Below are 144179 nucleotides of genomic sequence, written 5' to 3' on the forward strand. Positions count from 1 at the left end.
CAAAAAACATACACACACATATCCTCAAACACACACACACACATATCCTCAAACACAAACACACATATCCTCAAACACACATACACACATATCCTCAAACACACACACACACATATCCTCAAACACACACACATCCTCAAACACACACACATACATATCCTCAAACACACACACACGCATATCCTCAAACACACACACACGCATATCCTCAAACACACACACATATCCTCAAACACACACACACACATATCCTCAAACACACACACATATCCTCAAACACACACACATATCCTCAAATACATCTTAAAAACATAGATATTTGTAGAGGAGACTACCTAAGCTATTAAAACTTATTATGTGACTCTTCATCTTCCTCCATGAAATTGTTTCATCCAAGCCATGCACTTTTATATGTTTGAATTTATCCATTATATGTATGCATGGATGGATATAATGAAAATGCTAGAACTCATTGCTATATTGCAGCCCCCCCCAGGAGTGAAAGTGTAAAACCAAGGGCAGTTTCTAAGGTCCGGACGCTAATCTGTTGCCCTTCTGGTTAAGTCATTGATTGTTCTCTGTCAATTGACTGAAGAAAGCTTACTTCTCCTTCTCATTCACCAGCTCTGTGGGGTGTAAAGGAATTACTCATATAATGCTTGGAGTTGCTGGAGATTTCAGGAAATTGATGGGATAATTTTTAATGAATCACATTATCTACTTCCGAGAGAAATAAACAGGCTTCCGCCTCCTTTTTATTTATCTTTTCATGTGAATGGAATCTTGATTATGTAGAAAAGTAAAGGATGTGGTGTATAATTCCTATTAGTTTAACCCTAGTTGGACATCTGTTGAACACACAAGCTTGTGTAAACCATTAAAATAGCTCTGATCCTGATGAATCATTTCACTGCATATAATAAACAATAAAAAAAATAAAAAACTTCCTTATTCCAAATATTTTCTTTAACTCTAAAACCAAAATTACATTTGGTGGAAAGGCACTTTAATGGAGATATCTGAACTCCACTGTAATTAGAGATGCTTACGCAAGAAAATGCAACTTATAATAACTTCTTTAGTCTCAAAATTATTAATTTTACTGCAAAAACATCTCCAGAGACAAAAATAAATGAGGGGGTACTTTTAAAAAGGGATTGTAATATTGTGTAGCATTTATTCACTAAATCCAGCGCTAAGCTTGGGCCCTTCATAATCAAGTATTTAGATTAGGTACTTTCCCTTTGATCAACAGAGTAACAAGAAAAGCCACATAAGCTTTCAGGACTTCTGAGGTCTCTTTTTCAGCTTTTACATGTTTTATTAGTACATCACTGAAAAATGTATCACCTTCAACTATAAAAACTCCATCTTCACTTGGACCAAGTAGGCCAAGAAAACCAAGAAGAACGGAAAAACGTCGATGATTGAGTCACACGTTACACAGCATGCAGTGTAGTCACAGAAATAGCAGAAACATAAAGGGCATCAAACATCCTTACACAACTCACATGTTATTGCAAAAATAGCAATATGTTTCTTTATGTGCTACTCATGTATGGTGCTTCTGACGTCGGTTCAGACTGCTACTGCCCCTTAGAGAATATTGTCTGATGCAAACACGCCACTGAAGCGAATGATACATTTTAAAAGGCAGTCAGCATTTACAACTAACAAGTTAATTTGATTTCTTTTTCTTTGCTGAGCCAATGCAGCTGATAAGATCTTTGGGAAAAAGAGCATTAGAAGCGCACCCATCTGTTGGATATCTCCAGACTGGGTCTCCCTGATAATGATGTGTAGACAGCAGGTTTCACTGCCAGTAAGTTTAGTATCTTGCGTCATAAGAACATGTTACACGCAACATGTTTTCTGAAAAATTCAGAGCCTTGTCCATAAAAACGCTAAATGTGAGAGAAGCGGCATTTTTTCACAGGAAAAAACAAATTACCTAAAATATGCGGAGGATGGCTGTAGCCGTAACACCTTCATGTTGAGCCATTCTCTGCTGCACCAGTACATTGTACCCTGTGATCTTTTGATTATGGCTTTTTTTTTCAATAGTAACAATAAAGCACTGCTATAATTATTACATTGTCAACGCTGCCAAGGCTCCTGTCCACAGGGCCAAATTCTTCCTCATTAATTAAAATTAATTGCATTTTTTTCTACTTATCCACAGATAAGGACAGCAGCATGTATTCATCTGTGCAAACACGCTGCCTTTTTAGCAACCGTATTGACACTCATTCTCAACCCCTAATTATATTTATATAAAGATTTCTCGCATTATCTTTCTATTAATTGGGTTTCCAATTAGACTGCCAGAAATGCTTGAATGGGAAAGATACTGAAACACTACTTCCGGGATTGCTTTCTTAATTGTTTTCTGTGCACTAGTGATATTAAGGATACAGATAAACTCAAAACCACTCAATAGTTTCACAAACCATGCAAAGCCATCCAAAAAGGTATACCGTCCTTCAACTTCGACTAATGACCCCAATCCATTTTCTAGAACATTTATTATATTAGATTGTCTGCTTTACTAACAAAACACTAAAAGATGCTAACATCCAGACACTTAGGGCAGAACCACTCATGACATGAACATGGCATGGCTGGAGAGGTCCTAGTGGTTTTCCTTGTCAGGTTCCACATGAAATTTCATTTCATGAAATTTGGAAACAAAGCCCCCTCAAAACAGGAAAATTGAGTACTCCATGCACTTGCACTTGCAATAGATTATCCAGCATTTGTTCTTTGCTAACTATGTAGCAATATGTGACAACATTCATTATGGAGCTTGAACAAAAGTTTAAGGCCTTCATCTTAGCGAACAACACTTTATATAAAATCCAGTCTTGCTTCTGATTCACTAATGGATCAGCTAAATTAACTGATGTAAAAGGGTCCTTCTATTGGTGTTCCTTGCCCGTTTATCATCCTGATGTTAACAAAGAATAAAAAGTAGTAACAGATGACAAAAGAAATATGACAACATAGTCGGAATAACTAAGAAAGTTACGTGAGATGAGTTTTCCCGATGTATAGACATTTCACAGTATGTGAAATTACAATCACATGTATGTCTACATTTAAGAATATAACATTAAGACTAGGTAGACAAGTGTGTTTCTTTTTTCTTTGAATCGTTAGTTGAATATGTATTTGCATTTTCTCTCATTGGTGTTTAAGATGATAGCTCATTAATTTGTAACACACTTTGTGCAATTAGAAGCAATTGTTACTGACATATGGTGAGTCGGAAATATGTCATGAAGATTAAAGATAAACTGTTGGAATTGCCAAGGAAACTTAATGGAGCCTGTAGGCATTAAATAGTAAAGAACCATATTACAGGTCTGAAAAAAATTGCAAGAATAAAATAGGTGTTCTACTTGCATCCCATTGAATTATTACTGTATAATTTCATCCAATGTGTTCTACTGCCCACGTATAGCTTTATGCTCTCTTTATTTTCAGAGTTTAGCTTCTCAGCTTCGGTTGGTAAGAAACAAAAACAGCCAAATTAAATTTGTAGGTTACAAAATAGAAATCCTATTTATAAAACAATTACAATGTTGGCTATGATTCGGTAAGCATACATTGCACAATAACTATTTGATTAATTATCCGCTATGTCCATTGCTCCCCATTAAAATATATCAGGTAAACACCCAACAGGCAAATTGTTGGAATGGGGCATAGCTTCATTTTACTGCATGCAAACTGAAGCAAGTATTCATAACATATAAGTGATTTAAGACAAGGTCATCAGGTTTAATAACCCTGTTGATCCAGAAGAAGGCAAGAACTACACACAGACGTACTTTCCAGTTGTGCCTCCAAAAATCGAAATCTGGTTTCTCACCAGATCAACAAGATAACTGATTATGTCTTTCTAAACACTTATATCCCTATATATTTCTTCCTTACTAAATACATCATCCAGTCCGTATTTTAAGGCATCGGTTGGATTTGAAAGCACAACTTCCATATGTAGTGAATTCCACATCTTTATTGTCCTTACCATAAAGAACCATTTTAACTGCTTTGGCTGAAAATCCCTTTCTTCAATTCTTAATTCATACCCTCATGTTCTTTGTACAGCCCGCTAAACACCATGTCACCAGAGAGCGACACAACATCTTGCAACACATTATTCAATATCAACTTATTATGTTATGAGATAATAAACTTCTTGTCGCATAGAACAAAGTTGTTTTTTTGTGTACAGCAATTCTCTTCCCATACAGCATAAAAACAAAAACTTAAAATATAATGAATTGGACTGTTTTTGTGCATTGGAAGCACAACTGCTGATAGGTTTTAATTATAGGGGAAACTATTAAACCCTTCAGGCTTGAAATAAACATTTTTCAGTGCTTAGCAAAACTAAATACAGCATTAAGTCTCTGTTCCCAGATGATTACAGCGTTAACTTTCCCTGTAGCTCTGCTTCTTTTCTTTATTTTGTGTGATTATGTGGCTAATGTCTCCAAGGATGTCAGGCTGGACTATGAGCTTATACCCCAGCTCTGCCATCACTGATGCCCTTAGAGTTTTGACTTAAGCCTTATTTCTCATAAGCAAGGGACAGCTTAAGTCGCCAGGTGTGTTGGTGACCGTTTTAAGTTTAAGTTAAGCTATAATGGAAAAATCCCAGGATGATCCAAAAAATATATTTTTGAGCACACTAGCAAAATTCTGAATTGTTTTGTGAGTGAACTAAAGTAGCGCTTCTGTATTTGGAAATTCTACATATTTGCACAAGACATTCCAGGGGTTCCAGTTATAACATGCTTTTCTACTCACACGTAAGAACCTAAGTGGCATCAAATACTTCTCTTACAGTTATGCCCATTGCCTACACAAATCCAGTCCATTCGCTTATGGATTATAAAATGGCAGGAACAAGGCCCTCTTCTCCTCCCGAACCAGTACGTTTTAACATGCGTTCATGCTATTGCTAGTTTTATATATTGTTCATTTTAATGTTATGTTTTAATTTTTGCTCTCCACCTTTATAATAGAACTACAGAATCTGCTGACGCTCTATAAATTAATGTTATCTAATTCTCTGGCCTTCTCTTCAAGGTAAACAACACATTGAACCAACATATTAAGCCTTTCTGCATGGTTTTTCTATAGCCAGATAGTTGTGGGGTTACTATGAACTAAGGTATAATACAAACATTTTAAGTAAGAATCCAGCGAAATGGAGTAAACGGTGAAGTGGTGGCCTGGACTGGAGAGCTCTGTACCACCCTGGGTTGAGTACAAAGCTTTCAGCGATCACTACATTAAAAACCTATCTCATCAGAGAAAAAGACTAAGCAGGTTAGGCAGATAGAAGCAGACATGAATCCTTACATCAGTAAGCAGAACAAGGTCAAAGTCAAGTTGAGGCAATGAAACCAAAGTGATTATAGGAAAGTATAAGGAACAGTAGCACTAGTCAAGATTAGTCTAAGAAGCACGATCAGATTGTCGCATTACCTGGCAGTATCAACCAAACCAACAAAGCAGTGGGTAAGCAATCCAGTCGGTAGGCAGATTTGGAGATCTAAGATGTCATACCAAACACATAACAATGCGGTAACCAAAAGATTACCACAAAGATACCAACTAAGGAAACAAGTAACAGAATAAATTCACAGTTTTCAAGCTTTATTGTTTAATTTAAACTTTATGATTATGGTTCTATTTCGGAACATCATCTTGTGAGTTAGGTCAAGATATGTAAGGGAAATACTTTTTCTTTATCTATTTAGCTCCAAATAGCCTTTTACTGCTTTATTCCGTAGGGAGAGATACTATTAAAATATCTGGGAATTTAAATGATCTGAATTTATTTTGTATATTGAAATTAGCTAACTCCCAAGCATTCTCAAGTGAGCCATTCCACATACTGTTTAGGCAACAGTTATATTATTTATAAGCATTTGTAAAACATGTCATATTTTAGTTTTACTCCATTCGAATCTCAAATTGTCATGACACATTCCATCTCACACTATTACTGATATAAATTATTTTGGAGAAGAATTTTCTAAATCATATTATTATAAGAATTTGAATTCTTAGATTATTTTTTCACTGTTTATATTTGGGAAGGAAGAGTATTGGAAAATATTAGGTTGTTTTCCTAAGACTACAAGTTTAGTGTCTACATTTTTAAACTGTACAGACATAGAACCAAGTAAATATGCCACATATTATGCATATGTTAACATAACCTATACACGGGTCATATTTAGCCTGACTGTACCTGGAAAAAAATACATATAAATGTATTGTTAAGCAGGGCAACTGGAGTAAATGATCTAAAACCAGTCAAGGCAATTATTCTAGATCAATAAAAACAAAAACTATGTTTAAGTTTGTAATTTATTTTTTACTAGGGAGTAAACAGTCTAATTTGGAAACTATCAACATGACTTAGGCATCATCTATTTGGTGGACCTCAGGCTACCTAACTGCTCCCCCATCCTAAGCTATTGTTGCTTACAGAGCAGACCTCAACAGCCCAAATGCATGAGATACTCTCTGCAATAATTAACCCTTTCACGTCCAGTGATGTACCGGGTACGTCATGCCCAAGTGGGCTGATTGCTTCTGTGACTTACCTGGTACGTCACGCAAAAAAATGCACATCGCCACAATTTTGGTGATCACGAGGGCATGTCTGCTGCTGTCTGCTCAGGTGTCTGGGAAACTGAAATGCACATGTTCCAGCTTTGACTACACAATGTCTGAGAAACATTACTTATCAATGCACACAAATTTGTTCTTGAAACTGCAAAGTGGATGTGAAATTTTTTTTCATTTTTTGTTAACTTTGGAAGGCGTGGGTGTGGAGTCAGCTGCATGGTACAGGTCACTGTGCCCCAAACTAGATTCCCAGAGTTTTTGGAAATATATCGTTGTATGGGGTTCAAATTAAATATGGGACCTCTACCGTGTCTAACCCAGCTAACTGATCTGTCAAAATACCATGTTTCAAAATGGTAATGTGCCTGTTCCAATTTTAAACCCGCAGTGCCTAAAAGACATGCCCTACCCATGCATATGGGGTATTCCTGTACTCGGGGGTGTTTCTGAATACAAATCACAATTTGTTTTAGTAATTTCCTCCCTGACATTCCTTTTAACCCCTATATGCCACTCTGCCTCCCTGATATTCCTTTTAACCCCCTATATGCCACTCTGCATCCAGAAAGCCCTTATACCCCTCCATACCCCACTCCTACCCTCACCCAACTTACCAGTGCTTCTCCAGACTTGTCCCCCGTGCTTCAGTTTCCTTGGTGTCTAGTGCGGCAGCTGGTGGAGGTCTGCGTGATGCTCGCAGACAACCTCCGTTGCTGCTGCCAGCACTTCCGCCTGGGCTTCTATAAATGAGGACTGGAAGGTCACGTGATGCTGGTGCTCTGTCATAGAAGCCCCAGAGGAAGCGCTGGCAGCAGCGGAGGTTGTCTGTGCACATTGCACAGACGTCCACCAGCTGCCAGAGAGAAGGATCCAGGGTCCACTGCAGCTCTGTGGGGGATCTGGATCTTAGTCTTGTAGTCAGACCTCTAAATACATTTTGGAGAATTTTTTTTCCATTTGCACTGATTATATATATAGTTTTTGTATGTGAAACTGTGAAAATGTTGCCTTTTTTTCTAATTGTCTTCACAGGTCTAGATATTTTTCATACTAAATGATGGTTTATATATAATTATTATATCCAAAGATAGCCCTACCTGTGCTGAGAAAAACAACATATATTTTGTGAGGGTGCACTAAATGAGTTAGCGGGCAATCACAGTTGAATAAAGACAAAGCAAAAAAAAAAAATTGTAAAACCCTGGTCCTAAACGGGTTAATAAACAAAAAAAGGTAGAGCAAGGACCGAACAGCATTTTCCATATATCCTCTGTGGCCAGCCTAGGCTTGTCCACATAGTAGTCATTATTTGTTGCAAAATGATTGTTAGCGGACACAAATTACTCTTAAGATTGACTAATTTACATCAGCTCCTTTTTGCCAGCAAGTTACATTCTAGTTTCTTTGTGAAGCCTAACAGACTCTCCAAGTCATTCCAGGCATAAATGTTTTACAGATATTTTATCTGAAAATCAGTAGATATAGTTAATTCAGACACAACATTCTACCAAGTTTCTAGTTTGCACACTTATCTTGTCTCATTCCAACTACAGTGTCTATCCTTTGTTGGCATCAGATCATACAATGATATAAATGAGTCAAAAAGAAAGAGTGACAGACAGCTGGTCTGCTACAGAGATTGAAAAGTAGGTGTTTTATGTAACTTCAACACTTAAAATCGAGGATAAATGAAATTGTCTCTGTATGTCAGCTCAACTTTAGTTATATGCCAACATATTGGAGGTGGACAAGAATAATTGTTGTTTGTAGTTCTATATGTTTGTGATGTGTGCCATTAATTGCAAAATAACATTGATTTATTTTTGAAGGAAGACACAAATACAGACTGGGATTAGTGGGATTTACACAGACACATTTATGGAAACTTACATACTCACCCTAACATATATACACCCTCATGCTTACACATAATTACACTAACAAACATTTAGACATACTCACTAACATACATTTACTTGTGCTAACACGTAGTCCCTCTCACGCGCTTGCATATACCCATTCATGCTAATAGACACACACATACAGTTTGGACCAGCCCTTTGTCAACATTTTTGGCTGACCAGCCCTCCTTCGATGTATATCTATTTGTAAGTGTATGGTGTTAGTGAGTGGGTGATAGAATGAGTTTGCATGCTGGAATGGGTGCCATGTTTCAACCCAATAGGGCTTGAGAAAAACCCCACTGGGCTGAAACCTCGCTACTCGTGTGGAAGTAAAATTGCACTGATTTACTCACATTGTTGAGCACTTCATGACTTTTTACTGCAACTGCAAGCCAGACTTCTAAACATTATTAATCAGGAAATTTAAAAAGAATATGTAAATAATCAATATCAGAAACGCACTTTGGATTTAGGAATGACACTGGTAAATTAGATAATGCTTTCTGTATCCAAGTATTTGTGCATTGAAGTATTTTGACTGAGAAAGTGACCAATAATCACAGGAAATTGGTGGAAATCGACATTCTAGCCGATCCCAACATGGATCAAAAGAACGTGGTAACAATGTGAAGACATTCTAATGGTAAGTACAAAAAGACTGCATCTTTTCTCATTCTTTTAATATTTTTCTGAGGTGATATAACAAATTAATGTAAACTAAAGACAGTATTATAAATAGAGAATGCATAATCAATTTACAAATTTTAAAAAGGAAACTGCCCCCATCGGCAGATAAAGGGGCTAATCCAGTGAGGGAATATTAAACATGTAAGGGATGGGCGTACGGTTCCTGAATCTAAGACGAGACCAAGGACTGATTAAGGCCTAGGTATTTACATCAGGAAAAATGGGGAGACTAGATGGGCTGGATGGTTCTTATCTGACATCAAATTGTCAGATTATATTTGTAAAATTACAAAATGAATAGTGAATGACCCAAAAACTCCCTTATTTGCGAAACCTGGATTTAAGACCAAGATATATCAAATCAATTTAATGCAAGAATTACCATAGTTGCTTCAGTGAAACAGATATTTGATGTAGGCCATACCCAGACAAAAACTGGCAAACAAAATTTAATTAGCAATTGTGCCCAGTGCCAAGTCAAACACTGCACATCTATTAGCTGAACTTGGTAAAGCATAAAAACAAAGTGACCAAGGAGCTTATAATAATCAAGGTCGAGGGCAAAACAATTTTAGATTAATCAGAAAAGCTTAGAAACAGCTTGTGAGAGTCATTTGGAAATATTCAAAATGAATAACTAAGTAGGAACAGGTCAAGTATATGCTGGCAACTGGAACTATGGTAAACTTGTTAATTACAGTAACAGAAACGTGATCACTGGGCATGACTGCTAAATACCTGTGTTTCTTTTTTGTTTATTTGCACAGGATTTGATCCAGCTAATTGCAATATATGTACATGTGTACCTCATTTTGTTTACCCTTTAGAACAGATTTCTTCGTGTTGCCCGCACAATTGGGATTACATAGTTACATAGGCTGAAAAAAAGACATGCGTCCATCAAGTTCAGCCTTATCCACATCTGTTAATTGCTGTTGATCCAAAGGAAGGCAAAAAAAATCTAGTTTGTAGCTCTTTCCAATATTGCAACAAACTAGTAAAAAAATCCTTCTTGGCCTCAGAATGGCAGCCAGATCTCTCCTTGGATCAAGAAGCGATTTCCCAAAAATGTAAAAATGATATCCCTAAATATTATATTAAAAAAAAGATCCTGGGTCAAAGTTAGAAAATTAAAACCACAATACTACACCACCACATCTAGCTAATGTATTAGTAGAGTTGGGCTACGAGAATAATATTAATCTAAACAACCAATATACTTAAATATATTTTTGTTTCCCAACGTATCTCTTACATTTTTAAAAGAGTTTTTCGATTTTGAGTTGGAATGACCTACCATGCATTAGAACGCATCTCCACACACACAGCCCATAATAAACCTACTCTGTATGAAGGCCCTCATCTCATAGCTGTATCTGGGTCCCATAAATTGGCACACTCAAAATAAGATTTGCTTCATAGATACATGTGCCGAAGAATTGTAACATCTTTATTGTCTTCTTTTAGGTGAGGAAAGAAGAGGAAAGATTGTGACAGACAGGGCCCTCAGAATGACATACTTTACTACAGTGAAAACACTAAGAAGAAAATTGATTGCATTCCAGTTGTTTCATAACACTCTCAAGCTGTCAGCTCGAATTTAATTCACCAGACAAAAAAAAGAATAGCCATCGGAGAAAGGAAGACCGCAGAAAGATAATAACGTTTTGTTTTTTCTTCTGTAGACTTATTTTTTCTTGATTTTTTTTAGACACAAGGTCATGACCTATAGTGTTTTGCAAATGATTTGCGCCGTAGCTGTTTTTTCTTTTTCCCATATGTAATGATAATTATATTGAATTAATCAGCCAGGTGTAAGAGCATTCATTCTGAAACCGTTGTGGATTTTTAAAGCATAAGAGGTGTTTTTTTTATGTAAGAAATGTCGGCATCATCACTCTGGGTGCTTTTCAAATGAGGCTCTACATGACAACATCAGATATGGAATATGTTTGAAATAGGAGTGTGGTGACATATCCATAACACTCCTATAGTGGTTTCATTTATAGCCTGTGATTGAGCAAAATTGGGATGAACATGTCACAGTACCAAAAGTTTATAAGATATGTAACAATACGTTTCTGGCTTATCCATCATCTGATGATATGTAAAATTTACTTTCCTATTTACTGGACTTTTTTTTCCAGAACACATCTAATTTTATCATGTTGCTGACCACCATAGACAGCAATACCCTACAGTATGTTGGCTGTATAAACTCACATGTGGAAATCAATTACACGTTTAATGTGTAATATAGGGAACCACTTTATATTTGCTGGTCAGCAACAGGGATAAGCTTAGGGTAAGTGGTGCCTGGGTGCAGTATTTATTTTTTTTGTCACCCCCCCAAAACTAACACCATACAATAAAACACAATACACTTACACAAAAGTACATACACACACACTCATTCTCTTGCTTCTCCTCTCCTTCTCCACAACTAAGCCTAGTCTTATCATTCTCACACATACATACATACAATCAAACACTATATACTGACATACACTAACACCATACATTAACACTCACACACACACATGCTAACATCATACAAACACATACATCTGCTAAAGGTATTCACTACCCCACATACACATGCTAACACCATATACTAATACTTGTGCACACAAAGTCACTCTAATACAATACATACACATATACACACTCTCCAACACCATACACTTACACATTCTAACACTCCCTTTTCTTTCCCATGCATGGAGCTCCAGCTTGACTGTGTGCAAGTTGCTGCCCTACTACCACAAGGTCATGTAACACATTATATGACCCTGCTGGGTGCCTCAATTACCAGGCACCTGTAGTACCTGCCTTAGTGTAACCCTTTGTCAGGAGTATGCAACTATTAGATGCGTCCCAGGAGAAAATACTGATATTATCTGTCCCACAAGGTAGTCATTTTGTATATCCTCAATAAGAAACAAAAATGGGTTGCCATGGGGAACATGGGGGGGTCATTTTGTGTTGTGTCTTGGCGTACATATGTCCTTTTCTGAGCAGTTTTACAAACGTCTATGGTTCCATATAACCAGGGCTGTACCCAGTTTTGTCAATTATCTACCCAGATAGCCTTTACTTAGTCCAACCATGCCCCACCAGTGAGAGGTGACTATAATATATTAATATGACTTAGATATATATAAAAGCATGCTTATTTATTAAAATACAGGAAAAGCATGTTTATTTGTCATTGCATTTTATACATTTGTGTTAATCTGCGTATTCACAAATAAAGCAATTTCATGAATACGAAGAACATCTAATTAAGTAATAAAACACTGATTAATCTAGTCATCGGTTCCTGGTTGTTCTATAGAAATAACGCTGCTAAATGTAATTTCTGATGACGTTTTTTAGACACAAAGTTCAGTGACTGTTAAATAAAGGAAAGTACGGAAATGACTAATTTTGTAATTATTACCGGTAAATATGAGATGTTTTTCCAACTTATATTACATGAAATAAATGTCTCTCTAGTGTTGTACCATCTTTCCTATAGAGTGCTAAAGATAAAGCAGTTATATTACGTATTTACGACTCTTACCCAATAATTACAGTTTAAACAATTAAAATCTAAGACTCTCTGAACCTTCGCCCATATTGCCGAAAATGTTAAAATAAGATTTTTTTTTTTATTCCACCCACATTTGGGAATAGAATCCAAGTTGTGTTTTTTCCCTTCAGGATCATAGCCTCTTTATTTGTGTGACTTTATGATCTGATCCGACCTAATTGCTTTCTTGCTTAATGATGCTTTGAAGAGTACTTCCTGAACTGTCTGGGTAGTTTGTTTTAAGAACATAAGGCAGAATTTAAAGCTTTCCATTTCCTTTACTGTCCTTCCCACAGTACGGAAGCATTCTCAGAACTAGATCTACTAACTATCATGGTAGTGTCTTTAAAGAAAACACGCAAGAACAAAACTCCAATGATACATTTTACGAAGGAACAATATTTTTACAATGTGTGGCCATCGGCTGGATATGCCAGGCCACACGCTACCTGGGGATAAAAAATCTTGCCATCTGCAGCCATTGGCCTTAACCCCTTGATGACAATTAACGGTCCGGGCACGTCACGGAAAAACATATCGTTAACGACAAATGACATGCCAGGACCGTCATTTGTTAAAACGGGTAAAAAAAATTGATCCGTGATCGATTTTTTTACCCAAACGGCGTTGCTGTAATGCCTCGACCTCGAGGCATTCAGCAACGCCATGATCGGAATCAGGGGCCATGTCTGGCCCCTCCCCGGGGCGTCAACATCCGCCATACAATGTATGGCGGCGGACGCCTGTTTTAAAAGCGTTTAGGAGGCGATCAACGATCACCTCCTAAACTTAAATGGTGTCGCTGGAATGCCTCGATCAGGAGGCATCCAGCGACACCAAACACTTACCTGGGGATGGACTGTGACCGCTCCGGAGAGCGGTCACAGCCGCAGCTGCCGGTGATCTTCGCCATCAGCAAGATGGTCGGAGACCCGGGAAAAAAATAATAAAGATGAAAAAGTTCGCTAGACGGTCTCCTGACCCTCTAGAGAACTCTGGCTCCACTTGCAGGTTGAATACAGGTACTGCATTCAACCATGCAAGTCAATGGAGCTCAGCTTTCTAATCACAGTGTGATTAGAAAAAAATAAATTAAAAATAAAATAAAATTAATAATCATTAGAAAAAAAATTGTAAAAAACCAGTAAAATGTAAAAATAATTTCCCTCTGATGTCACTATCAGGGGAACCTTCAAGTTGAAAAAAAATCTTAAAAATGTTTTAAAAAAGGCAAAAAAAATTAAAATATATATATAAAAAATATATTTTTGTGAGCAAGTCCTAAAATTAGCACATTAGCTTAAAACAATTCTCGCATGGAAAGAGTTAAAATACTGGCATATTAAATGCCCATGGGGTGTCTACTTTTAAAAAATGTATGATTTGATGGGGTAAATTGAATTGGCCGGGTTCAACAATGTCCCAAATAACACGGGGGGAAGGATGGCCACACATCTAATTTCCAATTAGAAAAATGCACACGTACCAAATGTGGCCTTTTAGTTCCCCCCAAAAATGACAAACCCATGCATGTGGAGTATCACTGTACTCAGGAGATGTTGCTGAACACATATTGGGGTGTCATGTGACAGCGGCATATACCAGGAGCTGTAAATTCATACATAAAGTAGGTGTGTGTGGGAAAAATACACACACAAAAATACTACTGCAAACTTTGAAAAAATGCTGGTGGTAAAATGTGTGCATGTAAAGAGTTAAAATACCAGCATTTAAAATACCCTGTGGTGTCTAGTTTTCAAAAATATATGGCTTTATTGGGCACACTGAAATGGCCCGGCTCAAAGATGTACCAAATAGGGCATGGGCAGTGGATCCCCAAATGCCAAAGTTCCACATTGAAAAATGTGCACGCTCCAAATGTGGCCCTTTTGCCCCCAAACAGCCAGGCAAAATCATTCATGTGGGGTATCACTGCGCTCAGGAGATGTTGCTGAACACATATTGGGGTGTTTTGTGATAGTGACATATACGAGAACTTTTTAATTCATACCTGAAGTAAAATGTGTGTGACAAAACAAATGCAAAAAAATGACTACCACAAAGTTTGACAAAGACTGGTGGTAGATATGGTGCATGGAAAGAGTTAAAATACTAGCATTTGAAATACCCTGGGTGTCTAGTTTTCAAAAATATATGGCTTTATTGGGCATACTGAAATGGCCCGGCTCAAAGATGTGCCAAATAGGGCATGGGCAGTGGATCCCCAAATGCCAAAGTTTAACATTGAAAATGCGCATGCCCCAAATGTGGCCCTTTTGCCCCCAAACACCCAGGCAAAATCATTCATGTGAGGTATCGCTGTACTCAGGAGATAAATGCTAAACACATATTGGGGTGTTTTATGATAGTGACATATACCAGAACCTGTTTATTCATACCTGAAGTAAAATGTGTGTGAAAAAACAAATGCAAAAAAAATGACTACCATAAAGTTTGACAAAGGCTGATGGTAGAATTAGTGCTTGGAAAGGGTTAAAATACTAGCATTTGGAATACCCTGGGCTGTCTAGTTTTCAAAAATATATGACTTGATGGGGTAAATTGCGTGGGCCGGCTTCAAAGATACCCGAAATGGCACATGGGGGGAAGAATTACCAGATTTGGAAAAAATGGCTTTGAAATAGCAAAACGCTACCTGTACTTTTTGCCCCATAATGTGTAGAAAAAAGCAAAAAAACATAAAAACATTGGGTATTTCTAAACTCAGGACAAATAGTAGAATCTATTTAGCAGGTTTTTTCATTACCTTTTATAGATGAGTAAAAGATTTTTCAACTAAAAGTTACTTTTTTTAATAGTAAATAATATGATACAATCAAAACAATGTCATCTAAAGAAAACCCTTCTTGTCCTGAAAAAAACAATATCTAATGTGTGTGGGTTCAGTAAACGGGAAAGAAGAAAATTACAACTAAACACGAGCAGCGCAGAAATGTTAAAACGGCCATTGTCACGAAGGGTACAAAAAGTAAAATCAGCCTTTGTCACGAAGGGGTTAAAGTGTCTGAGCCACCCAGCATCGCTAGTCCAGCCCTGGGCTACATGCTAAATATAAGCACATGAAATAAGGAGTGTTTGAAACAGGGGTATATCAGACCATGCAACACAGGGTCCTCCAAGTTTTAGCAGCCCCTAGGACTTTATGGCCATAATTTATCAGGCTCATTCAAGGTATTTATCATATCACGTATTATTTCCACCATAATGTAATGTATTCACCACTACATAGGCACAATATGATCTGAGACAAAGCTATTTATGATTTGTGCAAAATACAGTTTTTACAAGGTGTACCCAACCATCTGCGTTTTTGCCACTGGTAAGAAAATGGACGGATTTCTTTTAACTTAAAGTGTATGTCTATGCTATCAGGGGTTTGCAGGCGAAGTTGAAGGAGAATTGCTTTTTTCAGCTATGTATGATAAATATCAAACTGCTTCTGCTACAAGAGGGGCTGAGCTGACCCCACATAATGCGTTGTCTAATCAAGTGATCTTCAATTCCACATATTACCTGTAATTATGAATCATAAGGTTCATTCTCATCTTACATTGCGAAAACTCCTGCAAACCTACGTGAGAACTCCAACTTTGGTGGCTTTATGTAAATGAAACTTCTGGTCCAGTAAAAGTTCTGGTAATTGGAAACCTATTTTATTTAGTTATGAGCTGGTAAGTGGTTGATTTTGTAAATGGAGCTAGGTCACCTGATTTTAGAGTGTTATTTAGCAATTAGTTATCAATTTAGTTCCCACTTAATCTGCAATGTCTTATGCATGCTAAATGGAGATCACAAGGTTGGGTCTAGCTGGGTTACAGAGGAATCCACTGATGTCCATCAAATACAACCTTTACCAGGCTGTCTCCAAGAAGAACTGGGTTGTCTAGCTGGTGTGACCCTGTCAAAAATTAGACCCAAGCTTGTACTAAAACCATATTAGTGCTTTTAGTGCTGAAGACCAAGTGGGAGCCTGAACTGATAGCACAACGTTCCAAAATAACGTGTCCTGGCAGCCGTGATTGTAAAAGATCTGCCGCCATGTACCAGCTTATAATATAATAAATATACAAGCTTCTGGTTACGAGAGCTGTTAGTAAACCAGAAGGAACATTTACTTGAAAAGGGATGAAAACATTACATAGAGAGGGCACATAGAGGAAGAAGAATTGAATGATACATATATCATTTCCTTAAAAAAGACAGGCTTGTTTATGGCAGAATCTGTTTACCTCTATTTATTCTGTCTCGCCCCTTTGTTCTCCTTCCTCTACACCAGGCAATGTTGTTTTGACAAGATTGATTTTATCTTGAATGGCTCACCACTCCATAAATCAACATTGTCAATTTCTCTTTTTAGTGGGCAAAAAATAGCTGCCTTGATAAGCACATTCTCATTGTAAATTGAAGCATTTACAAATCATCCTTTTTATTATTGTTGTTATTTTTTAGTAAGTGAATAAAGTTCCCCTGGAATTTTATGTTCCATTTAGGGAGGGCGTTTGAATATATGTTATGGAAACACTGACATGAAAATGCAATAAAAATCTTCTACATAAGGAATGTCAAAACCAGCACAAGTGAGACGATAACGGTATTAAACATATTATTCTTTAACTTTAAATGGCACCATTGAGTAAGAATGCCATATCAACAGACAATGCCCAAACAACAAAATATACCCATTCATAATGTCTCCGTCAGAATGTCTAGGCGTCATTTGTACAGAAATGCTAGCTACTGATTTAAAAACTAATGTGAATAAATCCTTAATGCTTGAAAATTCAATAGAACCCTTTTATTAGTAAATCCTTTCATCTTATCTTAACTGACCTCTGTTTTATGTCATCACATTAACTACCTACTCACAGGGGACTAGTTAAGATGTATTGTTTAGACTGCAGCGTTCTGTTTTATGCCTTATGTTTTACAAACATAGAACAGCTGGTTTGTTAAGGTCAAAAGAACTTTAATATGAGCTGGAGACTGCAGGCAGGCATTATCACTATTAAATGTATTGTAAGCTTGTGAGCAGGGCTCTCTCCACCTAATATATCGGTTTGTCTTAGTCTGTCAATTCTTGTTTTGTCATACCCCTTGAATTTATGTATTGTATTAAGCGCTGCATAAACTGTTGGTGCTATATAAATAAAATATAATATTAATTATATATATATATATATAGACATAACGGTGTTACATATTGTTGTTACAGTAGTAATGTGTGTGTATATTATATACAGTAAATATACAGTATACACACACACACTACTACTGCAACAACAATATGTAACATCTTTATGTATGGTCAGAAGTAGAAAAAAGTCATTGACACTGCTCGTTTTATGTGAGGCATCATTTTAGGAATTGAATAATTTGTACAGAGAAAAACATTAGCTGCCTGAAGCAATACACTATTTGGGAATTAAAAGTGGATCAATGAGGCACCCAGAATCTGGGCCTGTGATCCTGTGAAACTGTTGCTGATTTGCAAAGACTACATTCCCTGAAGTAACAGATTGAAGATAGAGGAGAAGATAAAACAAGATGCTGAAGTGGAAGTGGTTGGTTGAGAAGGTATGAAAACATTTAGAGAGTGTGAGAGAGTGAGTGAACAAGAAAGAGTGTGAGTGAATGTGGGCTCACCTATTTTGGACAAAAATGCTGAGCTTTTTGCTTATTTTTTGTCCAATTCGTGGGGGGTCTGGGGAGGGACCTTTCACATCAAAATGTACAATCCTTGAATGTAACCAGAGATTGGATGATTGCATTTGCATTTGTAACAATAGATCAACTGCTATCATACAGGTACGTTGTTGGGAAGCTAAGCTTCTGGTTTTCATACACTTATCTCATGCTCATAGGAAAAGCAATCTGAGCATTTATTTCAATAGAGAGATGCTGTTGATTGTTTACTGACCAGCTCTGCCTCTTCCACAAGCTTTGTGTTTGTTCCTATATGTTAGGCCTTCCTGTAAAAGGAAGTCTTTCAAGTGCATTCAAACAACCCAAAACCTTCAATAGTCCAAGAGTCTAATCAAAGCGAGGTGCCACAGAATGCAGCCTAGAATTTTCCAGAAAATGTAGCTTTTAACAAGGCGAAAAGATCCAAAGAAGCATAAATCTTTTATATTTCTTCTTTTTATAATCATATTCCACTGAGTTATAAACAAACCTCACAAGAACAAAAGTAAAAAACTAACAAACAGTAATGAGAAGTGGTTTCCAACGAAGTAAAAAGGATACATGAGTCTACATGAACTCCTAAGTAATAGCCATACCTCTCTAGTCTTGATCTAGTCCAGTATTCTGCCAACAATGTGTGATTTTGTAAGCCTCTCTATGTGTGTGGTGTATACTCGAAATGTGTTTAGAGCTTGTGGTTACAATTGATTCCTCAACTATTCAATGGTTTGGCTCCTGCTACAATAGCTATAGATAGTATACAGTAGACTTGTGCATTCGTCTTCGGGCGAACATGAAAACGAGCACGAAGAGGCCGTTTTTTTGTTCGTTCCGAAGGAACGTAGAACAGAATACAGTGCCGGCAAACCGTAGGCGAAGACGAAGACTCACAATCACGAAGATTCGAAGATTCTTCGTGATCGTCTTCGTTTTTGCCGCGCAACCGCCAAAATTTCAAACAGGAGTGAGCTGATCCTCGTCTGTCCAATCAGCTCACTCTTGTGACGTAACGCTAAGGGTCTCGTCCAATGCCTGTGCTGCTGTTTTTTGAATTCTGAAGGCGCCTTTATAAGACCAGAGCTTGCCTGAGAGATCCATTCATTTTTCGCTGTGACTGCTTTGGCAACACTGCTGTGCTGCATCCGAGCGTTACAGAGAGAGATTGTTCTGTTCTGTGTGAGACTGGTAAGCCTTAGCCTGCCATTTCTCACTGTGTACTTCATCCTCACTTCAGTGCTACTTAATTAATATATTTAATAATAATAATTTGATTAATTTAATTTTTTTAAAATTAATTTGTCATCAACTTTAGTGTAAGTGCTGTTGAGTTGACAGTGCACCCAGTGCCTCAGTGGCACTGGGGTGCCCTTGCCCTGGGCTGGCACTAGTGCCTATTGCCTGTCCTGCTTAAATAAATTAAATAGAATTTATAAATTACAATTTAATAGAATCTATAATTTAATAGTTCATTATAATATTATATATATATATATATTTGTCAGTCATATATATATATACTATAGTATACTAGTGTAGAGTGTACTGTAGACATTCATCTACTAGTGTCTAATTTAAAATCAGTAATATTAATTAATATAATTAATAATTGAATTCATTATAAAATTATATATATATTTGTCAGTTATAGTTAGTAATAGTATACTAGTGTAGAGTGTACTGTAGACATTCAGAACATCTACTAGTGTCTAATCTAAAATCAGTAATATCAATAATTCTCTAATTCTTTCTTATCTTAATAGTTAATTAAATTAGCTATAAATAAAAGTAATAATATTAATTAATTACTACTAGCGTATAGTTCAGCTAATCTTATTAGTACTGGTGCTGCAGCTCTATAGTTTGTGCTTTGTTTTAGCAACAGTAAGAGACCAAGTCAATTTTTCTTAATTAATCTTTCATTTTATTTCATTTGTTTTGCTCACCTCAGTCCATCAGTGAAGTGAACTTGTTGGGCTAGTGAGTGCAGCCGCATAAGTGCTGTGTTTTTTTTTGATCAGCAAGCAGTGACGTTAACTGTTTTGCAAAGATTTTCTCATTTATTTTACATTTTATTTCAATTTTATTAAAAGTACCCTTAGTGTTTTGCTCACCTCAGTCCATCAGTGAAGTGAACTTGTTGGGCTAGTGAGTGCAGCAAGCAGTGAAGATAACTGTTTTGCTGTGACATTTTATTTTATTTCTAATTCTTTTCAAGAAAAATTGACTGTGACGAGCTGTACTAAGCAAAGCTTCAAGCTACTAGCTGTAGTACTAAAATAATTCTAATCTTCTTTAATCTTAATCTATAATATATTATAAATAATAATATTCTAATTCATAATCTATAATATAAGTAATTCTAATTCTAAATTCTAATTCATAATCTATATTCTTCTATCTATAATACATAATATATAAGTAAATTAGTTCTAATCTATTAATATTATATAACTTAATATTAATTAATAAATCATATACTGAATCTGATTTAACCTCACTTTAGCTTAGTGGGTTTGAGAGCGTCTGCCTAGAGGTAGACTTATAGTAAGGAAATATAGCTTTAGGCTAGCATAGTGGTAGGCTAAGCTCTTAGGCCCGTGTAAATTCAAATTAAAAATAAAATACTGCTAGTTATTAAATAGTTAATCTTGAGTTAATAATTTCAATAACTTTAGGATTTTGGCAGATTGCACACAGCACAGTGCAGTAGTGCATAGTTTTACTTTTTAAGCAGTAGCACTGAAGAGAACTTCCTCTAATTTTTTTGTCTTTAATTCGTTTTTCCTTTTTTTTATTTTTATTTTTTTATTTTTTTTTTTATAGTTTTTTAAACACTACACTACACTACACTACACTACACTACACACACAACACAAAATTTGAAATGGATCCTCCTTTTGGGACTAAGGAGGGACAAGCTCCATCTACCACCACCACCACCACCACCAGCACCACCACCAGCACCACCACCAGCTCTAAGATGCAGCCTTTGCGTCAGTCTAGTCGGCCAAGTAGGCCAAGCTCTCGCTTATCATTTGGGGAAGCATTGCTTGAAGGATCATCAAGTAAAGGAAAGGCACCAAAAGCAGGCAGTAGTAGTGCGGCTAGGCCCACAAGCTCTATGGTTTTTTACGGAAAGCCTAAAGCACCAGAAGCACGTTCAAAGTTAAAGGGTAGCACAAGTAGTACCAGCCCAGTGACTAAAAAGAAGTGCCTTTTGCCCCAAGCAGCATCTTCCCCATCCACCAGCAGCATGCAAGGTACCAAGCAGAGCCAAATTAGCAGCAAGACTCAGAGGGGTCCCAAACCAAAGCGATCTCATTCCTTTGTAGGGAAAACCACCACCACCACCACCCCCGCCTCTACCACCACTAGTGCTGCGCCTACTGTTCCCACTGGTACCGCCACGCCATGTCCTCCTAGTACCTCTAGCAAGCCACCAAGTCCTTACAAAATTTTTGTAAAGACAGTTAGAGAGAGGGCTACACATAGTGGAACTCCACCTAGCGAGGTAGCAGAGGAGCCTGAGACTGAGAGGCCAAGTGCAGAGTCTATTCTTCCTGCTCGCACTACTACTAGTCACGAGTCTCACGACGATATCAGTCTTAGCTCCAGCCTAGCAGGAATTCCATTCGATCTGGCTAATGAAGAGCTAGACTATGAGCCAGAGGAAGTAGAGGAGATGAGTGGTCAGGAATCAGATTCCTCAGGGAGCAGTGTCCAAATGACTAGTGCACAATTTTCCCCTGAGCCTCCACCTTCTCCGCTACGATCATCACCATCACCACCACCAGCAGCAGCAGCAAAACCTAGCAAATCTAAAGCAATTAGCAGTCCCACTATGGCCAGTACTGTTACCACCAGTCCCACCACCACTAGTTCTGCCTCTGTTCATCCACCCCGAGCAGTAAGAGCAGCACCCAAGGCACACTCCAAGGCTATGCGCGCCCCAATTTGGGAGCACTTTGAAAATGTTGAAGAAGGGCGCTATGGAAAGTGCAAACATTGTGGGAAGCTAATAAGCAGAGGGAAAGTGTCTGGCCATTTTACCAGTGCTAGCATGAAGCATCACCTCAGCACTCAACACAACGCTGTGCTATTGGGGAAAGATGCAGAGGTAAAACTTAGTGCAGGCAGCATAGCTGGTGGCCGTGGAAAAACCCCAACAGCTTCTTCTTCTGAGCCAATAGCAGCAGCAGCAGCAGCAGCAACTAGTGCTGGCAGCCAGAGACCAAGGCAGGTTGGAGCACTGCATGCCCAGCCCACCCTGGAAGAATTTGGGGCATTCCACTCCAAGAGAACGATGCCCAAACAGCAGGCCAATAAAGTAACGCGACTTATTGGTCAGTTCATTGCTGTTGGAGGGGCATCCTTCTCCATGATTGAAGGGGAGCCTTTCAAACAATTGATGGCGGCTGTGGCTCCACAATACACAGTTCCGTCACGTTCCACTTTCAGCAGGAACATTGTCCCCTCGCTGTATCGGTCCTGTGTTGCAGCAGTGAAAGAGGAGCTTTCCAAGGCTGCTGGTCAGTGTGTTCATTTCACTACAGATTTGTGGAGTGCACCTAGCGCCCAGCATGCCTTTCTTTCTTTGACAGCACACTGGTGGCAGCCCGGTGTGTCTAAGGAAGTTGCTGCAGCAGGCTACCGATCATTCCTTCTCCATGCAGAAGTGATGGATGAAAAGCACACTTCCCAAAATATTCTGCATGCGATTAGGAAAATGTTTAGCCTTTGGGTGGGAGCAGAGGCGGGCACCAATGTTGAAGTTGGTTTTGTGGTAACTGACGGAGGTGCCAATATGGTGAAAGCGCTGCGAGATGGTCATATTGTTGGTGTGCGCTGTGCAGCCCACATCATCCATCTTGTAGTGAAGGCAGCAATGTCAGAAGGAACTAATGTGGCAGCAGTAGTTCTGTCCCGCTGCAGAAAGATCGCTGGGCACTTTCACCATAGTGTTAAGGCTAGCCAACTTTTGAGGGAAGAGCAAGAGAGGTCAGGTCTTCCCGTACACTGCCTACGTCAGGATGTCAGTACACGGTGGAACTCCACGTTAGACATGCTAGAGAGGATTTTGGAGCAGCAGAGGGCAATCCATAATCTTGCCTCAGAGCACAATATTGGGATTACCTCTCCATTGAATAGGGAGGATTGGACAGTGATCGCCCAGCTAGTGGCAGTCCTTAAACCATTCAGGGATGCCACAGAAAATTTAAGCTCAAACACTGCCAGTCTGGCCCAGGTAATCCCAGTGTTCTCCCATCTAGGCAGCAAGATGGATGTGTTCCTTGGAAACCGTGAGGCTGTTCAAGGTGGCACTCTACATCCTGACGTAGCAGCCATAGTCAGGAAGCTGAAGGATCTGCTAAAAGTACACCTTCGCAAGCGAATGGAAGAGAGTCCCGAAATGATGCTAGCGTGCCTTTGTGATCCAAGAATTAAGGGAAAGCTAGCTTTGAAATTCAATGTTCTCAGTAGCTACCGGGAGCAATTGGTCAACAAGGTGCGTGACTGGCAGCGTAAAATGGGAATGCTGTCCGAGGAGGGTGAGGTGCAGGAGGAGGAAGAGATGATGTGGTCTGCTACCCCTAGCAGCAGCATCAGCAGCAGTGCCACAAGCAGCACAACACAGCTGAGTGGAGCAGCTGCGTTTTGGGAAGAGGCACTTGGCAGTATAGTTGGACCATCTGACAGAGCTAGCAGCAGAAAGGAGAGTAGTGCTGCTGAAATGGTCAAACTTTACCTCTGTGAAGTTCCTTCTGCTCCTAATGTTGATCCTCTTAGCTACTGGGATGAAAAGAAGAGTGTGTGGCCTGCACTCTCATGGGTTGCGCAGCAGCTTCTATCATGTCCGCCAACCACTGTTCAAAGTGAGCGCGTGTTTTCTATGACTGGAAACATACTGAGTCCACAGCGCTCACGCATGGCACCTCATCTGATGGAGCAGATTGCCTTTCTTAAATTCAATCTGCCCAAATTGGGTTACCCAGCTCTTAGCTTGGAAAGTTAAATTTTTTCTCTCTAATGTTTAAGGTAGTTTCTCCCCCTGGTTGCACTTGCTGCGGTGTGGCAATGCCTGCTACCTCCGCTGGTGTAGCCAATTTACGCTAGGGCCTAGTGTCTGAGCTCTGTAAGTCCGCTCCCAAACGCCTAGGACTGACAGTCTTTGGATGCTTTGCCCTGGGGTGAAACAGGTGAGTGGGTCGTCAATTGCCCACTCATTCACCTTTTTCCGTTTCCAACGCTGCTGCTGGTGGTGGTGCCAGTATCTTTTGCCAGTTCGCTTCCTGGCTGAAATCATGCCTCAGATGTCCCTAATGGAAAGGGTAGTTTCTCCCCCCTGGTTGCACTTGCTGCGGTGTGGCAACGCCTGCTACCTCCGCCGGTGTAGCTAGCTTATGCTAGGGCCTTGTGTCTGAGTTCTGTAGGTCTGCTCCCAAACGCCTAGGACTGACAGTCTTTGGATGCTTTGCCCTGGGGTGAAACAGGTGAGCGGGTCGTCAATTGCCCACTCATTCGCCTTTCCCAATTCTGCTGCTGCTGGTGGTGGTGCCAGTGTCTCTCTTCAATGCCAGTTCGCTTCCTGGCTAGTGTCATGCCTCGAATGTCCCTGATGGTAAGGGTAGTTTCTCCCCCCTGGTTGCACTTGTTGCGGTGTGGCAACGCCTGCTACCTCCGCCGGTGTAGCCAGCTTACGCTAGGGCCTTGTGTCTGAGTTCTGGAAGTCCGCTCCCAAACGCCAAGGACTGACAGTTTTTGGATGCTTTGCCCTGGGGTGAAACAGGTGAGCGGGTCGTCAATTGCCCACTCATTCGCCTTTTCCAATGCTGCTGCTGCTGCTGCTGGTGGTGGTGCCAGTGTCTCTTCTCTGCCAGTTCGCTTCCTGGCTAGTGTCATGCCTCAAATGTCCCTTATGGTAAGGGCAGTTTCTCCCCCCTGGTTGCACTTGCTGCGGTGTGGCAACGCCTGCTACCTCCGCCAATGTAGCCAGCTTACGCTAGGGCCTTGTGTCTGAGCTCTGGAAGTCCGCTCCCAAACGCCAAGGACTGACAGTTTTTGGATGCTTTGCCCTGGGGTGAAACAGGTGAGCGGGTCGTCAATTGCCCACTCATTCGCCTTTTCCAATGCTGCTGCTGCTGCTGCTGGTGGTGGTGCCAGTGTCTCTTCTCTGCCAGTTCGCTTCCTGGCTAGTGTCATGCCTCAAATGTCCCTTATGGTAAGGGCAGTTTCTCCCCCCTGGTTGCACTTGCTGCGGTGTGGCAACGCCTGCTACCTCCGCCAATGTAGCCAGCTTACGCTAGGGCCTTGTGTCTGAGCTCTGGAAGTCCGCTCCCAAACGCCAAGGACTGACAGTGTTTGGATGCTTTGCTCTGGGGTGAAACAGGTGAGTGGGTCGCCAATTGCCCACTCATTCGCCTTTCCCAATTCTGCTGCTGCTGCTGCTGGTGGTGGTGCCAGTGTCTCTTCGATGCCAGTTCGCTTCCTGGCTAGTGTCATGAATCAAATGTCCCTAATGGTAAGGGCAGTTTCTCCCCCCTGGCTGCCTCTGTCTGCGGTGTGGCAACGCCTGCTACCTCCGCCGGAGTGGCCAGCTTACGCTAGGGCCTTGTGTCTGAGCTCTGGAAGTCTGCTGCCAAACGTTTAAGACTGACAGTGTTTGGGTGCTTTGCCCTGGGGTGAAACAGGTGAGTGGGTCGCCAATTGCCCACTCATTCGCCTTTCCCATTTTTCAATGCTGCTGCTGGTGGTGGTGGTGGTGCCAGCATCTCTTCTCTGCCAGTTCGCTTCCTGGCTAGAGTCATGCCCAAAATGTCCCTAGTGGTAAGGGCAGTTTCTCCCCTCTGGCTGCGTCTGTTTGCGGTGTGGCAACGCCTGCTACCTCCGCCGGAGTGGCCAGCTTACGCTAGGGCCTTGTGTCTGAGCTCTGGAAGTCTGCTGCCAAACGTCTAAGACTGACAGTGTTTGGGTGCTTTGCCCTGGGGTGAAACAGGTGAGCGGGTCGCCAATTGCCCTCTCATTCGCCTTTCCAATTTTTCAATGCTGCTGGTGGTGGTGGTGGTGGTGGTGGTGGTGGTGGTGGTGCCAGCATCTCTTCTCTGCCAGTTCGCTTCCTGGCTAGAGTCATGCCCAAAATGTCCCTAATTGTAAGGGCAGTTTCTCCTCCCTGGCTGCCTCTGTCTGCGGTGTGGCAACGCCTGCTACCTCCGCCGGAGTGGCCAGCTTACGCTAGGGCCTTGTGTCTGAGCTCTGGAAGTCTGCTGCCAAACGTCTAAGACTGACAGTGTTTGGGTGCTTTGCCCTGGGGTGAAACAGGTGAGCGGGTCGCCAATTGCCCTCTCATTCGCCTTTCCAATTTTTCAATGCTGCTGGTGGTGGTGGTGGTGGTGGTGGTGGTGCCAGCATCTCTTCTCTGCCAGTTCGCTTCCTGGCTAGAGTCATGCCCAAAATGTCCCTAATTGTAAGGGCAGTTTCTCCCCCCTGGCTGCCTCTGTCTGCGGTGTGGCAACGCCTGCTACCTCCGCCGGAGTGGCCAGCTTACGCTAGGGCCTTGTGTCTGAGCTCTGGAAGTCTGCTGCCAAACGTTTAAGACTGACAGTGTTTGGGTGCTTTGCCCTGGGGTGAAACAGGTGAGTGGGTCGCCAATTGCCCACTCATTCGCCTTTCCCATTTTTCAATGCTGCTGCTGGTGGTGGTGGTGGTGCCAGCATCTCTTCTCTGCCAGTTCGCTTCCTGGCTAGAGTCATGCCCAAAATGTCCCTAGTGGTAAGGGCAGTTTCTCCCCTCTGGCTGCGTCTGTTTGCGGTGTGGCAACGCCTGCTACCTCCGCCGGAGTGGCCAGCTTACGCTAGGGCCTTGTGTCTGAGCTCTGGAAGTCTGCTGCCAAACGTCTAAGACTGACAGTGTTTGGGTGCTTTGCCCTGGGGTGAAACAGGTGAGCGGGTCGCCAATTGCCCTCTCATTCGCCTTTTCAATGCTGCTGCTGGTGGTGGTGCCAGCATCTCTTCTCTGCCAGTTCGCTTCCTGGCTAGTGTCATGCCTCAAATGTCCCTAATTGTAAGGGCAGTTTCTCCCCCCTGGCTGCCTCTGTCTGCGGTGTGGCAACGCCTGCTACCTCCGCCGGAGTGGCCAGCTTACGCTAGGGCCTTGTGTCTGAGCTCTGGAAGTCTGCTGCCAAACGTCTAAGACTGACAGTGTTTGGGTGCTTTGCCCTGGGGTGAAACAGGTGAGCGGGTCGCCAATTGCCCTCTCATTCGCCTTTCCAATTTTTCAATGCTGCTGGTGGTGGTGGTGGTGGTGGTGGTGCCAGCATCTCTTCTCTGCCAGTTCGCTTCCTGGCTAGAGTCATGCCCAAAATGTCCCTAATTGTAAGGGCAGTTTCTCCCCCCTGGCTGCCTCTGTCTGCGGTGTGGCAACGCCTGCTACCTCCGCCGGAGTGGCCAGCTTACGCTAGGGCCTTGTGTCTGAGCTCTGGAAGTCTGCTGCCAAACGTCTAAGACTGACAGTGTTTGGGTGCTTTGCCCTGGGGTGAAACAGGTGAGTGGGTCGCCAATTGCCCACTCATTCGCCTTTTCAATGCTGCTGCTGGTGGTGGTGCCAGCATCTCTTCTCTGCCAGTTCGCTTCCTGGCTAGTGTCATGCCTCAAATGTCCCTAATTGTAAGGGCAGTTTCTCCCCCCTGGCTGCCTCTGTCTGCGGTGTGGCAACGCCTGCTACCTCCGCCGGAGTGGCCAGCTTACGCTAGGGCCTTGTGTCTGAGCTCTGGAAGTCTGCTGCCAAACGTCTAAGACTGACAGTGTTTGGGTGCTTTGCCCTGGGGTGAAACAGGTGAGCGGGTCGCCAATTGCCCTCTCATTCGCCTTTCCAATTTTTCAATGCTGCTGGTGGTGGTGGTGGTGGTGGTGGTGCCAGCATCTCTTCTCTGCCAGTTCGCTTCCTGGCTAGAGTCATGCCCAAAATGTCCCTAATTGTAAGGGCAGTTTCTCCCCCCTGGCTGCCTCTGTCTGCGGTGTGGCAACGCCTGCTACCTCCGCCGGAGTGGCCAGCTTACGCTAGGGCCTTGTGTCTGAGCTCTGGAAGTCTGCTGCCAAACGTCTAAGACTGACAGTGTTTGGGTGCTTTGCCCTGGGGTGAAACAGGTGAGTGGGTCGCCAATTGCCCACTCATTCGCCTTTTCAATGCTGCTGCTGGTGGTGGTGCCAGCATCTCTTCTCTGCCAGTTCGCTTCCTGGCTAGAGTCATGCCCAAAATGTCCCTAATGGTAAGGGCAGTTTCTCCCCCCTGGCTGCCTCTGTTTGCGGTGTGGCAACGCCTGCTACCTCCGCCGGAGTGGCCAGCTTACGCTAGGGCCTTGTGTCTGAGCTCTGGAAGTCTGCTGCCAAACGTCTAAGACTGACAGTGTTTGGGTGCTTTGCCCTGGGGTGAAACAGGTGAGCGGGTCGCCAATTGCCCACTCATTTGCCTTTCCCATTTCCTTTTCCATTTCATTATTTTCCTTCTGATACACAACCAACCAAACATAACACACACAATAACACATATAACACATATAACACACAGTGACATCACACATAACACACATACACACACACTTACAATGCACAAAACACAAGGACCTTTTCCTTGTTATTTGCCCTGGCCTTCACTCACTAATAGCATTACATTAACACTATAACTCACACTTCACCCTATAACATTTTTCCATCCACATACCTGCCAACAGACCCAACTTTTTCAGGGACAGTCCTGCTTTTTTCCAGTCCTGTCCCATCTAATTTAGCTAAACTAGGTATGCAAAATGCAAATACACATAGGTAGTTATAGCTCGGTAGGTAACGCTACTATAAACATTTAATAAATATAATCAAGTACTAAATAATAAATCTAACTTTAAAATACATTTAAATAAACCCCTATTTTTTTTTAAAAAAAAACATTAAAATTTAATTATTATTATTTAGACATAATCCATCTTTAACCAAACCAGTGCACTGCTACTAATCTTAAACATAACCGTACATTAACCCTAAGCTATTTTTTAGTTCTTGTCCAACATTTTTCCATCAGCATACCTGCCAACACACCCAAGATTTTGGTGGACAGTCCTGCTATTTTCCAGTCCTGTCCAATAAGTAAGTTGGGTTGTTGCAAAGTATGCCATTGTAAATAGGTAGCAAATGTTAGGCATGTAAAGTGGTCCAAAATCAATTTAAAAATGTAAAATATTCCCTATTCTTTTATTAAACATCTATGGACAGTACACCTCGGTATGTGTGTGCAACTCTATTGGTCGTTTCGGCAGGGGGCTCGCCTGCCATCAACGAATGAAGTGCATTCTGCAGTTCTGCAATTCACTCGTTGATGCCAGACCAGCCCCCTGCCGAAACGACCAATAGAGCTGCACACACGTACCTTCACGGCAGCTGCTGCTGCTGTGATGTGTTATTAACCCCGTATTAACCCCTGCTAGGCAACCAGGAGGAAAACGAAGATTAAACGAGCACGAAGAATGTCCGCGAATATTCGCCCGAAGAGAAGACAGGAACGGGCGAATATTCGCGGAATACGAAGATTTTTTTTTCCCCGAAGACGAGCACGAAGACGAACACGAAGAGCCCCCTGGTGCCCAAGTCTAGTATACAGTTTCACCTTATTTGATAGTAGTCATACTAGCTTCCAAACAACCATTGCTTTGAGTTGTTTACATAAAGATAATTGTTTTTGTCAAGTTGGCTTTATAAACCATATTGGCATTATATAAAATCTAAAATGTCTCCCCTCCCCTTCTCCGCTTACATGTTGCGTTGAGGTTCACTCCTTGTCTGTAAATTACAGATCTACATGGCTGTACCTTGGAATACGTCATTAAGCATGTGGGAAATCAGTTGTCGCTCATGTGCAGCTTTGAGTGTAAAACAAAAAGGTTAAGTAGTTCCATCTTAGGATGGTCATCTTTGAGAGGACACATTAAGACATGTATGCAAACTGGTTCTCTACTTTGTATTACATAAATGGAAATTCATTAGAATTCCTAAAAAATATAATAATATAGCAAAGAGATTCCTTAATTATTTTGAAGATTAGTTGCATACTACATAATATTGGGTTCTCAAAAGGGATAGGTGATTTTGCGTCAAAGGAAGTCAGTTTGTTTTGTGTGCTAAATTATTTGTACACAGTCAGCACTGTAAATAATTTCTTTTATTAGACATAATCAGAGCCTATTGTGCCAACGTTAATTCAGTGTCACTGCGTATTGCTTTTCCTATTGTGCACCAGCAAGGGTTCGGTGATATGCCCTTGAAAAACATCAGTGAACCTGCAAGCTTAGGTCCAGTCTCCGTGGGAAAGAAATGGCGAAATGGAGCGAAGGTATTTATTTTTTAGAGAATTCATAGCTACAGCGCTGTAGGAGAGCATCGATAAAACACAGACAAAGAAGAGCAAAGAATTAACCCACCTAAATTGTTCACCTCCAACTTATCAAAGGAAGAGGATACTAGCTATAGTTCACTAAGATATAGATGTTTAAGTCTACTTTTAAATATTATAGAACTCTTAGAACAGATCTTAGGAAAATCCAGTGCAACATGAAAATTCCTCAAACATTACAATAAAAAGTGAGTGTGGCATGTTCTGTATGTTTCAATCATCTTTACCCATCCTTACTCTTTCTGTAATAGTATTTTAGATTCTTTATAGTCTCTAACATTGACTGGAGGCATGGATGGCACAACCATGGGAAAACTCATCTACAAGGACCATATCAGAGAATGGAAAGGAGAGGCATATTCAGATGTGGACTTAACATACGTATATGTGTTGCTATTAAAAAAAAAAGTGAATGTCTAGCACCACTGCTCAATGGGCCTTAGGAGGCATTAAAACATTGAATAAGAAAAGTACTTCTCATATGGCTATACTTATTGTACCCTTCTTTCATAATACTGTAACCTGTACAGATATATATAAAAAATGTAAAAAAAAAAACTTATATACCCATAAATGTGATTACAACTACCCCATACAGAAACTCATGGAGACTCCACGGGATGGCCTCATCAAACGCAGGAGAGAAGCAAAGGTGCAAAATTGGATGATCGGGTACCTTTTGTATTGGAAAGTAATTCACATATATGTTTTTCCAAACAAAATGCATATCAAAGTTTGTTTACGTGAAAACATAGTAATTAACTACTGACACAGATATATTGCTCATTGTCCTTCAATACAATCTATTTGTCTTTAGTTAAGTTAATTTGTCTTATTAGCCAGAAAGAAAAATGAACCTACTGCTGCGTGGAAATGAAACCGAGTGGAGGTTCCTGTTGAGGAGGTTAATAGGGTAGTTATTCCCTTGTCAAGTGCACCTCTTATGGGGATGAACATTCTAGCTCTGGCCAATCCCTTCCTAGTTTTGCAAATAATATATCCACAGTGAATATAATCCACTCATCCCATACATATGCATCACCTATGTTTGATTTAGAAAACATTTTATAATTTTTAAGATGTTAGTCGATTTTATTTGCTTATGCACTACTTGCATGTAAATAAAGGGTTGGTGGCATTTGAACCGGCACGGGGAGACAGGAACATATCGTTGTCATGTGATGTCACATGTGTACTTGTTTGTGTGTGAGCATGCATGTGCACTTGTGTGAGTGAGCATGTATGTGCCCTTGTGTGTGTGTGTGAGCATGTATGTGCACTTGTGTGTGTGTGTGATCATGTATGTGTACTTGTGTGTGTGTGATCATGCATGTGTACGTGTGTGTGTGATCATGTATGTGTACTTGTGTGTGTGTGATCATGCATGTGTACGTGTGTGTGTATGTGTGATCATGTATGTGTACTTGTGTGTATGTGTGTGTGTGATTGTGGATGTGTACTTGGCTGTATGTGTGTGTATGCGCATGGATGTGTACTTGTGTGTATGTGTGTGTGTGATTGTGGATGTGTACTTGTCTGTATGTGTGTGTATGCGCATGGATGTGTACTTGTGTGTATGCTCATGGATGTGGTCTTGTGTGTATGTGTGTGTGATCATGAATGTGGACTTGTGTGTGTGTGATTATGAATCTGGACTAGTGTGTGTGTTTGAGCATAGATGTGTGTGAGAGAGCATGGGTGTGTAATTGTGGGAGTGGGTTGAGATGGAGTATGTGTTAGCGAGTATGAGTAGGTATGTGTAATTTGTGTAAGTGTGCTTACATATGTTGTATGTTGAAGGGGGGCAAGGGGCAAAGAAGGTACAGACCAGTTGTGTGGCGGCAATGACGACACAGACCAGCTGTTGGAGTTGGCGGCACGAGGCAATTTTTCACACCAGGGCCCTGTGGTTTCTAGTTTCGACCCTGTGTATATATATATGTATATATATATATATATATATATATATTTATAAGTAACCCTCTACTTGAACAGTCCGATGGGATTAAACTCTTTTTGGTCCTGTATTTCAGCTTTCATCCATTATAACCTCTGGATGTACCTCTTACCTATCAACCTTCCTTTTATCACACCTAGGCCTCTGATCCTATAGGCTCAGGCTATGGCCTCTTCTAACGTTTTACTTTATTGAGAGAGTGGTACATAAGTAGACCAGCCTCCCAAGAACTGATAGTGGTTAATAAAGTGAGGACATTTGAAGATAATGTACATGAGATATGCTAAGGCTATTCTAAAAGACCAAGGACCAAATAGGGGTTGAAGTGTTTATGGGCAGATCAGAAGGGCTAACTGGTTCTTACCTACCACCACACTCTATGTCTCCTGGTGTAATTAAGTCATTATCCAGAATAGAACCATTTCATCAAACATCCAAAAGGCGCCTAATGGTGCAGCCACCACACAGTCAACTGATCATCATATTTTTAACATTACCTGTTAGTGGACTTTAAAAAAACAAATGTATTTTGAATTGTCTGTTTTAAAATTTATTTCTTTATTTTTTTATAACATCACATGGACAATAGCAAAGGAATCAATAGGACTGGCACAAATCACTGATTAAGACGTGGCAATGCAGTGAAACAGATGTATTTGTCACGCCGGAACAATTCAATAATGCTGTAATTAATGTTCCATAAGTAGATTAGCGATGTACGCGTTTTTTTGTTCTGTTATTTCATTAACTGTCTATGTTCAGTACATTTTAAGCATTAATGAGATTAAGTAAGTAGGACTGTATGTATTCCTGAAGTAATTATGAATTATGATAAAGAAGTAACTGTCCTGTGTCAGTAAAAAAATTTAAAAATAAAAAACAAAATATATATATATAAACAAAAATGTAAAATTGTAAATACCATATTTGCTCAGTTATAAGACGAACCTGATTATAAGACAACCCCCCCCTATAGGAAAAAAGTTTTATGGACTCTCTAAACCCATAGTCTCCATATAGCATTAACCGTGTTTCTTAGTGACATATAAATTATTCCATTTTACAATGTTTCTTTATGGATAACTAGAGCATTGAACATACTAGAATCCATCTGATGATAATTGGTCAACTCCATTGCCATTGATACACTGCAACCATATAGCAATTATATGTAACGGTCCAGTTCAGATTTAGTAATGATGGTCGCTGTGGCAATGATAAATTAAACAATAGTTGTTTAGATGAAACCTTAATATCTGAATATTTAACACCAGGAATACATATCTTAATGAGGGAGGGAAAGTCTCCCATTGCAGTAATGGCCATAGTACAGTTTTCTAAGGAGCTTTGATAATGGAAATATGTAATGTTTCTGTAATGTGGTCTCAGCTAATCTTCTTTGTTTGAAACAAAACAGTCACTATGGAGAACTACATCTCTGCTCAGGTACAGTTACACCTTAAGTGTCTTGGGGAACGTAGGCTACTGGTACTCAATACGCCCTTAAAACAAACTTAAAAAAGCCACATGAGAGAAAGTAAATAGTTTCCATTAAGCCAGTGTGGATTTTCCAAACGATTTTTAAGGTCATTGCACAGGAGGTACAACATACCTAATAGTAGGTAAGGCATAGAACATTGCAAACAGAGCTATTTTTATTCTACCTCCACTAATTAATTATACTATACTGTAAATACTTCAGCAGATGAGCTTATGTTCCTTACCCATCACTCTACTAACACCTCTCCCCTCTGTCAATCTATTCACTGGCTGCCAGTTCACAGCTTCAAATTCAATTTACAATCCTGACTCACATATACAAAGCTCTTCATATAAAAGTTTGCCTTTCTATATCTTCTCACTTATCTCCAAAGACACCCCAATTCAATACCTCATCTGATGATATTCGCCTGTTGTCTGCTCTAATCTTTATTTCTCATGGTCGTGTACAAGACTGTCCAAAGGCTTCCAGTAGCTTATGAAATTCCCTGATCCAGCTTATCGGACTCTCCTCTAGTCTCCATTCCTTCAAATATGTACATAGCTTAAGACGCACTTCTTGAAAAGACCTATCAACTACTCAATGAACTCCCCTTGTCCCAAACACCACTCCTTCACATTTCCTAGACTTATCCCCCTATTTAGGGTCTCTTAAATTACCTTGATACTCTTCATCCAGTCCAAGGGTGTCCAACATGCGGCCCTCCAGCTGCTGCAGGACTATATCTCCCATACTCCTCTGAAAGAGCATTATGGGAAATGTAATCCTGCAGCAGCTGGAGGGCTGCAGGTTGGACACCCCTGTGATCTAGTCTATACGTCGTCCAATAATATAATTTAAACAATATTAACACTGATACAGTTTTGTGGCTGGTTCGTCTTCATATTTTCACCCGTTGTGTAATATAGCCTACTTCCTTCTATACTCTTTGAAAAGGGCCTTTCTCATCTTTAATTCCTGTAAGTGTGGTTTGTAATGCACTACCTGCTGCTGTATAAATCAATACAAAAATAATCATTGATTTTTTCTAAAACTATGAGATTGTACAATGGGAAACATCTTATTGCAAAGTTCATAATATAGCAAAAATAGCACTAAGTACTGTCCCATGGGGTGAAAGATGGGAGGCCCAACATGGCAAAATTACATGGTTGTTGTGCAGAGGGTTAACGCTCAGCCTAACACACCTCCTGTTGTTTTCCTTCCCGTAGCTCATAGCCCTGTACCCTGGCAGTGTTAATATAGAGCAATGTAGTCTACGATCTTAAAGGTGATGCACGGCCTGTGGGATGGCTTGACATTTCATTTCTGTATAGTTATCCTATTTATAACAGGCCTTTCTCTCCATATTGATATAGCAGACTGCATATTAACCTCCATAGTGATCTTTTTCTTTGAGAAATAAGCTATGTGATCCAGAGTCTTTCTCCCATTTCCACCTTTCTCATTGTACAGATGCCCTTGTCTGTTGTAATAACACAATATATTCCCCCTACAGGAAGCATATGTGAATCCTTACAGACATCTTAAAATATGTTTAGAGTAAGGTTACTTTTATTTTTACACTGAAAGATTATGGCGGAATTGTCCTTTCAGATTTAGAAGAAAGAAACAAATGGTATTTTCACCTCTACAGAGCACAATCATTAGTGGATATAAGTGGATATTTTGATACAAAGAATGGGTTACTACATAATTTCACAATCTCCTAAAACAACATGTTATTTAAACTGAAAACCCATGCTAACACTAAAAGACTATTAAAGGGACATTACAGCCATCAAATGCTCTTTAATGGATATAATAGTTGAGGGGTCCCTTTCAATGACTATGGTATTCCCTTTGTAAATGAACAACTAAAAAAAGGCACTTTTTCTCAATTTTGTTTGAAAAATCTTTTACTCGTCTAAAAAAGCTAAGAAGAAACCTGATAAATAGATTCTACTATTTGTCCTGAGTTTATAGTTTTGCAAGTTATAGGGCAATAAGTACAAGTAGCATATTGCTAATCCATTTTTTCCCAAATCTAGTAATCCTATCACCATGTCCAATTTGGGACATTTTTTAAGACAGGCAATTTATGTTACCTAATCAAAGCATATATTTTGAAAACAAGACACCCCAGCATATTTCAAGTGGTGGTATTTTAACTCTTTCTGTGTGCTAATTTTACCACCAGCCTTTGTCATAGTTTGTGGTAGTCTTTTTTTGTCTCATACACATTGTACTTTAGGTATGAAGTTACAGCCCATGGTACATGTCACTGTCAAACAACACTCCAAATGTGTTCAGCAACATCTCTTGAGTACAGTGATATCACCAATTGTCAGGGTCCACGGAGAACCCCCCAGCGCAGTCACTCACCTGAGTACCCGCTGACTGTGGGTACCAGCTCCCACGCCACCGCTTTCACCGCCATCACCGCTCCTGCCGGTCTCAAAGAGCGTGCGCGCCCCCACCTCTCCTTATTCACTCCTGAATGGAGAAGGCGGGGAACGCGCACCACCGTCACCACGTACAGGGGGGAGGGCGACCTCTGGTGGTAGATTTAAAAATGAGCACTAAGAATCATTCAGTGCTCAGTTATTGTGCCGTTTAGAGCTATATTTGTTGTTCCTCCTGATTCCTGTTATTGACCCTCTGGCTATCGTTACCGACTACACTGCTGTCTCCAATCCTGACCCTCTGGCTATTGTTACCGACTACGCTGCTGTCTCCAATCCTGACCCTCTGGCTATTGTTACCGACTACGTTGCTGTCTCCACTCCTGACCCTTTGGCTTGATTTGGACTTTGCTGTGTTTTCCTGCATATCGGGTTCCTCACCTTGATCCTGACACCAATGCATGGGTTTGTCAGGATGTTGGGGGGCTAAAAGACCACACATCTGGGAGGCATACATTTTTCAACGTTTAACCCCTTCATGACAATGGCTGATTTTATTTTTTGTATCCTTCGGTACAACGGAGGTTTTAACATTTCTACGGTGCTCGTGTTTAGCTGTAATTTTCTTCTTTCCAGTTTACTGAACCTATACAAGTTATATATTGTTTTCTTCAGGACAAAAAGGGTTTTCTTTAGATGTATGATTTTGTATTTTAAAAAAAATATATAACATATGGTGAAAAAGTGACTTTTACTTGAAAAATCTTTTACTCATCTATACAAACTAATGAAAAAAAACTGTTAAAGAGAGTCTACTATTTGTCCTGAGTTTAGAAATACTGTTTTAATGGGTTTTTTTCTTTGCTTTTTAGCAAGTAGCACTTTGCTATTTGATAAAACATTTTTCCAAACTGGTAATTCTGCCGCCATGCAATTTCGGGTATCTTTGAAGCCGTCCAATGCAGTTTACTCCATCAAACCATATATTTTTTAGGACTGCACACCCCAGGGTATTTCCAATGCCAGTATTTTAACTCTTTCCATGCACTAATTCTACCACCAGTCTGTCACGCCCCACAAGGTTGGAGACACTGATGCAAGTAGGACACAAGGAGCTGACAGGTTCAAGGTCAAGGTCAAGACGAGGTCAGGGTACCAGAGGTCAGGAAATATGATAAACAAGCCGAGGTCAGGAATCCAGAGGTCAGAATAAACAGGAACAAGTCAAGGTCAAACACTGAAGACAAAAACCAGAATGCACACTAAGGAGTAGCTCTCTCTCTCCTCCATACTGGCAGCTGCCGATTCAGGTAGGTGACACAGTCTTTGTTAAAACTTTTTTTTCCCCACACACGTTGTACTTTAGGTATGAATTGACAGCTCCTGGTATACGTCACTGTCACACAACGCCCCAATATGTGTTCAGCAACATCCGAGTACAGTGATACCATCCACACATGGGTTTGCCTGGCTGTTTGGGGGGGGGGCATGCGCATTTCTCAATGTTGGACTTTGACTTGGTGATCCACTGCCCATGCCCTATTTGGTACATCTGTGAGCCGGGCCAATTCAACGTGCCCAATAAAACCATATATTTCTTAACATTAGACACCCCAGGGTATTTCAAATGCTGCTATTTTAACTTTTTCCATGCACACATTTTACCACCACCCTTTGTAAACGTTTGCAGTAATATTTTTGGTGTGTATTTTTCCCACATACACATTTGGAACTGGAAGGTGGTGACAATCAGTTTAAAGTCATGACGGTCCTGGCAGGTCAATTGTCGTTAACTGAATGTTTTTGCGTGACATGCCGGGAAGATCAATTGTCCTCAAGTGGTTAAGGAACATTTAAGTAACAAAATATGTATCGAGAACCATTTTACAATGTTATAATATTTGGAGCAGTCACCATGGATACCAATGAAATGTTTCTTTTCCTAGCCACACATTTATAACTTCCAGAAGTGATCTTTATGGTTATCTTCCATTGTCCTTTGCAGTGATATTTGTGTGTGTGTAAAGTTAAATAGGGCAACTAGGGTGTAGAAGGTCTGTCCTTGGTTTGATCAAGGTGTATTCTCTAGTGATCTCATAGGGAGAAGATGGACTTTGTAGTTCTAAGCACACACATTTCTCTTGTTTGTCTTCTTGCGTGGCTTTACACAAATATATGCACAACTATTTCATATACTGGAATGTTAAATCATATACAGAATTTGCTAGCACAGACTGGTGCGACTGGTGAGACTACAACCTCCTGATGGACTGTCACTTTTTGAACTTTGGCCAAGCCAACAAGAGGTTTTAAAATACCTCATTGGAATTATTGAGTGGAAGATTATTATTATATAATATGTTGCTTTGCTACATGCTATAATCCAGATAACAATGTGCTGAATAATGTTTAGCGTCACACAGATGGCAAAAAAAAATTTTATATCTTGCAAAGTCTTTATTTCAAGAAAGCAGATACAGCAAACGGCACAGAATAGGATATCCTTGAACAATTGTAAACACCTTTATTTTAACACTGAATCTGAATGATCGAGTAACAGCTGTTTCCATCTCACTCACTGTGCTATCTTACAAAAGGAAAATATTGCCGCTTACAAGTATAATAAAGAAGGCTGAAAACATGAAAAAGGTATGTTTAAAATCTGATGCATACTAAAATTGCACCATCCTTGTTGACCTTAAAATGTTTTTTTACATAATGAGATGGCACCACAAAGATAAGGAAACTTGTGGTGGTGTTATTAAATTCGCATATGTCTAAGTATCTGGATACCGTTTTCTAGCCTCTTTGGTTTTGAAAAGAAGTGCTTTTCTATTTTATGAAAAAATATCAATGTAAAAAAAAAAAAATCTGATTTTTTGCCAGCTCAAAGAAATCAAAATCATTAGGTGCTGACCCTGAACCCCTCTGTAGTTTGCAATTCCCACCAACAGAACTTAGTGTTTTAATGGATAGTTGCTTATTAAATTAGGGCTTATAAACCCACTCAAGCTGTGTCAAGATGAGTGACCTAAGTTAACTCTTTATAGGGACACTCCAGCCATCATATGCACTTACAGTAAATGTACTTTAATTTACAGTCAGCTCCAGTGCTGGCTCCATGAACACTATGCCTTGGGTGCTTGTTCGTGTCTCAGTGTGCATGCATGGAGAGCTATCCCACTGATTTCAACAGGGGGTGTTTTTCCTGGCACAGAATGGCTGCCTCAAACAGCCAATCAATGGCAAGAATCATTGAACCACAGAGGAAGAGGACAACTACAGGGTTACAGGTTCAACTTTGAGTATTTTCTGAAACGTGTCAATAATAAACATATGTAATTATCACTGATTCAATGATGTATTGCCCAGGTGACACTTTTAGAGCTTTAATGGATTTACAGTAATCTATAATTAAATGTCAGCAGCACCTCTGTGTGGGTGTCCATGTAGTTAATGACAAAACCCATTTGGCATGTAAAAATCCAAAGCAGTAATTGGATTGTGCTGGATGTTACTATTACATATTGGATTCATTGATTATCCAAGGCAAGGGGAAGTTAGAAACGCATTATGTGGTCATTATGCTTTGTACATGTGGATATTCAGAACTAATGGGGATTGGGTCAAACAAATGAGAAATGTAAATACACCCCTCACATTTTTGTAAATATTTTATTAAATCTTTTCATGTTAGAACACTGAAGAAATTACACTCTGTTACATATTCTTCACCGAGAAATTGAGCAATTAACCACTGCCAGCTGAAGTTAGTAAGGTTAATGAGGCAGGTACACCAATCATATTCAAACCAGTTGCACTGGCCACCATTGGCTTGGTCTCGTGACCCTGCTGTATCCCTGTCTCCATGTGCCTGTTTAAAGTTGTTTAGAAAGAGCCCTCAGTCAGACCTCACTGTGAACAATTTTCAAGCAGCACCAGGAGACAGGAACAAAACGGTCGTAGAGGTCGCTCAGGCCCCATGGCAGTTGTGACCCCTGTAGTTATGACACTGAATAAGACTGGCATAGCTTATCTTTAACCTTGATAACAGCAAGTGTTATCTTGCTACTCACAGTAGACATTCTTCTGCTTTTTCATAAATTAAACAGGGAAACCATGTGTCGCTCATTAACCTTTACTGAAGCGTGAGAGGTAGATGATGATCCTTCTGTGTGCTGTCGTATGCTGCAAGGGTATAAGACTGTAATATGCGGCAGCAGACCTTAAAGTGCCAGGGAGAAATCCCCCGTCTGACCCAAAGCAAATCTATAATAATCCAAAGTCACAAGCAAACATCCATGGCCAGCCTGACAGAGCCCCTCACTCTAAGTTTAAGTCACATTTACCTAATACATAGTTTCTTTATATTAAACCGCATTTTTCCTCAAATTTCAGTTTTATTTTCTTATTTAAAAAGCCTGGATGACTTATTTTTATACTTTTAATTTGTGCTTACAAATCTTTCAGGAATTTTGGGAAAATGTACATATTTGCAGATAATGTAAGAAATATTAAATGGTGACATTTACCCATTACGTTGTAATTGACATCATGATATTTAACAAAAAAGCAAGACAGTCAGGACTGAACACACAAACAATTAAAAGTAAATATTTGGGTACATTCAAATGTTACAGGTAGATTCTGTACTTGGACCTCACACATCAGCTGTTTGCAGATTTTAACCGCTATGTGGAAAATGTTTAAAAATGCTATTATAAACATGGACATTGCCTTGTACTTCAGTTTGAAGTACAAAATGATATTCCCAACTTCAAACTGCCAAGCACTCTTATTGCACATACTAAAAATAGACAATGTCAAAGGAATACAAAGCTATACAGAAAACACATTTTTTCAATAAGACTGAATAAGGGTATCTGTTGGGCAAGAGAGAAAATATATATGAACTCGATAACCATTGTGTATATAAAAAAATGTTTTTTTACAATAGAGGAACATTCAGTCTGTGTACGCTGTAAATGCTATTTCTACAGAATTACATTTCCAGATAATAAACAATTTGTGGTTCAGATATGTATTTCTACAATTGATTTTTTTTAATGATCTATGATATATGTTTTTCAACATGTAGCCTTTTGATTCTCAATAAAAACATCTACCAAACCATACATTTTTATACCCATTTAATAACCCATTTAATTAAATGCTAAAATGCATCTAAAAACACAATTACTGGTATATTATCACAAACATTAATATACATTAATTGTCATATCTAATACTTTACAAATGCAAATAAAAAATTGTACATGTGCAAAAAAATAAAAACAAAACAAACAATGGATGTCGGTTCTTGCTTGAAATCACTGTATAATCTAAATGTACCCTCAGAATACACCATGGTTTGATATAATTAAATTTTGTTATTCCTCCTGCCTCCACTTCCTCAACTACCTACTCACCTTCTCGTATATACCGTATTTATTCGATTATAAGATGAGTTTTTTCAAAAATGCTCTGAAAAATAAACATCGTCTTATATTCGAGGTCATCTTCTAATCAGACCTCAAATGGAGGTCTGACTACAAGACTAAGATCCAGATCCACCGCAGCGCTGCAGGAGACCTGAATCCTCCTCCTCCTTGTGCTTCAAATTCCTTGTCCTCTAGTGGGGCAGCCGGTGGAGGTCCGTGTGATGCGCGCAGACAACCTCCGCTGCTGCCAGCACTTCCTCTGGGGCTTCTATGACAGAGCGCTGGCATCACATGACCTTCCAGTGCTCATTCATAGAAGCCCCGGCAGAAGTGCCGGCAGCAGCAGAGATTATCTGCGCACATCACACAGACCTCCACCGGCTGCCCCACTAGACGACAAGAAATTTGAAGCACAGGGAGAAGTCTAGAGAAGCACTTGTAAGTCTAGGGGTAAGAGTGGCATATGGGGGGGTATAAGGGCTTTCTGGAGGCAGAGTGGCATATGGGGGGTATAAGGGCTTTCTGGAGGCAGAGTGGCATAGGGGGGGTATAAGGGCTTTCTGGAGTGGCATATAGTGGTAAAGAGGAATATCAGGGAGCCAGAGTGGCATATAGGGGGTTAAATGAATATCAGGGAGACAGAGTGGCATATAAGGGGTTGAAAAGAATATCAGGGAGGTAGAGTGGCATATAGGGGGTTACAAGGAATATCAGGGAGGCTGTCACGAGAGCCGCCGCGGCACTTACCTCGCGTGCTCGCGGCAGCTCCCTCCGTCCTGCCGCTGACGCCGCGCGGTCACGTCGGGGTCGCGGCTCCGCCCCCGCCGCGACCCGATGTCGGGGTCGCGGCTCCGCCCCCGCCGCGACCCGATGTCGGCTGGGCGGCGCGCCCGTCAATGCCGCCGACGCCGTACGGTCGCGGCAAGGTCGCGGCTTCACCGCCGCCGCAACCGGACGCCGGCAGGGAAGTCCTGCCTCCACGTCCTCACTCGGGCTTGCGCCTGCTCGCCAGGGACGAGCAGGCGCGTCACCACCTTCCCCCACCGGGATCGCGGATCGGAACACTGCCGCGATGACGTCACGCACGCCGCGCACGGCACGCCGCGGCCTCATTGTGAGTAGACAGTTTCCTATTTAAAGGCCATTTGTTTTATCTGCTGTACCCGTTCAAAGTTTATTGCTTTTTGGGGTGTGCTGTTCTTTGTGACATTACCTTGCCTTGTGTACCGACCCTTGCCTGCTCTTTGACTACGATTCTGATCTGCCTGCCTCGACCTCGGACCTGTTATACCGTTTTGCCTCTTATCTGCCTGCCTCGACCTCGGACCTGTTATACCGTGTTGCCTCTTATCTGCCTGCCTCGACCTCGGATACGCTTTTGACCTCGCTGTTTGCCGTTGCACTTTTGACTGGACTACGCTACGTCCATATATCTGCATAGTTGGATCCTCCCCTGCTACCTGACCCCGTGACAGAGGCAAAGTTGAATATGGGGGTGTATAAGGCATATCTGGGAGGCAGAGCGGCATACAAGGGGTATAAGGCATTTCTGGCGGCAGAGAGGCATATCAGGGAGGCAGAGTGGCATATAGGAGGTATATGGCATTTCTGGGGGACAGGTTGGCATATAAGGGTTATAAGGCATATCTGGGGGGCAGATGTGCATAACTGGGGGCAGGCTGGCAAATAAAAGGAAATAAAAACAAAAATTGCATTTTCCTCAGTCATAGTTTTTATTAAATATGAAAAAATAGGTTACATGTGAATAAATAATTACTTGTAAAACCTTTCTCTTATAGGGTAGTGTTATATTCAGGCTTTTTTCTTTAATTAATATTCATATTTTGGGGGGGTCATCTTATAATCAGGGCTGTTCTATAATCAAACAAATACGGTAATTCCAAAAACACCTTGGAAGGTTCTATTGGCCTCTCGATATGTTGTGTATGTGCAGTAGGTGGCTACATATATTTGTATTTTTAGGCTTTTTTTTTTTTTTATTAGATTAAGTGAGAACTGGAATAAGTTTGATACTTTTTTCTCAATACCACTTGTTACTCTTTACTATAGACAGTGATGTGTACTAGAAGGGCAGATCACCCTGGTGGCGCTACATCACCATGGCCCACGTAGTTTGTTACCTGCCCTCTAAAGAACTGGTTCTGGAGCTTTGTATAAATTAACTTACACAGAAATCTGAAAACACATCTGTGCTGAGAGCATCTTTTGATATGAAATATGTTTTTCCCCTCCAGGTAAGCTTAAGTTCTTTTACGGAGCCTATTTGAGATAGAAGCTGTGAACACACACAAAAACAACATTTGGGGGCAGAGATGTACTATATGACTTATCAAGTTAAAAAAAATTTTGGCCTATTGTAAAAGCATCAAACCTTGACCTTATTTCATGGTAGAATAGCTTTAGTCCTAAGTAACTCATGCTTACATTTCTCTATTGTATTAACCTTTTCCTCACCGGCTGGAAAACAATTCCCAAACCCGGTAGAATGGCATCTAGAGGCTGCAAGTGGAAACATTGGGGGGTTTCACAGCACGCATTGTGAACAATGTACTTTGAGCCCAAGTGAATACATAAATGCAACTGGCTTTTGGGGGGCTCCTAGGCATGGCGTTTTGAAAACACTATTCTAAACTTACTATCTCTTTGTCAAATTTTAGCTAGAGTTTAATGCTTGGGTTCTTAATTTCAAACTTCAGTGCATTTACACTTGCTGAATTCCTCATAATATACTGTGTTTATTGCTTTTATGATTTAGGGAATAGCAAGTCAAAAAGTCTACTGAAACATTTGCCAATTATGTTTCACACTGAAATAAATTAGAAACTTCACATCGATAAATGTCATATTTCTTAAATTGATCTTGCCTTCAAAGAAGCCATTTGCCATAACCCTAAATTTACAAATGAAGATTATTAATGCCAGAAAACATCGTCAGTGTAATCAAGGCTTTACAAGGTTTTTTTAATTGAAAATTTTTACTGCTAAGAAATGAGTATTTGGAGGCCTTTAATCATTAAATAAGTATATTGCAAGTTATGACCCCTCATTTTGTACTATATGCTGATTTTAATTCTCATTGTGAAAGATATACATATATACATATTTTGCCAGTAACCCATACACGACTTATTTATACACGTTTATTAATTTTCATCAATTGCTACAATGCACTGGCTACTATCATTCAAATAATATAATGTCATATTGTGTATGTTTGCTTCTAAGTAGCAATTGGTTGGTCCAATTGCATTCTACAATGTGTTAAATCACTTTTTAGTAATCATATTCATACAATGCATATTAATTTCCCATGATAGATTTAACTTAATAAAACTCATTGTTCCAGTGCGAGAAGACACTTGCTCGAAAGAACAGGGACTGAGTGTGTCATATTCATACCTAGGAACTCTCCAGGTTCCTGGAAGCCTGTCCTGTGAAGTTCACAGGTATGGTTATTATTGCTTTATATAGTTTATACATTAAGAGATTGAACACCAGGTACATTCAAGGAGTTTGATATATCACGGCCCTATTTTTGACCAAAACTGACATGGGACATGAGACAGGGACAACAATTTAAACAGAACATTTAAAGTTTGCTATCTGGAATGGGATAGTAATAGGTGGCCCCTTGCCCCCCACCTCCCATAACCAACACACTTACAGTACACATTCATGCTAATACACACACTACACATTCATTCTAACACCAACACTTCTGCAGTCACACACAAATACTCACTCTCACATGTAATATCTCGTAATGCGACTCCTCCATGACAGCCCGCCCCTGTATATATAATGTTTTCCTGGAACCTAGCCTGATAATAGTGTAACTAATTTCTGTGTTGATCTATCATCATCGTCTCTAGACCTAAGCAACTATCCCAAAGAAAATTGTGAATATTCCCTAAAATACCAGCATTTCACTAAATAGTAATAATTAGCCATGTCATTAAAATCCGTAAACCAATTATTAAATGCTAGCATTTAACCAGCAAAGGATACATACAATATATTTGTTTGAATAAAAGAGCCCATGTGATACTACGTTTTAACTTTATTATTGTTGTGATCTTTCATGTCAGAATGTCAGCAGAAAGAATAGTTATATCACACAACATAATAGTTGCCAACACTTCCCTGGGGGTGGATGATAAAAAAAATTGACAGTTTTCATGGTCTGTCTAGTGCATTCAGTCAATTTCCATGTAATTAACCTACTTTTGGCAAATGAGGGCTACGTGTCGCTCTAAAAAATTTAGTTGAAATGCTTCCAGTGATAGAAACAGTGATTAGAATACACATTTTTTTCTCTACAACGGTTAAATCCAATTTACATTTCTTTAATTGCAATTCCTCATATAAAATGTGTTTGCTATCTAACTTATTTAATGTTGTGTGTAACTTGCCACACAAAAGCCCCAATACAGGGCTGCACAACTTCAGTCCTGGAAAGCTGCAATTAGGCTACGATTTTTGAATATCACTGCATGAACACAGAGTTCCAGTACTGTTTGTGGCCCTTGAGGACTAGAGATGTGAAAACCCGATCTAACACGTTTATCATGTGTTTTGTAGGTACTCCTCTGATTGGCAGCCTTACACCAAACCATACCTTCCAACCTCTGTGTCTAATGTGGCAAGATCAGGAGATGTGTGTATCTGCAGGGCATATTGCCTGCTATGTCACGGTCGGCTATGGAACTCCAAGATAAAAGACTGGACCCCTAGGCACATGTACACACATCCATACTCACATACAGATATAAAACAGCTCTGCTGGCCTGGCTTCACTCTTCCTATACATGCAGTATGCAGTCCCTTAACGCTTTATATGTGGCCCCCCTGAGTGCCAGGCATTTGAACAAGATTATCTACGAAAGCACTAAGAACCCATGAGCTTTGGAGACCACTAAGTACATGCCTAATGTGCCTAATAGATAATTTGGATTGTCTGTCACAGAGTGTGGTGGCCCAAAACCAAGAACAGACCTGTAATTCCTTCTCTCCTAAGGCTGTATGGAAGCAGAGGATGGTAGATATATTAGTATACCTCACATATGTTCCTCACAAAAGAAAACCAAATCTCTCTACCTCCTCCCTCCCTCAATGCTCTTCTTCTTCTAGAAACTCAGAATATTTGCTGAATACGCATGAATCATAGTCCTACAGCCCTAAAAGTCACTTAATGTGTGTAGAAGACGTATCTATAAAGTGGCTATTTGCAGGTCACAATACCACTTAAAACATATTGGCAAAGCCTGGCCTCTAACCAGACTCCCTCAAACAAATTGTTCCCTCTTTGGTGGCAGAATGAAAGACTGTTTATCTAATAACCATGTACTTGATGTCGGTAGTGGTTCATCACATTGTCCCCAGGTGTCCATGACCAAGGAGATCATTCCTCCTTGGCCTAGCACTTGTAAACAGCATCAACATCGCCACTAAATATGCTTCCAATTTACAGAAATGTATTTACTTTTTTTATTTCATTTTTTTTATTTAATTTTATTTAAATTTATTTAATTTTTTTTATTTAATTTTGATTCAAAATTACTTCTCTTACTTTCTCATTGTTCTACATGTGAGAGCTTTCAGCGCAATGCTGCATCATGTAAATACAAGGGAGCTTCCCAGGTATAACAGAGAGGCTTCCTATCTGTTTCAATATTAGTATCATGATCACATGTTTTAAACTGCTCCTTTACCTTCAGATGCATGAAAATCAGATCAGATGTGATCTCTTGTGCTAGAAGTTGCCAGGTATACAATGGGAAGCAGTTACATTGGAATGCCAATGCAATCTCCGCTTAATGGTGGGAAACCTACAAAAATTACCCTGGCTGTTTGGTGGAGGAAGATTTGAGAAGGAATATGTAAATCTGAACAATTACAGAAACAGGATTTAAAATATGAAGAAAAAGATTTGTTGCCTGGTTTTCATTCCTGCTTTCAGTTATATTTTCTCTCAAACATAACACTTTCCTTTTCAAATGTCTAGATGTTGCAAACATCATCCAAGCAAATAATCATGCGTTTTATGATTGGCCACAAATGGATTTATTTTAACCCACAGAATCATTCTTACATCAAAATAAACATAATTAAGTCCCTATGGCAATAGTAATTTCCAAGAACACAAGCCACTTGCACATATAATGGAATTCATAGTGGTCTGTTCTTTTTTAATAATCATTTCAGAAATAAGACTGACAAAAGATTAAACATATGGGTAGTCCAAGAACTGTCTGATTATTCTTATTAGTATATGAAAAAAGTGGTATTAATCATTCTATCCAGAACACTAAGGAATTATGGCAAAAGGGGAGCTCAGCATCCAGCCAACCCGAAAAACACACTTTTAGTGCCAAAAATTTAATTAGTTTGGTAGGTTTACAAAATGTGAATTGATTGTTACATAACACATTCAGAAGTCATTTAAGTATATACCAATGAGGGTTTTAAATGTAATAATGATCTGGGGGCCCTAAAATAAACTTGTTTGGGAAAATAGTGCAGTAGGCAAATGAGAAATACTATATTTTGCTTTAATCGCTATTTTCTTGCAATTGGAGAATAAATAAATATAATTGGAAAATTATAAAAAAAAATCAAAATACATTATATTATGACCAGAGCTATGAATTTACTAGGTTTCACCCAGCGTTTCTTTGTTAAATGTTCGAATATAAGGAGCAGTTTAGGTACTACGTTGGAGAACCAGTTCCACATTATTGGTTGCATTTGATGATCCAAATACAATTCTTGTACGGAAAACAGAGAGGAATATGAGGCAGATTCTGCAGAATCTCCCATGTATTTGCAAAGGGCACACCAACATTTTTACGGGACTTTTTTATTATATCCATTAAAGTGCACATGGTGGCTGGAGCATCCTTTTAAGTTTTCTAAAAAAGGAAAAGGATTAGATGTCAATGAATCATGCAAACCTTGTGATATAGCTCACCTTTGTCATATTTTACCAACGTGTTTGTTACTATACCACTCAATTCTTTTAAAAAAAGCCTTAATAACTAAATGGTTTTCTACGCTTTTTCAGTTGTCTAGTAACGCATGGTGCTTCATAGTGCATGGTCTAAGACCCAGTCTGCTTAGCCTTGTCAAATTAGAGTTGAACATAAAGGTTTATGTCTCAATTTGCCAGTGGTTTCCATGCAGTCAGACTAGACTTTCCTTTTTGTCAGGGTTGGTGTAGACAGGGATATTGAATAACTGTCAAGTTAGAGAAAATTGCTACAATCTAGAGCCACTACGTGTGATACTTGCCCTATAACCTTCTAACATACAATGTTAATAAGAAGAAAATCCCTGTTAACTATAGATTTTGCTGTAAAGCTTACAGGTACAAAACAGGTGCTTGTATATTATGTGTCAATGTGTGGGTACACTAATATGAATATTATATATATATATATCAGGACACCTGTGTTGAGGGTGCGGTAAGAGGCAGCATCGACTTCAGATGTGGATGTGGCCACCAATCCATCTTACAGAAAGAGCCACCTTTTGGCGACCACCTGCAGGGTATTCCAAGGTGGCCAAGTAGGACCTGCGATAGAAGTCTATGCTGCATCAGCACAGACCCCCATTGATTTCACAGTTCCCTGGGCCAGACAAAGGAGATAAGAGGTTCTCCAAAACCAGCCCATGATCTCCACAGCCAAGGAAAGTGGGACAGTACGGCAGTGCCCGACAGTGGACTGTTACACAAAAAACAGGACTGTTGGGTGGTGAGCAGTAACCCAGTATCCTCAGTAGAGTTACAGCCCATTCCAGATACAAGAAAAGGTACTTGCTTGCAGTCTCATAGTATCTCAGGATTACATTGTTCCTATATTCCACCAGAGGAAAAGGATGTAAATTGTACTGCTCTTTATATTCTTACCTTTTTTTTAGTGGAGCTTCTGAAAGGATGCCAAGTAAAATTCTAATTGTTTAAGATATACTCAGATGAAAGAGAATGTTAATACAATGGCGAGTCATAGTAATACTAATTTGATTAGCATTTTCTTAATCATTGCTGTCTGGAAATATTTTTACAAGAACCAAATTATTACTTTCAAGTGTGCTAAAATTATTGTTATGTTTCCCTGTCTATTTAAAGGATCATTGTGCTCTGGGGTTTAGGATTTAAGTATGCATAATGTGGGAAAGGATTTGTAATCTAAGAGCTGTTTGTTGATGTGAGTGGAGACTCTGCTTTGGAGTCAGAAAACCCCCAGTGTCCACAAGCAGAATCATGCTGTGTGAAACTGGCACCGGCAGAAGGTGCTGGCATCAGGCTCATTCCAAAGCTGCCTTGGCTAGAATGTTTGGGTAACTTGGTAACTTGGAAAATGAATGCATGAAACTCTGAAATTCAAAGTAATCCTTAATGTGTAAAGCTCTAAAAAGCACAGTGTGTTATGTTCAGCATAGGTCAAATCAGGATCTAGCTAAACGGAAACGGCTGAATGCGTTACTTTGAATAAAAAGTGGTGATTAACACTTCCAGCAAATTAAAGGTTTTTGTGTGGCGTGTGAGATTTACGTTTTTTTTTCCTGGTATTTTAAACCATTCATTGTAGTTACAGATGGCAACGTCCAAGAATTAACATTTCAATTTAACATTCATTTTATTTCACATGTTTTGGTTTAATAAATGTCATATAAATAATAAAGATTGTGGAGTAGTTGTTGACTTTAAAGATTAAAAAGGCTAAAACAATAGTAAGATTATCCACAATTGCCTCCCAGCAGGGAAGGTAAAATTACATACATGCTGTCCCGCCTATCCCTACCTTTGTCCCGCTTTGCAGGGGCAGAGGTAGGGTGAGGCGAGAGCTGTTCTTACCTCAGGTGCAGCTGCAGGGGGTCGCACAGCCGCCAGATCAGCAGCTGCAGCCTGCAGGACTAGTTGGGAGATCACGATCTTCATCTAGTCGGCTCAACATTAGGGAGCGCGAGGTCTGTCACTTAAGACCTCGCTGTACTACTCCCTCATCACTACGTGCCGGCAAGTAATGCTGAGCACGAGGATATGACATCATCCCTGTGCTCTGCAGCAATGGCCTGTGCGTAGTGATGAGGGAGCAATAAAGCCAGGTCTGAAGTGACAGGTCTTGCGCTTCCACCACAGGATGGAGGATGAAGAAGGAAGAAGGATGGTGGAAGAGGTAAGAGATGGGGAGAAAGGGGTGTAATGGCAGTGTATATGAATGTATGTGTTTGTAAGCTTGTGTGTTTGTATGGACAGGTGTGTGTTAGAGCAGTATAGGTATTTGTAAGCTGTGTGTAAGGGCATTGTATGTGTTTTTGTGTGTGTAAGCACAATGCACGTGTATGTGTGTGTGTAAAGGCAGTTTTGTGTAAGGGCAGTATATGTTTATATGTGTGTATAAGGACAGTGTATGTGTATATGTGTGTGTATGGGCACTGTACGTGTATATGTATGTTTATGGGCAGGTGTGTATAAAGGCAGTGTGTATGGACAGGCGTATGTAAGGGCAGTGTATGTGTATATGTGTGTGTAAGGGCAGCGTACGTGTGTGTATGGACAGGTGTGTAAGGGCAGTGTATGTGTATGTAAGGGGAGCGTATGTGTGTGTATGGACAGGTGTGTAAGGGCAGTGTATGTGTATGTAAGGGCAGCGTATGTGTGTGTATGGACAGGTGTGTAAGGGTAGTGTATGTGTATATGGGTGTTTATGGGAAGGTGTGCGTAAAGGCAGTTTGTAAGGGCCCTGGGATGGAGGCTAACATTAGCCTTTTTTTAATAAAAAAAAAAATCTCTGCTGTTGTTGACTACTCTTCCAATGATACTCAGTCAGCATAATGGTGGACACCTGGCTGGCTAAGAATCATAGGAATTGTAGTTCACAGCTAGCATCTCTAGCTTTACTGTTGACTGCACTAATCATGCTGCTCAGCCAGCATCGTGGAAGCAGTATGTCTGGCTGAGCCTCATGTGAACTGTAGTTAACAGCAGATGATGTGACAGGTGTTAGTTGTGAATTTAAACTCCCACAATGCCTGGTCATGTGGACACCTGGCTGGCTGAGCATCATGGGAATTGTAATTCACAGCTAAATCTGCTCAATGAGCATCATGGACAAAAATATATCGTGTTTTAAGTAGCGATGCAAGCGCGGCATTGTAAAGTGCAATTGTATTGATGAGTTCCACGAGTGCGATTAAAAAAAAAAGTGTCTCTCTTTCACATTTTGAAAAGTTGGGAGGTATGCATACCTGTTGCTTTTAGAAAAAAACATTGATTCACTGTAGGCGATGTATGGGGAAGGGATGGCGTCTCCAGGTCCAGGGGGAGTGTACAGCTGAGGGACCCCCAGGAACCTTTCCCCTCCCAAAAACACTAACCAGCACACAGACATTATAACACATACTAACTCACACACACACATTCTAAAAAATACTTACACTAAAACATACACACTCAATCACACATTCTTACCTCCACGAGTGGGCTGGTCCAAGTCTGACCAGCCTTGTTTGAAGAATTGTGGCCCAGTCCAGGGTGCAATTGGCAGTCCCTGTGGATGCGTCCCTCAAAGCATGTCCCCATATCTACCCGACAATTTTACAATTTTTCAGCAGAATTGCTGTTTACACATAAACAACTTTGCCGTACAGTTTTCCCTGTACGGAAGTGAAGGACCACTTATACCTACCCTGTCCCAGAACATAATAAACATACAACCAGGGAGGGCAGGAGGACACACATGATCTGATTAAGTCTGACCCTTCTGCCACACTATTGCTTATTATCTTGTAAGCAGGAGTAACTGTTCCCACTAATACAGAGAAATACAACTCCAATTGGGTAAGTTATTGCATAGTTGGCCGAGTATAGTTGAAGTTATTGTTTACAATATCTTCAAAAGCTAATGACTATCAATTCTAGTACAGGTAATTGCTCAATCCTCAAGTAATACACCTGGGAACTTTCCGGGTTTCACCCGGAGACTGCCGGGTGAAGCACCGCTTCTCCGGGTCAAGACACAAAACCTCTGGGTTGCAGGGTCTTGACACGCCCCGCTCCCCACCCATTTTCACTTCAATTAAAAGTGTTTCTAGCAGACACCAGCCAGACCACCGATGTAAGCGGGACCGCCCACCGACATGTCAGTGTGCAGTCCTGGCCGCGTCCCGCAAGGGAAGGCCCCGGGTAGCCGGAGGCCAAAAGTTTCCAAATATGGTAATATGGCTATGAAGAGGTTAAGGAATCATTTTTAATCTGCCATTGCTTGGATGGTAACAGTTGTACATGACTCCAGCCCATTGCTAAATGGATGAGGAGACAATTAAAGGTTGAATATGAAACTGTCCTCAGAAAGCAGACAGCAACCTTGCTGTTTTGCTATTTCCACAATTGCCTAGAGCCTAAGAATGTCTGGGAACAATTTGATATCCCCTGTGCTTTCAAGTCTACCTTTTCCTTGTCTCAAGCGCAAAACAGAAAAAAAATCAGATACATAGGAAATCCACAATCACTCAGATAAATATTTTAGCACTTCACATTACAAATCTAATCTCCTAATCTTAGAAGTACACAGATGGCAGAGTCAGGAGGCTCAATATTATTGACCTGTTCTTTGTACGGTAGTTGTGCCTGAAATATACATTCCTAGAGGTGTGTTTTCAAAGTTAGCTCAGTGCAATTTAGCAACATATGTTGGTGCTACAAATGCAGGCACGTTTAGTCAACCATGCAACACCGTCTGGATAGCATCACTAAGTGCTTCTGCAGAGAGGTGAAATACGATAAACATTTTTTTGAGCAAAGCATAGTACTAATGACACATACATCAAATAATACCCAGTGCTATTATATAACAGTTTCTCATCCAAGATTAAATCATAATTGAAGCCATTATTATTCTCAATTAACAATACTTTAAGTTATTCATATTTCTAATTGGTCTGGGGCTCCCTCAGGCTGGTCAAAATTATTTAAATAGGGCCATCCCACTCCGGAAAGCTGAGTCAAGTAGTATGGGACCCCCAACCATGGGAGGGCTGGCATCTTTTAGTCTAGGGGCATGTAAAGCCAAGTACCCCACACATACTGTAACTAACACACAGACTACTCCACACTCTATGTCATGTTACACGACACCACTAGCAGGCTGGACCTATCTGGAGAATTAGGACTTGTGCCAGGGGGCAAATTCCTCACTTGTCCCCCAGGCCAGCCCTCATCTGCCCCCCAACCCTCATAGTACCATGTATGAGTGGAACCAGACACCTGACAGGTGAGATGTTATAGCTGGCATTGCATATGCCTTCACCAAAGGCTTTGGTGAAGGCATATTCAATGTCAGCTATAACATCTCCCCTGTCAGGTGTCTGGTATATATTGGAATCCTGTTATCATCCTTAGCTATTAAGAATACATTGTCCATAAGCCTCCTGTTTTAAGTTGATGATGAGTTCTTGTTGCCTTAACAAATGCCTAATTTAAAGATAAGCAGCAACATTAATGAATACATAACAAGAGTGTCGGATAAATTGTTCCTTACAATGGCATATGCTATTTATGTTACCCAAACAGTTTGCTCAGTTTTAAGCTGCTGTAAAGCTGACCACCATATATCACATGGCCGACACATGGTAACTTTGTAGCGAGTTTGTTTAGAATTATAATAAGTATGCAAATAAACAAAAGGATATGTGAGCCAATCAATGGTGGAAAGACCTCAGAGCTGCTTCTTGTCAAGATAAAAATAAATCCTCTCTAACTGTATATATAACTGAAAAGCAGAGCCAGGAACATCATGTGATTTAAGACCCTGCCTGTTTAAAACATTATCAGAAACCATGACATCACATCCATGATTAGAGTCCCTTTAAACAATTTTTGTAACACAAGTCACCTGAAGACTGGCATGGAGCAGTTCCAATGTGATGTACTAAAACCGGTCACAGATAAACACAGAGTTGTGTAGTGTAGTTGTATTAGCAAACATGCTTTTACTGATGAACATCTGCACACAGCTGCTAACTTTGTGATGTTAACGTGGAACTCCCACTATTTGTTTTATTCCGAGTATCATGTAAATTATATCAAAAGTTTCAAAAATATTATGCTTGCTATTTAAAATAAAAAACATTCTAGCTGGGTTTTCTTTTGCCAATCTATAGGGCAAACACTGAGACATCGAGATTCTGCCCGTGCTAAACAATAGATTGGATCAGTCCTAATAACCAAGACAACGACACGCTGACTAATGGGCTTCATAGCATTGCCATAAAGAAGCAGCTCAGTATGGTGTTTGAGCATAAAAATATGACTGACGATAATTGCAGGCTCCAGGTCTGCAGATAAAAGAATCATTTTTTTAACAAAATGAGACAAAACCAGGTTTTTGACAATGCTAACATTTACCCATTGGATTTCACATTTATTATATGCATTTTATACCCTACCCATAGTTGTTACAACCAGATTTACATCAAGTGTGCCTGATGTACATTTATTTGGAGCAATTAACTTAAGCTGCCATCCTCTTCCATGGTTCAATATTTCTTGCCACTGATTGGCTGCCTAAAACTGGCTCAAAAACCCTACCAGTGGTCAGTCAACCCATATTCCATGAGTCCAAGCCTAGGTGCACCTAAGCAGTGGCCAGGTTTGATAATTTTATACTTAAACACAGCATCTCTATTTTTGATATTTGACCATATATACAGGGTGCTTGTTGATATATGTGAATAATAATTTCCATACCTCATTTATAAGGATGTATTCATGGAAATGCTTCCCTTCTAGACTTGAAAGAGAATTATCAGAGGATCTGTCACATCCAGAACATCTAGGATAAGTTTCTTCAAAGTCTTATCAAAGAAAGTAGGGGGAGTCTCAGCAGCTATGGCTATATATTCTTCAAAATAAATAAAAGCAATAAAACACTTTAGAAATGTTTAGGACAAAACAAAAATGGAGAACATGTCAAGAGAAAATATATGCCGACATTGATCAATAGCAGCTTTTAGAAATATAATTAAATTTGAAGAATAATATTATTTATTATGTACATATGTTTACAGATAAGGCCGAATCTAAAATTAAAAGGTAAAGATGTATGGGTATTTTATTGCTTAGCCGAATATGAACCTAAATATCACACAAATAAATTTCCTTTTTATTTTCCAACCACGGACATACGAGATAATAAATCACCACCTGTGTGTCTGTCGCATCCATAGAATTGCTAAGTGCTTGTATAAATAAAACGGCATGTAAAAACAACATTAATTATTGTAATATTAGTGTTATTTTTTTTTTTACTTTGACTACAGAGTAAACTTTTATTACCTGCCAACATTTATTTATGGCTTTTTTAATTGGATTATTTGCATATTGTAATATACTTTACTGAGAAATTGTCAGAACATAGATTGTTGATGTAAATTAGGTCTGGAAACCAAACAATTCTTTGGTGTCATTTAAGGTGTATAATTATTCCATGGTGTAAAGGGTGGTGTCGCAAATGGGCCTTTTAACCCAGGAGCCCCTACTTACCCTTAGGTAAGCAAGGAAGAATGGAAGATGAGACAAAACCACCAGTTTCTGCCTACTAATATCATGTCACAGACATTTCCTAAAAACTGTGCTGTTTGTGATACATATATTGATGGGGGGTATATTGATTGCTGCCTTGCCATTGGTTGTTCTATATCATATGCATATTTTGAAGCATTTAGCACTTTCCTTGAATGGGCAGTAAAACAGGTTCCTGGCCTCACGACTATTCTCCATTATTTGGATGATTTATTTTTTATAGGACCTACTGCTTCAGGGCATTGCGCAGTTTTGATGGCAACAATTCAACAGGTTTTCAATTATTTCGGGGTGCCGCAGGATAAAACAGTGGGTCCATGTACGTGTTTAAGCTTTGTAGGGATTGAAATAGAATCTGAGGCATTGGTTTACAGTCTCTCAGTTGAAAAGGTGCTTGATTTACTTTTGGTCTCTAGCTTTTTGGTTGTAACCCCTTCAATCCCCTATAGACGTACCGGGACGTCCCAAAAATGTCTATTAAGAAACCCCTTTGGACGTCCCGGTACGTCCAGCCTTTCTTGCAGCATCAGGGACACAGTTTGACAGCCTGGACTCCCCACTGACAGCAGAAGACGGCATTGCCGGCTTTCTGCTGTCCGATCTGCTGTAACAGCTTCTGGCATGAAAGCCGGTAAGCTGTTACATTTCAAACTGACTGTTTGCGCGATCGGGCAGTTTCAAATGCCCAATAGCGCGATCAGGCATTCCCTTCTGGGTTGCGTCACTGCCGACGTAACCCGGAAGGTCATCGGAGGACAGGATATCCCCGCAGGGGATATTCTGCCCTCCGATGAGGCACAGAGACGCTGCGATCTCTGTGCAGGTCTGTGAGGACCTGCATAAAGATCACAGTGTGATCGGTGCAGGGGGATCGCGGGGAGGGGAGTGAGAAACCATATCTCTCACTCCCCTTCCCGTCCTGAAACAGAAAAGCAGAAAAAAAAGTCTATTCATTTAAAAAATAATAGTAAAAAAATAATTAAAATAATAATATAAATAATACTAACAAAAATAATGTGAGCTGTGATGTCATTGTGACATCACTGGCATGTTCAGGAGGTCCCTAAGAGGACCTCTAACCATTTTTGTGTAAAACATATATAAAAAATAAATATTATAATAAAAAAAAAATTAAAAAACCTTACATCCCATTGCCCTAGCATAACAACTAGCCAGTATAACCCTCCTGCCCCTGTTCACAACCCCCAAACCCGTTAAGCCATAGGCATAAAGATTATACAAAAAATGTACACCTTATAGTATGGTCCCTGGTGCTGGGAAAGTCTGGAAAATCTATATAAATTAGGTATTTCTGAAATCAGGACACCTGAATTGATAAACTTGGAGGGGATTTTCCATCACTTTCCCTAATTTTGTGAGGAATCAGAGGGAAAATGTAAAAAAAATCAGGTTTTTTTTTCTAATTTTCTCTAGTTTTTACTAAATTTCTCATTCTAAGTTTTCAGCTAATCATCCAACTATGGTATCAAAAGAAAGCTCTATCTCTCCTTGAAAAAACAATATATAGTTTACATGGGTACACCATTCACAGGAAAAGAGAATAATCTCTGAACCGACATAGCGCAAAAATGGCAAAATTGCTCTGGGCTTTGAGGTACCAAAAACCCCTGGGATTGAAGGGTATCACTTCGGCAGCTGCAAACATTGGTAGGTAAACTCAATTTTGCTTGAAGGGTTGGGACCATGGGGCATGTATTTTTTTGTGACTTATGATTAGCCACTTCGGGGGTTTGGGCCCCTCGACATCTTTTAATCGTTACAAGTGAGATGAGGGCTGATTTATGAGTCTGAGCTACTTTCTAGCCTATATTAATGGAGCCATCTGTGAATAAGGGGGAGTTAGGGTTATCGACAGATGCGGCTGGCTCTGTTGGGTTTGGTCTCTTTTTTCACTAAAGTCAGTGGAGTTGTTGGCCTAGTGCTTGGGTATCAGAGGGTTTGACAAAAAAATTAAAATGTCTTGAGTTATTTCCTATTATAGTAGCAGTAGAAATTTGGGGGAATGGTTTGTCAAATAGAAGGGTTAAGTTTCAATGTTATAATATGGGTGTTGTGCAAGCGGTTAATAATTTGACATCTTCATCTCCTCCTGTAATTGCTTTACTATGACAGATAGTGTTACAATGTTAAATATATGTTTTACGTGTTCTCACATGCCTGGAGTTGATAATAAGGTGGCTGATGCGCTTTTACTGCAGCAGTGGAGTCGATTCTTCGAGTTTGCTCCGCAGGCAGCGGAGTGTGCCGTACGGGCAGGCATCTTGGTTTTAATCCAAGCCAGGTCAAGGTACAACGGATCGCGTTAGAGGGCTGCAATTAGACAGTTTTCAGTGGGAATTTTTTCGTTATGTGTTACCCACACAATCCTCCTCAGGTGCTAGTTATTCATATCGGCAGGGGTAGAGAGGGTTAGGAAGCAAGTGAACCGCGCAATGGCCCACTTCGTGACCTTTAAGGGGGCATTGTGGTTCAGCATAGGGATCTGGAAGTACAGGCTTTTCCATTTGGATGGGGTGCATTTGTCAGATATAGGCCTAGATATATGGCTCTTGGCTGTACAGTCAGGTGTTGAGAGAACAGTGGCTGTTTTGGGGAGACGCAAGGTGTTGCATATATTTTCTGTGGCGGTTGTCACTTACAAATTTTGCACCGGCATAGTACAGTAGAAGGCCATCTTTGGTATGGCCCTGCTTGTGGTGCTCAAGCCTTAGTGCGTAAATTCAGAAAACTCCCTGGGCTTAGTGCCCCGCTGATGGCAGTTCTTAGCCACCATGCTAGTGGAGGATGCCAGTGGCTTCAGCAAAAAAAACACACCTATGCCAGGGTTGTTTTTTTTTTCTTATTGTGAGAACCCAAAGGAACCAAAAGAAATTGATACAACAATAAGAGAAAAGGAAGACAAATTATCAGCATGGCGATGACAGAAAATTACCTATTAATAACCTCAATGGATATCTGGACCAGGCTGAAAAAAATATATTTTCACTGTTATATGGTAATATTTTTCAAATTATAAATGTATATAAAACACACACTCACAATAATACGCATTTCACTTACCCCAGCCAGAAGAAAAACATCAAAACCTAGCTATTAATTAAGTTCACTTCAACTTTCTTAGATGCTTTCTCATCATATTAACTGAATGAAAAGGCAACTAAGAAACTTGAAGAGATTTTAATTAATTGCAGAATTTCAAGCAGCTTTGGGGGAGTATGCAGGCTTGTGTTATAATTGTGTGATTTCTCTTGTCTTTGATCTTGCCCAAGTTGCATTCTTTTGAACATAAAGAGGATATGGCTGCATAATTTTACTCAAGTAAATAGTAGGGTGCACTGGTCATTTCTTTTCTGCAAGAATATGTTAAAATAACTAAGTTTTTGCAAGATATTTAAAAATAAATTCCCTTTAAAAATTTTTAACTAGTATACGACACACATTTAAGTATCTATCAATAATGTTTTACTATTGATATTGTAATTATTTTAATGTGTGCTATGTAGACAATATGATATAAACCTCACCGTTTGGATCAAATTGGGATTACTGGCAACTAGACTTGGGCACCAGGGGGCTCTTCGTGTTCGTCTTCGTGCTCGTCTTCGGCAAAAAAAACAACTTTGTATTCCGCGAATATTCGCCTGGTCCTGTCTTCTCTTCGGGCGAATATTCGCGGACATTCTTCGTGCTCGGGTTTTCTTCGTTTTCCCCGGTTAAGGGGTTAAAACGGGGTTAAAGCCACTCTGGCGCCAGGAGTTTAAATGTCCGTATGAGCAACTCTATTGGTCGTCAGCAGGGGGAGCCCCCTGCTGGCGACCAATAGGGTCGCTCGTACAGACTGTTATACTCCTGGTGCCGTAATTGTTCGGCAGATCCCACTGGTCTCCCTGTTCTATGAGTTAAATGTCCGTACGAGCGACTCTATTTAACTGATAGAACAGGGAGACCAGTGGGATGTGCCGGGTAAGTTACAGCATTGGGGTTTTAAAAGTCTGCACGAGCAACTCTGTTGGTCGCTCGTGCAGACTTTTAAAACCCCAATGCTACAACTTACCCGGCACATCCCACTGGTCTCCCTCCCTGTTCAATTAATTAAATGTCCGTACGAGCGAACAATAAAGTCGCTCGTACGGACATTTAACTCTGTACAGGGAGGGAGACCAGTGGCATCGGCAGGGTAAGTTGCAGCATTGGGGTTTTAAAACCCCAATGCTGCAACTTGCCCTGCCGATGCCACTGGTCTTTAACTAATTGAACAGGGAGGGAGACCGATGCCACTGGTCTCCCTCCCTGTTCAATTAGTTAGTCCGTGCCGGGTTAAATGTCCGTACGAGCGACCAATAAAGTCGCTCGTACGGACATTTAACTCTGTACAGGGAGGGAGACCAGTGGCATCGGCAGGGTAAGTTGCAGCATTGGGGTTTTAAAACCCCAATGCTGCAACTTGCCCTGCCGATGCCACTGGTCTTTAACTAATTGAACAGGGAGGGAGACCGATGCCACTGGTCTCCCTCCCTGTTCAATTAGTTAGTCTGTGCCGGGTTAAATGTCCGTACGAGCGACCAATAAAGTCACTCGTACGGACATTTAACTAATTGAACAGGGAGGGAGACCAGTGGCATTGGCACTGCCGATGCCACTGGTCTCCCTCCCTGTTCAATTAGTTAGGGGTTAACTTTTTTTTAAAGGGTTAAGGGGCCGTGCAAGTGAGCCTATTGGTCGCTTGCACGGCCCTTTAACCTATGGATTTCTGCTCCCGTTAACCCCTTCGATGCTGTGTTAACGCAGCATCGAAGGGGTTAACGGGAGCGGAAATCCATAGGTTCGCTGTCAGGGGCTACAAAGACCGTGCGAGTGAGCCTATTGGTCACCTGCAGGGTCTTTCTCTGGCATCAACCAATTGGTTGATGCCAGAGGAGGTCCCTGTAGGCGACCAATAGGCTCATTCGCACTGCCCTGTAACCCGTGACGGCGAACCTGCGGATTTCCACTTCCGGGAACTGCCGCGATGCCGCGAAGACAAGACAAGGTAAGATGAAGGGGGGGAATGGTAGACGAAGACGAAGACAATCACGAAGATCTTCGTGGTGTGTGTCTTCGTCTTCGCCTACGTTTTACCGCCGCCGTCTTCTCTTCGGCGTGTCTTCGGAACGAACACGAAAACGCACTCTTCGTGTTCGTTTCCATGTTCGCCCGAAGACGAATGCACAAGTCTACTGGCAACTATGCCATCCCAAGGCAGAAGCAATCCCAATGAGGAATTCTTGACCAATAACACTGGGGTTTATACAGTAAGTAGTCGATTGATGGAGATCATTGATTGATGGAGACCACATTATTTATGCAGTAATAAAAAGGCCAGTGTTATCAAGTTTCTCCTACATTAAAAATGGCAGGTAAACCAAACTAGAATACTTATCTCATTGTAACTCACGTCATGGTTATTGTGTGAAGATTTATATATATATATATATATATATATATATATATATATATATACACAAAAGAATCTTACTTTTAAAATCACTGGTCTCTACAGCTCACAGTTCTATCACAACATATAAAAACAAGAAAGTGTGGGAATAATAGTCCTAACTAAATGTCAAGTTTAAATTTATTATCTCGTCTGATTCTTTGAATGTTCAGGGGAGGGCTGGCAAGGGGCAGAGAAGCACTGATTCTTAAATTATGGGTCATGAAATCCAACGTGCAGCCACTCCATTGATGAGGGCATTAAGCAGCAATTACACCCTATCTGGGTAGTTTCTGAGCTAATTTTATGGATTGTTCATACAATATCTTTGGCAGAACATGCTCTGGGATTGGATAGAACATGTTCATAGTCTGTACGGTATGGTAAGCTGCTGCTTATACATAATATATATAGGTACCCAGGCAGGAAAATTAGAAAAAGCCATCTCCTTTTTCTCCAAAGAATACTTTACAGGTGCAGCTCAATGCCTACGAATTAGGTTCCTTTTTTTCTTATGGCTAACGGTTTGTTTAAGCCAATTGTCGCTCTTTATGACCCAAATCCTTGTTCTTCCCGGATGTCCCTCTTTTCTATGAGCTCAGAACTTTGCTAGATATGTGCTTCTGTTCACCGGGACTCAACGTCACAAGGATGCATATAGAAAAGCAAGTGTGTTTAATTAAACACATAAACCGTACTTTGTTACTAAACAGCTATAATTCACATAAAAAGCCATCCAAAATATTGGCAGGCGTTATTGTTTTATAGCTGTGCATTAGACGGTAAGGATACATGTGTTTAATTAAGAGGGATTGTCCTCTCAATGGTAATAATGGTACATAGGGAAGTTAGAGGACACCCAGAATAGTGTTCCATTAGTGATATATATAATACGGGCTTTACACCAGAACGATTGGCTATATCTCAAGAAAAGGATGAGTTTGACTACATTATAGATGTATACATTGTATACAAGATGTATACAATGTAGTACATTATAGATGGACCAATATCTATAATGATATTATATACCTATCTTGCTATCTCTTTGCTGAAAGTAGAAAGTATTCTATATTGGATTAATTTCATCTCCTCTGAGCGTCCTTTCTATGTCATTATGATCTGCAACAGCTCACTGAATGTGTAGTGTGTCTATGTAATGCTATCCATAGTACTAAAAACAAATTCTAAGGCCAGAAGCCTACAAGACTGGACAATGTGCTGCTAAAATTGTATATACGTGGTGGTACATCATTAAAATGTATAAATAAGAAAGAATTTCAGTGAAGCAAAATGGCCAATATGTTTACGTTGCCAAGTCATACATCTACAACTTCAAATGGTATAATGGTCATTCAGTCTGTATTACTTGATCATTGTTAATACAGTTGTGCAATTATTTAATTTATACAGCACATCCCATAACTAGTCCTTAAAAAGAAACTTATGGTGTATTAGATTAAGGGTTTAACAAGGTTCAGTTTAAGAAAAGAGGGCATTGATAGAAAATGGAAAGCTGTCTTTATTATCCAGTAAAGACTTAAGTAATACCAATTTATTAAAGATTTTCAAGATTTAACAGAATAGTGGGAGAACGAAGAAATAGCAGAAGCAGGAGGGAATGAGTTATACACAAACAAAACCAAAACAATTGCATATACAGACAATGTCTAATATATACTCACAGGTAACATCTGGCTAGCAATTCATGTCTGAATGGATTAGTAAATTAAAATGTCTCTCTCAAGAGGGGAAAAAATGGAGAAAACATCGGATGGTGGGAGCGGAGAGAAATAGAGTATCCCAGCTGATCCCAGTTGGTTCAGAGAAGGTTCCCTAATCTCTTTAACCCTATTAACCCAATCCCTAATTGATGGAGTCTTTCCTGTTTTCCAGTATAAAGATAGTATAGAGAAGCCCAGTTAGAAGGTTTATCTTGAGCCTGTTGATGCACAAATACCAGGAAAGATGAAAAGTAATATTGATTTAAAACATCAGAAAAAATATATCAATTCTTTATGACTTCTATATACAAATATTTTAATGTCAATGGAAACAAAAGTAATTGGACCTCGTTATCCACAGTTTAAAACTAGAGACAATTATTATTATTATGAAATTATGTTTTCAGTAAAGGAGACCATTTTCACAGAATGTGCAGTTAAGCTGTGGAATCCACTGCCAAGAGATATTTTATATGCAGTCCATAACTTCATGAAAGCTATGGATAAAGTACAGAGCATTATTACAATTACATATTGCAGGGAGTAAGATCTCAAATTCCAACTGCATTTCAAGTCAATGTTTTCCTTTTAAATAAAACTGGTAATCACAATGACGGGAAATAGGTTTATTTTGCCTAATTATATGACTATACAAGACTCAGTGAATTCTATGTAGAAAGCCATCCAAACAGAAATGCAAAATGCGTGTTTTTTTGGATGGTTTTGGTGCATGGAATGTTCATTGAACCGATAGGTACGCAATTCCTAGTCAGCCTTATCAAAGGGTGATATGGTTTTTGAAGGGTTCAAAGAACAACAGATTACATTGCCCTTTGATCAAGGAATCTGATCTCTGGACAGACGTTTATGGTATATATGTAACAGTCAACCATACATTTTGGTCTAAACAGACACTGATGTTGTAAATCAATACAAAGCTCTGAACTTAAGTTCCAAACCAGATCTAAAACATCTGTTACCCATGGAAAAGGATATATTTAAATGCTTACATTTTGAGAAAGGAAAATAATAAATTTCTGTGTTACCCCTATTCTGCAGTTTCACTGCTTTGCTTCCTTTGATCTTTAATCTGTGTGTAATCTGTTGTATTCATTTAACAAAAATGCCTGTCTCTATATTGCAGAACATACAGTACAGAACCCTTTCCCGGTGAAATAATAGGAAAGATTGTTAGAACAGAGATGCAAATAAGTAAGTTATCTAACTGTACACTCCAACTATATGATCAAAACCAGATCATAAAAAACACAATACTTAAAATGATAAAGATGCAGGAAACACTGACTCCCTGGTAATCTGAATTGATAAACACATTTAGTTAAAAATATATATATGATAAAACTCATATTGTACATAAAATTCTTACATTCTCCATCATAGCAAATGCTATGAGAGAGATGTGATAGAAACATTTGAATATTTGAATATGGATTTCACAAAGTACAAAGAACGAGAAGCCATAGTCTAGAACTGCAGGGGCAGAGGTTTAGATGTAATGTAAGGAAGATTTACTTGACCAAGAGGATGATAGATAAAAGGAACAGCCTCCCAGCAGAAGGGGTAGAGGCTAATACAGTAAAGGAATTTTAACACAAATGAGATAGGTATAAAGCTATTCTGAATTCAAGACAAGACCAAGACTGTTTAAGGTTTGAACCTCTACATCAGGAAAAAATAGGGCCAAGATGGGCCAAACACTTCCTATCGTCTGCCAAATTTTATGTTTCTATGCTGCAGTGTTGTATAGTTTTCAGATAATGATTTCAACTACACATTGTGTAAAAGAGATTGCTTGTGACCCACGCATGAAAATGTTATCTACACGATGGAATCTTATTTTATTAAAAGTAATTCCTACAAGAATTATGCTAACTTATGGTACATCCGTCCAATAAAATAACCAGTAACACTAATAATGTGATATAGAAACCCTCATGGCTTTTGCGGTCGTAATCTCATCATTACCTGGTGATGATTTTGCGTTTCTATATTGTGAAGCTCAGAATATAGGGGGCACTTATATTAAGTGTGATTTTACTGTGCATGTCAAATACATGTGCTTATGTTTGCTTATTTTGTTAGATAATAAAAATGAACTATTGACATGTCTATTTTTGAAAGCATTTTTACAGCACCTTTGCCGAAAACTTTTGCACAGTACTATATAGATATATCTATTAGCTAAAAATACTCATACTCATAAGCTAATCTTTATACTTTAACAAAAATACAACACTTTTCATTATGTAATTCAATTATTATTATTATTATTATTACTATTATTATGTTTTCAACAACAAAAAATATTATACGGATTTCTTTTTAGATAGATGCTAGGGCAAATTTAGATGCGTTTTATCTACCTACCTACATGTTTGTATGTATATCAATGGGTGATATGGTTTTTCGAAGCGGTCAAAGAACAACAGATTACATTGCCCTTTGATCAAGGAATCTTGTGTGGAGATGTCTGTAGTCTAATATAGGGTTAGCATTTCTTAACACTCAAATGGCCATTTTAAAGTAATTTAGAATATGTCATATATATAATTCATCCCCACAGCTGCTTTAATAGGCAAACGAAGACATATTCTAAGTCCCAATCATTAGTCGCAACTCTCAACGGGCTTCGCCCCTGTTGAATCCGCGATGACGAAGCGTGTGTCAGTCATAAACACAGTTACGTGGATGTTCTTTTTAGGCCAATCCATGAGATTTAATTATGGTTATTAAAACGCTTACTTAACGAGGGAACGTGGGAGCCACAGACTTCTCCCAGTTGATACTTATCTACTGTTCACAATATACACTGGATCCTATATAAACGTATCCTTCCCTGGTCCCTCCAGTATGATATATGTAAGGAGTTACACAAACCTAATTCACCATTTTAGGGTAACTTAGAATAAACTGTAAATTTTATGGATTAACTCTATTTCAGCATTTATCTTTTGGGTTACACTCAGATAATAATTTAATTTGTGAATGCCCTTGTTCAGTTTAGTGCTATGGCGATACATTTACTTTTCTAGTGTTCGCCTTTAATATAAAACTCATACAGTGCAATAAATACTTTGGGGGGAGGGGAGCTACAACAATACAGTTGCCAAAGCAACTCGTTTCCACGATTATTTTGTATAGATTATATGCAATTAGAATATTTGAGGTAATATTTAAGAGCGGTGTGTATGATTTTCTTACCTGAACCACATATCAGATTTTTCATGGGTTGCACAGCGACGTTAATACAAAGACCTCAATTCCAACATTGTATTTTCCTGTGGCGGATTAAGATACGCCACATGCTGCTACAGTATAACTTGAAATGAACTCATCTCAAAAAGATAACAAGGATTATGTACAAGCGAGAGAATGACACCGGCATAATCACAATAAGCACCAAGATGATAAAATCATCGAACATCTGAACGTTTACTCAGAATACTAATTTTTCTTGCTTATTCTGGGCCCGAGACACAATTAATAGTACTCTCCAAAAAAGTGCTTTTTACCCGATAACTAACTTTCTAAAATAGTACAAACCTCTTACAGATCAGCAGACTTTACCTACATTTCGACAATGTACAGCATCTGGTATCGCATAAAAGATACTTTTGGATAAAAACCATGGTCGTGCTATTACTCTAATTCCCTTTCCTAAGAATGTTGATTTTTATTTTGTTCAAGTAGGATTTAGGCGATTATGAAAAAACTGTTCTGTTTTATCATAACTTAAGCTATTAAGGTGCTTTGTTTTTAGCTTCCAAGTTCAATCATGTACTAAAGAAATGAATGTACACACACAGTTTGGCGTCTAGTTTTCGTAATTTTTATTAATCATACTTGGCTACTTACAATTGGTCTCTATTCGTAAAGTATTAAATGCCTCCACTCAAGATCTAAATAAGACACTTGAAGGAATTGACTTGAGCTCCATTATTAACTACTTTGAATGTATTTATTTAACGATTAAGAAGCTTGAACTGGTTTGTGGTTAGTCGAACATTTAAACATTTCAACCTAACGCTTCTATGCATTCTAGCGGTCCCAACCTTCAAGAAGTCCTACGATGGCCCTGTACAATTCATAATTAAGCCAGTGCCGAGGTCTTCAAGAAACCAACTCTCCAAATTTGTTATACATTATGTAGCCTGATCAGCCCTTCTTATAGGAGAAGCTCACCAGAGTCTAGAAACAGGCTTAGAAGTACATTTTGCTGCATGAGATAATCAAACAGGGGCTGAAAACCTAATAATACATACTTCTGCTAAGAAGAAGAAATGCTTGAGAGTTCCAGTGATCTATTCCTCATTATTTCACTCTAACATATTGGTATCCGCATATAAATCAATGTGTAATTTCCACTGGAAAGCTACAGCAGCAGCTTATCCTACTGAAGATAACGTGAAATGCAATAGTTACGTGTGTCATCTAAATATACATCCCAGTGTCTGCGCTAATCCTTTTATCAGACTATCCAGACAAAGAGTTTTGTCCCAAATGGCCTGCTTTGTCTCGATAAGGTGGCAATGAATCTATAGAAAGTATAGCATATAATTAAAAGAGGCAGCTGGAAATAATTACTGGTAGGCAACGAGAACGTGTATTTCAGTCTGATGTGAAATACCATACACTGAGATCCACCTTTAATTCCTTTATGATCATTTATACTGCGGAGATAATGAAAACATGGTCAATGATGTAAAACCGATTCCTTACAATTTTCAGCGTATATATAAAAGAGAATTGCTGAATATGATAAAAAGAGAGAGAGAGAGAATACTTAACTAAAAATAATACCACAAATCCACTCAAAAAATCCTTAGATACTAGAAACCCATAATGCGCTTCAGGCAGAAATATATAACAATGTAACCAATCTTTAGCAAGAGGCGCTGTGACTCATAGTATAACAGTGGAAGCAACCCGAATAAAACAAAATCGTCTTCTGAAGATGCTCAGAGCTATGCTGCTTTTAAAATGTTTATCTACACAATTCTGTATGCATCGTTTAACTATTGGGTGATTTATGCATAATAGAGATTTTGTTTCATGCCAAAAATCAATTATGCATAGCATTTTTTAGTCCTCGGGATTTATTGGACCAAATAGTCTTGTTGACCCGCACTGTGGATCTTTGTTTCTCTTTCGAGATCCATTTCTAAGAAATTGTCTAAATGGTAGGTCAGAATTATATGCTTGGAAAATAACTAGTGTCTTGGGTTGGCTACCTGTACCATTTTGGCTTTTGTCAGATACCCAATGCATCCACTCATCCACATTGAGTGGCATCCACATTGGTTATACCAATACATATTGTGAGGTTTATGACTTAACACACCTTTTATTGTCTATTATTGTTGACTACTACTATTTTCCCAATGCATGTGTGTTTTTATATATTTTACTAAATTTTGCTTCTGGCTTAAACAAATCCTCTCTATTACATGCATATATTTTGATTTTACTATCAGCACCTTTTTTCTACAAGAAAGCCTGACTGTTGTATTGCTTCTCAAAACAGATAGATCTTTTTTTAAATTATATAGAGGTCAAAGGTCCTAATTTTTACTACATTTCCCAGTACATTTACATAACCAATGATGGCAGAGTGCGCATTGATTTAGGTTTTGTTAAATCTTTGCTATAGATGTGAAGGCACCAATAAAAAAGGCATTTTATTAATACTGAAATCAAATTTTTAGTAATTTTAAGTTTTAAATCAAACCACAAATACAATTATTAAAACTATGATAATCAGTAGTGGAAATAGTGACATATTACAAGAGAGTATAAAAGTTGTATTTAATGAGCACAGATAGAGCATCATGTATGTCCTTAATAAAGGAAGAGAGCAATGAGGACAGTGAGTGGCCGTGACAGGCTGCACCAGCTCCAGCCACAGATTTCTCACAGCACAAGATGTGCAAACCTTGGTTATGGGAGTTGCGATCTCCTGCCTCTCATGGTAGTGTGGTGACATAGCACGCTGATGATACAGGTCACTCACGTACTCAGCGCTCATGGATGATACAATGTCCAGATTCGAACAAGCAGAAGATATAACACCCCATTTAAATCTTTATTAAAGATTATCATAAGGCTCTTCTGTTAAACATATTATCAGCAGGTGTGAACATAGCAGTGTTTGATGTCCTATGGACCCCGAGGTCTATAATAGTCTCATGTAGTGTGGGTACCACTGTGAGCATAAAATTAAAGTACTCGGTAGCGCTGCAATCCTTGGTGTCAAGTGAAGGAAATGAAGAGGAGCTAGAGACTAGAAGATAATTAATCAAAACGAGGTAGTCCATTCTTCTGAAATAAATAACTGCTAAGCCATTAAAAAAACATACAATATTTAAAGTTTTGAGGCCTATTTAATTTTTTGTTGTGATCGATTGATTGATATTTGTAGGTCACATGCCCGATTTAACAGATTTATTACTGTAAGAAACTCCAAGAGAGCATACAGCTCTCTGTTTTATATAATGTACATATATGTAATTTCAGTGCCATATTTGTGGCCACGAGATGAAAAACAAATCCGGATATCTCCCTGTGTTCTATAGGAAGAGGATTACATTATTTAACTGTGAATATTTCATCTTATGTATTTTCTGTGCGATTCTCCATCCCACTCCAAACGCCTATTAATGAAATGTTCCTGTCCTATTTTAGAACTTAATGAAAATTACAAGCCATTATCTCTGGGAAAGGAAGCTAATTGTTTCTCTTGAATGTTTGGCTGATTTAAAATGATACATGCCCATAATGCAATAAATTGTTAATGAAGTTCTGAATTGCTGGAAGAGTTCCTGTTAGGTTCCTTATTAGATGTTTTGGTTAATTGGAAGTTTTGAAAAGGGAAATTTTAGAAGGCGGGTATTAATTTTACTTCCTAAAAATGAGGTCCAAACAGCACAATGATGAGTATAAGCTTTTTAAATGTTTTAAAAGAAGAAATAAGGTTTCCTAACATTGTGTAGAAAAGTGTTGTCCATGAAAGCAACTCCCGAGTCCTAGAACACCATGATACAGGAGGGCATTTTCCAAACCCAGTCATATCAGATGTAATGGATTTTGGCAAATGTTAAAGAGGACGTACCAAAGTAACAATTCTGTCAGAACACCATGAGCCCAATGGACAGCCCTAGGGCAGTGTGCATTTACAAAAGTCACTTTGTAGAAGAGTACCGTCATGGTTAGTGGAATATCCTGGCCTAGGTCAACTAGATCTAGGTAGTCAACCCCCGTGCCACACAACAGGGAGCCAATCTTTATCACTGATTGCCCTAACAAGCTCATTAATGAAACGGAGATCCGTGCCAAGCCAGCACAGTCCTCCATAGTCCTTCCACACCATGCTTCCTTAAAAGTTCACAATGGGTCATATATTCTGAAGCCCAGTAGTAAGGACTGAGGTGAGAAGGTTAAGCTGGTGGTGCTGCCTTTGGTTAGGACTAAGGAAGCTAAACCCCACAAATGCAGTGCTTCCTGGACATGAACAGGAATCATATATAACCCAATGAGGTATGAAGCAGGGAGCATCTGCCGTATATATTCATAGGATAATTAGAGGGCTGGAACAAGAAATTAATTTTCTGTACATCTAGATTATATCAGTTCCCTTATTTTGGACTTTCGAGCTGACACAAAAATGAAGAAAAATGCATGTAACAAATTACAATTTCAACTCTTAAACGTGGCTGCTGGTAGCTGTATTACATCAAAAATATGTATAATAAAGAACAGCATTGTTTATTTTCAAATAACAGCAATCAAGTTCAAACCTACTAGCACATTCTTTCAACCAGGGCCGGCCGAAGAACTTAACGCCGCCTGGGGCGAAGTTTAAAATGCCGCCCCCCGCCGACGCCGGGGGGGGGGCGGCATTATCTACCCCCCCCCACCGGTACTTACCCTTAAACAGTCCTGCGGCGAGTCTCCCTGTGCTGCCACGGTGCCGGCTTGTAATGCTGAGCGCCGGAAATTCACGTCACTTCCGGCGCTCTGCATTACAAGCCGGCACCAAGACCGAACAGGGAAACTCGCCGCAGAGGAGAGAGAGAGGGGCGCCGAGCGGGTAAGCGAAAACCACTCGGTGCCCCTCTCTCTCTCTCTCTCTCCTCCGCTTCAAAAAAAAAAAGTGCCGCCCCTTCTGAAGTGCCGCCTGGGGCAATTGCCCCAGTCGGCTCCATTGTAGGGCCGGCCCTGCTTTCAACCAAAATTTAGCTTTAGTACTGTATTTTTCACAGGCTCACCTGCCACATCAAGACTCCTCAAAAACTAATTGAAATAAAGTGTTACTAAACTCAGACAAAATGGATGGGCTTCCAAACTAAGATTCTGGAAAAAAAAAAATATGATAGGCTTTTAAAAGCTTCACCCATTAAATCTTAATATGGACCTAAAAACAAGAGGGTGATATACTTTTCTTCTGCAACAATTTGTGAGCGTTATCCCTTGTGCTGGGGGTCAGGGCCATTTTTGTAGCTTTTGAAGCTATTCATAGAAATTTAGTTTTGGGTAAACCATGCAATCCTGTCACATTATATATTGGTGAAAAATAACAAAAAACACATTTCCTTCCATTACTACCCCATTAATTTAAAATCAAATAATAAAATGTACTTAAATTGAATAATAATTAGTAAACATATCCAACATGGATGTAAATAAATATAGATCGCACACACAGTCCATGAAGGTCACTATACACAATATAGCTTGACATAAAATACATGTGAGTAAGTATGACAACCTCTTTCTACCTCAGGCATTGGATTGGATTTATTAAAACATCTCGAGCCAGTGGTCTCCAACATCCCGCAAACTACTGGTAGCTCTTTGAATACAAATAGATAATCAAAAGTGACTGGCACACTTAATGTCTTAAGTTATGGGTTGATTATATATTCTGGCCCAACTAACCCTCAAACACATACAATATAAAAGAAACGGAAAACAAGTTAATAACTTAAATAAATGTTTTAAAAATCCTTTCATAAAAAATGATGATTTTTTTCAATACATTTTTAAAGTAGCTCTCAAAGTTGTTCATTAATCATAAGTAGCTTTCATTAAATGAAAGGTTGGAGACCCCTGGTGTGTATGATTTTTTTTTTTGTGCCTTGTTTAATTAGTGATGGAATCATTTGAGTAGACATGCCATGATACATTTACAAAGAAGAAAACAGAATGCGTATAGTTACTTTCAGGCCAATAGAGAGTTCCAACCAAATGCCTCAGTAATATTATACAGTAAATCATCACAAAATCATAGTTATGTCGGGAACACCTTATTGCTCACCAGGCCTAGTCTTGAGATTAAAGTCACCCATGGTACGAGTGTATGTGCAGCGACCATCTGGATATTGATGGCAACTTCTTGGAGTGCTATTTGGTCTAGGACATGCCCTGTATGGGAAATTTCTATGATGTCATACAAATACACAAACATGGATCAGATTAACAGATCGATTGTAGTCAAGTAGGAATGGGTAGATTATTTTCCCAGTTTGATTTTTATTGATTTAAGACATTAAAACAGTGACTCATTTTACCTTGATAAATAAGCTTTGTTATGTAGTTTACCAAATAAGTAGGATAATGTCACAGCAACAAACACAGATTTAAGGCACTGCTTTTGTAGTATGCAGGGTTCTGGTAAAATAGCCTATTTCTGAAATTCCTTTTCTGTGTTTGCTTTAAGGCTTTATAACAGCTCATCCGTATTAATCTCAGTTTAATCAAAGACCAGTCCCCGCATTAAGTTGTTTTTTGCTGTTTTGTATCTTAGATTTTTTTATATTATTTTATATAACCTGCAATAGTTATTCCTTGGAATACCAACTTGGCGAATAAGCATTCACCCATCACTGGCCAATGCCTATGTGACATCACACCGTGACCATATAATGACCCCCATCATGCCTACTTTCTGCCCCAGGTTGCATTGCACATACACAATGAAATTTCACAACTTTCCAGGAATTTGGGCGATCATATCGAGACATTTGTCAGCTATGGGAAATTCCAAAAGGCTCATTTTTTTTTCATTGTCATCTGGTTCTAAAAGATTTATAGAATGTTGAGGTACTGGTTACTTCCAGCATAGTTCCACGCCATAACTCATCCTAGTTGAATGAACCTGAGAGTTTTTTTCGATACTTACATTTCTATATCATAGACCTCAATACAAGCTTAAAATTAATCTACCTACAAAGGTCTCTCAGTCTGCGGCTGATGATGCATGTACAATATGTAAGACACCATTGATTGTTCCTGCTACAAAACATGTGTTTTTTTATTTTTTTTTTATGTGCTTTTTTATTCTAAACAATGGACTGATCTCTCTGATAAAACCAGTGTTTCTCCAGATGAATTTGAAATCATTATTGAATGACCCAAATGTGTTTTTTATTAGAAGAGGGTATTTTGATTTGGAAAACCAAAAGTGTTAGATGAAACCCAACGGTACTATACAAAGTACTCAGAGGGAAGAAAGGACATATTTTTTTCTGTGAATGAGCTTTGGTCCTCCTCATCTCCAACTGTAAATAATTCAGACTGAGGTGTTAATAAAAATACTCTGGCAGAAGGAAATGATAGCATATGTTTTCTCTGTGCACACATGCATTCTGTTTGCTTTCTGCCTTTGAATTGCAATGAATAATACATAAAGAGTAGGATGAAGTGTTATTTCTGTATATGTTCAGCTGTCAAGTGTTGCAATTCAGAACTCTTTAAGGATCCAGGTATACTAATGTGGTTTGGGCATTACAAGTTTGTGCAAAATAGGCCACTAAGGCAGGAGAACAAACCAGCTCTTGGAATGGAATTCGTACCTGACGCACAAGGAAAAAGTAATGGCCTACGTAAAAGGACATCATAATAATGTATAATGTCTACTTACAGTAGCCTGTTTGATTTGGGTAGTTAGTTTTCTCATTTTCATCAATATGATAGATAATATTGGAATGCTAGGACCAACCAGCATATGCTTCAAACACTACAGACAGTAGACCCCTAGAACATTTTGATGCAATACAAGGGTAGGATGATCAAAACAGTTTCAGTAGGACAATTGTCTCCTGGATTTCTTGAGTTTAAGTTATGGGGGTCACTACCCCCCCAATTTATAAATTTAGACTAAAAATTCCTTGATGCAAGCATGTCCCAAGTTATGATTTACCTTTGGCAAACATATTCAGCTCTCCTCAGTTCCTTTTTCTCAGGATCTGCTCAATTCTTCTCAGTTATCCCTTGTTAAGTTGCTGTCTGTTGATAGAAGTGAAACAATAGGATAGGAAATTAGACACTGTAGTGGTGGCAGCAGTGTCAGTGGGTTAGAAGACAGTGCAGTCCCATTAATTCAGCTCCTTGGGAAGCAATATAGCCAAAGTTGGGATTAGATAGGACTCGCCGCGTAGTGGCAGGCTAACCAACATATGGTCATATGGTGTTATGGAGTCCCCAATAGTTACACCTTCTGTTTTATTAGCAGTGTCACCTCCTGCCGTGTATCTTTTAAACATAACTTCTTTAAGACAATTAATACTGATGGACAAACAGAAAGCTCAAGTAACACAGTTTTAATAAGACAATTCTTAAAAGCTGTTACAGATGCAATCCCTCTTTGATATGACTCAGTTAAACAGCTGTAAAAACGTGTGAAAGTGTGTTTGCTTTTTGCTTGTAGTCACTTTAATGTACCGTAAATGCGATATTCTCAGCGCCCCCCCCTCAATTAACAGAGCTAGTGAGAATATCTGATGAACCTGTTGAAAACGCTGACCCATGAAGAGGATGTAAATTTGGCGAATAATCCAGCTAGCCTGCAAACAAGGCAACCAATAATGCATGAAAATCAAAAAAAAAATAGATCAGAAAGCAATGACTTTTTACTAAATTCCTTATCGGCATCCTCTGCCACACATCAAGAGCAATTTGCAGGAAACAGAATTATGATGTGTCACCACATACAAATGCTTGCCATCAGCATGGTTAGATTTCATTAGAACAGTATTACATTAGACTTGCCTATAATAATAATATATTATATTTCTCCCAGTTACTGTTCAGTCAATTATCACATCTGTGAACTGATGTCAAGAATTTACTATTATTCAAAAAATCATGCCGCACCAGACATCTCTACCAACAATGTAAGTTAATATTGTAATGCTTTCCTTATGTGCGCATATGAACAGTGTTCCAAACGGAATTATAGTTTTTCATTGTAGCACTTACATTATTGAGTGATTCATGAACCATGTTTTACATTTCCCAATTTTAAACTGGTAGAACTTCAGCAGTAAATTTCTTCCACATTGCACATTATTCAAACTATTCACACTCAAAATACAGACACAGCGGGGTGCAGTTGCCACTAGGTGCACAACCTTTTATCCTAAACCCTGAAACAGCAGGTCTGTGCCTCAAATAGCATGACTTAAGGAGTGCTGGGCTATGACCATACTTGGGAACTTCTGAGCTCCGGCTACCCAGGGCCTTCCCTTGCGGGACGCGGCCAGTACTGTACACTTATGTCGGTGGGTGGTCCTGCTGCCATCGGTGATCGGTCCCGCTGACATCATGGGAAACACCCCTAATTTAAAGGGAGCTGGGCGTGTCAAGACCCCGCAACCCGGAGGAATCGGGTGTTGACCCGGAGAAGCAAGGCTTCACCCAGAGATCTCTGGGTCAAACCCGGAGAGTTCCCAGGTATGGCTATGACAAGATATTTTAACTTCCCAAGGCAGGTCAGAGCTCTTCCAAATGTGAGTGGAATTAGGTGGAGAGTGGGCATGACTGTTCCCTGCCCCAGAGAAAGAGTAGAGTGACCCAGAGACCCAAGAAACAGCACTTTACCCGGGGACTCCAGGTCAAACCCAAATCCAGGAGGCCCAAACATAGGGTTTCCTCTTCTGCTTTGCTAAATGATGCCACAATGATGTTACACTGTAAATTGTGTAAACTATGGTGAGCTTTGGTTATCTATCAGCTGGACCTGATTTAGATCCAGCAATCCATAAAACATTCTTTACATGTATTCTCGACCCTTAAAGTATAGAAGTAATGCAAAGAAATTAAAGGATGGAGATGTGAACAGGTCATGTATGGAACTGGTTAGCCACAAACTTTTAGCTTGACATGCATGCTTCCTGGAAGAAATCTAGAAAATATTTCTCTAAACAGAATACTTGGTCCTTGTCTGACAATACTAATAAAAAAGCCAGACTGATAACTAATGACTGGCCTGTATGACCCAGTCCACCAGGGAGTTCACAGATTAGTTAGCGGGCTGGGAGATGTGGCAACGAGGGGGTTAGGAGATCTTTGGATGGCTTTAGGAGGCTTTATAAGCATCTACTCGATTCCCTCCTTTTTTGTACATCACACCTACGTCTTAGGCGGTTCCCCTGGGCTTAGTTGATTATGTGTTTACAGAATGTTATCACGTTTTGATTTTCATTTTTTTCATTTAGGGCAAGGGAACGTGATCAAGCAATTTTTTTCTGCATTTCTGACATATATATCATTTAAAGCCAAACTCAGTACTTACAGATTATATCTTCTTATTATAATTATAAATAATATTACTTTTAGGGTTACAATTTCTTTGAAAAAGCCATTCCAAATTGTACTGTTATGTTCAAGCATAACATCTGAGTCTAAGTTAGGTCTACAGTGAACTGTCAGACTAAAACAGGGCAGAGTTTGCTGTTAGAGCTTTTAATCTCCCCCTGCCTCCTTGAAGAATGATTTTTGATCCACTGAGATCCACTTAAAAAATTAAAGTATAAGCAATATCTTCAGGCTATATCGCCAAAATAAAATAACATATACCATAAAATAATGTTCTCTTGCAGACTGTGAATGGTATATGTTACCATTTTGAAAATATCTTGGCCAAAAGGAAGAAAAATGACATTATGTCAACATATAACTACTACTGGTTATGCATAATTAAATTATGGAAGGTGGTAAACATATGCAAGTACCAAAGTGCCTAGTATTTTACAAAAAAAGGTCAACCCTACTCACAGGTAACCAAGGAGAAGTCTTACTTATCGGATCTGCTTCTTACAAACTCCTTCTAGCTAAGTGACCTACGCATGGTTATTTCCATTGCAATATACATACTTATATTTGGTTGCAGTGTTTTATTTAATATTCCCTAAAATATTGATATTAAGGAGACACTAGACAATCAGAGGAATGTAAGCTTATGAGACTTTATAATTTTTTTTTGTGTTCAGCCTCTGTCACTTGGACCAAAATTACTATTACCATTTTCTTGACAAGGAAAACACTTTTTCTCATCTATGTATTCTTTTATAAATATATACTGTACAATATTTTATGGTGGAAGCAGATGCATTTTAATTGAATATTATATAATTTTATTGACCTACATACTCAGATCTGCTTCTTATTATGCCATAGACACAATATATTTATATATACTAATGCAATCAGTAACATATTAAGCAATCATCTATGTCAAAATACCAGGGGTAGGCACATGTAAGTGTGATCAGCATTTCATTTTATAGCCATTAAGCACTGAGGACTTCCAGAATCCTTGTTACATCCACTCGACACTGCACTCGATTCTCACAAATCAAATACTGGTTTTTGATCCCATTTTTAAAGTTCAAAATACGTTAGCCTATAAATTGTTGATAACATCACTCCCTGATTGACATGCAGAAGATGCGTTTTTTAATCTGGGTACTGCCATATAAGATTTTTTTTTGTATATATATAAAAAGTATCACTACCATAAATGTTGCAGAACTAATTTGTTTCTCAAGACTCATTTTTAGCAGAACTTAGTCACCGCATATAAATATGTTTATGCGGGGACCTAAATAAGTTGAAATATGAGATGTGCTCTGTATTTGCAGATGTCTGGGCCCTTCTGTATTTAGTGATTCATGTGGATATGTACTATGAATCACCAAACTAGAATACCGGCATTGACCTTTCAGATGAATAACATCTTCCGTTTTCTTCTTGGTAAGCACTGTTAAGTGAGTATCACCCTCATTGTCCTCAATAACAATCTACTGTTAAAAGTTTGATCCATTTTCGAGCTTGTTAATAAAATCTTTCAGTGGTTCATATTAAGGTAGTAATCACATTTCTAAACGATCAGGTAATGTCATTTCGGAAAACAATAAAAGGCACATTTCCATAAAATCTGAAGGTATCTTAATGCAAGTTGAAAACGGTTGCTCAGATATTCTCAAAAGATCACAGCCCAAGTATAGAGGGAAAAAAATAGCAGGAATATTTTCAATCAAGCCCAGAACCTAAATAGAAATCTAAAAATCCTATTAAAGGAAAGCAATGTTGACAGGTGAATTAATGTAAATGTCTATCATGGCTTTTTAACAGTGCATAGTCACCAGCCTAGAAATATCAAATGTTCACGTACATAGACAATTTCAATCCCCTCATCCTGCCATTTGATGGATGATTACAGCGAATGAACTGGTAATGTAGATTTGGTCTAATCGCTTTTTTTCTTGCGCCGTCTGAATGTTAATGCTGGAGGACGATCAGGAGTTACAGTATCAAAACTTGACACAAAGCATACTAACTTTGCTGTACGACTCTTTCATTGCTTGAGGAGTTGGAAAGGAGTAGTTGGCTTCCAGGTACTGAAAAGGTCAAAACAATCGTTTAGCCCCCAAAATAGTATTTACTTTTTTCCAATGTGTGTTGAACTCCATTTGCCAGATTGTTGACACCAATGCATTTTACCTCTTTATTTAGTTACTTAAATCTCATTTTCCTCTCCCCCTGGAAAAAAATCGTATATGCACATGCTCAGTAGCACTCCTGCTAAAGTCACTGAAACAGCAGCCAACCAGATGGATGGTAGCAAATCTTCAGTTTCCAAATAGCATGGATGCGATTGGCTGCCACTCCCATTTTTTTTCAATAGGAGCTCAGCACCTCTTGACTAAAATGGGAGCTCTACCCAATATATCCAAGAAGCATACTGTGGTATGCTCCCTGGATTCATTAGAGGCAGCTAGGGAGGAGTTAAATGAGAGTCAAGTCTCATTCATTCATTGAGTTCATTCATTCATTCATGCGCTGGGGTCCATGCAAAATGGACTGACATGATTTTAAGATAAAAATAGGCCTGGAGCGCTCCTTTAAGGGCCCCTGCTCAATGAGTCGGATCTGTACCATATCAGTACCTTGCATTTGCATGCATCAGTTCTCGGAATATTTTGCCACTTTTGAACAAGAAACAGATATAAAAATAATCTATAGAATATTCATCCAGGCATATTTACCTCTAGTGTCGGGGAGATATATAGCTGATCCAATTGCTATAATTACACTTATAATAAAGAGGGGACATTTTGTTAAGACCACAATAGGTGGTGCTACTGATTAAGAGTGCTCGGTTATAAAACAAATGATAAAGTTAATCACAAGTTACACACAAACTATGACTCTGAACTCATAAATGTACCTATCTACGTGAGAAACGCCCACCTACATCAGCGAGACCACCCACTGATGTCAACAGGTAGCCTTGGCTGTCTTGGTAGGCTCTGGGTGGCCGAAGCTGAAAAGTTCCCAGATATGGACTTTACACATGCACGCAACGTTCACCAGAGCTAGAGCTGACTGGGGGTGAGTACATCATGTTCAGGGACATGCATTAGGCCAGTATTTAACTGGGGATAAGAAAAGGGGCACATGCTTTTCCTTCATGCAGTTGCAAAATGGACCACGTGAAAATGTAAAGGGACCACACAGCTATCATATGCATTAAAGTGGAGTGTTCTTTTAACTGCAAATATACCACCTTAAAAGGGCCGCCATATCAAGTAATAGTGATGCAAGCTGGGTGTGTCACTTATCTGTGTATTTGGTCCCAATAAACTTATCCTTTGTGGATGGGCTAATTATTGAAGCCAGAGCTATTAAATCTTGTAAAACTACAGCACCTAACTAGATGTGCCTGGGTAAATCATAAAGGCATCGAGACAATGGGGACCTTGCACCAAAAAACATATCTTCCAGCATTTCAAATGGCTAAATAAGGACACTTTTATTTTAGGTGGTTTGGTTAAATGTGTGGCAAGTGGACGGGGTTTAAAAAAACTTGTTACATGACATTGTAATGTATTTAATGCTGTTTATAAGGCTTTTCTAATAAGAGTAATGTACTTTAGTAATTTAATATATAAACATATATGTTGTTGTTAATACTGTATACACCTTTTGTGGCATTTAAGTCTCCCGAACACTGCAATATACTCATTTGCAGAAAAACATTCTAACCTCCTAAAAAAGGAGGGACGTCTGTGTGGGAAAGCAGGACAGAAGAACTTGGGTTCCGCACAACAAAAAATAGAATCTTCTAGATATATGATAAAGTAGCTATCATGACAACTTCTTAACTTAAATCTATCATTTCAAAATATTAAAACTTTCAGAATTCTCATGAAGAAGATGTATATTAAGTAACACTAAAATACAAAAAAATGAAGATTCTGAAAATCTAATATACTCAAAGTTTAATCAACCTAAAACTTATGTTTTATCATTCAAATAATGTTTGCAGCTCAATGTATCTCAAATGTATTTTAACAGACCAGTAAGCAGTGTAATTTCAATTGTTATTGTTTAATTGTTCTTTTTTCACAGTGCATTAGCACATGCAGATTCACCATGACACACATTTATGTAGTGTTGCGTTAACATCGAATTCATGGACGTCAGAGCAATTTCAGTCCTCTTACAGGATTGTGAATCACAAAACAGGTGTAAACGTTATTTTGATCCTTAACGGAACAGCCATGCCAAAACATTTCATACATTAATAAAGGACCAGTGGCACGATGGGTATACCTCGCAACTCTTTGGGTTTTGGCTGAAGGATCTGGAAATAAGAAAATACCTCCATTCGCCAGGCTGGATAGGGGGAGATGCCATTTGTCTTTTAAGACTCTTTGGCCACTCCAACCACCATATGGGTCTACCTTTGGTTTACATTTAGAACAGAAGTGGGAAACCTTCAGACCATGTAAATTTCCTGATATCTTAGGGCAATTCCATCCATTTCTAGCCGCAAAGGAACACAGAAGTGCTTCTTGTGAACCAGAGCGCATTCACAGATGGTCACCGATGCTGCAACACTGCATCCGAATGAAGAACATTTATCATTTCCATGCAAAATTAGACTCAGTATGCTAAAAAAAACATCATGGTCACGCAAACTTAGTAAAGCCTTACAGATCCCTTAGGAAAATAATTCTGACGGTGCCCTTTATCACTCTAGACATAGACTTTGGATGTATTATGCAGCACTCCCCTAACTAATTTTCAGTTGTAAACTATTCTAATATCATATTCCTAGATTTATTTTTATGTTTAATTGCAGTTGTTCATTTTAATCTGATATTATATCAGATTTCACACACAAAGTCGAATTTAGGATTTAATATTAGAAGATTCGCTGTTTATAGAAAGGAAGCAAAACCATTTATAAAAGCATTTAAGCTGACCTTTCATGTCACATTTACTTTTTTATTTTAAGAATGAATCGTTTGGAGGATTTTATTTAAAGAATATAATTGATCGTGCTTAATATCATAGTTACTGCCAGAAATTTTGCACATGTCAAAATAGCAGATATTTTTATAGATTTGATTTTTTAGTGTATAAAATAATCGTTAATTACAGTAGTTTTCTTATCAGTAAAATGATAGATACATAGGTTTTCTCTGTGTAAAACACATGTTTATCAAATCTGTGTCAAATAACCTTTAACCCCTTCAATCCCAGGGGTTTTCGGTACCTCAAAGCCCAGAGCAATTTTGCCATTTTTGGGGTATGTCGGTTTATATTATATATTGTTTTTTCAAGGAGAGATAGAGATGGATGATTAGCTGAAAATTTAGAATGAGAAATTTAGTAAAAACTAGCGAAGATTAGAAAAATAAACTAATTTTTTTTTACATTTTCCCTCTGAATCCTCACAAAATTAGGTAAAGTTTATCAATTCAGGTGTCCTGATTTCAGAAATACCTAATTTATATAGATTTTCCAGACTTTCCCAGCACCAGGGAGCATACTATTAGGTGTACAATTTTGTATCATTTTTATGCCTATGGCTTAACGGGTTTGGGGGTTGTGAACGGGGGCAGGAGGGTTATACTGGCTAGATGTTATGCTAGGGCAATGGGAAGTAAGGGAAGTAAGAATTTTTTTTATTATCTTTTTTTATTTATTTATTTTTTATTTTTTTATTTTACAGGACGGGAGGGGGAGTGAGAGAGATGGTTTCTCACTCCCCTCCCCGCGATCCCCCTGCACCTCACAGACCTGCATAGAGATCGTAGTGTTTGCAACTGCGCGATCGGGCAGTTTACAGTGTAACAGCTTACCGGCTTTCATGCCGGAAGCTGTTACAGGCGATCGGACAGCAGAAAGCCGGCAAAGCCAGCTTCTGCTGTCAGTGGGGAGTCCAGGCTGTCAAACGACAGCCTGATCTCCCGTGCAGTGGCAGGGATGTTTCCCTGACGCTGCACGAAGGGCTGGACGTACCGGGACGTCCATAGGGGTTTCTTTGTGGGCGTTTTTTGGACGTCCCGGTACGTCTATAGGGGAACGAAGGGGTTAAAGGAATAGATTGCAATAATCAACTTCATTTGTTCATTGGATATGTGTGTATAGGAGTCCATATAGCAGAAGGTCCTGGTATGACCGATTATTTAATGTCCCAATATTCTGAAGTCAGTTTAGCCCACTCTCACCTGGGTCTAGCACCTTTAATTCCTCTAATTTGCCTCCATGCTTTCCTGGCTTCCATATGAAAAAGAAACTTTTAATGATAGTCTCCAGTGATGTTACCAATGATTGTAGCTACAGCGAAGGACACATAGGTTTCCCCCATATCCATGTTACTTCTTGCAAGCATCAGCCAGAATATGCTTCAATACTTGTATGGATTGTATACTTGACTCTCTATGAGAGGGATGTTGAGATACAACATATATATGCCCTGTGCATTTTATATATGTATGCCTACCAGTACCACATGCTGAGTCTGTATTGTAAAGTACGCTAAAACTTCTCAAAAAGCAGCACATAATGCTGAGAACAGATGAGAAACACAATGAGAGCCATAACATCTGATGTGATACCAACAGTCTAACAAGGTGGTGTTAGTGTGATGGTCTGGGGCTAAGCGTCATCATCTTTCCCTATTAAGTCAGCATAATCTTCTGTTCTATACATGTGAGACTGGCTTTCTATACTATTTTTCCTGCATATTAACATGGTTTATGCATCCCAGTTCAGACTGAGAGCAAGGGTTTCTCAATGTATTGTATAGTTTTGTTTCTTAAACTGAGTTTTTTAATAGCCTACAAATACTACTCTGCTGTAAATTTTGTTGGCACTATAAATAAATGATAATATCCTTAGGCTTTCTATCGTTGTGATATTTAACATATTGTTTGTTTGGCTTTTTTTCTGAAAAGCATTGTATACTCAACATTAAACCTGTGATAGTCCTCTGAGGAATGATTGAAATGTATAAATAGTGCATCAGGAATGTAAAAAGAGTGCGATACAGTAGCATAATGATGAAAATAATACTCTTTCCATGGTGATGTACTGACTAATGTAGATTCTCATTTATTTTTATTATTATTTTATTTTAGCAGTCCTCTAGTGGTTTTAGATTTCACACATACACACTAGAAACCTTAAGGAGACCATAATGCTTAAACTACAAAATGAAGAGCTTACCTTCCATATACCTAAAACGAAATCTTCTGCATTTCAGTGTTTCAAACAGCTAAGACATGCAAAGTGTTATTTTACATAAACACCCCCAAAGGGTTTTATTACTGGTCAAGTATAAGAAATATGTTTGGACCTTACAGTCTTTCTTAAAGTCAGTCATTTACCCCCTGCAGCAGTAAAGCTCTACGCATACTCCTGTAGGAGTTTTCACAAGAAGAAAATGATTTGCATAAAGTAATTTTAACACATGAACACCAGAAACTATTTCACAATTTATCCATGCCTGTACGGCTGTCCTTGTCTTACAGAAATGTGTTGTTAAGGTGGAATTTTATTAAAAAATGCTTCTTAGTTGCTACCCTCACCTCTAGATCACATAAAAGAAAGACATTTTATCTAATGACGATACTTGCCGGCCATTCTCCGGTGACATCATTTTCAATGATCATGTCAGTTTAACATTTGAACCCCTCAATTTCATTATGTATTATGAAGAACCAACACACAGTGAGCTTCTCTGCAAGAAGGATATTTCTCTATCCACATTATTCATACATTTTTCAAGGAAAATTGTGCTCATCTTTCAAGCGGAGCACACGAGTGTTGCTGGTTAATAATGCATAGTGAAGTCAGTGAGTTGATTTTTTTTCGCCCAAAGTTTCCCAACCCAAGCCTTAAGGTACATTTCATTCCATAAAACAAGGATTGTTGGTAGGCATCAAGGACTGGGTTGGAAACCAATGACTTACGAATGTCATCATATGGCAAAGGCCAATATACTTAAAGGGTGCCAAACCAAGAGATGGTGCGTACAGAGCTAGAGTATGTACTGCTCTCTCTGACTGATATGATGGTCATTATGCCCTAGGCCACACTAAAACATACTTATAGGTGAAAACCTTTTGATCCTAACAAAAAAGTGAACAAAGGCAATACTCAGAGAATACACTGAACAATGGGCAAAATAAGGATGACCTCAGAGTTCTTTACCTTGAAATGCGAAACATATTATAGATTATATATATTGTATACATTATTAAATGGCTATTATTCACTACATATACAGACCAAGGTCCAAAGAGTTTGCAGGCGATTTGAACATTTAACAATGCACTATTAAGGGCCAAGCTGTATGAACACCTAGAAGGGCTAAGAAAGCCCTAATTCAGGTACAGCTAATGCGGGGAGAGTTTTTGAAAAGCACAAATCATCTAATTGATTTAAGAACACATCATGTAGGACCAAATATATGTTTAATAATCTAAGAGGCCAATAAACACATCACACATCTAAGAAGGATTCTTGAAGAACGTAAATACATTTTATAGCAACCTGTAAAATTATGTAAAACGGGTTCAGTATTAAGAATTTATATCAAAATTATAAAACAGTAATTAGAGAACAGCTGTACATAGAAGTAAACTATATCTCAAAACACAGGTCTAGTAACAGACTTATAAACAATATAGAAGAGATTAGATTGCTTTTGTATTTTGTGTGAAAAATTAAGCGGCAAAAATAAAACTGGGGGAAACCACAGCATATATTGTTATAGAGCCACTGAACCTTCATTTTTAACAGCTGAGCAAATCTCAAAAATATTGTTACTCTCGATCAGTATTTAATGGTCGGCAACTTAAGCATCAGCTTTCTTACAAACCGTCATAAACATTAGAAAATTAAGAAGAAATAAAGGTCTTTCCAGAAATGCTCTCTCAGCTAACACGGTGATAAACGCGATCCTTAAGTGTTTAATAAAAACTGAACATGACGTCTCCTAACTAATTAGCTGTTAGAGAAAATTGAAGCCTAGACGATACCAGCTGAATTCTTATACGGCAATAAAAGTGCACTGTGTGAGTATGTTTACATATTAAAACAAATAGGTTTGTTGGCAATATTATGAAAAGGTCATTGACTTTGGGGAACTTGGAGCAAAGTATTAAGTACACATGTAAAATATACAAAAATAACAAACACTACATTGTATCTCTGATTACCCATTTGAATCACACTCCAAACTGCACAAATATTTATTACTCCAAAATAAAACTCGTGTAAAAACGTGTTTGTATGTAATAACACAATAATGCTCATGGGATAAGAAATCTAGGTAGCCAACAAAACATCTCTTCAAAATGGCAGTATGAGTTGACATCACCCTACTTGGAAATCCAGTGTGCTATTAAAAAGTGTATTTATTAACAGAATTATACCTGATTGACTCAAGGTATTAAACAGTCCTAGCCATCATGTCACCTGCTCTGTCAGGCTTGTATTAAGTACTTCTGTAAAATGGCCAATGATTAGGTCTGTTATGTCTGACATTAATAATGTATGTAAGTTCTCCTTCTGGTTACCGCATCTTACAGGATGAGTTTTGTTGGCGTTCCATAGGTTGCTCTTGATGGTTTTCTCCATTTTCTTTTTATTTCATAGCAGGTTCACTGGTGCGATATTAATTAATAACTATATTTAAAGACAAATGTTAATCCTGATTGTCTCTTTTTGAATGTTAATTATGGCCCTAGTAGGTGAAAGTGTTTTCACATCTAAAATACTTCTTAAGGTACAAGTATGCGGCACTAATTTTCAGTCATATTATTGTACTTTTTATCCCAGTCTTATTATAATGTTGACAATGCACCAAATGTGTCATTTGCTCTAAAAAAAAGTAATTATATTTAAAAAGCAGTTAATCTGCAAGATTTCCAAAATGTATCTTTTCAAATTGCCATCTCCAACTTGCATTATGAAGGAAAGTAAAGAAAAACTCTATGTTCCTGTTGTCACAAAAAAAAGATATTAGATCTTCACGAATGATGACACCATCGTCCCTCACCCAAAGGCAGAATGGTAAAGGAAGGAAGACTGAACCGTGTTAATGATTTAGGGACTAGTCTTAATCATTAGAGAAGTAGCTAGGATTTATTAAATTATTAAATTGTTTATGGATTTGTTTATCAATAGTTTGTGTTGAATATTTTAGGAAATTGCAATGTAATTTTCTCATATGTGCTTGGTTATATATATATATATATATATTTTATATATAAAAAAATCCCATGATGCATTGATTGTGGTCACTGTTGCTGTATTTACAGTACACAGCACATCCTTTGCACGTCTGTGCATGTGATCACTTTTACAGCCAATCACATGCACGGACAGTTTTTTTTTTTTAATGTACTTTTTAATTTATATTGTGTAGTTACTGTGGTGGGGGTTAGTTGGAATTATATAGGGTAAGGGGTATATATTCAAAAATATATAGGCATATGGTTTAAAAATCCTTGCTTGTCCTCCCAAAAAATATATTAATATAATTTGGGTACACCAAATGAGAAAGAAGGAAATAACAGGTGAAGAAAGAAATGGAAAAAACACAAAAATTGCTCTGGTCTGGTAAGGCGTTAATTACTTATTGATTAATCTAAATCAAATGTTGTGCTTCCCAACATTACACAAGAGAAATGCTAGACACTCATTAAATAACATAGTCAGAAGTGGCTAATAGGGGGCACCTCAATGCAATTTGTTCAGGTGACCAAAATAGATATGGGTACATTATTTAAAACACATATTGAAATTAATAGTTGTGTTGCCTTGGCATGCACTAGTGACTCTGGGGTAGGACAAGTTGACCAAAGGGTTTGGAATACAACAAGTGGCCCTTATGTGATTCACTACAGATTCATTTTGGTAATTATGAGATTTTGTATATATATATATATATATATATATATATATATATATATATATATATATATATATATATGTTAACTTTAACGTTATGACATTATGTTTACTCGGCTCACCATCAATTATGGAACAGGAGAACAGATAATTAAGAACAATAAAATAAGTATCTGTCAGTTAAATGTATGTCTCAATGTAAAAATTGTGGGGGGATGGATATTTTATGATGAGAATATAAATAATGTTTAGTATGTTATTTCTTCTGGTATCAGTGATATGTATTTTTTATTTATGTTACCATAGTAAATTAAACCTTTAATTTAAAACGTGGGACTCCAATAACACTTGATAAATATCGTAACTCTTAGCACAAAACAATAATTTAATTCTGACTCAACAAGCCAAATCCCTGATACAGAAACAATCTTCCAAATTGCTCCTACAATTAGACTTCACTTTCCTTTTGTCTCCGCAACAGTAGCAAAGGCTTTCAAACAGCTATTTCAATTAAATTTTATTTTTTGGTTTCAGTAGAAGGAAAATCATTTTAACCAAAATAAATCTATATTTCCTTGATGCTTCAGGTACAGTTTGGAAAAAGAACACAAAAACATCTCTTAGTAAACCTATCACATGGGTATATAGATTGTGCAATGCAAACTTTATTGCTGTACTGATTATGTTTGTCTTTGATAACTTTTCTTTAATGACATTTCATAATCTGTTGTATGCATACCAAGAACCAATAGAGTATTGAATATTTTTTTAACATAATTGTAAAACCACAAACAGTTACACAAACACCACAGGTGATAAATAAATGAAACCCAATTCTGTCCTAAACAGCAAAAAATTACATTTGAATGTGCGAATCAAAATTAGTATTTCTAAAAACTTTAATTTTATTATGTACTTTAGGCTACAGTTTCGACAACCTGAACTCTGTCTCCCAAATGTCTTTTTGCCTTATGATACAATGTTTGTATGTATGATTTTCAAATTCTTTTTGTGTGCAGAATATTTTGCCGATATTGAATGTTAAGATTTTAGATAAATATTGCAAACATCCTGCTGCCATGTGCCAATATTGTATGTATTTACGTGTTTCTGCATCCAACTAAATAGGATTTGCAATGTAAATTTATATCGAACAATATTGGAACGCAATTTCATTATTTTTGCTTTCTGAATCTATTGAAAAGTCAACACTCCACCTGCAAATGTCACATTGTGTTAATCAATTTAACAGTCCAATGAACATGAATATTCTCACCCAACATTGTTGTAATATTACAGTAAAAAAATACATTAAAAAAATCAAATTATAATGTTAGAGAAGCTGGCTGCTTCGCGGTGAGGCTATCCTGGGAACCATAGTGACTGATTATTATACATTTGTCATTCTAACAAAATCAAGTATGTGTATGATACTGATATAAAAGGACTCTTCTATTCCACTTTTTCATAGGTTTCATTAGGTTCACTTACAGCAATAATGTTAATGTGCCTCGTGTCTTCAAATATATATAAGTCATACTGGAACTGGAAAGGGCCTTCCCCAAACTGTTGCCACAAAGTATTTGTATGCTGTAGCATTAACATGCCACTTCCCTTCTCAACCAAACTTTACAGCCGGCACTATGCTTACCGGCAGGTAGCGTTCTTCTGGCTTCTGCCAAAGAAGCCAGATCTGTCAATCAGACTTCTACACAGTTAAGCGTGATTGATCACTACAGAACATGTTTCCCCTGCTCCAGAGTCCAGTGGTCCAGAGTCCTCTCCATGCATAGTGCTTGTGCGGAGGTTAGAACTCAGTGGTGATTGGTGCTACAGAGGACAGGCGATTTTTATGCGCAATGCACTCAGAGTGTCAGTGGTCTACAATTTGTTGTTGAGTTGTTGTTACTCCTACTTCACAATAATAGCACTGACAGTAAATCTGGGCAGATCTAACAGGGCAAAAGGCATCCAATAACGGCATGCAGCACAACATCTTTTGAACACAGCAACATGAAAACTGAATACAGAGTAGGTCAGCCGGTGGTGTCTGAATCACAAAGCCCAAAGAAATGGATTTGGCAGTGGACGGGGATCAGCATGGGCACCCTGACTGGTCTGCGACTACCCAGCCCACACAACAAACTGCGATTCTAATCAGAACCAGCATTAAGTTTTTCAGCAATTTAAGATATAGTAACTTGTCTGTATAATAACTTGTCTGTTGGATTTGACCACACCGGCAAGCCTTCACCCCCCACATGCATCAATGAGCCTTGGCTTCCAATGACCCTGTCACCAGTTCATCTCTTTTCCTTCTTTGGAGTACTTTCGATAGGTACCGACCACTGCAGACCAGGAACACCCCACAAGAGCTGCAGTTTTGGAGATGCTCTGACCCAGTCGTTGAAGCACCGCAATTTGGCCCTTGTCAAAGTCGCTCAGATCCTTACACTTGCCCAATTTTCCCTCTTCTAACACATTAACTTTGAGGAGAAAATGTTCTAGGATAACAAGATTATCAGTGTTATTCACTGGTCATAATGTTATGGCTGATCAGTGTACAGAATATGTACACACACGTTAATAGTTTATTTTTATCATATATATAAAATGCAAAGTGAGTGAACAAAATAAAAATCTAAATAAAATCAATATTTTGTGCGACCATCCTTTGCCTTCACAACAGCATCAATTCTTGTAGGTATCTTTGCACAAAGTCAGGGATTTTAAGGCATATAGTTAGGTGTATGATTAAACAATTATACCAAACAGGTGCTAATAATCATCAATATAATATGAAGTTTAAAACACAATCATCAACTGAAACAGAAACAGCTGTGTAGGATGAATAAAACTGGGCTACAGTCAAAGTCAACAAGGTGAGGTTGCTAAAAAAACCAACAGTTTAATATCAAACGTCTCTACCAGGCAGAAATTTCAAGGCAGACAGGGGTGTCCAGATGTTCTGTCCAAGCACAAAGAAAGGGGCAATGTTGAGGACCATAGATGCTGTGGTCGGCCAAGGAAGCTTAGTGCAGCAGATAAAAGACCCAAAAAGTCATACTTCCGACTTGGAAATAAGGTTTGTTCGGTGAAGGGCTGGAGAGTGGTACACAATTCTGCAAATGGAGTTGTGGATTTGGTCAGAATTAAAGTTCTCCTCAATGCTGAGAAGGACACGCAGATACTTATCCATCATGCACTATAATCAAGGAGGCATCTTTATTGATCCCAGATTTATTCTGCAGAATGACAACAACCCCAAACATACAAAGTGATTAAGAACTATCTTCAGTGTAAATAAGAAGGTATGTGATGGTATGGCCTCCGCAGAGCCTTGATCTCAATATCATCGAGTCTGTCTGGTATTACATCAAGACAGAGAAGCAACTGAGGCTGCCTAAATCTACAGAAGAACTTGGGTTAGTTCTTCAAGATGTTGGGAACAACTTGCCTGCCGAGTTCCTTAAAAAACTGTGTGCAATGTACCTAAAAGAACTGATGCTGTTTTAATAGCAGGAGTCACACCAAATATTAATTTGACATTGATTTTACTTCTGTTCACTTACATCAATCATATATACTATATATCATATATATATGAAGCTGATACATTTTTGCATTTATGGAACACATGGTTGATACGCAAAATGTTCACTCCCTCAAGGCCCTCAACGTCGATGGGACTGTTCAAATACAGTCTCGCAATTCTCTAAAGGGTATTTATGGAACCTTTTGTTTACATGTGTTATAGATCAGAGGGGGAATTTGCACTCCAGTCTCCATTTCCATAGCTTGATGTAGACTACTTGTAGGCATAAAAAGTCTCAAACACATACTCACACTTATAATCCTTAAGCTATTTAAGCTATTTACCCTTTCTTCATGATTACACTTAATTATCAAATTGAGACTTCAGTAGAGATTCATATTGTAAAATCAATTACAAAATCTGTGGCAATTACCTTACCTAAACATTATGTAAACCAGCCCAAGTTCTTTGAAAGATTTATTTTAGAGAAGCCACTGATTTAACAACAGCTGAATCAAAAATGATAAAAAACACAATAAAGTTAGATATATTTTCATCAATAACAAGTGTGGGAGAAATGAAAAAAGTGGACCATACCACCAAGGAGAACCTCGCGGAATAAAGTGGATTGGTGAGTGCAAAGCAAACCACGAATTGTGGGACGAGTTGCCATCTGTGCTGGTTTCTGGACCTGGACTGTCCAAAAAAAGAAATGATTCCCAGGTCATATTCCATCATGGCTCACACTAGAAAGAGGATTAGGTTACCGGTGTTTTTACAAAGTAACACTTCTTAGCATGTATGGTAAACGTGAGCCTGAAGCTTTGCTGTGTGTGTGTTAAAACGGCATGGTCTTTACAGGTTGTAACATGATATTCTTAATAACATTGTACTGAAGTACAGAGTGTTACAGGGGAAGAAGAATTTAGCAGATGTGACTGGATATGATAGTGCTAAAAATGAAAAGAAAAAAAAGCTGATAAACAAAGAACAATGAAGGAAAATGGCAACAAAACAGAAAAAACACTTCACCAACTTGAATGATTTAGAAAGTCTTGTTTCAAAGTGATTTATCATCTTAGTATAAAGTTTCTCCGAAGGAACAATTGATTTGAAAAGGCATTTTTTATGTTGACTGAAGCCTATTAAAAGCCCTTTTTTAATAATATTCAGCGAGCGTTTGGAGAATGATACAGAAAAGAATTGGCCTGCCAGAGTTTTTCCATTTCATTTGCACAGAAAGAATATTTTATTTCTGGGGGAAAATAAAGAAAAGAACATGCATGTAATTCAACTAATTCCTTGGTTGTATCAAATGACGGTTTGTAATTACTGGAGGTACAAGAGAAGAAAGATGTTACTGAGGTTTTTTTTTTGTAACAATCCTATATAAATGCTATTTCCAAAAAACAGCATCGAGCCTTAACTGCGTTGAGTTTCTCCAAAAATATTCCTGTAATTCCTTTATTTCAGCCCTTAACAATTATGGCGTCCAGAGCACATCACTGCTGCATTTTTTGTTAAATCAATAAAACGCTGTCACCTGTTTAACTTTTACATTTGATTGGGAAAGAAGAGGCATCAGGCCCTTTACGACCGGTTACAAGGCATTTGACTCGTATGCCTTATGAGAACGATAGAAGCCAGATTATTTCTAGGGATATCAAGTATTTCATGCATTTTGTGTTTCAATTTTGTATCTCACAGCCAGGTTGCTATTGCTGCCGCCCACCCCATGTGGTCCCTATTTGCCTAAATAAGCACAAGTGTTTGGGATAGTGCGCAGGTAACTATTTTTCGGTGTTTGTTCTATGTATTTTGGGCTGATGAATACTATAGCCGTTGCTGCCGCCCAAGAGTGATGGGAGTTTGAGCACAGGGCTTTCTTCTGTGTGTTTGTATTTCACATATTTTTCTAATGATTGAGTTCACTATAACCTTCATAGTTCCCCACCTTCCCTATTTGTTCTCCTTGATGGTATGGCCCACTCTGCCCTGTGTTAAGTGAAGATTAGGAGAGCCTGACTGAGATGAAGCAAAGCCTGGCTTTATGACCCTCCCGAGAGGGTATACACACCTACCTTACTTGGCTCAAGAGGGGGTAGGCTGGTACTAAAACTTTTGACCCCTCAATGTCCTTACATACTATGTCTGAGTGCTGGAAAACAACATCACATTGGGCCTGAGAAAGTGTGGTCCACAGCATCAGCCTAGAGGTATGCCGGGGGGGTTGGTGGAGCTGGTGCTAGGGGCCTGCAGGGGGCCTCCTTTACACCAGTGTCTCTACTACCCAGAGGTTACATAAAGCATGTTGACTCAGTTGGGTGCTTCGGACCCGCTTTGCTAGTACCAGACGTACCCCCGTGATTGCAACCCTGTACCAAGTCACCTACTTGTTCCATTGTCTCTGAACATTGTCACTGTGAGGCCAAGCATGAATCTCTAGTTGACCTAATGAAAATGATGTCTATGAAATGCCACCTTGGGTTACCCTGGCATGACTTTACTTAAAATTACCGCTGCCAGAGCAGCCAACTGACCCTATAGAATTCCGGCAGCATGAGTGTTTGATGTGGAAGATGCACCTAGCACTCACTCTTATGGTGAATAGAATGTCTCTTTAAGCCTTGATGAACATTTCTAGTGGATCCTTCTTCAAGTTGTGTGGTTCAGGAGAAGAAAAAAACTCGTCTTGTACTTGTTACACTACATGCATTTTACAAGTTATCTACTTGCTGTTTTTTCAATCCTAGGTAAGCTGTAATTAGCTGAAATGCAGGCTATCCGTAGGCAAGTGGAAATCCTGATCGAGATTTATAAGCAGCTTATTTAATATTACTGGTACCCCAGCCAACCCCACATTCCAGAAACTTCACCCCAAGGTCCACTGCCAATATTCTCAGTATATATATTACATAGACCTTTATTTCAGATGAATGGATTCTTACAATTATTATCCGCCGTGTATTGCAATTTTATATGTGTGGTGTCTTTTATTTGTGCCTTGTAATCCTTTTGATTATGCATCGGACTCCCCATGCGGGTCAACTGTCACCATGAATCCAGTTACTATAAAATACAACATTTCTCCCATAACAGGTGCACACTTCCCATCCAGCTTGTCATTTTGTTATTTTCAGGAAAAAAAACTAGCTACATACAACTTTCATCAATACAAAAAGAACATTTGCAGCAGTCACATACACAAACATTTTCATTTGCACTTACTCCCTTCTCTAGAGATGTTTGTGAGCGGGAGGCTTCAATAAAGATTAGCGATGGATAATTTTGTCCATCTGCCTGAAGAAAAGCAGCATGTGAAATTTCCGGCGTAAAGGAAACAATTTTTAATGTTTTCAGTTTTATTACTAAATGCGAGGCATTTTTCAAAGTTTAAGTTATCAAAAAACAAAGTCCATTGAATTCTGATTCCTAAAACCCACGCGGAATGTAATAATTTGCATTTTTTTGCAATTTTAATTTCTATAATGTTACATATTAATCACATATAAGTATACCCCTAAGCTTTCAGAGTTTTCAGATAAATTGAAGTGAGAAACATTTTGGTTTGCGGACCTTTTGATCAACCCAGTGAGCATATAAATCGGGAAGGCCCAGCTAGCCCTGCAAAATGCATAGAAGATGCATAGTCAGATTTCTTGAATGTATTCTCACCTATATAATTTAGCACCTATATAACATAGTTGCAGGCATAAAAATTGCGTCCTTTAAACCAACTGTAAATATTTCTCTAAAAAACCCTACAATAATAGGGTATTTAATTAATTAAGGTTACGTTTACTTGATTAAAACCATTGACACATACATTCCAGGTTAAAACATATGTTACCAATTACGCAGTGTGGTATTCATTTCTCATTCTGTATAGTTAGGGGCCGGTATTAATCTGTTAACACTTGAAAAAGTGTATATGTGTATTCTTAAATAACCTTATGACTTTATGGTGGTGATTTGAGGTTAGCATACAAATATTCAATATGTGATCTGTTCTTTAATTTTGAGTGGCATAACACAGGGGCTGTAAATTCGATTGTCCAGTTGCCTCACAATTTATGTTGTAATTTGACATATTGAATGATTGCATCTCATCAGGGGCGTACCTACATTATTTGGCACCCAGAGAGGACCCCCCCCGCCATAAAAAAATTATTTCATAAATTTGTAAACTGTATGTCAACTGGAAAAAACTAGAAATCTAAAACAAATTAACTGATAAGTACATTTTATAACTTTAAACAAAACATTTACTCAACAGATATGGTAGAGGATAGCTCCTATCACTAAATACTGAGCCAGACATTGATGGTAGTACAGCATAACACCTATGACTATACACCAAGCCAGACATTGACGTGGTAGGCCTCTGACCCTAAAACAGCCTGCCTGTGCCACCGCTGCCCATAAAACAGCCTGCCTGTGCCACCTCTACCCGGAAGCAGTCTGCCTGTGCCACCTCTGCCTCTGAAACAGCCTACCTGTGCCACCTCTGCCCTTTTAGCCGCCTGCCTGTGCCATTTCTGCCACTAAATAATCACTGACTCATTCATTCACCCATTTACTATCCTGCACCCCTTTACCGCTTGAAGATTTCACTGGTCCGAGGGCCAGCCAAGCATCACTGGGGCTGTGCAGACGTCTAGGCAGCCCTGACGGCCGCCTAATGCACATTGTGTGAGGAAACTCTCCGCCCAGGGGCAGTAAGCTGCGGGCTCCCGTTAGGTGGCTGTTGGACCCACAGGGCACCCCTTTGATGACCACCGCCACCCCCTTTAGGTACGCTACTGCATCTCATAGATTATCAGAAGAGCAGAAGAACAGAAATGGATGCAGGTAAAAAATCCCTGTTCTTCTGTTACATCACTAAGAACGCCAAACCCTGTCCATCCGTACTCCTCCAAGATTAAAACTAAAGCATAGCTTTAATCATAGACTGTATAATCCAAGAGCAACAAATACAGGATTGTGAATATGAGTAATATCAAGTAGAATACTCTAAGTAATTACTTTTATGTTTATATCAGTTTGGATGTGTTTTCTTTATTTTTTATATTTCTCTATAAGAATTTTACAATGTGGCAGAAATGCTCTTAATCAAATCTACTGTCTTTAGGGACCAGAGACTAGAGATGTACAATCCTAAATTAAAGGAACAATAAACTTAATTTTGTACAAAAAAAATAAAACATTTTTTTTTTAGTTAACTCTTTATTTATGTTCAGATTATGTTTCAATGATAAGTGCAATGACAGAAATAAACTCCTGTCCCCACAAATGCTGACAGGCTCATTTTAATTGGCAGTGATGCTAAAGTTCTGATTACAATTATCCCCAAAAATATACACAGGAACATATTAGAATTATTAGTGTCGACTTATACTCAGTCCGGACCAGTCCTGGACAGATCATATTTACCAATGAAACTCATTTTGAGTCAGTAAAAGTGCTTTTTCCTTGTCTATAAGGCATTGTAGTGATTTTACATTCAGTCAGCATGATAACATATGTAGTTTGAATATAATAGTACGGGTGGCTCCACTGGCTAATGTTTGCATTAATAACTTACAGGAATATCCATATAATGTATTTGCCTAAATATGCTTTATTGTAAAGAAAAAATATAAGCCACATTCACCACTAAACCCCACTGCAGAGTGGAATTGCTTGGAAAGTCAAGGGTCTGACAGCTTCCCTATCACTAGATGTCCGCCTTTACATCGCCAAACATTTTTTTGGGGGGAATTTACTGGTTATGTGCCAAATCATTGGTTTTTTTTGTGTACTTATTTGCCATTATTCTAGCAGCAAACCGGGAATCCGAATTGTTATGCTTTTTAGGTTGTGCGCTGCTCTATTTTGTGTATTTTTTGTGTTGTGTATATTTGGGGGTTCTGAACAAACTTTAGGGTTGAGCGGCCCATCCTGCCACACAGGTGCCTCATTAATGGGGTCTAGAAAAGGCTTTAATGTGCTTGAAAGTCTCATTTGTGTTACAATGCATTGCAGTCCCACTGATTTAGCTCGTTGGTAAGCAATATAGCCATGAAAAATTAGATGGGACTCGACACACTTGGGGTACTTTGACGTAGTGGCGGGCTAAGTAATATACGGCCATATAGTGTGACAGAATCCCCAATATTTATGCCTTAGACAGGTGTGTTTTGAATGGTGTTCACGGAGTATGGGCTGAATTCTTGCTTTATTTTGTAATATTTAATATGGCCAAAGAGGGGCACTTGTTTTACAGGGGATGGTTACAGGTAATGCTAGCGGGAGGGCTTCTCTTTGACTTTCCTTGTAGGGAAAGCACGAGTGGGTATTTGTTTTCTCCTGCGATCTGTTCTGCTCTCCCAGAGGGGCATGACGCCCTATTTTTCCAACACATAAATATGTCTCGCGTACAATTTGTGTATTAACCGCCTAAGTAGTAGTAGGGAAAATATTCTACATCATAGGCAGTGGTGCATTTACTTTTAACGCTGCCTTAGGCCTCATCTAGGGCCGCCCTCCTCAGCAGCTGCCATCTTCACTACAGGGGGCCAGGATATGATGTCATAGCCAAAGTTGTGTGTCTTAAAGGAACACAGCTTCTGTTATTGTGGTCTAAGGAGGCTGTTGCGGCTCCGAAAAGCCTCCATGGTGTAAATAGGTCGGCTGGAGAGCTTAGAGGTCTTCCATGTAACAGGCCCATTAAGAAGCAGTACACAGAGGGGCCTGATCACCCAAGGGTGCGATCTGCATCTCGGTTGTGCAGCAGAGAGACTGCCGCCACGCTGGCTACTGGTGGCCATTTTAGAGATTGTAACGGGAATCACGCCTGTGGGATAATGCATTTACAGTATAACTAGTTTTGTGAACTCCATTGCTCTACGTGATCTTTAGTATCTGGAGCGGTTAACCAAATTCTGATAAACATGCCTGTTGATAGGACCTTCTACAACTAACACACACCACTTGTTAATATAAAAAAGCTTCCCTGTTTATTATCTGTTACCTGGTGTCTGCCTGATCTGAAACAAGACAAGTCTGAATATTGACACATTTTGTTGTTTGTAAAATATTAACATATTGGCAGTAGCGTGTTTATTTACTGAAGGTTCACGAAAGGTTCTGCAGTGCAGTTGGCACATAAACGTTTTACCACTCTGGAGCTCATCTTGCCAAGAACGGCTATTGTGAAGAAAAGCAAACAAGGTTTTTATAGCCACAGATTTATAAACAAAACTTCTGGTCGAAAAAATAGTTACTTTGCAGCAACACCGGGTACAACAAATAACATGTCTGACCAATCATTAACCGTATATAAGAAATGTAGAATGGAAGTGTTAAGAGCATGCTGTGAATGTTACAAACTTAAATGGAATGTACACTGCCCCATGCAGACCACCAACAAAGAAAGAATATTTAAGTAATTAAAAAACAAAAACAAAAACAAAAACCCCTTTAGAAGAAGCTGCAGCAGTTTGCTCGCCACTCCTGGGTGCTTGAAGTATTATTATTATTATCTTTTATTTATATAGCGCCAACAATTTACGCAGCGCTTAATACAATACATATATTCAAGGGGTATGACAAGAATTGACGGACTAAGACTAACACATTAGGTGGAGAGAGCCCTGCTAGCAATCTTACAATTTTACCAATCAGTGGCAGGAAAATGCTACTATTTAACTCCTTCTTTACCGAGGGTGTTTTGTGCCCAAAACCCTAAAAAACTTTCTCAACATTTTTACATTATGTGTAAACCAGGATTCTCCTTTTTAATTTTTCCTGCACCACACAAATTATTTATTGTTCTTTGAAAGACAGATACGCTCAATATACACCTCCCCCCCAAAAAGTGCATCTTTTTGCAGAGAAGCCAGCCCAGGGTATTGCACTAGGACAGGAGAGAGAGGCACTCCCCTCGGGCGCAGCTGCTAGGGGGCGCATAGCTGCCCGATCAGCAGCTGCAGGACTGGTTGGGAGATAATAATCCCCCTGTAACCGGCCCAGCATTTTGAGCGCAAGGTCCGTCATTTCAGGCCTCGGCTTCCGTGCTCCCTAATCACTACGTGCCGGCAAATGATGCAGAGCGCCGGGATATGACGTCACCCCTGCGCTCTGCATCAATAGCCGGCACATAGCGATGAGGGAGCACTAAAGCAGAGGCCTGAAATGACAGACCTCGCGCTCCCAAAATTGAATGGAAGATGGAGGATGAGAAAGGTAAGAGATGGGGAGAGAGGTGTGTAAGGGCAGTGTATGTGTATATGCATGTTAATGGCCAGGTGTGTGTAAAAGCAGCACGTATGGGCAGGTGTGTGCAAAGGCAGTGTATGTGTGTGTTTGTAGCCAGGTGTGTGTAAGGGCAGTGTTTGTGTATATGCATGTTAATGGACAGGTGTGTGTAAAAGCAGCACGTATGGGCAGGTGTGTGTGAAGGCAGTGTATGTGTGTGTTTGTGGGCAGGTATGTGTAAGGGCAGTGTATCTGTACATGTGTGTTTATGGGCAAGTGTGTGTGTAAGGGCATTGTAAATAAAATAGCTTCTGTAAATATAGCTGGGGGGCACAATTTTCCATTCTTGCCTCGGGTGCAAATTGAGCTAGCTACAGCTCTGCACTAGGAGCATTTGGACACTTATCATGGAACCAGTTGGTCACCAATCCCTGGCAAAACCGTAAAATGTATTTTCGCTGCTTTTTTGTTCCCGCCAACCTTTCCATGTTTTTTAGGATTGTTTCCACGGATTACATTTAACTACAGAGAAACCAACCAACATCTGTTCAGCTGCATCTCCAGATTAAATACCCCACATGCATAGGTTTTATATGGGTTACAGGGCACAAAATGTAACACCAAATTTTTGCACACGCGAGCATCTGGAGCTGGCCGGCAGCGAGTAAAGCATTACTCAATGTATTTGCAAGGGGGGTAAAATAATTTAATGGGGACACAATTATCTTATGCATTAAACTGCATATGATGACTAAAGCGTCCCTTTAAACTCTTTAGGGTTCCTACTTGCAATGTCAGCACAAGAACTGTTTGACGGCAGCTTTATAAAATTGCATTCAATGGTTAAGGAATTGCAAGATGATGCCAAGCTACGCCTACAGTCATGTAAAGTACCCCACTGGGCTCATAAGTAGTGAGCCACGCTTCCCAAACTGGCAGTACGATGGATTTTTGGGGTTTGGTGCATGCCAGGAGAACACTAGCAGACTCACTTTATAGTGTCAATTGTAAAGTGTGGAGGAATAATGCACTGGGATTGTTTTTCTCGCTTGAGCTCCTTACTTCCACCGAAGGTCCATCTTAACACAACAGCACATGACCGTCTACATAATTCTTTGCATTCAATGTTATGGCAACAGTTTGAGAGATAGATCTGACCATGATCCAAAAAAATAACTTTGGGGTTCACAGGGACACCTAGTAGAAGCCAAGCTTAATTGCTTCATCGGTGGCATCACTAACGATCCCTTTAAATGCCAATTAGCCTACATCATTTTATAAATATATGCCCTTCATGTGGTGGGGACATTAGAGAAGGTGGCTACTTCAACAGTGGGATATCACCAACCTTGAAGTCAGGACCACTGCAAGACAGCACTGAATAACATTGATGATATTTCCCAAGAGAGGGAAAATAAGAGATGAAAAACATATTTTCAGTGTGCTGTACAAATCCTATTTTACGTCCTTAATGTGAAAACAAAGCTATCTAGAGTAATGACACAGGAGAGAAAGTAGTCAGGCACATACATAATAATTGGTTCTGATGTATAACCCTGGGGTAATCAACAGATTTCTGCCCAGCCTGCCCAAGACGTATGATATGTACCCAGCCCGAGGCAGACTCCTTATCTGTGAACATGCCAGCTGGACATCATGGGAGCTGTGGTTCTACATGCCTGCGGCTACCCATTGGCTACCTCCGTTATAACCTGTGCTAAAACCAAAATATCAGTCCCTGATTTGGAAATGTATTTTTATTAATTGTCATAATATGGTATAATATTCAATATAATTACTGTACTGCTTGTAAACATTAACTATTTACCGATTTGAAGTATTTATGGCCTTCTACTAATTTATACTACATATCAAAGATTGGAAAATGATAACCTTTATTACTGTACACAGGATAGCATGATGCCATTTAAATAAAAAAAGCTCAATACACTGAATATATCTCTGTTACTGCATGGTACGGCAAGCACTTCTAATCAATGCTGTGGAATTGGAACACCAAAAATCACACGGTTACAGTTGTCGGAATGGGTTTGTGAATAGAATGTACTGTTTAGCTTGCGTTATAAATAAAAGAAGGCGAATATTGGTGCAGTAAGCAAAAATCAATTAGCCTTAGAAAAGGAGGTTAAGCTTCTTATACACGAACAACAGATAGAATCTGACGGCAGACAGCAGCCGCTCCGTGGATCTAGTCTGCCTGTTTTCCTGCTTAATCTTAATCAGTCTCTTGGTCTCGTCTTAGATTCGGGATGCCATGTGCCATTTTCTGCGCATGTTTAAAGAGGCACAGCTGAGTAGACTCTTTATCGTGGTGTCAACGCTTGTAAGTGCGTGGAGGGATTCTGTGGGGTCTCCCCGTATGCATTTGCCTCCTTTCCCCCACAGGAGCTGAGTTTGGGCTCTCTCTGCGCACGTGATTGATATTTGCGCATGCGTGGGAAGTGCTTCCACTGATTTCAGAGTGATCGCTTTCCTGCCACTGATTGGCTCCTTCAAGCAGGCGATTATTTCTTTTTTCCCGCTCTGGTAAAATGCATACGAAATGCACGTTAATATTGATGCCTCGTTAGAGGGGCTGTCGGGGACTGGAAAACATGCCCTTTAAATTCCCATACTGTATTAGCCTCTACCACTTCTGCTTGGAGGCTGGTCCACTTCTCTACCACCCTCTCAGTAACATAAAACTTGCTTACATTCCATCTGACCCTGTAGGTTTACACCATTCTTTTAACAGCAACAATGTGCATGACTACAACCCTTAAAGAGCTCATTGCCTGGAAACAAAGTCACAGCTGAGACATTCCACGCCATATTTTGCTAGCAGCTGCAACCCCCCCGCCCGCCTCCGGTTCTCTTCGCCCCGTTAAGCTTGCGGGATGCTCACTCCTATTTGTACAGAGGCGGCGGAAGGATACCTCTGGTATCCAGACACCAAGTTGGAGTCTGTGGCTGCGCGCATTGATCAGGTCTGCTCGCTGGGGGTGTGCTGAGGCTCAGACTGTCAGTCATTCTGCGATCAGTGGCTGCACACAGCATACAGAGCAGCTGGCAGCCCACTCCACAGAACGGGGAGAAAAAATACTATTTCCAGCAAAATAACACTCAGCTGCAGCCTGCCTCCTATACATCATTTACCATAAGAGGGGATTAAAACAATTCAGCAGCATCTTTGGACCCATTTTCACCTATAGGAGCAGCAGGAGAAATTCCTCCATCTGCAGTCTTACAATGCTGCACACTAAGGACCTCATCTGGACTTTATGTTTCCTGGGAGCTGCAGGTACTTTCTTTTATTTTATGGAAGGATGTATACATTTTGGAAGGATGTTTGTTCTTTTATATGTGTTGATGCCCCCCATTCAATCTGCCAATTGCTTTGCATTGGGGGGGTTCTATGCAGTGATGTATTGGGATTATGCATGTATAGATCTATTTACATCTAAACACACATATATATAAATATATATATATACATTTTCTTTTGCATTCTTGCCTTTTTCATCAGCATTGGGGGAAGTATGTGGGTCAGGGCATTGGACTGCACTACCCCTTTTGTTTTAGATATCCAAAGCATTTTCTCCCCAGTATGGGGTGGTGAAAGCATCCTGGTTATAATGTAACTGAATCAAAGCGGTAAGAATATAAAGGATGGAGAGCATTTGGGTTGGACCCTCTAAATCTGATCATTTTGATCCCACATCTGTTTGTGTTCTCCTTAGTGGTCTGTGCATGCATTTTGCATTCAGATCCTTTTGTGCTGGAGGATGGGGGGGGGGGGGTGCTGTAATGATGGGTGGTTAAATCTACCCCTAGATATTGGACTTTCATTTTTTGGGTTATTTCTCGAATTCCTCCCCTCCTTTTTTTTCTTTCTTTAAGATGGGGGTTTGCTGCTTAATGATCATCTTTGCTATTTCAAGCTTGCAGAATGATGACTTGTGATGTGGTTCCTAAATGAAAGATGGGAATAAATAGTAGGAGTGGGTATTTTGTGCGGCTTGGATGAGGTTTTAATGCCTTGTTTAAAGAATTCGAAGTTTTGTGGGTTTTTTTTTTTTTTGGAGAGCTTGTGGTGATTGGTACCCAGCTACATAAGAAAAGCTTGCAGGAGAGAGAGAGAGAGAGAGAGAGGCTGATCTCTTCATGAATGGGTTAACTAATACATCACCAATTCTCTGCTTTTATCATCATGTATATTTTATTTTTACAGATGTATGTTGGGCGCGAGTTGACAGAGTGAGATGGATTTGATAGTGGGGCATAATCTTTGGTTTGCAGTTCTGCGCACATCCATCTATTGAGTAATAGAAACAGAATAGCAGTAAAAGAATGCTTTGTTTACCTAATAACGGGATTTGTTAGTAAACATATTGTTTCAGTTTCTGTGTTATTCATAAAGTATGTAACCTATATACTGGAGGTTTTTTAAAGATCCACGGTATTCCGGCTCATAGAATATATGACCTCGATAAGGCGTTCATTCTTGTGTATGCATAACATGTTTATGAACAACGCCACTATTCTGTATACTGGGGTGGGGGGAAAAAAATACTTTTTTTCCCCTCCCCAATTCACATTACAACAGTGCAGTGCTGTGGCAAGGAGTGGACAAGCAGGATCCTCTGGTGGAGAATGAAGTGCAGTGGTTTCCTTTATAGTGATGAGAGGTGTACAGCGATGAGCGCTTGCAGCAGGATTGTAGGATGTGCAGGCAGGACGGATTGCTGGCTGGTGTTTTCTTGCCTGCGTTACTGTTGGCTCCCAGCGGGGACGCGCTAGATGAAATCATCTGCATTATACTGCGATGTGTGGCCATGTATTGTTGACAGTGTTCTATCTGCAGCTCAGGTTCCATTGCCGGAATAAAGGCAGGAGCCCGCAGCTCCTCCTTATAGTATATGCATGTACAGGGTGCACTGGGGGTGATGCTTTAGTGCGGGGTTTGCACACTCCATGCATCGATTAACGCTCGCTATGCTGAAATACGTCACGGAAACCGATAACGTATCGGGCATTTAGCGCCGGGCGGTGTATCCTCATTTTACATGCGGTGTGTTAAATAGTTACATAGTGGCTGCCAGCTCTCGTACGGATGGAGCTGCGCGCCCCTCTGGGTGGAGGCTGAGCGTGCGCACCTTGCCCTCAATGTTTCAGCCAATCAGGCGCCGGCTCAATGGGCGGGAAAATGTTTTATTCTCAGGGCAACGTTCTGTCATGGTCCCAAGCCACTATCTGGCAGCGTGTCTGCCCCTGGGGGGTAAAGGCATCATCACCCCCGCTCTTTACCCTCCTATTCCACGCAACAATTTATATTCCTCCTCTGTGTCTGATATTACCCATTGACATGATGCGTTTTAACCAAAAAAACACACAATTTTATTTAAATGTATAAGTTATAACGGAAGTCCAGCCGAGTGATCTATGTGTATATTATTTATGTCCCAGTAAAAATATCCTCCCCACGCTTGGAAATAATAAATGGGCATCTAGAGCTGGTATACTATAAAAAAAAAACATTCTTAGAGGCTACTCATTGTACTCTGGGGGGAAAAAAAAGAGAATAAAGCACAAAAGAAGCACAATTAAAAGAAAACACAAAAGAGATAAGTGGATCGGGTCATTGACCTGCGGACAAAGGCTGTTTCTTCATGCATTGTCTTTTACAACAGCTCTGACCCGACGCTCCCTCCTTACAAGTAGTTTGCCCTCGCATGCTAACGCCTTCATTCATCCTTACGTTCATAATCATCTTAAAAGCACTTTTCAGGGACAAGCAGATGTGCGTGGTTTATTTTTTTTTTGGCATATATTTTCAAGAAAAAAGAAAAATCTGTGCAAAAAATAAATAAAAATAAATATATATATATATATATATATATATATATATATATATATATATATATATATATATATATAATGACGACTGCAGTTATAAAAATGGATGGAGATACATTAAATAAACTTTAGGGCATCTGGCTCCTATTATATTGGCATTTAAATATATTAAAATTCAGGATTTTAATCTTTCCAGAGACGAGGCATGGCCATTTTAGTCGAGATAAACGTTCCGTTAAATTCCAGGTGTGTTATTGGCAAAGTGCCACATACTGCAGGGGCATTGTCATTATAGCGCGTACTTTGTTTTCACCGTCAGGGCAGAGATTGCCGCAAAGGATTTATGGGGTTAATTTATTAGCTGTTGTTGGGGCAATTTTGCTTTAAATTAACATTTTATTTAGATTTTCTAAATGAGTGAATTCTGGGTTGATTGTTAGGATACCAAGGAAGCTGGTAAAGCTGTATACGGAGGATTTGGTTTAGATAGCGGAGAGGCAAAGGGGATTGATTGGATGGTGGTGGGGGGGAGCGGGGTGGAAAAACTCAGCACCTGCTGCAGTCCGTCTGCTGGGAGTTGTAAAAAAAAATAAAAATAAAAAAAAGTCTTAGCGTCAGACACAGCAAGCCATTTTCTGTTGTATTTTAAACAAAAACAAAGGCATTGTTTAAAACCCACGACAGAGATGCTTTGCCTTGAATGGGTGCGATTGGTGTGCAAAGCTGTCAGTCATCCCTTCAGCTTATTGTACATGTAATAAATCCAAATCAGTTTCTAAATCCATTGCTGGCGGTTCAGTGATCATCTTTACCAAACAATGATTACATTGACATTTTCTTTCTTTAAATAAAGCAAAAAACCCCAAATTATATATATATATATATATATATATATATATATATATATATATATATATATATATATATATATAAAAGATTAGTTGAATCCACTAAAAATGTTATTTTTCCAGTTATATACTGCTATATAAATTGCTATATATTATATAGCGATATATTATGTCACACAGTAAATTATAGAACACGACGGCAGATCAGACCCATTCAGCCCATCAAGTCACATGTATCTTGAAGTAAAGGTTCAGGATAGCTTTATGCCTACCCCATGCATGTTTACATTCTCTCACCGTTTTAGCCTGTACCACATCTGCTGCAAAACATCTCAGACTGAGAAGCAAAGTTAAATGGTTGCAAGTATTATGAGACTCTGCGCGTCAGCATCTATTATGTTCTCAGATTATTAAACTAATATGATGTTTATAAAATGGCAGCCTGGAGAGGCTGGAATAGCGGTGCTGTTATGATGCTGAGCGGCGCTTTGCAATCTCTTCAAATGAAATAAATGAAAGGACACGGAGTGTTTTGGCTGATGCATTACAGAGACCCGTTTGTTCTCCTGGCACGCTATCAGTTCCCAGCTCATTTTTGGGAAGATAATTTACGTGACGTACGCTGGCGGGGGGGAAGTTAATCGTGCGCTCCTGGGTAACATCAAAATAGTCATTTTACCCACCGGAGACGCTTCCAAATGCATATTGTTGTCGCAGATCCCTTCACACGTCAAACCCCAGCTGGGCTTTCTATGGAAAACTGCAAAAAGTGTTACAAAATTAACATAATTAACAATAAAAAAATATTTATTTGTTTTTTTTAAAAGAACCAAACACTATCAGAAAAGGATATGTTTGTTTATTTTAAAATAAAATCGAAGTCTGGAGGAGAAGAGGGCCAGTTTTGAGGTCTTTCAATCTTTTAGGGGGCTGAGTGTGATCTCTTGGGCATGGAGTGGCTTGGAGGTCTCAAAGCTTTGGGGGGGCAGATGGTTTCTTTCCAGAATGCAGGTTGTGGGGTATTAGGAGGATTGATTAAATGCTTCTCTAAAGAGGCAGGATTAAGTAAGGCAGAGTAATAAGTAGGGAATAAGTAATAGGTAGGGGGCTGGGTGGGAAGAAGGGTTATCTGTTGAGAAGAGAGACAAGTTGTGGGTAGAATTAGGAGAATGGTTAGAAGATTATTTGGAGATAAGAGATGCTTTATGCATGTTTTGTGGGAGGTGGTGGAAAAACATATGAAGTCATTCCCTATCTGCCTTATCAGCGCGGTAATCTTGATTCTATTTGGTGACATGGCTTGTTTAATGTGTCCAAACCAGAAATTGGTAGCAAGAACTGTATACCGAGTACGCACAATGCTACTTTTTGTAGAGTATAATACCTAAAACCCAAACGTTTTGGGTCTTCAGCCTCTTTCTTAATGCATCTACCCTCAAGGGCTGAAGCCCCCGAAGCTTTTCACAATGAGCCTACATTTGTAAGCATCTAATTGTTTTATCAAGGCAGCTGATACTTTGCTACCACTGATCATTAAATATATAACGGCGTGGTATGAAGTATTGGTCATAGACAAGGGAGACTAATGTGGGTAAAAGTCTACCTCCAAGCTGCGATAAGGGGGGCTAAGCTTAGTCACCAGTTTCCATGATATGTCTCTTTCCCAAATACGTTCTCATACAATCAGTTTTACAATCTCTACGTCTTAAGGAAGCTAATAAATTGGACATAAGACAGCGAAGCACTCCATTTTCTGCCAATGGGCTTGACTCATTTAGGGCTGCAACTAACGATTATTTTAATAATCGATTAGTTGGCCGATTATTTTTTCGATTAATCGATTAATCGGATAAAAAATGCAATTTTTTTAAATTTAAAATAATGTAATAAAAAACTTACAATTTACACTTTCATCTCTTTATTGCAATGGCCTCTCTCTATTCACCTTCTTATTTTACTGACATAATAATAAAAGCTACAAGAACCCAAACACAGTGTTTCTCAAACTAGGTTTTAATACAAAGTTATTAGTAAATATTAATTCATATGTTAACTATTTTTCATATTTAAAAAAAACCTTGTTTATATTTTCTTTTATTTACAAAACTGCCCCCAGTTATGCACATCTGACCCCCAGCTTGCCACTCTACCCCCATATATGCCTTATAGCACTTATATGCCAGATTCCACTGTGCCCCGATATGCCACTTTGCCCCCGATATGCCTTATACTCCTTATATGCCAGTGATATGCAACTGAGACCCCTGATATACCTTTTACCCCAGATATGTTTTATGCCCCCCTGATATGCCTAATATCGATATGCCTTATACCCCCTATATGCCCTGAAATTCATAATACCCCCCCATACACCACTATAACTCACCCATACACCACTCTGGCTCCTCCCCCCTCCCATACTCCACTCTGCCTCCTCCCCCTCCCATACACCACTTTGGCTCCTCCCCCTCCCCATACACCGCTGTGGCCCCTCCCCCTCCCATACACCACTTTGGCCCCTCCCCTTCCCATACACCACTTTGCCTCCTCCCCCCTCCCATACTCCACTCTGCCTCCTCCCCCCTCCCATACTCCACTCTGCCTCCTCCCCCCTCCCATACTCCACTCTGCCTCCTGTCAGCAACGGAGGTTGACAAGACACCAGGGAGCCGGGTAGAGAGGCAGAGTGGCATATGGGAGGGGGAGGAGCCAGAGTGGTTCATAGAAGCCTCAGCGTAAGTGAAGGGCAGTAACGGAGGCTGTCTGTGCGATGCAGACCCCCACCGGCTGACAGAGAGGATGATTCTCTTTCAGCCGGTGGGGGTCTGCGCGATGCGCACAGACAGCCTCCGTTACTGCCCTTCACTTACGCTGAGGCTTCTATGAAGCTGCAGTGAAAGTGCCTGTCAGCAACGGAGGTTCACAAAGCACCAGGGAGTCGGGAGAGAGGCAGAGCGGTGTATGGGAGGGGAGAGGAGCCAGAGGGGTGTATGAAGTGGAGGGGAGAGGCGGAAGTTGTCTGTGCGCATCTCACGGACAGCCACCGGCCGACAGTGAGTGGAATCCAGGTCTCCTGCAGCGTTGCGGGGGATCTGGATTCTAGTATTATAATCCGATCTCTGTTTGAGGTCGGATTATATAAGGAGAGGAGTTTTTCAGAGCATTTGCTCTGAAAAAAAACCTCTTTTTATAATCGATAAAAATCGATTCGACTAATCGATAATGAAAATCGATTATCGAGTATTATCAATTTTATCGATTAGTTGTTTCAGCCCTAGACTATGCTTTTTTATGGACTTTTCTCAAGAATATCCACTTTAATGCAGGCTTAGGACGTCTAAGCTCTGTCCTAGAGAAACATGATGGCCACTGCCAGGAACATGCGTCTGCCATGTCTATACATTTTAGAAGACAATGAAAGCCAGTACCAAACAGCGGCGGTTATGTTTAAAGAGGAATCATGGCATGTAAGAGACGTAAGCAGAATCTCTCTTTATACATAGGGGGTGGTGCAATATTTCAAATTATGTAATGATATAATAATATGTTTTTGTTCCGCTTTTTTATCGAGATTATGTCATTTGCCAACGGCTTTAGGTGGTGTTCCAGAAAATGTTATTTTGTATTGGTTTATTCGTTTTTGCGTCACCTTTGTAAATCATTCCATAATTCTTGATGTCTTAGATATAGTTTCCTTTAGCATTTCCATTTTGTTCACTAACAACCCAAGGAACCTACTGTAAATGAAGCATTGTTCTGTATTAGTTCTGTTCCCAAAAATACATTTCAACCTCATTTTTTAAAGCGTAACTCTTTCCATAGCAGGTCACATGAACTGCATGTGAATTGGGTTTTAACTATGGTTAACTATATTTGTTTAGATTTTGTTTGATTAGGAGGATTTGTAAATTGTTGCAAAGCACTTGGGTTTTCTATAGCTCCTAGTAAACACTCTCTCTAAAATTTCATTTTTATTTATCTATCGGTCTAGTGTCTGGATGCATTGATTTATAAATTGTGCTAGAAGAGTTGCTTTCAGATGTAAGTGTCATGGGATCAATGAACTTTTAAGTTGGCTCTCACTTATTATTGAGATGCATTAACCCATGCGAGGTTTACAAATGAATTGTTATGCCATGACGGCATACAAATATAAGGACCAATCTTTAAGAAACACATGTACATACGGTATAGCCTAGTATGATGTCCTTGATTTCTTATCTAACTTGCAAGGGTCTCTTGCTGGGTCTCGGTAAATCTCAATGTGATCTTCTCGAACTCGTTCAACCTCAGGAAAAGGAGCCACGTTGAGCATAAACCTTTCATCTCAACTCAGCCTTAGGAAAGCTAAGTCTCCCAGATACCATTTTCGCTAGTTAAACATGACTCTCAGATGGTGTAGCACCAAAAAGGGTCAAATTAGTCTAAGCAGTTGTGAAAAACCTTAAGAAAGAGTTGTTAAATATTAGTTGCTCAGCTCGCTACTAGTTCTTCTGACTATACAGGTTTATTAATCCGATTGACTCAACAATCCAAAAATATATGGGATAGATGTTTATCAGTAAGACAGGGTCTCAGTCCATCATGGAGCTTTATAAAAGTTGTACTATCTCGTTGGTGCAGTAGGTTGTGTGTCTGTTTTGTAATCCTAAAAATAACAAGTTTTAGTTTTGTGTTGATTCATCTGGCTGCAGTATACATTAGGCATGGTGACAATGATAATAAAGCCATGTCGGTCTGGAAAAAACCTTTCAGAAGGTTATGGCTATACCTGTGATCTTTTAATCTCCTATAGAATTCTATAAATGTTGACATGTAATTCACCTTACACAGTGACTCTAATGATGGGTGAAAAACGGCCAGGATATTGGCACAAGCCTTGGCAGCTTCTGTTTTCTTTAATATATACTATACATAAGTTTCATTGTAGTTCCTTAATGTCAGCCTGTGTCATCAATACACTTAATTATTCATACAGAAGTAATAATATAATAGTAATTGTGCTGCTAATAGTGAATTCCAATACATGCTTCATGTATTACCGCAATACTGGAGTCCCTGTCTGTAGATAAGGTTTTGTGGAAGTCACCGGGTGCTACAGTATTTTAATGTATAATTTTTCTGGATAACGTTGTTGGTATTCTAGTTGTCTACTGCTTTTAGTGGGTTATATTACCAGCTTCTATAGTCTTGTTCAGCTCTTTGAAGGCTGAAGATTTTCTATGCATTATGAAGACCTTAACCTGTAGTGAGTAAGCGCAGCTTTTTGCAGCATTCTTTGACCTCCATTATTGTTAGGGTCTAGCCTAGGTTTATAACTGGTCAGTGGCTCTTGATTGAAAGTGCTTAGTAAATATTAGTACACTTGGGTTTTGGTATGTAACCGGTCACCAAATGCATTTGCATTCTGTAGTCTAGACTCAGAAATATCCCGGGCACCAGATGTCCATGAAGGCTCCATAGAGAGTGGATTTAGGTGTCCAACAAATGGCTCCATTCAGAGACAGCATTTTCCTCCCGCTGCCAGAAGGTGAGAGCTCAAAGGGGAATATTCACATAACCCAAGTCAGGAAAAACGGACAGACTAAATGGGCCAAATGATTCTTATCTGCCGTCGAATTCCATGTTTCTATAACACTTACCAATGTTTCTATTTTTCCTTTGTTTTTGTAGCATACAATACAAATTCAGCAGGCCACTAATAACAAGAATAATAGTAAATATGATGTTATTTTGCAATGCAATTGTCTTATTTGTGTAAATGCATCTTTGTGTGCCGCATTTCGTCTCCTCGGTGATGTGCATTAGCTAATTATTGTTTTTTCCATTGACTCCCTGGTGGGGTTGCTATTTATAGTTTATGATGCAAGACCCATGAAGCTGCAGCTCCAAGACCATGACATAATGGGATGCACGATACATTAAGAACTCGCATTGTGTTCTTCCAATGCCGAGTGCTCATGAATTATCTCTTCCTAATTTTATCAATGTTTCCTTTTTCATTATTGCCCAATATAAAATTAGTAAATCAGGGCATGTAAATCCCGATGCAAATTTTAGTATAAATATGCATCACAACAATCCCACTCTGCTTTAAATATATTTCTTGATAATAACCAGAAAGAATATGTTCTTGAAATTGCATGCCTGGGGTATGGATGCAGATTAGTATATCGTAATTTAATTTCCAAGCTGGAAAGTGTCTCGGTTAGGTTTGTATAAGTCTATTAAAATAACCATTTAATATTTTTATGGGAGTTTTGCATGGTAATAAGCATTTAGACATTTCATCAGAATTTCTGGTAATAGTCCACTTCATATTCAAAATATTTATTGCCATTTATGAAGATGGTCTGTGGTTGAAAATTGGCAGCCATGGTAAGTGGTGAGCCTGGAGTGTATCCCATCCAGGGAACTCGAACAATGGATCATTTATAGTGGTTAACCAAGAAGTCGACAGCACAAGAATGATTTTATGGCTGGTATATGGATTAAATTCACTTTTGTAATTAACCAATGAGGTTTAAGTAATGAGATTTTTGTAGCTAGATCTGTAAATCTAGAGATCTAAGTTTTTCTGGTTCAGTTTATATATATTTATTTATATAGCGCCAACAACTTACGCAGCACTTCCTTCTATACGTATATTTAAGGGAAATGACAAAACTAGAATTGACCGACGAAGACAAACCGATACATTATGTAGAGAGGGTCCTGCCCGCAATGTACAGAGAAAGGGGTGACAAGAAGCATAAGAAGTGGAGAAAGGGGAGAGGTAATGAGGGGTTATATTAGTGGCAGCTAAGTACCGTATTTGCTCGATTATAAGACGAGGTTTTTTCCAGAGCAAATGCTCTGAAAAATCCCCCTCGTCTTATAATCGAGGTCGTCCTCTAATCAGACCTCATTCTGCTGGGGCCAGGCTGCTTACCGGGCTTTGGTCGCGAGCAGCGTCCAGGAGAACAGGAAGCTAGCACAGTCCTCACATAACTCTGCCTCCCCCCTCCTTCCTCTGGGGGCGGGGCCAGAGAAGTTGCTCGCACGGCCGGGCCCCTGCAGAAGTCTGCGAGTGGGAGATCTGCAGTTAAGGTAAGGGGGTGGGGGAGGGTTTTTGCACAAGTATGGAATGAATGAGTATTTAAATGTTTGTGAATGAGTGTGTGTGTGTGTGATAGCATGGATGTGTAAGGGGGGTGGGGGTGGGGGTGGTAGCATGGCATAGGGAGGCTGTAATCACACTACTATCATCCACAGGTTCCAGCATGTACTGGCTGCCTTGGCATGATAGGAGTGTGATTGCTGTTAGCAGTTATATATATATATATATATATATATATATATACCTCCAGAAATGCATTTTAACCCCCTATATGCCACTCAGCCCCATGATATGCCTTTTAACCCCCTATATGCCAGAGTGGCATATAGGGGTATAAGGCATATCATGGGGCAGAGGGGCATATAGGGGGTTAAAAGGCATATCATGTGGCATATAGGAGGGTATAAGACATTTCGGGAGGCAGAGTGGCATATAGAGGGTTAAAAGGCACATCATGGGGCAGAGTGGCAAATAGGGGGGTATAAGGCATTTCTGGGGGCAGAGTGACAAGCCTGGGGGCAGATGTGCATAACTGGGGGGTCGTCTTATAATCAGGGTCGTCTTATAATCGAGCAAATACGGTAATATCTACTGACATGGTATGCTTCTCTGAAGAAGTGGAGTTCCAGATTTGTCTAGAATATTGGGAGGATGAAAGATGGAGGTTACAATAAGGACTTCCAGAAGCACAAGAAGGGCCTTTTTCAGATAACCTTACATCCTTTAATAGTGAATAAACATTTTAGTTTTTTTCTAATGACATCTTAAGCTTAAAATGTAGGTTGGGCAAATGTTGAGGTATGGGACATGTATACATTTATATGTATATGTACTTTAACAACCTGATCACTTCAGATATAATAAATATCCAGATGGGGCACCCTTTCCTCTAAAAAAAAAAGTGATTCTTAAAAGGTTTTATTATGATCTTCTATTAACGGAGTACCAAAAGTGATTTGGGGGGGAAAAAAGGCATACTTTCAAATCTTTCAGCTCTTAATGTTCCTGCCAAATTTGTTACATACAATGAAACATTTCCTAGAGTATTTGGACCAGTAATTGTCTTCAAAAAGCTGTACGGCATTCTTTATGGTGCCCTCTCAATGTATCCCAAACCCAAAACACCTACAATTCAAATTGGATACTAATGGTAGATCCCACCCCCCTTACCAACTGAACAAAAGGCTTTTACTACATTGAAAGCACTAACGATTGTCATGCAAGCATAATGGGAAAATAATAGTAAAACGATCCATGCGTGTTTGTCATGTAAATTGGGGGTTAGTGGTCTATTGTATTCTTTTTGCGACAGTTACTTCTATTCATATATGTTATGTTGTACACAAAATATTGGCACTAGGTCATCGGTAATTCATTTCTAAACGAAGTTTTTTTTTGATAAACAGTAATAATGTGTTTTCTTAGAAAAAGAAACATCTACCCACTCGATTTTCCGTGTTTGTTGTTTTAGGGTTTACACAACCTTTTTATCCATCTGCAATGCAAATTACATCCATCGACCTGTGAAATATTGAAATTTCATATATTATTTTAACTACAGATTATATGGTTGCATCTCTGCAATTACCGCCACATTTACTAAAATATGTGAAGTGGCTTCCAGATTCATTTGTCTGACTCCTAACTTCCACAGCCCTTTGTCCAGCCCTCTATAAAAAGGGACACTTCAGTGTAACCTCATCAACAAAGAATGCGTATTAAAGTACCTTGTGAGTACTAAAATGTGCATTCTCCAACCCAGGGCGTCAGGTCACCATGGCGACTTGAAACCACTTCTGGCGCCCAGAGGATAAAATCTGGTCAGGGCTACCATTGTGATTCTGGCAACCAACACTTTCCTGCGATTTGAAGAAGATGCCGTGAGGCACCCAACAGGATCACGTGACGTGCATTACTTGGTCCCGCTGGGCACTTCATGGCACCCTCGCAGGAAAGCATATGGCGCCAGATTCACATTGCCAGAACGCAGCGGCATGGCAGGTCTCTATGGAGGTGTGTGTGGGGGGGTATAGTGTGTGTATCTACGAGTGTATACTACAGTGTCAGCCAGTTTGTATATGCATAATGCTATAGTTAGTCTGTGAGTGTGTGCATATGTTATAGTGATGGAGAGTGAGTGTATACTCTAGTGTCAAAGTCAGTATGTACGTGTTAGTGTTTATAAGTGTAAGAATAAAGGGGTTAACCGCAGTACAGTACAACGTGGTTGTATGGCCCCAATGAACATCCTTTAACTGTAGACCAGAGGGTAATATATGAAAATAAAAACATGATTGGGTAAGAAAAAAAGTTGGCTCCTACATTTTTTGTGACTGACTTCTAGTTCCAAACCAAATTTGTCGATGCGTGCTCTAGCCCTTCCAACAAAATTTAATTATTCACTTGTAGGAGACGTTGTTGCCCCAAGGCTGAGGCACAATGCCCCATCCGTGGTCCCACTATTGAACCACCGATTGGTTTGTCACAGCCAATCAGTGGCCAAAAAGTGCTTCCATCGAAATATTTCTGCAAGGAGGTGTCAGACATATCTGCAAGAGGGACCACATGAAAATTGGAAGGGGCCCTTCAGCTATGTGGTGCATTAAATTGCGTATGCTCACTGGGTTGTCCCTTTAAGGTAACGCTCTTTTACTTGTAATTATTGTGATAAAACATATTTGGAAGCATTTCAACAACCACAGAGTAGAGCTATAAGAACAGGTGTAAGAAGGCAGATCTGTTGCTATGTTGTATCATTACATTTTATCAACACCTTCCTCCACTTGAAAAAGAATGCGTCTCTGGAAAGGATAGATTTCGGTAGTATAAAACATTTGGGATACATTTCTTTTAACAATAACACAAATTTGCATATTGTGTACGGTTTTCTTTCACCGCAAATTAATATATCTTAAATATCTTGCAGAATATTTCCAAAACTGGTTGACTTGTTAGAAGCAATACTGTTGTCAGGAGTTATTGAGCTCGTACTTATCGTAGATTCATGTGTGCATTACTTAACTCAATCTGTCAAAAATAAAACCAGATTGCTTTGCTATCCAATACCGCATGAATCTGAGCTATAGTGATAAAGAATGCTTAGGATTTCTGTTCCCCTAGAAAACAAGCGTGAATTCATATATTGACGTTTGCCCTTTTATCTTCCTTTCTACTGATTTCCAAGCTCATTTGCATTTGGCAAGTAAATGGCTCTCGACAAGGAAAACAGACAAGCATTTTCTTGTTCTTTTAGTTTTTTCCGATTTTCATTTATTTTCCAGAAGTTCAGAAACAGTATTAAATGAAGTACAGTGCCAAATGGTCATATCAGAGGTTATTACAGTACAGTAAGCTCCCTTGCGGTGTTCTTTCAACTAACCAAGAACAGCACTTTCATCAATGCAAACCCTAATATTTATTGAAATGATCGAGTAACGCTGAATAAGAGTATTTTTATGTTTTTTGCTTCCTTTTTTTGTGTAAATTGTGTTATCCAAGAGTTTCACTCTGATAAAATGTTCATGGGACCCTCCAGCCACCACATGCACTGCTTTGTAGTCCTTTTATATTTTCACTGTGACACCCCCCCCCTGCAAATTTGTGGCAGGGGGGGGGTCTGCAGAAACACCCCATACATACAGTTGCCCTTTTACCCGCTACCCCTGCTATATTCCATTCATGAGATCTGTTTGGCCGGACACATCTCCCTGGTCGAATGCTACAGGTGGAAAGCACTTCCAATGATTTTAGTGCCACTGATGGCCGTTTCCTCTGTTGGCCAAAGTGTCGAGGATTGAAGAGCACACATGTGACTTCTATGAAATAGGGACACCTGCAATTTACTTGGACTCATTTTTGGCAGAAGAGTATAAAAAGCTTGATATGGCTGCTTGCGACTATGGTAGTTAATCTACATACCATAAAGAAATGGCACCATGCTGTTGGCTCATCTATTGTGAGCTTATGGCTGGCATAGGAGGACAATATGCTTTTAAAAAAAAAATTAAGCTCACATATGCTGCCTACATTATATAGGGAGCTTTGTGCATGGCTAGGGCTTTCTCCATTGCTGCTATACCATGATAAGGTATATGGAACTAGACAAATAGAAGTATCTAGATAGATTCTTCTATGATCCATAAAGATCCATGTAAGGTTGTACATGGCTACCAGCAGTAAAATTTCAAGAGCCATAGCTACCTAGCTGCTGGGATTTGTCTGATGCCATCTAGAGGTTACAGAACTTCAAGAATGGGGCAGTTTTGTTGGTTTCATGTGTGTCGTAAATAGAGGAAGCTGAGACATAATAAGCATTTTTCTGATAACACTGTGGAACCTTACAATAGCTTTTTATTACTTGAACCACAAGCCCTGTAATTCTCCTACAGATGTGTACATTAAGAATTTTATGTAGACCTTGTAAATTGTGTCACTTTTGTCACTTTAGTGTAAGCCCTACTGATTACTTCTTTAAAAACTTATCCTTGTAAAAGCCATCCCTCAGGATCATTAACATTTCAATACATTCCATATTCTCAACCCCCTCCTGTAACTGAAGTAACTACATAAGTGACAAATGGTTGGACAAAAGTCATCCTTCTTGCATTGGTGGAAATTGGAACACACCAAATATTGTTTGAGACATCAAAACATCTGAATCATTTAAAAAAAAAAAAAAGCAACAAAATTAATAAATAAAAAAAAAAGAAATGAAAATGTGTTTTTCAGCTTCTAACATGACTTTAAAAATAAACATTTGTTAAAAAATGATTACTACTGAACCATAATCTTCAGAAAATTCTGATTGATGGTTCTTCAAATCTTGGTTAAAAGAAAGTAGGGGGGGCGGCTGTCTCTGCATATTAATCAGTGTGTGAAAGGAAGTTTTCCTGTTCCGCATTGTCCATGCGCTGAGGGGACCTATAGTACGTCTGAAAGAAAAAGAAGAAACTGGGGAATTGTAATTGTTGTTCTGAAAGGGTTTTTTTCTTTTCAAGTGGGAAAAAAGCAGAATGCAAGAGAATTAGCGGAATGTCTGAGCAAGAAACAAATCCCCCATTTGCTCTGTGCATTTTATTTCAGTTAAGTGTGTTTTTGGATCTGGTCATTCGGGGGGGGGGGGTTAAGACGAGCCGTGACTCATTTCTGTGTGATGTAATCAATGCCTTTCTCATTTAATTTATCATCTTTGCCTGTAACCGGAATGCCAGTCAGAATCCTTGTGTCTTTATAAGTATTTCTTGAAATCCTGATATTTTTAGAATTTTTGACCTAATATATTTCCACAATATTTCATTTCTTCATAAAAAATCATGAGCGTTAAAAAAATGTTTTATGAACATTTATCACACATGCATTTTTTGACAGTGTGCTGTATTCCTTCAAGGTAGGAAAAGAACTTGACTTTGAGACCGGCTGATGTTTGTTCATCCAGAATGAAACACACAGTATGGTAAAGCCGTCCAAAGGAAACCTTTTTTTAAGGCAAGCCCATTATTGAAATATATCGGCGATGGACCTGATAGAGCTACGTTTCTCTACAGACCACAAAATAATAGGATATTTATAATGGTAACAATGGAGGATTTATGGACCATCTGCATAACCTTTCCATTGTCTTTTTAAAGCAATTGCTACACATTTAGCACAGAATTGGTCCAATTAAGCCTTTGTGAAATGGCCCATTCAGGGTTGTGTATGTTAGTGTCATAAAAACATGACACTGTGCTTGTAGTGTTCAATACAGACACTTAAGATGCGTCTCATCAAAGCTCTCCACATTTTTTTATAAACATTCTTAAAGATAAGCCCAGATTTGTTATAAATATTTAAACACATTTTGTATTATATTTTTTACTATTTTTACTCGTATGCCAGTTAATCTTTGAATGACAGATTGTTTTACTTTTTGTTTTATTTAATGAAATAACATTTTACTGGCACACCCATCTTTTTACAATTTATTTCAGTTATTGTCCAAAAAAGGATCTTTTATTTTCTTTTTTTATAGCGGACGATAAAATTGACCTTTCTGGCTACCTCTGTTGAAAACCATGACTTCACAATGCATGTTGGACCGCAGCCAGAGATTGAATGCTGTTCTCCCTTGTCATCTAAGAACCCTGCTGAAAATGCACTAAATTATAAGAGATTGTTTGGCAACATTCCAGGATGACAAGGAAATGATCAGTTTCACTTACTCTTCTTGTTAATTCTCACTAATTATTTCTTTTTAGACAATCTGATGGTCACGGCTTCATCCCAACAGCTGAATGCCTAAATATTTAGTAATGTAACCTCTAGTGCTCCTGGGTTTCATATAGAAACATGGTATTCACTTATAAATTTGGTCCAGCGGGTTAATAAATGTAGGGACATAGAATTTGACGGCACATAAGAGCCATTCAGCTCATCTAGTTTGCCCATTTTTCCTGATGTAAAAACTCTAACCTCGACCAGTCCTTTATTCAGGAAAGCTATATGCCTATCCCGTGGATATTTAAATTCCCTCACTGTATTAGCCTTAACAACTTCTGATGGGAAGCTGTTCCATTTATCTATCATCATCTACATAAAGGAAGACTTCCTTTTATTACATTTCAGTCCCTGACCCGCTAGTTTATGACCTCTTGTTTTAACAATGTTTCCTCCTTTTAAATAAACTCCCCTCCTGTACTAAGTAGGAGCTACAAGTCACAAGTTTCACAAGCAGTAGATGTCTTTGAGTTACCTTTCTTTTCTATCATAGTAATTCTTGCTTTTGATCAAAAGGCGTCAAAAAAAAAAAAAGAAAGAAAACAAGCTATTCAAATCTTGCCACTTGGAAGGAAAAAATTCCTTTTTGACTCCAAAAAAGGCAATCAGATTTCTCTTTGGAAAAAAAAATAATAAAAAAAAATAAATATCCAGATCCTTTTGAAGCCATCTATTGTATTTGATAGCACTGCCTCTCTTGGCAGTGAATTCCATACCTTTATTGCCCTTACTGTAAAGAATTTTTTGTGTATATAATCTTTGCTCTTCCAGTCCTACAGGATGCCCTCTTGTTCTTTGTACATTTATGTGAATGAACAGGTCACTGGGGTCCTTCGGTTAGCCCTGCACATATTTATATGGTGTTATCATATCCCTAAGACGCCATTTTCCTAGCGTATACAAATGCAACTTTTTTAGTCTTTCTTCATAAGTAAGATTATGTAGAAATTTGTTACTACCTAACAATCACATGTATTACTCCTATGTAACGGTCAAAGGGTCCAGAAAACAAGCAGACAGCAGTAACATATTTACGAGGCATCTCTGTCTCCCGGATACTGGTCCAGCCCGGTCTTAGTTTTTAATATTTTATACACGGATGAACAAAGCTTCATTTACCTGCTTGTTATTTTTGTGTTTTGGGAGATTTTTACTGTAATGCGAGTATGTTGTCTGGGAAAAAAAAGCAATAAAACGTAACAGAGCTGGATAAGGGGGTTGTGCTTTGAAGATAGAGGGTTGTTAAAGTAATGTATGAAAATGAAAGTAGTTTGGCTCAACTTACTGGCCTCTTCGGTCCTATCACGAGCCAAAGAGGAATGTATCACTCTTAAGTCCTTCCTTTGCTCATCGTAAATTCTGGTTCCAAGAGTAATAAAATAAGTAACAGCGCAAGCTTTCTTGGCTGCAAAGGAAACATGTGGTTGTGTCGCAAAACAAGACATATCCACAGTAGATGGATAGAGATAGGCAGATGTGATGTTTTCATTTTTGCTATTTTCTTTTTCTCTTTTTTATATAGTAAATGGTTCATTTTGTGTCATGGTTTCAACTTGTAGCATTGCAACCGTCAAGATTAAATTGAAGATGCGAAGAGGTGGGAAAAGGATGTTTATTGCTAACGTGTTGACTCAAGTCAGCTCCAAGAAACATGGTTAATTGGCCTTGTGCTGCCTGAGAGTGATGTGAGATGTGAACATTGTACCATATGTATCCTTATTACTCTACGGACTTGCGTTCATTGTGAAATACAGTGAAGAGGCACAGATTACGAAGAGTTTAATATATGAAATAATGGTTTGTGATTAAGAGATTTATTCATTGTGTTGCTCAAAAAAATGCCCCGCAAATATTTTTGTCCACTAACTATCCCGCTGGAACGTCTCAGGTTCCAGAAACACATTATGAATATGTATATTTTATGGCTCAAAGTTGATGGTTTATTAATCCTGTAAAAAGTGTTGGTGATTTGATAACATATAAATATTTGAAGGCAGATAATTAGGTGTAAATCCTGGGCTTGATTCAATGAAATTTTTTTTGGTGTCAGCAATGATTTAACTTGGAGAGTTTACGATTCAGCTCCTTCACTAACGCCCTAATTGTAGTACGATTTAGTATAATCCATAATATAACACCAGTCGCAATGCATGAATGCATGTTTGTAAAATGAATTGGAGTCCTGCGCCTGGCTGCCTCTAGTGAAAGCAGGAAGCATACTTAAGTATACTTCCTGTACATAATCTATAGCACCCCCATTGTAGTCAATAAGAGAAAGAGAATCAGCAATCACGTATAGGCTGGTGAAACATAGTATTTCTGCATTCAGTATAGGCAGTCAGGTAATGGACCTTTAATGCTTGTATTCAAATCAATGCATATTCTGTTGGTTAGAAACACATAAATCTTAACCTCCAAAAATCTGAATATGAAAAGCTAAAGGAGGTTTTAATTGTAAGTGTGGTAGAAACACTGCATCATATTTATTGACATCCGAGAGAATGTCCCAAGTTCCTGAGTTCACCTTTCTTTCTGTTTCCTTTTACGCTAACTTGGTCATTACCCAGCATGCCGCGGCAGCCATGGATCCTAAAGTGTGGTAGTTGCCACCTACACTCCTTTGATTATATAGACCAGGTTCTTCTTAACACCATGGTTCCGAATACAAAATTCCTACATAAATTTGCCAACTCATGGGTTTGCACGCATAATAACTTTTCAGAAATGATAAGTCACATGTTAAGAATCAACGCTGCAATGTCGGACATCCTTCTACTACTTTGATTCAACCAGTTCCTGAGCATACATTACATATTACACTCGTTGCACCCCATATAATATTCTTTATTTCACGCCACTATTTAATGCGATCCAATTTAATGGAAACTTTTCAAACCAAGTTCCAATTTGCTGATATCCTCTACATAAAGGTCTTGAAAGTACTTGAAATACAATGTGTGACATTAATTAGAGCAATGGGGGGAAAAAGCAGCAATAATTTTTCATTAAATGACCCACTGCGTTATACTGATAAGAGTTGCTAATTACCATCCTCCCGTAGACAGGTTTAGCATAAAACCCGCACGTGTGTCTTGCCCAGGTGATTGCGGCATATTGATGTCTGTAAACATAAATTATTATGCAGACCCGGGAAGAAGTTATTTGGTTGGCTTTTCCATCATCTGTGCTGCCGGATTATCCAGAAACGACCTTGCGCCCAAAACCCATCTGCTATTTATTATATAATTGGGCAAAGGGCCAACAGTAGCAAGCAGAGGCATGTGGAACAAGAATGTTTTCTTCTGAAACGAAGGCTTTATCTTATCCTACCTCATTTTTGTAGTGAGCACAAGGATCTGGTTTAAGTGTCGATTGGAATTCAGCCCTTTAAATGGATTATAGCTAAGAATAGATTTATCAGGGCGTACTTGATCGCGAAGCATCATGAAATTTCATTATGTAAAGGCACACATAGCTGAAATTAAATATTAATATATATCCAGTTTTCAATATCGGGCACAGATTTCTTCCGTCGCGATCCTCACTTGCCAATAAAGTCAGCTGTCCTAATTTCTAGAAAACTGCACTTTACAAATTTATTGGACTGACTTTTAGATGCATTTGAAAGCTATTGAAAACCTTGAACACATATTTAATATTTGGCAAATAAAAGTGACAGTGAGTCAAGATTTATACGCTTTACCATGGGAGCTTTATCCAGAATAATAATGCTTTCATTTTGCTTGTTTTGTGTTATTTATGAAAAAAAAAAATGCTTAAAACTTCTTATTTTCCTAAACCTTTAAGTATATCATCTACCCACAGTGCGTTATGTTGCATATAAGTAAGCGGTTTCAAAGAAATTGTTACAATATAAAACGATAACTTTGATACTATAGTGCTTTCAGATTGTGTGTGTGTGTGTGTGTGTGTGTGTAGCAAACTTTGCTTGGATGCCCTTGGAGAAGTTTCAGCAGGCAGTTATGGAATTGTGCTGTGTCCATAAGTGTCCACCGCTCGGCATGTTAATATTTTTTGACCCTTTACTGAGCTAAAAACTCATTTTGTCTACGCTTCCCTCATTCTATTCTTCTAGTGCTGTTGAATCTGACTTTTTTAGGGTCTTCAACCAAAAACGCAGACACAAAAGCCTGTTGTACAACGTAACTCTGTGCTTTCCCAGACTTTTACTTATAACTGTGTGGTCAGATAATCAAAGATCTTTACCCATGGGCTGCATAGCCTACAAAGAGCAACCTGATATATGGTTTGTCTATATCTTAGCTCCTGCTGTGAAGGATGGTCAATATCGTAAGATTTGTGCTCTGACTCTTTCATTGATTTGTAACAACGAGCTTAAATTCCTCCCCTGAGGTATTACTGCACAGAAACAGTTGTACTTTTTGAAGATATTCATCTATACCAGACAGTAGTATTTGAATACACAAATTCTTTAAGCAGCAGATAGCAGATAGAGTATTGAACTGGCTGTTGGGCACACGTTCAATGCACAGACCACTGATCATTGGGACATTGATTGACTATAACTCTCCATTCCAATATTCACATATGGCTTAAAATGTAAAATAATGTGCTAGTCCGTTACAGTGTATGGCTGGAGGATTCTCAGCATGCAGACACGAGTACTGAAACGTCAATGCTGGCCCCTGTGTTATGTTGCACAAATGTCTATGAATATATACCCTTCTTATTACCAGGGTGTCGGTATGTTATTGCCAACCAGTTTGATTTCCTGCTTTGCCAAATCCAGACTCTTGCTCTCTTAAGCTTTGAATGAATGTGGTATAACTGAACATTATTGTAATTATATTGCCTTATACAGCACCTTTCTGGGAATAAAAAAAAAAAAAAAAAAGAGTATTCAGGTAGTTTTTGTTCAGAAAAGATACGTTTGATGAGATATTATCTTGTTCGGCAGACCAGCATGCAGTTGGCACTGATCGGTCCCATCAGGGTTTAATACCAAACTCTACCACTAGGAGGAAAAAATAATATGCCCCAAAATGACTATGCGCTTCCAACAGTACCCAACAAAAGTTTCAAGGAGCATAAAAGTTTTGATATCCTCAAAGGGTTTCACCTTTACCCAGAAACACTATAGTCAGACTGGAGGGTATATATAAAAAATTGAAGGGAAAACATAGAAAGAGTTAGGTCCTCCGTCATGTACTGTTATAGTAGTGGTGGTGCAAGGGGCCACAGTCCCAAATCAACATCATTATTCTGACTCTAAGCTTCTCAAATAGGATTTAGCATATATTTACTACTTGTGTATTGCTGCAGGAAGATTGCTAAACTGCTTCATAATGTACTGTAACTCAGAGCTTCCAGTAAGTATAATTACAGTCAAGGATTTAATATCGCTCAATGAATCACAGGTGTCGTTTAAATGGAAGGTGCCACTGCGCTCATATCATCTCTATAATTTATACTTTTCTGAAGAAAGGTTTGCATTTGAATCAGACACATTAACTCATCAAGCACACTTAGGGTGTAAAGACGGCATAGTCATAAAGCGTCGATATCACGCAGCCCCTGACTTAAATTGTTCATAGACATGTTTCAATGTAGACAAGCGGTATATATGAATAGTCATTAAACGATATATACTGTATCTGACCGGTAAAGCTACATTATTACCGTCCATCAGTTACAATAAACATCAGTAAAGCCACAATGCTTTATAAAGCTTTATCTTCTGAATATTAAATTGGATCTGGGATCATATACGGTTACATTTCAGCGGGTTCAGTTTGCTAATCACACTCAAGGGCTGGCCAAATCCCTGTTTGATTTTTAAAGGCATTTCTTTACGGCCCGTAGGTTTGTGAATTTTCAAAGACACATTTATTTTCCTTTGTCTGACCTACTGACATTAATGTGAAAGTCAATCGTCTCGATGTTTATTGCGTAATATAGAAGACCTCACTGCCAAGAAACGGTAAAATCATCATGCATTATTAAAAAGGATCTGCAGACCATCAAATATTAAAGACACTTATTTTGCGTGACAAAAAGTTATAGTTCTGGCAATTTGTGATTTTCTGATTGGTTAATGGCGCTATGATTACCGCTGGCCGTTTACTGTTTTACATCATCATGGCAATGCTTATTTCGCAAGGACAAGCCTTATGTCTAATGAAAGGAGAGGAAGGTGATGGTACAAGGAATAACTATAAACTTGGAAATAATACAGATTCAAGCAATTTATGTCAGGGTACTATTGGGGTTTGATAAATTTGGGTCCGCTTCACAACTCAAAACATAGAAAGTAATATAAAATAGCAAATTAACTTACTTCCTTTATAACAAAAAAAATAAAATATCCAAAACGAAAAAAAAGTCATAGGATGTCACGGGTTTTGAAGGAGCCAATCAGTGGCACTGATTATCAGTAGATAGTCAAGTCAATTTTCATACATTTTTCCAATAAAAAAAGGATTTTTAGGTTCTAAAGATGTTGTTTTTTCTTTTAGTTTTAGCAAACACAGGGCCATAAAACTGAAGGACTGATTATGTGTTTAGTGATAGAGCGCAATGGCCACCTCATTAGTGTGTGCACTATATTGCATTACATATAACATATTTAACATTTAACCTTAAATATAGTACACAGGTTCATGTTATATTAGCAGTAGACTCGCACGCACATCTCTATATTCAGGCCTGTGTGACAATTTAACGATTAACAAAGACAAACACATTTGTGTGTTGGGTGGAATGACACCAATTCCACTAGATGGCACTAATTTATGCCACTGCAAGCTGCACTGTTTGGTAGAATAAGAATAAAAAAACACTGTTAAATCACACATTGACCATCTGTGTCCTACCCTGTAGTAAATACTGCTGAATAGTGGAGCTTCCAGAGATTTGTTTTTTAGTTGCTATATTTAGAGGCCAACATGTTTAGCTCCATCCAGCATCAGTGAAACTTTTCCTTCTATATGTGAGTCTTGCTTCTACGCTTGTGGTACCAGACCACAAGGACTGTGAGAAGATCCCTCAGAGACACCTTGGCTTTACTATTAATTCTTTGAGTGCTTTAGAGTTAAAAATGAATTTTCTCCTTAATGAGTGGAAACTTTGTGCTGAAGCATTCTATACAGGCATGTTTCGGGCAAAAACTTTCCCTTTTCCCAAGATACAGTTATTAATGTAAAAACTTACAGCAACAACAAGTTTAAGGTGTAGGTAGAAGCTGCAGCTCCCCAGTGGTCTGACAATTCTTGTCACTGATTGGCTGCTTCAAGTGCTTGCATTGAAATGAATGGAAGCACTCTGTCAACTAACGGTAGTTACATCACATTCGGCCCAAACACATCTCCCGCATGGAAAATATGCATATGGGGGGCTTCTGCAGAACCCCTCCATTCATCAGCGGGGTGGGGATCCACACAGATAACACATATATTAAAATGCATGTGACGGCCTGGAACGTCCCAGAGATGGAGGAAACGCTCATGAAATCAAGCGATTCTGAGAATCAATACCAGATGAGAAAACGTTGCTGGGACCAATTGTGTTGCTGCTTCTGACGTGTAAATAGACCTTTGAAGATTTTTGCTGTTAATATTCTTTTATATTGAAATACTCCCCTGAATAAGAATAACGGTTTTAATGAATTTTAAGTTACTGCTTGCTGATAATTGTACGCCATTGAAGTTCCACATTCCTTCTTTTTTTGTCGGATTCCGCAGTAATCATCTTCAGCGCGTTATTCTGTCTCCGGCTGACGAGAAGCATTAGGAAGGCTTGAACGAAGCTGCTAATGGGATTGAATATTCAAACCGCAAAACAAAGAAATCACTCTTTTATTTTATTCCCGGGGGAAATTTTGTTGACAGTGCAAGAACTAGACGTGCCACAGATAACATTTATACACATTCTGTTTTCTGACAGCTGGCAGCGTTATCATCAGAACAATTCTATGCCTTTTTGTTTTGCGCATGCACTTAATGGGGGTTGGAAATTCTCACTAGTTTGCAACAATTTACCTACCCCCTCTTTTAAATAACATTCGGCTCAGTGACATGTCTCTCAGCTTACTAAATGAAGCAATTCTGTTATAAATATATATTGATAACAATGCTGTATTCATCTTAACCACAGCTGTTTGCTTGGGTATTATTGCCATAAAAAGCTAGTTATTCAAATCAAAATCTGTAGCTCTTATACCACTTATTTAAGACTGGTTTCAAACATGACCTCTAAGGTGGCCTACAGAAAAGACGACCACTGTTTGCGTTCCTATTTCAGTGATTTTGCCAATAAAATGCAAACTGGCTGAAGGCTTCTAAGCAAATAATGTCTCTTTTATTTGGGGTTCACAACAAATTGTTATTTTTTTTATTGGCAATTTTGATGACATTCAGGAATCATTATAGCCGACAGCTCAACGGACACCAAGCTGTAGACGTCTGGACGGGAGAACTTTAAAGTCCCCCCCCCGGAGTGTCTGGTGAAGGAGTTAAGGTTGCTCCAACATGACATTCAGTCTCAACTAGCAGTTTGGAGAGGTGACAGATGTGATGTCTGTTGTTTGAGAAGGAGAGCTGGAAAACCAATTTGATGCTTAAAAATTCCAGCGAGCAGATGGGGAGCAATATGCTCACCCAACCCTTTAAAAACAAGTATGCCTAGGAGTCTTTCACCGGCAAAATGTGACTTATTAAAAGGGATTTGGTTGGTGTTTCCGTATGGTAGCTTCACGGACACTGATAACATACTAATGTGTACTCCTATTTCTAAAGAATTAATGGAGAGAATAATGAATATCTGCATTTCCATATTTTGATGCGTTTATATTAAGTATCCTAAATGTTAATAATGAAGATCCTGCATATCATAAATTTAAGTGTTACAAAAAATGGATATTAAATTGTCTGACAAAATCTGTGCCTTATAGTTCAACAAGGTACAGTGTGCATTTAATCACATGGCATTGAAATATGATTGACAGCAGCAGATAGTCCCCCTTCCCTGTAATAAATGGGTTCTAACATGATTACCATGTGTATAAAACCTATTTAAATTTAAGGAGAGGGCATGTATAAATATTTGATTTCTGTTTACTCACACACTGTACCCAGTGACCACTTCGCAAGTCGGAATGTATGTATGACTTCAAATCGTATATACACATCAATTTAAAGATAAATACTTAAAGGTTTTGAGTTTCTAAAGGGGGAATAAGGGGCACCCTTATTTATTTATTTATTTGTTACCAAATGGTTACCAAGTGCAAACTGTCCAGCTGCACACGGTTTATTCCTGTGTGTGTTTTGTTGGCAGTTGTCCTTGTAGGGCAGCACCATTATATCGCACGACATACAGAAATTGTAATTGTAGATTTCTGTGCGTGTTTGGCCCGTTGTGTATTACACCAGACACCGTTGGTACCAGCTTTGTTTACTCTCAAGAAACAGTTCATTAAGGACCATACCTTGGTGCAGTCAATGGAAGCAGCAATTTGCAGTAAACCATAGGGAAGACCTCAGGTGTTTTGTACTAATTTATAGCCTCATGAGTCCACCAGGGGTCCCTGAATTTGTATCATTATGTCATTTCTTGCTGTTGTAATATTGCATTGTTCATAGAGTAATCAAGTGTAATTTCTCGCATCAGCAACATGAACAAAGAACATGGGAGGTGATAGCTGAATATTTGTAACCCTACTGACTAAGCTGTATGACATTACCAAATATATGTTGTGACATTTGGATGCCTCTCAGGAATATAATAATGCTATAATTATGGCACCAAGCAATATTACAATATAGCAGTTCTTTTGTGATATTCCCTAAAACCAGCTAAATCCCTGTGCCATATGGACTTCTTTATATGTCAGTAGTATAATATGCATTGAAAGTTTCATCATTGACATTAAGGAAGAAAGGCTTCACTTCATTTATATTCTAATTTCTCACCTCCCGTGCATGGGTCATTTCTTAATTTCTATCAGCTTTTCAATCATTTTTAAGTGTCTGGTATTTAACACTGCTGGCTGCGGCCACAATACAATAACTTGTAAGGTGTCCTGAGCCGTTATTCTTCCGGCATTGTTCACCTCTTCGAGATGGACCTGGGCTTATTCACAAAAGCAGGAGTTTGTGGATGTTCCAACCATTACAAAAAGGGCTTTTCTAGTCGCTTTCCATTGTGTAGTTAAGGCTTTGCAATTTAATGAGAGTCAGCTCAAAGACTGGACTAAGAAAGTCAGACTTTGCAGGAGAGTCTAGCCAGGGTCAGACCTTAACGCACAGCAAAGTCCAGGGGTGGACTCTTAATGCTCCTGCAAACTCACCTGCAAAAGGATTAAGTGAATAAATCCTCAAACAACCGTCAATTTGCCCTTTGTAAACAAAAATTCATACAACAGGCTTGATTCAATGACCCATTTAAACCTCATCTGTAATTAACAGTGGTTGAAATGCTTGGTTTGTGATTCAACTCTCTGATTAATGTCCAAATAGCAATTGTGGATTCTAGACGGCGACTGCTAAAAACGGCTTAATTGGAATCAATACAAGAGATTCAATGAGGTACACAGAGTTTTGGCACAATACATTTTTACACGTGCATTCTAGACCATAAAAAACAAAACAAAAAACTTAGACGCGTATAAAAAAGCTGAAATACATTATTACATTTTACTTAGGGCATTGACAATAAATGGAATAAAGCCTATGAGCAGTTAGTGATTTTTTTCCATTTTTGCCCTGTCTACACACGGATAAAAGTTGGATTAAGGGCACCTTCTGTGTAAGGAACCCTGCATGCTCTGTGTTGTTGAGAGTGGGAAATAACTTTGCAGCAGGATTTGGTAAAAAAAAATAAAAATCAAAAGATTGGTTTTATCAATCCCTGTTGAGTGTACTCTGAACTCAGCTTTGCACGGTCCTCCCTTGTTCACTTTAGTGAATACATATGCCAGGGGTGTCCAACCTGCGGCCCTCCAGCTGCTGCAGGACTACATCTCCCATCCTCCTCAGCCAGCCCCTTAGCGGAAAGAGCATTATGGGGGATGTAGTCCTGCAGCAGCTGGAGGGCCGCAGGTTGGACGCCCCTGACATATGCTGTTATCGAAATATTATATAGATAGATGGCACTGGGCCAATTCATGGTGTGGTTAACAGACCCCACAAATGTTTAACAATCAATTAGAATCAATCTAGAAAACCTCTGGCTTATACACAATGTTAATCAGGGTACTCCTTGAACACCTGGTTAGTTGCTATTAGACTGTTGCAACTCATGTATTTATCTATATTTAGGTAATTGCATAATTTTTGACAAACATTTTTTGGTGTGGTGGTTGTCTGCCTATGTGATTTTTTTAAAAAATCTTTCTTCAAGTGTTTTCAAGCATCATTAAAATAAATGTTATTTTTAATGTGTCTGTAAAATGAGGCATTTAAATGTTTCCTTACAAGTGCGCTCAAGTCAATGAAAGGAGTGCCTTCTTAAGTCACACTTTGCATCAGTTTCCCTATATGATCACAGGATCATTAAACGTGACCTACTAATGATCAGGTCCAAGGCTCATTTTTGTGCTTTCGGTTCAGACGAAACTTGGAGGGCTTTTCCTATTCGGGAAATTAATTTGTTGTCAGTCACCCTTACTGACGCTCTTGCACACTCTTTCACCCACTCTCTCGTGCTCTCTCACACACTCTCAATGTCTACCTTCTTTCTGTCTCTGCATTTTTTGTTGCGATCCCTTCTTGTTTTTGGACATTTGTATGAATAAACAAAATTGGCAAATTTGGAGTGTGCAATCCTAATGCACAAGTCTGTTAAACAAGTCCTTTTCATAGACTATACATCCTCACATACGAGGGACTCATCTCCCACTATGGAAATGCAGTGCATTAAGTAGCCCATCTGGCGCTGGACAGGTTAAGGCTGTGTTGGCTTCAATTAATGAACTCCATTAATCAACGTGACAGAAGCACTTAATACAAATTAATCTTCTAAAATCAGAGTGGAGGTTGCAAACCTTGACATACCAAGTTGATGAATCTAATATAACAGTTTCACGCACATTTTTCATTAAATTATGAACCATTAGCACTTTCAAATAGCCTTCCAAACATTTAGAGTTGGGTAAGTTACACATCATGTAAACCATTGGGGTGATTTCCTGATAGGGTTATTTTTATCTGGAGAAGAAAAGCATTTTTCCAAAAATAAAAGATAGAAAACCAAACCTTTTTCCCCTTAAGGTATATAGTTAAGTTCATCTTTCTCCAAGATCCCCCTCCTTACATCATTGGTATAAAGTCCAAAATAAATACTAATGTATTACATGTATTTGTCCAGGAAAGGAGTGATGCTGCACTCCAACCCTATTTTCATGTTAACCCCTTAATGACAAGGCCCGTACATGTACGGGCTCAAAATGCATTGTTTTCCATGGGTTTGGGGACCGCCCATTGTCCTTAAGGGGTTAAATGCAGTTTGGAGTCCATACACATTGGATTGTGGCAGGTATACTTTAGCTATTGGGGTTAGAAAATAAGAACCATGTCTCTAACTCCTCCCTGACTTCCTCTATTAAAAGCAATGAGCATACCTCAGTATGCTACTGCACATGCTCAGTAGAAGTCCTATTTAAATCAGTGGGAAGAGGAGCAGCAGCCATCATATGTATAGCATCTGATATACTATACTAGACTGTCCTATTTTCTTACTTTATTGAATAGTAAAGCCATCTGTATTCTCTTTAGCACATGATGAAGACGCCTCTAGCATAGCATAAACATTTTAGCATATAAAAAGAAGAGAACCTGATCAGTGCAGCACAAGAACACTTCTGATGCAAAGTTTTCAGGACCAGAAGATTCCATGCATCATAATGTGTGGCCTTTATTGTGCCTCATGGAAGAATGCATATATGGGCACATGAAAATTTAGAAGAACCTCTCAGTTATCGTGTGCATAAGGACACATGCTGCCCTTTTTATTTTGAATGTGATGAGGTTTATGTCAAATACAATTATTCTTGGGTTCCATAATCACAATTTATGTAAACAATCTAAATGTGAATTTAGAGTTCTTTTTTGTGAGGGTTGCAGAAGCAACACAATATGTTATGGGTAAATTGGATCTTCTGTGTATTACTAAACCAAGGTGGAGATTTAAACAATTACCTTTTATCGTTTCAGTCGCTAATTTAAACACATAAGTATATCTAAAAAGAGGCTGCAGTGCAAACATTTAACCTTCGTCGCATGGTTAGAATTAAGCATTCCCTCAGAAGATACAAATGTATGGAAATGTGACAGGATTAAAATCTGAGCAGGGTTTCAACATTCACTAGTAATGCAAATAGTTTTTATAGCGCTATTTTTAATTAAAAATGTGTTATGTTCAGAAGAGAACAGGGGACATTCAGAACGCTTTACACTTTAACACGAACATACAACGCTAATAAAAAGGTATAGGTGCACCAATTATTAAAACGTGTTGCCCAACCGGTTTCACGCGTCACGCGTGTTGCAGTCTCGAGAGCCGCATATTAGTTTTTTACGAGTAAATCCATAGGCGAAGAATATTCAGCGCATTGCGGTGACGTTTTACCGTCCCATCGGCAGGCTTTGTTAATATGGTGGCAGCCGTGTATAACTGTGCATCTGTCGCGGAGGGCCGCACAATCCCAGCATGCTTCTTGCTAAACGTCTGCTCTCCTGACCCTTTTTACTTTTCCAATAACCCGCACACCTGCTCCGGGTCAGCGGCAGGCTAAAGAACAGTTGGAATAAAATCACAGTAGTCGCAAAACGTAGGAGAAGAGGCACAGATGCTGGGATTTAAATCTTGATAGAATCCAGACAGAATTTGTTACAAATTGTTTACATATAGAGAAAGGAGAAAGATATATTATATCCAAAGTATTGCGAGTTAAAATACAAATGATAACTTTTATATTGCTGAAAATTTATTATTTTTACTAGTTATCAATTTTTTTTTTTACTTTTTTTGTACCAGTTTACTAGATTTGTCTGGGTGTTTACAATACAAATATATACGTGTATTTTATTATGTGCTGTTGTTTTATGCCGCTTCTTTATTATTATAATTATTAATGTATTAACTCCCTCTCCCATTGTTAGTTCTCCCTGCCACCTCTCCCTTTGTGCTGGAGTAGAATAATGTGCTTGCCAGTTGTCCTACACTCTAACTAAGCGGGTCCCATACGGGGCATGTCTAATTCATTATGTAGCTCTGCTTTTGAATTAGATAGTTATGTTATACATCATGTTGTCATCTCCAGCTAATAGGATTCAGCTTGGGCTGCTTTGTTTCCCAGGGGAGTAGGGCTGTTACAGACAGCTGTGCCATGTGCCCCGTCTAGGTGGGCAGGTCAGGAGACCTTCTTGATGGATGTGACATCTTGGGATTCACGTCCAAAAACAACTGGAATAACATGCTACGGCTGACGGTGGAGTCTACATCTCTTCTACGTCAACACAGGTCCTCTAGTGTTCTTGCTACCTGTTCTAAACACGTTTTGAGGTCTCATTGTTCTTAATGTTAGAGATATTTAGATTCAAAATTAAGTATTTGCAGGTTATATACTTTATTGAGGAGTTGATAAGACTGTAGAGTAGACAAATTCCTTGCAAGCACAACACTTCTTTAATCCTGATGCAAGCATTCACTATTAAAGTGGGGCATTCTTATATGAAGACATATTACAGATAAGTCTAATAGATTCCAATATGAAATAAATATTTTTTGTACTGTTAAAGTATTGTAGTTTTCTAGCGTTGTCATTGTTGGCCCTTACGGGTATAAATCTGTAGATATGTTAAGAGCTATCATTTTATATTTATGTGTGCACCGTGTTTTGCTTCGATGATGTAAGTGCAAAGTAAGGAAGCAGATGTGTTGTATTTAAGGAAAGTGTGTGTAATATCTCCAAAATGTGTTATAGTCTATCTTTACAGGAGAGGGAAGTAATTAGGACGTGACTGTTCATTATCTCCCAGGAGAGATGGTGAAAAGTTTCCTAGGTACAGCTTTCAGTAAAGCAGGATGACCTTATGTGTCGTCTCTTAACCCCGCTTCACCCAGGGAACATTCAGTTAATGAGATTAACCAAGCACTGACCAGCTAATAACCTCCTCCTAAATCTTAACCCTTTTTTAACCAAACACTTCCCGAAATCTTTATTTGAGAAATATGAATGACACATTAACCTATATAGATATCTGTTTAGATGAGAAGACAATTGAATCCGACATTTTTTTGGATACCAAATAAAAAATATAGCAAAAAGCAATACCACTCTTAATGAACTTTCAAAACGGATGTATGTTGGTAAGTTGCATTCAGTGATGGTGCATGTGAGATTTTGTTGTTTACCACTTACAAATTGAAGAAAGACTTCTATAAGGAGAAGGGAAAGCAACAAACCTTTAACGTACAGCAGTTGAATCACTCAATGGCGTAGTGCATTGAGGGTAGGGGCCAGAATAAGATGTCATGAGTGCCTATGGAGGTTACCAAATTAGGACCCGGCCCTTACTCCAATAAACTAAACTAAACAGTAGACATGCAGAACTTTCTATGGTTGGCCATGACAGCCCCACACATTACCAGAGTAATCTTCTTGTGCTACGAGTGCTAATGCTTCCAAAAGGAAGCACCCATTGACATTGATATAGATGTTACGGCTGCTAAGGTGCAGTCGGTGTTGATAAAAAATAACTATAAATTTAGAAACACAAATGTGTTTTATTTTTATACCTGGTAGACCTTCTTTACCTGGTATTTAAGTAACTTGGGTAACAGGGAAGCACAATCAAGGTACAGTATAGGGCAAGTAAACATGTAGGTTCTCATTCTTGGGTCGGGTTGCTACACCAGACATTTTTTCCCCGGAACACACATACTTTTTACAGGTCCAACTAGCTGATTTACACACTTACATCAGGAATATAAAACATTATTATTATTATTATTATTATATGAGCCTTTGTTAAAAATATTGTTTTTAGTTAAATGTGCATCCAGCTATTCTTGGCAATGAAAAGAAAATGTATAAAAAGCATGGCTTGTGAATTGGGAATTTAGACATAAAGATCCCTTGTAAACGGGTTGTAGAATAAATGAGACGAGCCAGTCTCATTAATATTCTCATAAATACGGTTATTTTTGTTAGTTAGATCTCGCAGCACAACTCAAGGGAATTTCGGGCAGATGGAGCCAACGCAAGGCGTATCCCACTTGGGAGGCTGTTAGATCCTTGAGAAGATGGCTAGCCCTCCAGTCTGCTTCTTCCCTTTACCCTTGGGACTAATTTATTTTCTGGGACATTACCTACAGCAACAGCAAAGCCAGAGAGACCTCCCACCCGTTCATAATGATGTCCTTTAACTAGACTGTGATGGTTATAAAATATATCTCATTAAATTGTTGTTGTTTTTTCTTGTAGCAATAAAGGGTATTGTTTTCCTCCGATAAATATTTCAAGCTATATCTAGTCCTCACCAACTGCGCAATACTATGATGTCAAGTAACATCAATTTCAGCTTCTTTATTTGGGCTCAATATAAGATTTTATCTTCTAATACCAGCATTAGCTACGGCTAGTAGGCTATGCTTTGTGTCTATAGAGTTGTAGCCTTGTAGTACTCAAGAATATCTGTAGAACGGTTCTTGAGTTTCGTAGAGTCAAGAGAAGATGTTCACTTTCGTAAATGTGGTGAAACTCAGGTGTTTTTGCTCACACCATACCCCCGAAATGGTTAAATAAGGATTGCGTTTGTGAATCTGCGAGGACCATTTTCAAAAATATGTCCAAATCTATTCACTAATTCAAAAGTGAGGCATTTTAACAATGTTTTGGTTGATTCTGAAATGTAGCAATTTACAGAATTCCTTTTCCTTGCTCATTATATTGTCTTCTAATTTATATTGCAAGCAAATAGAGGCGGTAATTTATATGTTACGGAGTTCCATTATGATAAAGCAGCTTTTACCACGGAGAGGGAAGGAAATGGGTCACTTCTATAATTACCAGAATGTCCCTTTAAAGGGAGTATATTTGGCTAAAGTACAAAGTTACCATTTATCCCAGAGTATAGAATGTCTATGAGGATGGTGTGCTATTTGTTATGGAAAAAGATTCTCTTGGAATTTTCTTGGAAGATTCTCTTTTAAATTAAAAAAAAAAGTGATTGTAGAGAAAGCAAAAGTATTCCTCGTCTTTCTATGATCTCAGCTTCTCAGTATGAGTGATGCTAAATGTAGCCTAGTTCGAAGCTCTAGGGAGGTATGGCTGTGTCTCCAAAAAGGTTATCACCATGAAATAAGACAGAGGCCAGATATTTATAATCTCCAATATTTTATTTGTGAATAGGGCTTTCCAAGGGTGAAAGAAGAGGGACAGATTCTTCCTTTTGTAGATTATTGAAATGGACCCAAAGGTCTCAGACTCAAAAGTAGAAATTTAGATCATGCTGCTACCTGTGGTAAGAAAGAGAGGCCGAGCATTGCTATATATATATATATATATATATATATACACACACGTTTCAGTTTTTTTTATTTGTAGACTTTCATCAGGACATCCTGATGAAAGTCTACAATTAAAAAAGACTGAAACGTTGACCAGAAAATTGGAGTTTTCATGTGATCATTTATAGAAGTCCCAGGAGTGCCGGTAACTATTATTGGAATTTATATGATTTATTGCGGCAGCTACTTGGCACCGGGCAGCAAAATAGTGGTTGGTGTGCAATTGTAACCTTTGGACTTATATATATTTGGGTTCATGATAGTTCAAATAACAGACATGACTGATTATTATTTAATAATTATAGTGTAAAACATTTAAGCAGAAAATAATCAGCAAAGAGACGAGGTCTCCATAAAGGGAAGGGAGAAGGTTTCTTAATATCCTATGGGCTTTTTAACCAGCTCTCTTATATATGAAGTCATCTCTTCCACAGCCCTTAATCTAATGCGTGAAACTCAACCCTAAGATCCCGTTTTCCTGGATGCATAGAGGTCCCCTACTTTTAGTGACAACAATCCATTAATCTTCCTATATTTCACTAGGCAAGGTAATATTTTGGGGGATTAATAGAGCCTCAGTGTCTCGGGGGAAATACAAAACTTTCTTAGCTTAATACTTCCATTGATTATGGAATCTTCAGCCAATAGTTTGTTTAATCAAAATTGTTCTTGGTGAGCCATCTTCTGAAACAGATCATCTCTCACCAGAGAGATCTTTGTTTTTTTTAGACAGTAGCATGCGTTGTTCCAAAAAAAAAAAAAAAAAAAAGGTAAAGGATAAACATACTGCAGTCTTGCAATTAGAGCTTAATGAGAATTGAGCTATAGGTGGAAATATTCTGAATTTGTATTTAATATTTAACTTCATATTGGTTTGTGGCATAATTCATCCACACGTTGTAGCGAGGCAAATACTGTACGCTGAAGTCATCATGTCTCGTGTTTCTTTCGTTTCTTATTTTTCTCTTCTAAAGTAAACATGTTTGATTTGAGTACAAGCTCGCTAATTACTGAATAAACCCCAATGTTTTCCACAGCAAATGTCTTCTGGGCACAGAAAAAGAGAAAAGCGCTGTATCGATATGCCAACAGTAGTTTGTGCAAGGCAATCTTGCCCACATAACCCACCCAGACAAAGTATGTCCCAACAGATTTCTTTGGCAGCGTTAATTACCAGAACTTGTTAAAAGTTTAAAAAGCAAAGAAAAAAAAAAACCTTTTCCTTAGACAACACTTCTGAACAGGTCAGTATACATATAATTGGGCTGGATTTATTTAACGGATAAAGTTGTAGATGCAGTTAGATTGCATACACAGCCCACGTAGGGTAGACGTACACAAGATAAGGTTATATCCATATGGAAAAGATAGAAATATCTAGTATGGCATCCTTCTTGCATCCCTGGTGCATTCACTTTTGAAGACTGCATTTTTATGACCTTCACCAGCAATATTGGCAGGGGGTGGTGGGTGCTGTTATATTTAAAAGATCATTAACAACAATATGAGTAATTTAGAACAATGTTTTTCTTTTTTTAATGTTATTTTTATTTTTTCACGATGTAAGAAGGACCTGTGACATCAAACCCTGAACCCTAAGAGGGTTCCCAGAAAGTTTTTTCTGGCATCATTGTCTTCAAAACTTTACTTGCATTATGATTGAAACGCTGCAATGATAAAGTGTTAACAATGAGTACCAATACGCATTCTAGTTCCAGAGGTTTGGTGCATCACCTGTTTTTCCACAGTTTTGCCTGCTTGTCAGTTGCAGGAAAGATCTTCCAGGTATATAAATGGGAGGGCTTTTTGCACGTAAATATGGTGGAGATCTCGTTAGCCTGGACTTGGCTGGCGGTGCTAATGAGGCAGACTCACCAAGATGGGAGCACGTTGAAGTCAATAGCGCGGCTGCTCACACAGTGATGGTGTGACATGTGAAGCGTGAGCATGTTTTAGTACAAGTGTGTTTAGAGTGTGTATGTTTCAGCGTGTGTTAGCATGAATGTGTGTGTTGCTACAGTGAGTGTGTGTAAGTGTGCGTGCGCTAGTGCGTATATTAGTTATAGGGAGCAGGGGGTAGGAGGCTGTACCTTCTTCCAGGCCAGAAAGTGCCAACTCTCCCTCGAGTAGGTAGAAGTGCTTTGGTACTTAAGATTTTTTTTTAGTTTATCTGTGAATTCGTATTTGCTCTTCATCTTGATTTAGGCTGCGTTAGATGTGAACAAAAAGTGCTTTTTAGTAATTTGTTTAATATATGGTAAAAATACTAAACAAGTTCCTCTCTGAAAGTGCTTTACGAGTGCGTCAGAGCTTCCGGCCCCCGTTGGTGCACTTGTGGGAATCTCTGGCTATATTAAGCTGCTTAATGGACATTCTTACAGTGGCCTAGTTTCAGCATGAACTGTACTCTCCAGAGGGGGTGGATTAGGAAACAACGTCTGCCTTACATTGATACCGTTCTCTGATAAATCCCCTCAACATAAAGCTCTTTATGGCTTAAAATCCTAGATGTAAAAAAATAATAGTTATGCCAGACATTCTGTATTACGCGATCTATTAGTATCCGTTACTTCTATAGCACCTGCAGATTCTGGAGCGTAGTACAATGAGTAATGTAGACAACAGCAAAAACGGTGGAGGGCCCTGCTTACAGTCTAAAGTGAGATGGGAGCCGTATAAAGAAGGGGTAAATGTGAAATTTTCTTTGTAGAATACAATTTATGTTAATTATGTTAGTATTCATGTGCATCACTAGTCATCGCATGGATAATCATTATGTTAAATTTCAGGAAAAGGTGATGTCCAAGAAAATAAGGGTTATTAATTCTGGCTTCAGTAACCATAGCAACTGTTATACTTGACCCCCCCAATTATACGAATTATTACTATAAATCACTTAACTGTACTGTATTAAGGTTTGTAAAATGTACTGATTCACGTAAAATAATTATACAGAGCAATTCCATAATAACAAAGGGCTGTGATGATAAAAAGGAAAGCCAAACTGAATAATGTCAATTCGAGTCATGATGTAACTTGAATTAAAATATGGAATTGGTGAAAATGAAGGACGGCAGTTATTAAACCTGAGGATTTAACACCGTTTTGAGGTCCAGCATTCCTCGGAAATTTGATATAAAAGAAAACATCTGCAAAAGTGCTTAGATAATCATCATAAAGAATGAAGTCACAAAATTTCAAACGTTATGTTTTTATTTGGAAACGTTTAAACATTTGGATATTTTCTATCAGATACACATCTCATATACAGAAACCAAAAGTTGAATTTCCTATATGTTTTATATGGGTGGGGTATTAATCAGATAAAGAAACAAGGCAAATGTTTTATTTTTGTGGAGGAGACTTTAGGCCACATAATGTAACATCTATGAGAGGTCTGTTGGCATTTTAAGAGTCAGAAGTTTTGTTTTGATGAGGTGAATTATGTTAGTATTGGTCACATGTTTAGTGGTCTTTTTTGAAAAAATGACTCCATCTTGATCCCCCCTGATTTTTCTTTAAACATTATTGTTTAATATAAGGTTGTTGTGTATTATTTTATATGTTTTCATTTACGCGAAGTTCAATAAAATCACACCAGATTTGAAAAAAGAAAGCCTTACACATTTTTGAAGAACATTTTCTGGCCTTGATAAAGAAGATGAATTTGCTCTCCATAGCGAATTAGCCAAATCTCTTAACACTTCAAGACCAACAGAATATTTCAAATATGTTAATGTTAATGTTGTGCGTGATTGAGGTGACAGTTAAAGCATATCAGACCTCATAACTGGAATGAAATTGACCCACTAAACACTACTGGAATACAAACTTACATCCACATCTTTTGACTCGTATGAAGAGAAAAGTATTAAAAATGGGGAACGACTGGAAAAAAAAGATTCTATTGATGTAACAACCCAAGCAAGCCCCATTCCCGTCAAAATGTGTAACTTCTGGGGTTCAAGCCAGAACAAAACCCATTTTCAGGAACTATTTGAATTGTAAACAGCGGAGAACCTTTGTATTTGGGAGGAGGCCACAAACATAACCCAAAGATATTCTTGAATTTGATGGAAGGTTTGGTACCATCACTTTATAAACAATCTCTGTGGAAAGCGTTATGATCTCATCAGCTGACACAGATGTCATGTTCTCTTTAAAGTAGTATAATGCAGAGTCTTCAAAAAGGTGGCCTTAAGAAACTGGATTGTCAGACATGCGAGTATCTGTCAGATACACACCACTTCACACAATGATGGAAAACATGGATGACATTTTATCTATACTACCTGCCGTACAGAGTTTAACTGGGTCTTGATGACGAAATTACACAAAATGCTGAACTGTTTATTGCAAATGCATTTAGTTCATCAAAAACAAACTGTGATGTGCTTTAATTTGAGTAGCACCACAAAGCAAAGACTATACATTTTTCTCAGCTGTGTCCACATTCCTCGACTGAATTCTTTCATATCAACCTTCAATGCTACATGTGAATGAATGTGCTGGAGGGAACACACTGCGATATGGTTAAACAGAAGAGGAAGGAGCTTGTAAGCCTACCATAACAATGGAACATTTCAGACCTCCTGAATTGGTGTCTCACGACCAGAAATGTTCAAGACACTATATAGTAGAAATAACCAAGAAATAACCACTGGCTCTTAACATTCCAACATAACTCTCCTGGCACCTTGACTAAGAGCTCCTCAATACCCTTAAGGGTAGCAAATAGACCATGCTTTTTGGATATTCCAGCTTCAATGTGGACATCTCAATTTACAATTTATGAAACCACTTGTTTTTAGGCAATGGTACACAGAATTCCTGGCCCCTTTGCGGCCTTCGATGATAAGACCTGTCCAGATTTGATCTAGACTTTGTTTTTCATATGATAATTTTTGTGGGTTGGTGAGAATCAGTTATATCTTTTAGTAGCATAAAGTAAATTGCAGCTAAGTTAATAAACTTATTATAAGGCACATTACCAGCTTATGTGCTGCTCTGTATAGAGCTCAAAGTGATAGCTATACTTGGGTGTTTAATCTTGGCCCATGGGCAGCCACGCACAGAAATTAAGCCTGATCACATTCGCCCATCCTCCAACTATTTTTTTTTTTATAAATTCTTAGTTTATTGAGCTGTGCATAGTAAAAACAACAGCAGTCATAACATAGCATACAATGATCCGCGTGACCGCGTTACAGCCAGAGAGCAACACAAACATCACTCATAGGAGGGAGAGAATGCGAATGGTAGGCACAATGAAGATTACAGACAAATGCCTAGGTTACAATGTCAATTCAAGAAACATGTTAAACACATTGCATGAAAACCATCCCCAGTAATCAGAGGTACGCAGAGATGTGTGAGCCAAAAAAGTGAACACCCTGCACAGCAAGAACAACCAAATTGAGGTAAGGTTTCGGAGAAACATGGCTCAACAATAAAACAAAAAAAGGAACCCGTAAGTTACCTTCATAACAAACATAGAAAAAAAAAAAGGGGGAATAAAGGGAAAGGAAGGAAAGGCGACGCGCGTGTAACAGTGTTAACAGCCATCCAAAGTAAAACATATGTAATGTATAACATAAGAGGCCTGTGTATAAGGACGCGGCATGAAAAGAAGGGCCCCGGGAGGGCTGGAGAGCCAGCTCAAACCATGGGGGAGCCTATTCAGCTAAGCGTCTCAGGGAACCTTGGGGAGGACGTAAGGTCTCTCCACCAAAACCAGCGTCTATTATATTGGAATTCTTTTCCCCGAGAGGTCCAAACTAATTCCTCCATGTGTGAGATAAAATTCATCTTGCTAAGCCAGATGTGAATAGGGGGGGTGTCCTTCTTCCGCCAGAAGAGTGGGATGACTGCCTTGGCTGCGCTGAGTATGTGATGTGACTGAATTTTTATATGTAGCGACGGAAAGAGAGGTGTGATGTAGCAGGGCTGCCTCTGGGGTCAGGGTAAAAGATGGGTCGGTCACTTCCCGAAGTACACGTTCCACAATATTCCAGTAAGGTACGACACGTGGGCACTCCCACCAAATATGAAGGAAGGTCCCCGGTCCCCCTTCACACCTCCAGCAGACGTCAGGAACCGCCGGGAGGAATCTGTGTAAATCATCAGATAAGCAACTTGTAAGAGGCTTCCTGAATTTTACTAGCTAAGGCCCCCTTGTGTATTAACCTAATAATTTGGTCCCAATCCTCTTCGGAAGAA

Source organism: Sceloporus occidentalis, unplaced genomic scaffold (assembly GCF_023333645.1).
Source record: "Sceloporus occidentalis isolate IW3139 unplaced genomic scaffold, rSceOcc1.0.p SCAF_35, whole genome shotgun sequence".
Classification (NCBI taxonomy): Eukaryota; Metazoa; Chordata; class Lepidosauria; order Squamata; family Phrynosomatidae; genus Sceloporus; species Sceloporus occidentalis.